The sequence below is a fragment of the Bos indicus genome, chromosome 8 (genome assembly GCF_029378745.1).
Source record: "Bos indicus isolate NIAB-ARS_2022 breed Sahiwal x Tharparkar chromosome 8, NIAB-ARS_B.indTharparkar_mat_pri_1.0, whole genome shotgun sequence".
NCBI classification, from domain to species: domain Eukaryota; kingdom Metazoa; phylum Chordata; class Mammalia; order Artiodactyla; family Bovidae; genus Bos; species Bos indicus.
The window spans coordinates 89559976-89704154 of NC_091767.1; the positions used below are offsets into that span (position 1 = coordinate 89559976).

At 40.8% G+C, this 144179-nt stretch overlaps 1 protein-coding gene and 2 pseudogenes across 2 annotated transcripts; 2 read left to right on the forward strand and 1 right to left on the reverse strand.

Moving 5' to 3' along the window:
• Positions 1-18690: 18690 nt before the first annotated feature.
• Positions 18691-100390, reverse strand: SPIN1 (spindlin 1). Of its 2 annotated transcripts, XM_070795193.1 has the most exons (7): positions 97329-99384; positions 67045-67258; positions 60247-60325; positions 45688-45736; positions 32165-32418; positions 27218-27451; positions 18691-22230 (listed from the first exon to the last, which is right to left on the reverse strand). In XM_070795193.1, exons 2-7 carry the CDS (start codon positions 67048-67050, stop codon positions 22031-22033), a joined length of 822 nt encoding a protein of 273 aa, XP_070651294.1. In that variant the 5' UTR covers positions 67051-67258; positions 97329-99384; the 3' UTR covers positions 18691-22030. The 2 variants fall into 2 exon arrangements, with proteins under 2 accessions (XP_070651294.1, XP_019822200.1); XM_019966641.2 differs by lacking the exons at positions 60247-60325; positions 97329-99384 and adding an exon at positions 100252-100390.
• LOC139184482 (small ribosomal subunit protein uS3 pseudogene) lies at positions 47718-48377 on the forward strand (annotated as a pseudogene).
• LOC109563292 (ubiquitin-like FUBI-ribosomal protein eS30 fusion protein) lies at positions 84969-85448 on the forward strand (annotated as a pseudogene).
• Positions 100391-144179: the final 43789 nt, after the last annotated feature.

A 144179-nucleotide genomic window follows, 5' to 3' on the forward strand; every position in this document is an offset into this window, starting at 1 on the left:
TCCAGTTTCTCTAACATAACAAGCCATGTGCTTCCTCTCCCCAGGGCCTTTGCACATGCTGTTTCTTCTGCATCTCTTCAGTTCACTAGTCCTCCTCCCACTTCAGGCCTCTGTTTAAACGCCCTGTCCCAGCAAGTCCACCTTCAAACTCTGGACCATGTAAGTTCAGTTCAGTTGCTCAGTCGTGTCCGACTTTGCGACCCCATGAACCACAGCACACCAGTCCTCCCTGTCCATCACCAACTCCTGGAGTTTACCCAAACTCATGTCCGTTGAGTCAGTGATGCCATCCAACCATCTCATCCTCTGTCGCCCCCTTCTCCTCCTGCCCATAATCCCTCCAAGCATCAGGGTCTTTTCCAATGAGTCAACTCTTCGCATGAGGTGGCCAAAGTATTGGAGTTTCAGCTTCAGCATCCGTGCTTCCAATGAACACCCAGGGCTGATCTCCTTTAGGATGGACTGGTTGGATCTCCTTGCAGTCCAAGGGACTCTCAAGAGTCTTCTCCAACACCACAGTTCAAAAGCATCAATTCTTCGGCACTCAGCTTTCTTCACAGTCCAACTCTCACATCCATACGTGACCACTGGAAAAACCATAGCCTTGACTAGACAAACAAGGTTGGCAAGGTAATGTCTCTGCTTTTTAATATGCTATCTAGGTTGGTCATAACTTTCCTTCCAAGGAGTAAGCATCTTTTAATTTCATGGCTGCAGTCACCATCTGCAGTGATTTTGGAGCCCCCAAAAATAAAGTCTTACACTGTTTCCACTGTTTCCCCATCTATTTCCCATGAAGTGATGGGATCGGATGCCATGATCTTTGTTTTCTGAATGTTGAGCTTTAAGCCAACTTTTTCACTCTCCACTTTCACTTTCATCAAGAGGCTTTTTAGTTCCTCTTCACTTTCTGCCATAAGGGTGGTGTCATCTGCATGTCTGAGGTTATTGATATTTCTCCTGGCAATCTTGATTCCAGCTTGTGCTTCTTCCAGCCCAGAGTTTCTCATGATGTACTCTGCATATAAGATAAATAAGCAGGGTGACAACATACAGCCTTGATGTACTCCTTTTCCTATTTGGAACCAGTCTGTTGTTCCGTGTCCAGTTCTAACTGTTGCTTCCTGACCTGCATATAGGTTTCTCAAGAGGCAGGTCAGGTGGTCTGGTATTCCCATCTCTTTCAGAATTTTCCATATAGGATTTTATTTTCCACAGAGGATTTTATTGTGATCCACACAGTCAAAGGCTTTGGCATAGTCAATAAAGCAGAAATAGATGTTTTTCTTGAACTCTCTTGCTTTTTTGATGATCCAGCGGATGTTGGCCATTTGATCTCTGGTTCCTCTGCCTTTTCTAAAACCAGCTTGAACATCAGGAAGTTCACGGTTCACGTGCTGTTGAAGCCTGGCTTGGAGAATTTTGAGCATCACTTTACTAGTGTGTGAGATGAGTGAAATTGTGCGGTAGTTTGAGCATTCTTTGGCATTGCCTTTCTTTGGGATTGGAATGAAAACTGACCTTTTCCAGTCCTGTGGTCACTGCTGAGTTTTCCAAATTTGCTGGCATATTGAGTGCAGCACTTTCATAGCATCATCTTTCAGGATTTGAAATAGCTCAACTGGAATTCCATCACCTCCACTAGCTTTGTTCGTAGTGATGCTTTCTAAGGCCCACTTGACTTCACATTCCAGGATGTCTGGCTCTAGGTCAGTGATCACACCATCGTGATTATCTGGGTCATGAGGATCTTCTTTGTACAGTTCTTCTATGTATTCTTGCCACCTCTTCTTAATATCTTCTGCTTCTGTTAGGTCCATTCCATTTCCGTCCTTTATCAAGCCCATCTTTGCATGAAATTTTCCCTTGGTATCTCTAATTTTCTTGAAGAGATCTTTAGTCTTTCCCATTCTGTTGTTTTCCTCTATTTCTTTGCATTGATCACTGAGGAAGGCTTTCTTATCTCTCCTTGCTATTCTTTGGAACTCTGCATTCAGATGCTTATATCTTTCCTGTTCTCCTTTGCTTTTCACTTCTCTTCTTTTCACAGCTATTTGTAAGGCCTCCCCAAACAGCCATTTTGCTTTTTTGCATTTCTTTTCCATGGGGATGTTCTTCATCCCTGTCTCCTGTACAATGTCATGAACCTCTGTCCACAGTTCATCAGGCACTCTATCAGATCTAGTCTCTTAAATCTATTTCTCACTTCCACTGTATAATCGTAAGGGATTTGATTTAGGTCATACCTGAATGGTCTAGTGGCTTTCCCTACTTTCTTCAATTTAAGTCTGAATTTGGCAATAAGGAGTTCATGATCTGAGTCACAGTCAGCTCCTGGTCTTGTTTTTGCTGACTGTATAGAGCTTCCCCATCTTTGGCTGCAAAGAATATAATCAGTCTGATTTCGGTGTTGACCATCCGGTGATGTCCATGTGTAGAGTCTTCTCTTGTGTTGTTGGAAGAGGGTGTTTGCTATCACCAGAGCATTCTCTTGGCAAAACTCTATTAGCCTTTGCCCTGCTTCATGCCGTACTCCAAGGCCAAATTTGCCTGTTACTCCAGGTATTTCTTCGGAGAAGGCAATGGCAACCCACTCCAGTACTCTTTCCTGGGAAATCCCAAGGACAGGGGGGCCTGGTGGGCTGCTGTCCATGGGGTCACACAGAGTCAGACACAACTGCCGTGACTTAGCAGCCAGGTGTTTCTTGACTTCCTACTTTTGCATTCCAGTCCCCTATAATGAAAAGGACATCTTTTTTGGGTGTTAGTTCTAAAAGGTCTTGTAGGTCTTCATAGAATCGTTCAACTTCAGCTTCTTCAGCATTACTGGTTGGGGCATAGGCTTGAATCACTGTGATATTGAATGGTTTGCCTTGGAAATGAACAGAGATCATCCTGTCGTTTTTGAGATTGCATCCAAGTACTGCATTTTGGACTCTTTTGTTGACCATGATGGCTACTCCATTTTTCCTAAGGGATTCGTGCCCGCAGTAGTAGATATAATGGTCATCTGAGTTAAATTCACCCATTCCAGTCCATTTTAGTTCGCTGATTCCTAGAATGTCAATGTTCACTCTTGCCATCTCCTATTTAAGCACTTCCAATTTGCCTTGATTCATGGACCTGACATTCCAGGTTCCTATGCAATATTGCTCTTTACAGCATCAGACCTTGCTTCTATCACCAGTCACATCCACAACTGGGTATTGTTTTTGCTTTGGCTCCATCCCTTCATTCTTTCTGGAGTTATTCTCCACTGATCTCCAGTAGCATATTGGGCACCTACCGACCCAGTAGTTCCTCTTTCAGTGTCCTATCATTTTGCTTTTTCATACTGTTCATGGGGTTCTCGAGGCAAGAATACTGAAGTGGTTTGCTGCTCCTTACCTTGGATCAGGGTATCTCCTCACAGCCGCCCCTCCTGACCTTGAATGTGGAATAGCTCCTCTTGGCCCTCCTGTGCCCACGCAGCCACCGCTCCTTGGATGTGGGGTTGCTCCTCTTGGCCAAGAATGCACTCTGCTGCTGCTGCTGCTGCTGCTGCTAAGTCGCTTCAGTCGTGTCTGACTCTGTGCGACCCCACAGATGGCAGCCCACCAGGCTCCCCTATCCCTGGGATTCTCCAGGCAAGAACACTGGAGTGAGTTGCCATTTCCTTCTCCAATGCATGAAAGTGAAAAGTGAAAGTGAAGTTGCTCAGTCGTGTCCGAGTCCTAGTGACCCCATGGACTGCAGCCTACCAGGCTCCTATGTCCATGGGGTTCTCCAGGCAAGAGTACTGGAGTGGGGTGCCATTGCCTTCTCCGAGAATGCACCCTATCTACTGACAAATACATGGTATCAAGACTTAACTGTACAGTTTACAGAACAGCAATGAGACAGATAACCACCCGGGTTAGGTTATGCTAAAGCCTTATCCGCACTATCTGCCACAGCAGCTACAGGCCACATGTAGCTATTTATATTACAATGAAATAAAATTAAAAATTCAGTTCCTCAGCTCCAAGGACTATTCTTGGTGCTTAGAAACCACATGCAGCTAGCACATTGGGCAGCAGAGACAGAATATGTTCCTCATCCCCCAAGGTTAACTGGACAGCCTTGTCTAAGCTGCTCAGTGCAAGCTCAGCTTTCTATAGCACAGGTATGAGTCTTACTACTCAGACACTCAAGTGGCCCGATCTGTAAAATGATGATAGTGCCTAACCTTGAAGAAGTTGCTGTAAGATTTTTATATCTCATATATGAAACATACACCCAAACCAACCAGTTTCCCAGCACGTACACACGTGGTGTTTTGCCGCCTGATACATCTGAGTAGCTACTGGGTCTTGGTCCACTTGGGCTGCTGTGACAGAAAACCAAATACTGGGCGGCTTATAGACAAGAACTGCTCACAGTTCTGGAGGCTATAAGTCCAAGATCTAGGCACCAGCAGGAGGACCGGTTTCCTGGTTCATAGATGGATGACTTACTGCTGTCTGCCATCACATACAGGAAGGGGCAAGGGAGATCTCTAGGGTCTCTTTTGTAAGGTCACCAATCCCATCAGGGGCTCTACCCTCATGCCCTAATCACCTCCCAAAGGCCCCACCTAATACCATCACATGGAGCATCAGGATTTAACACAGTAATTCTGGGGAGACACAGCCTACACATGGGCTCAAGTTTCTGCGAAGTGTCTTCGTGCAGACACACATGCTTGTCCTTGGAGTCCTTATTTGTCTCTGATATGAGACACAGAAACCTGTACACTGGTCAGGAAGCAACAGTTAGCACTGGACATGGAACAATGGACTGGTTCCAAATTTGGAAAGAAGTACGTCAAGGCTGCATACTGTCACCCTGCTGATTTAATTAGTATGCAGAGTACATCATGCGAAATGCCAGGCTAGATGAAGCACAAGCTGGAATCAAGACTACTGGGAGAAATATCATCAACCTCATATATGCAAATGACACCACCCTTGTTTCAGAAAGTGAAGAGGAACTAAAGAGCCTCTTGATGAAAGAGGAGAGTAAAAAAGCTGACTTAAAACCCAACATTCAAAAAATTAAGATCATGGCATTGGTCCCATCACTTCATGGCAAATAGATGGGAAACAACAGAAACAGTGACAGACTTAAATTTTCTTGGGTTCCAAAATCACTGTGGGAAAGCCAGGAAATTAAAAGATGCTTGCTCCTTGGAAGAAAAGCTATGACAAACCTAGACAGTGTATTAAGAAGCAGAGACATTACTTTCCTGACAAAGGTCCATATAGTCAAAGCTATGGTTTTCCCAGTAGTCACATACATATGTGAGAGTTGGACCATAAAGAAGGCTGAGCGCTGAAGAATTGATGCTTTTGAACTGTGGTGCTGGAGAAGACTTTTGAGAGTCCCTTGGATAGCAAGGAGATCCAACCAGTAAATCCTAAAGGAAATCAACTCGAATATTCATTTGAAGGACTGATGCTGAAGCTGAAACTCCAATACTTTGGCAACCTGATGTGGAGAGCCAACTCAGGAAAACACCCTGATGCTAGGAAAGATTGAAGGTGGGAGAAGAAGCAGACGACAGAGGACGAGATGGTTGGATGGCATTACTGACTCAACGGACATGACTGAGCAAACTCTGGGAGATAGTGAAGGGGAGAGAAGCCTGGTGTGCTGCAGTCCATAGGGTCGCAAAGAGTATGACATGTCTGAGTGACTGAACAGCAGTACTCTGATCCCTGAAAGGCCTGAGGAAATCTGACTCTGAAATGCTTGCAACATTCCTGTCCTACCCAGGATCTCTCTCCATCTTGGATTCTTCCAAGATGTTCTTCTGAAATGCAAGGTCATTTCAGAAGACTTTACCCTGATTTCAGCTGCTTTACCCTGTGAGGTCTGAGTTGCTTGTTACTCCCTTGGTAAATGTTTATTGCTCACCGTTGTGTTGGTAGCCATCAGCAGATGGGGGGTAAGTGATAACTAAAGGTCCATAACGTCTCTCCACCAGAATCCTCCACAAGCCACAGGTTGCACACTTCTCTTTCCAGGTCCTTCATCCACAAATCCAAACCACCTTTTAGGGAATTCCCCAGCAGTCCAGCAGTTAAGACTCTGCACTTAAACCACAGAGGGCACAGGTTAACTAAGACCCCACATGCTGTGTGGTGTGCCCCTTGGGAAAAAACACCTTTTATTCTTGAGAGACTTTCATCTCTCATTCAAAGATGCACCAGTAAATCCCATTTCTTAGTAGCAACCACCAGGCAACCGTATTTCTAAGGACTTCCTTAGAAATGATTAAACATGGATTTGTGGATTTTAAAAGACAATTTCAACTTATTGCGAAGTCATGACACACCCCTGGAGGCGGCCTTCCAATCCACAACTCCTGTGGGTCCCAGATGGAGAGAAGGATGGAGGTTAATGAGTTACTCATTAACCATTAATTCATTGTTGTGGTGAACAACCTCTCCAAAATACATTATATATATTTTTTAAAGACATTATAACCTAGGACTGATATTAGGTTTTACTCTTTTGTACATAATTTAGACAAGAGTATCACTGATATTCAGAGATGAATACATTTACACAGACGTGAAATAAAGCAGTTTTGAAATGACTAGCATCAGAGGCTTCTGAGACATGGGCCATAAAACAAAGCACAGGCCAAGGCCAGGGCTGCCATAAGAACAGAGGTGGGTATCACCTGGCTGCCTTTTCCCTTGGACTCAAACTCTTATGTTCCTATGCTGTGAAAGATGGCAACCAGTTCCTAAGCATGAACATTTGTCTTCACTAGTGTGTGGGCATTCTTTTTAGGGCTTCAGTTTTCATGAAACACTACACATTTTGGAACATATGGTGCACACTAAAAGTTCTCATGGCAAAGTGCAGTCAGCAGAAGCTAGAGGTGATCTCCCATAAACATGGCATGCTGCAGTTCATGGGGTCACACGGAGTCAGACACGACGCAGGGACTGAGTAACAGTAACAACAAAGAATGGACCGGAAGTCCCACTGGAACGTGGAAGGTGGCTCTCTTCCCTTTGCATCGGGATGCAGCTGTCTTTCTTGTCTGGATCTTGAAGGAGGAAGCACACCCAAACCTGAGAAGAAATGAGGAACTGGCAGTCACTGCCCTTGAGGTCAAGGCGGTGGGTGGCATTAGCCGACCACTAACTTACTGAGTAAAACATCCAGGCCATGGAAACACCAGGACGGCAGGGGCAGACTGCAAAGAACATGCAAAATGCCCAAGAGGAGTAGCGAGGTATTCCCAGTTATGACTGTGGAGGAATTCCCTTGCAATGACAGCAACTGGAAACTGATATGGAGAAACCTCATACAGTAGCACATGCAGAAACTGTTCAGTTGCTGTCATGTCTAACTCTTTGCAACCTCATGAATTGCACCACAGCAGCCTCCCCTGTCTTTCACTATTTCCCAGAGCTTGCTCAAACACATGTCCACTGAGTTGATGATGCCATCCAACCATCTCATCCTCTGCTGCCACCTTCTCCTCTTGCCCTCCATCTTTCCCAGTATCAGGATCTTTTCCAATGACTCAGTTCTTCGCATCTGGTGACCAAAGTATAGGAGATTCAGCTTCAGCAACAGTCCTTCCAATGATGAATGACTGGAATGATTCAGGGTTGATTTCCATTAGCAATGACTGGTTTGATCTCCTTGCTTTTGAAGGGACTCTCAAGAATCTTCTCTAGCACCACAATTCAAAAGCATCAATTCTTTAGCACTCAGCTGAAGAAATCGTTGTTGTTCAGTTGCTAACATGTCCGACTCTGAAACACCTTCACCAACTCTTGGACTTTGAATTATGGTCCAACTCTCACATCCATAACATGACTACTGGAAAAGCCATAGCTTTGATTAGACGGACCTTTGTCAGCAAAGTTTTGTCTCTGCTTTTTAAAACGCTGACTAGGTTTGTCATAGCTTTCCTTCCAAGGAGCAAATATCTTTTTATTTCATGGCTGCTATCACCATCCACAGTGATTTTGGACCCCAAGAAAATAAGTCTGCCACTGTTTCCACTTTTTTCCCTTTTATTTGCCATGAAATAATGTGACTGGATGCCATGATCTTAGTTTTTTGATTGTTGGGTAATAAGCCAGCCTTTTCACTCTCCTCTTTCACCTTCATTAAGAGGATCTTTAGTTCCTCTTCGCTTTCTGCCATAGGGGTGGTGTCATTTGAATATCTGAGGTTGTTGATATTTCTCCCAGTTATCTTGATTCCAGCTTGTGCTTCATCCAGCCTGGCATTTTGCAAGATGTACTCAACATAGAAATTAAACAGGGTGACAATATACAGCCTTGTGGTACTCCTTTCCCAATTTGGAACCAGTCTGTTGTTCCATGTCCAGTTCTAACTGTTGCTTCTTGACCTGCTATATATAGGTTTCTCAGGAGACAGATAAGGTGGTCTGCTATTCCCATCTCTTGAAGAATTTTCCACAGTTTGTTGTGATCCACACAAAGAATTTAGCATAGTCAATGAAGCAGAAATAGGTGTTTTTCTGGAATTCCTTTGCTTTCTCTGTTATCTAACAGATGTTGTCAATTTGATCTCTGGTTCCTCTGCCTTTTCTAAACCTAGCTTGTACATCTAGAAGTTCTCAGTTCTCGTACTGTTGAAACCTAGCTTGAACGATTTTGATCATTACATTGCTAACGTGAAATGAGCGCAACTGCGTGGTTTTAACATTCTTTGGCATTGCCCTTCTTTAGGATTGGAATGAAAACTGCTCTTTTTTTGTCCTGCGGCCACTGCTAAGTTTCCAAATTTGCTGGCATATTGAGTGCAGCACTTTCACAGCATCATCTTTTAGGATTTGAAAGAGCTCAGCTGAAATTCCATCACTTCCACTAGTTTTGTTCCTAGTAATGCTTCCCTAAGGCCCACTTGACTTCGCATTCCAGGATGTCTGAGAGCTCTTAGGTGAGTGATCACACCATTGTGGTTATCTGGTTCGTTAAGACTTTTTTATAGTTCCTCTGTATATTCTTGCCACCTCTTCTTATTATCTTCTGCTTCTATTAGGTCCACATTGATTCTGTCCTTTATTGTGCCCATTTTTGCATGAAATGTTCCCTCGGTATCTCTAAGAGATCTCTAGTCTGTCCCATTCTATTATTTTCCTCTATTTCTTTGCATTGATTAATGAGGAAGGTGTTCTTATCTCTCCTTGCTATTCTTTGGAACTCTGCATTCAGATGGGTACATCTTTTTTTCCTTTGCCTTTCACTTCTGTTCTTTTCTCAGATATTTGTAAGGCCTCCTCAGACAATCATTTGCATTTCTTTTGCTTGGGGATGGTTTTGGTTAACACTTCCTATACAATGTCACAAACCTCCATCCATAGTTCTTCAGGCACTCTATCAGATTTAATCCCTTGAATCTATTCATCACCTCCACTGTGTAATCATAAGGGATTCTATTAAGGTCATTCTTGAATTGCCTAGTGGTTGTCTCTACTTGAAGTCTGAATTTTGCAATAAGGAGCTCATGATCTGAACCACAGTCAGCTCCCAGTCTTGTTTTTGCCTATTGTATAGAGCTTCTCCATCTTCAGCCACAAAGAATATAATCAATCTGATTTTGGTATGAACCATCTGGTGATTTCCATGTGTAGAGTCATCCCTTCTATTGTTGGAAGAGAGTATTTCCTATGACCAGTGCATTCTCTTGGCAAAACTATTATCCTTTGCCCAGTTTCATCTTGTACTCCAAGGCCAAATTTGCATATTATTCCAGGTCTCTTGACTTTCTACTTTTGCAGTGAAGTCCCCTATGATAAAAAGGACATCTTTTTTTGTGTTAGTTCTAGAAGGTCTTGTAGGTCTTCACAGAACTGTTCAACTTTAGCTTTTTCAGCATCAGTGGTTTGGGCATAGACTTGGGTAACTGTCATTTTGGTTTTGCCTTGGAAATAACCAAGATCTTTTTGTTATTCTTGAGACTGCATGGAAGTACTGCACTTCATACTCTTTTGCGGACTATGAGGGCTAGTCCATTCCTTCCAAGGGATTCTTGCCCACAGCTGTATATATAATGGTCATTTGAATTAAACTCACCCATCCTCATCCTTTTTAGTTCACTGATTTCTAAAATGTTGATGCTCACTCTTCCCATCTCCTGTTTGACCATTTCCAATTTACCTTGATTTGTGGACCTAACATTCCAGGTTTCCATGCAATATTATTATTCTTTACAGCATTAGACTTTACTTCCACCACCAGACACATCCACAACTGCATCGTTCCTGCTTTTGCTCAGCCTCTTCATTTCTTCTGAAGCTACTTCTCCACTCTTTCCCAGTAGCTTAGTGGACACCTACCTAGCTGGGGGGATTCATCTCTCAGTGTCATATATTTTCACCTCTTCATACTGTTCACAGGCTTCTCAAGGCAAGAATGCTGAAGCAGTTTGCCATTCCGTTCTCCAGTGGACCCCGTTTTGTCAGATCTCTGCAGCATGACCCATCTATCTATCTTCAGTGGCTCTACATGGAATGGCTTATAGTTTCATTGAGTTTTACAAGGCTGTGATCCATGTGATCATTTTGGTTAGTTTTCTGTGATTGTGGTTTTCACTCTAGGGCTAGGGAAATAAAACACTAAGAGACTTGGGACTAATTTGTGTGAGAGAAAATGGTTGCATCAGCCAACATTTCATCACAGTAAGTGTACCTGCTTAGCCATCAGCTCCAACAGGCAACCTGGGGCTGGGTAGCTGCTCTTTTCTCTGCAATCCTGGTCACCAATGTGTGGTACTAAGGTGAAAGGGAGCTATTAGATCCTCACTGGCCTTCACAGGCACCATTCAGAGAAAGAATTCCCACATTGAAAAATGAGAGGTGTGCCTAGCTGCCACAGCAAACCCACCATCAAACACATTCTCCATTAACAGTCAGGGAGGACCGTCTCTCAAAGCTGTAAATCCACTATGGTCACTTGGGATTTGCACTTGATGCTTTTTGTCTATGACCATTTTCTTCTGGAGCCTCCTGACCATTCACAATAGGAGTGTAACTGAGACAGTGGTTACACAACTGATCTTTGTGCAAAGAGAGCAATTACCTCACTACTCCTCCTTCCAGGAAGAAGTTGGGGGTAGGTGGATATTGTGACCTGAGATGTGAGTGCCATCTCAATGTCCGGCAGACAGGACACAATCTCTTTACCAGGGACTGCACTCACCACTGGCCCTTGAGGCCTGGGCTGCTCCCTTGACTTTACAGATGCCGTGAGGGATGACAGGTGACAGCACCAACTCTTAGTGAGACCAGTCACAGTGTTATGGACACGCCCTGCGGGCAGTGAGAGGCCTAATGGAGGCCCTCCTGACTCCACTGTGGGCCTCTGCCCAAGCACGCAGCTTCACACACATTTGTCAGGCACTCGGGAGCTGGCAGGCAGCCTGAGGTGGAGAGCCATTTAAAGATGGGACTCTCGGGTGAACCTGAGATGGATCTGCTCAGAGTGTTTCTTCTAACACATAAAAGTAACCTAGGCACTGTATTAGCTTACTCCTTTTTTCAGTAACATATTTTCATATACTTCCCTTTTGGGGGGATTTTCTGCTCAAAATAACTCACACCAGAACTCTTTCAAAAGGATACTCTGGGTAGTACTTCCCAGGGAACTAGATAGGACTTTACTATCTGAAAAAATCTGTGACACATGAATCTTAAAATCTCACCTTTAAAGATCATAAAAAGTAAATAAATTAAACACAAAATTCTATTAACATGACCCTGAAAAAAAAAAATAAAGGTACGTCTAATTTATGGAAATTATGGTTTCTACAAAGTGCAAAGGAATTTTGTTAACATGGTTAGGTACAAAACAAACTTAATTTTCTGGGGAAAATTAACAATCAGCCTCAGAGTAAAAGCTTCAAATAAATTTTGAAAAATTTCTAATTCAGTGCTGAAGGAGCATAAAAACTACTACATCAAACCTAGGATGCTTTCTACAGTATAATGAAAATATTTTAAAAAACAGGTACACAAAGGTCCCATTTTAATAGTTTCTCTCCTCAAAATACTTAAAATGTTTTGAAATCCAGTAAATTCTGCCACATCAGAAAGATAAAGCAGGTAAAGTTGGTCTTTTCTCCAAAGGAGATAGAGGTAAGAAAACAGAGCTACTATAGTTAAGACGGCGTCTAGACAAAAATCATGCCTTTTACCCTCATTCCGTGTGAAATCAGAATGGTTTTAAGCACTTTGGAAACCAATGACAAACAATTTTAGAATATTTTAAATTACAAAGACACAGAAACTGAGGGAAAGATTTTGGATTTTTCTGATAGTAATGGTAAGTAACTTGAAATCTAACTTTGTACCTCACGATAAAACTATAAAGGGTGTGTAAAACCTGAGAAGCACAGGTATGACAACCCAACCAGGCCGGACCACAGCCAAACAAATCCTGCTGGAACAAGGAACATGAGTTTGTCCTGCTGCCTCGCAGAAAGCCCTTGGCTGGAGGCGGCTGGGCAGTAACAGCCCTAGCGGATTCCAATGCATTAGCAGTCTGTTGGCCAATGGTGGTTCGCTGGGAGACTTTTGACTGAGAACATGCTGCAATTTACATTTTACTTTGTTTTCTCATCCTAAAAGTTACACCACACCCTTCTTTAGTGTCATAGAGAACTAAAATGCTTATGTGGCAGTTGGAAGCTACTCCATGGGGCACAGCCTAGTAGGGATGACACTGGTTAGGAACAAACACCTTCATAAACTTCATGTTCATCAGCCAAGGTAACTGTTGATATAAGGCAACTTGCTGAACCAGGTGAGCAGTGGGAAGCCTGAGATGTAGTAATACTTAGAACAGATACAAGCTAACTGCTATCCAAATTACTCTACTAGTTTAAATGTCATAGTTTAAATAAGGTCACTTATTCTGAGGTATTTTTGCAAAAAAAAAAAGTTACCCTTTCCTAATGAACAGGAAATCATAACTTATTCTGGATAAACAAATGAGAAGTTCAGAGATGTTTAAAAAAAAAATCATGCAAAGAAAGAAACAGCACAGAGATATTTTCAAACAGAGAACAGACAGCAGAATGCAGGTATCTGCCTGATGCTAATTGTTAGGCCTTGTGAATTTACCCTGTAAAGTCCAGCTGCTGAACCACAGTGTCCCCCAAAGTCCCAACTTATAACCACCATAAAACTCATGCACTGGTGAATTTAACCACGTAACAGTGACCACAAGTTTTAGGAGCCATATCAGAGAAGTGTCTCTCTGAGGTGGCAGTACACTGTATCAATTTATATCATCTGAAAAGAGACAAGACAACCCAGACGGATAGGGTGGGAAAGGAAGTAGGTTCAGGATGGGGGGAAACATGTACACCTGTGGCCGATGCATGCTGATGTACGGCAAAAACCATCACAATATTGTAAAGTAATTATCCTCCAATCAAAATTAATTAAAAAAATAATTTTTTAAAAAAGAGCAATTTTCCACAGGAGACTTAAAAATTCACTGAAGGGTGGATAATTTTCAAGGGCAAAGTAACAATGTATACCTGTTTTGTTCTATATAGTATTTTAGGTGTTTTATGTATTTGTATATTACCCCCATTTACAAAATATACTACAGGCAAACGTATATTTCTACTACTATCTGAAGAGCATTAAAGCTGAATTAGTTTAGAACTGACTTATGACAGGTTATAATAAACACTTACAACATAGCAACATTTGAAATTTCACTCTCAAGTCTGTATAAACCCTCACCTCCAGTTATAACTTCTAGACCAAAGGTCTAGAATGTTCCCTAAATGTTAACCCTTTAGAAGAAAGCAGCCTGCTGTCTTCACTCTCTCAGAAGGACAAAACACACCCTCAACCACTTCCCAGGAGCCCCACAGAAGAACACAGGCAATGGCAGTTATGTACCAGCTGCCAGCTACCATTCTCTCACAATCTTGAGGGTCATTTCTTTTAGCACCCATGAAAAGAAAATGAAATTCTGTTGCAGTTAAAATAAGCTGTTGGCATTACTTAGAGTGTTAAGACCCAATGTTAAAAATCCATACCAGAAATTAATGATGGGATGTCAAATTCTAAGGTGAATTTTAATACCCATACATCTCCACACCACCCCCGCGACCACGCAGAAACATAATTAACTTTTAAAACCTCTCCAAAGAGGGACCGATTTCAGACCATATTAGAGAAAAAGCAACGGTGGTGATTAAAGACAGTGAACCAAGGCCTCGCCTGGGGTGGGAGGGAGGAGAGTGGTCCTTACTCTACTTCACGTAACAGTTACATTTCATGGGGCATAACTATCCTGGTTTAAAGACACATCTCCCCTCATAGGCGGCAAATCATTCTTAGAGTGGACGCTGTTTAAATTACTCTGAACCGGGCTCCCGGCTGACACCGCAAACCTCTAGCACCACGTTTAACAAAAGCACTGAGGAGGCAGTTCAATGTTCATGAACCCTATGACAATGTGAGAACATAAGTAAAGCTTTATCCGTCAAGATTACCTTTATAGTCTACCTCTCAGTCACAATAAAACGGAAAACACGGAACAGCCACTAACCCTTCGGCAGTGCTTTTTATAACAATTTTTACATAAGCTGGGAGATGCTAGTGTTCTGAAAAAACATAAAAACGGAAATCTTCCCAACTGACGTTACATAAGTGAAACTAAACTTAGGATCTCAAAGATTATAAAATCAAAGCAAAACATGGCAATGCCTGAAAGGACAGAGCCACTGCCTGTGTGAGGCTCTGCCACTCAATGAAATCCCAGCACAAAAGGGACTCATCCTTCCTGCATCAGGCTCAGGTTTGCATCATCGGAAACTCACAGGCATCTTCAGTGTGTAGGGCAGGATTCTCCCTAACTAGATGAGAAAAAGAAGGTACAAAGGCTAAGTAATCTGCCTAAGTTCACACCAGTAGAAAGTGAGCGACTAGAACTCAGATTTGGTTCTTCTTTTAATGCTCTTTTTAGTACACTAAATTTATCCATCTCTATTATATAAAACCAGAATTAGTATTAATTTTTAAACAAGTAGACTGTCAAAAATAATGCCCTCCCAATAAGATTTCTTTTCCCTTGTAAGTTTAACAATAAGAAAATCCAACATGGTGCTACGGATTGAATGGCATTCCCTCAAAATTTACCTGGCACCTCAAAGTGCGACTGTATTTGGAGACAGGGTCTTTAAATAGGCCATGGAATTTTCCAGGCAAGAATACTGGAGTGGGCTGCCACTGCTCTTTCAGGGGAACTTTCCGACCCAGGGATCAAACCTGGGTCTCCTGCATTACAGGCAGATTCTTTACAGTCTGAGCCACCAGGGAAACCCTTTAAATAAGCAGTTAAGGTTAAATGAGGTGGTTAACAGCGGACCCTAATCCAATGTGACTGATGTTTTTACAAGAAAAGATCAGGACATGGACACAGGGAACATCATGTGAAGACAGAAGGAGAGAACATGTCTGCAAGCCAAAAATTAAGGCCTCAGGAGAAACCAGCCTGCTGACATCTCAACCATGGACTTTCAGCTTCCAGAACTGAGAGAACAAATGACTATTGTTTATTAAGCCCCAGGGTCTGTGGTGTTTGTTACAGCAGCCTGAGCTGATACATATAATATGCAGAGCAGTAGCAGAAAAAAATCCTCCACTGGTCTACCACATGTAATCTGAGCAGAGCATGGCCCTTTTTAAAAAACCACAATTATCAAATTTTTAAAAAGGGTCAGTGACAACAGCTTTTTTTTTTTTTTTTTTTACAAATGCTTGTGAATTAAAGAGACATCCAGCAATGGGTGTTAAGATTCCTGTGCTCTGTGTGATCTCCCCCTTACAAACTGATCAGAAGCAGTGATTCTGGTTGTAGGACAATGCAGACCGTGGACTCCATCCCTTGAGACGTTTTTCACTGCTCTCTGCTGGACTGGTCTGAAAATGACCACAACCTTGTCCTTCTAGTGTGACAGATCAGATTTGGAATAAAGACAAATTCAGTGGTTAAAACTACGTAGCCATGGTACTACAGGACATGAAGCAGTACTTTGCTCAAAATAGGTCCCCCATAAATAAGACACACAGAGAGTCCACCACAAAGTCTAACTCTTGTGAGAAAAGCCAGGGTCACCAGGGACTACTCTCCTTGTTTTTCTAGTGGGAGAGTGCACAGTGCACTAGCAGTCAAGCCCAGATTTCTTATAGATCCTTGAGGAGACAAATTCAAGGCAAAAGCTTTAAAGCTACTTTCACAATCAATATATGAAGACAATTTAGAATGCTGGATTTCAATCTTCAGTTCAGTTGTTAACTCTTTATGTTAATGTCAAGGGTTTAAAACAGTCTTCCTTCTCTACTTTTCACATCATGATCTGCTCTGGTTCCAACATGAAGACACAGAATTCAAAAGCTCTATGTAATATGCCAATCCTATAAAGGATTTCCAGGTAGTTCACATGGTACTTCAAGCTCTTATGTTTTCCCAGAGGATGAATTTTCAAGGTGTAAGCTGAAGGTAATGGAGGATGATGGAGATAAAAACAGAAGCAGGAACGTGCCTAACAGTACACATGGCAGCCTACTCACCTACTGTTAACAGCCAACATAAAAAAGAAATGCATGGAAAGGCCCCAGACTTCCGGGTTGCTATCACTAGAGCTGACTGGTGTCAAAACACCACCTGGTCCAGTGCCCTTCACATAAAAATTAAGCAGAAAGAACGCAATGTCATTTTAAGCAAAATAATGTGCCAAGGCAGTACCCCAAAACCATCTGCCACTGAGTTACCAAAACCTATGAGTTTTATGGACAATGTAAGGACAGAGACTATCTAAGAATGTCTGGAGAAACAGTTTACAGACTCATTTAATCTTCTGAAATTCAGCAGCCTAAGAACTTGAGAACTACATATAAATTCAGCAACCTAAGAACTAGATACATATATATATATATATATGAATGAAAAACTAATTCCTCTAATTAGATAGGAGTCCAGGTTTAATAGGAGTATTAATTTAATGATGTTTGAAGTGTCTTGAAAATATAAAATAGTACATTCTTGTGTTGCAAATTCTTAAAATATTTCCCATATAATCTCTAAATAATAAATATTTTTGTATCTTTTATTAGCTATCATTTGGGGTTATAATTCTCACTATAAAGAGATATAGCTTTCTACATTATAGTGACTTAATCACTCCACTGAAGTAATTTAATTCCGATGCAAGAATGAAGCAGCTTGCAGCCTTGGCACAGTGTTGGGGGTCTGAGTTTCATTCGCTTCTGTAATCCTGTACAAGGGACACCACCCTCATCTCTTTTACATCAGCACAACATGAAAAAACATCATGCCTTCTTCACAGGATTAAAAATGAAATGAAGGGCATTCCCTGGCAGTTGAGCAATTCAGATTCAGTGCTTCCACTTCAGGGGGGATAGGTTCAATCTCTGGTTGGGGAACTAAGATCCCACACGCTGTGTGGCATGGCAACACACACACACACACACACACACACACACACACACACACACACACACACACACACACAAGCCAACAGCAAAACAAAACACACAACCAAAACAAAAAGCATTAAATGAAATGGGTGGAAAGTGCTTGGTGAGGTACTTATTAAGCACTTTTGCTAGTGCTTTATTAGTGTCAAATGCTTTTATTATCACAGAGCTGACAGTACCAAATGAAGAAACAATGGAAAGTAAGCCCACCCCTGCAATTCTCCTACAGTGGTGACTGCTTTAGATGCAGTTCTTCAGTTTACAAGTAGCAGTCAGCAACCACCCACCTTTAGACTAAGCCTGCCTTGTTATTTTGGGGAAAAAATATTTCCAAAGCTGTACCTTCAGTTATTGCAATGAGTGATTACTTCCAGGAAGAAGACTGTAAGATCTCGCTCAGGGTGAACCCTATGCTTCCAGGTCCATCTCCTTCCTGTATCTGTCTGTGGCTCCTCCCACCAGAGCCTGAGAGGTGACCCTGCCTCCCCCGGCCATGGCCTTGGCAGTGGCCATTGTGGCTGCCACACCAAGCCTCCCCCGCCACTCTGCCAGCAGGAAGACCTGTCCCGTCACCTTTAACCACAGATCCTTGGGCCAAACAGGGTAACATTAAAAAAAAAAAAAAAATCTAATTTAAGTGTAGGAATACCATAAATTCTACTTTTTACTCTGATAAAATTATCCAGGAAGATAAAACAGAGTACATAGTTTCAGTACTTATATGCCTTGGTGCTTAAAATGAAGATTTTCCACTACAGAATCTAATTGGTACTTAAGTATTAATAAAAACAATATGCAATTACAGCAAGAAAAGATATGAAAGTATAAAACACATTATTTAATCCTATTTAAAAATTCTTTTTAAATTTAAAATTTTATGATAAATTGAAATTTCTTAATTGCTAATCACAAAGTTTAATACTTTGGACTATATAATATATTGGGGCTACTGATTATTGCCCCTTTTCTTTTTAGGTAGTATTAATTACCATTCAAATAAAAATTCTACTTCTTTTTGTTCCTATATGTATACCTGACATTTACATTGGTGAAAAGAGGGGAAAAGGTTACTTAAAATCTTCAAGTAAAACTTCAAAAAATCTTTTCACAGAAGCAGGTTTAACACATCACAGTCTGCTCATAAGCACAAAATTTGCAGTCAAAAGTTGCACATAAAGGGTTTATTTTAAATGTTTTAAGGATAGGATAGAGTTACATCATAATTATAAAAATTACTTACAGAATTAACAGCTTTATATTGTTTATACTTCTAAATGCAGAGAACAGGGAACTGTCTACACATTGTATAAAATAAAATTAAAATTAAAAATGAATTCAAGCTTGAAAGATGAGGTCATTTACCTAATTTTAAAATGCGAACACGAAGACCTCTGAACTATACACATTCGTTCAACTGCACTAATGATGGAAAATACAAAAAGCGCAGCATTTCCAAGGAACCACAGACATTTCAACCATAATTGTTTTCTGTTATAATAATTATTCCTGTTTTGTCTTTGGAGAACTTTCTTTTTTTTTTAAGACAATCAGCTTAATAATGTTTTCAGGCACTACAATTTGTGACAATCAAAACAGTCTTCTAATGGGTCCACGGCGTTCAGAGACTCAAGCCCAATGCACTTGGGGGTTTGGCACGTAAAACAATAGCAGAAATGAAATCTGGTTTAGAAGCAACTGTGATTGTTTCAAGAATGCACAGTCCCTTCAAATGCTGCAAGACATACACAACAGGAAAATCACCTTCTGTTGGCACTACATTTGCTTCACCAGTGCATTTATATCCTACAACCACTACAACAGCACAGTTAAGCAAATATACAGAAACTGAAAACAAATAAAAACAAAGATAGAAAACAAAAAACCTAAATATATTTAACATGCAATTTTAGTTAGTTACATTGAACATTCTACTTAGAATAGAGCATGCAAAAAAGGATGGTCTGCTTTTAAGGTCTTCCCTTGAAGCTTTACGTGGCAGCCAGACATCACACACGCACACACACGACACAATAATACTATAGCAGGTCAATGAGAAAGGCCAATACATTTTATACAGAGATTCATGTCTTGTGTTGTCACAAGTCCCATGATAATTTTGGAAATTAATGTTGTATTCCTAGAACAAGGAACCAACATTCCGATACCAGGAAAATGCAAGCAATGCATGCAGATCTGAAACATGAGCCTAAACGAAGCCTGAAATACTCAGCTGGGAAGCAGAGTTAGTCACGGCATCAGGAAGTGTGGTTTAAGCCACCAAAAGAAAAAGAATGAAAAAAAAAAAAAGGGAAAATAACAACATAAAACCCCTTCCCCTTCCTTCAACCCTAAAGGCAATAAATGGAACAATGATTAAAATAATGATAACAAATCACATGTCACATTTATCTCGACAGTGGCAGATCATGTGGTATATTAAAAGTTCCTAAAGGTACTTGCAGAAAAACCACAATGCAAGTCATTAAGTAATGCAAGAATTGTTTCAACTGATCCAACCCTCAAGATACCACCAGAGGACTTTGTTTTTCAGCCTATAGTCACTGTGTCCTGTTCCTGCAGTGCACACTGGACAACTCACTCTCTTGGCCATTTGTGTCCTCTTGGACTCGGGGAGCTGGGCTCAGCCTTGAGATTCACATGCAGGAACTCTTACAAGAGCCACCAGCAGAACAGACGACAGCTCTGTAGTATGACACTTGTTTCAACCACAGAAGGAACACCTAAGACCTAGGTACTCACTGCATGGAGAAGCTCACCCCTGACCACCCTGGGTGAGGGCACACTGCAGAGAACCAGGTGCTGGATTTACATGGTGCACAAGGTTACCATACGCCAGCACAACAAGGCAAAGCCTTCCTGAGAGTGAAAATGGGCATCATACCAACCACGTACAGCATGGCCTTGAAACTAACATCAAGAACAGCTATGAGAGGGGTCACACAGACCTGGTGTTTGATTGCCAGCCTATGTATTTAAGCTTTCTGCCCAAATCTTAGGTAAGATTTTCAACCTCTACAAGACTGGTTTCACAAACCATCTTTCTCCCAGCCAGCTTTCAAACTGCCAGGGATCATCCAAAACAAAGTGATAGGCTGATGTTTTGCTGCTAAACGAACCACTTTTGCAGTTCTATTTTAGTTCAAATAGCCTTGCAGGGAAGGTTCCAACAGGTAAGGGCTGCTATCAGTCACACCCACAAGCCAGCGCAGGTGACCGACCCTGATGTGGCAGGACCCACCACATGGAATGAATCCACATTATCAGCACACCGTGAGCAAGAACACACAGCACCAAAAAAGGTGTCAGGAATTTAAGCTGTTAATTGTCTAGATATTCTTTGAGGGGGAAAAGCCTTCTGACCATAATCATACACCAATAATAACAGTAATAATAACAAAGGGATCCGAGAGAACTTGGTAAAAGACAACAATGCCATTCTTACATTTCTAATATAAAAGTACTATGTTCTTCCAGGAACCTACCAAATACACATAAACCACTGATATACTGTTGCCTTTTAAATCCATGTACTAAAACCCAGACTAGTACTAATTTGTACAAATAGTGGACCAAATGCATCATCCAAAACACACCTGTATTACACAATGTGGACCAAGTACCTGGGCTTCGCTTTAAAAAAGTATTTAAGATTTAAAAAAAATGTAAACAAAAAATGTACAAAGCTTAGAATTAAAGGCAGCCTTTTACCTAGATTTCTAATTGTTTTATAAATTCTAATGTGGGTCATTAAATATCCACAAGTGATTCATGTTTGAATTTACAGTTTAAACCCTCTGGATTGAAATGGTGCTCTGAACTTCTGACTTTCAACACAAGCTGAATGTCCCCATGTTCTTCCTGTGCCCAGATTTAATTTTTAAATAAACAGCAGTGATATAAAGTCAAGCACTCCTGTTAAACTGGAGAAAATTATTTAACTCCTACCTCAATCCACAAAGAACTGCCAATGAAGTGTGTGTGTGTGTGTGTGTGTGTGTGTGTGTGTACACAGATCTGTGTGTGTGTGTATATATATATTATATATGTATACACACAGATATAGATAGGTAGAGATATACATACATATATATCTTAAAAAAAAAAAAAAAAAAAAAGGCAGTAACAAAAATGCAACCAAACTATGCTTGCATTGTGGCAGCAGAATAAGTGTTAAGAGTGAAGGGGAAAGTGGATAAGATCTATTACGGTTTTAAATGACTATGATACTAGCTTAATTTTTACCAGACTTGCCTGTAACTCCCTTCCAGACAGACAGACTTCTTTTAAGAGGAAGGAGTTCCTTACACAAAATGCTTTGTGTTCACATAAATCTGTACGATTCAGAACAAAACCAGTTCTGCTGGCAGAGATTGTGGGTTCGCAGGGACATTTAAGCTTTCATTAAACTGGAAAGCAATCAAGTCTTTATGTCTACAAATTATACATTTAATAGTTCCACAAATTTGGTAAAGTTCGTGATGACATCTAGGATGTTTTCACCAAATCGTAGACATAAATATGGAAATCATCATCAAACTTGATGAAATAGACAGATGGTTTGGCTTCTACTTGATGAATGACCATGCCAGTCCTTTTAGAGCCATCTTCTTTGGCATATTCCACTTGTTTGCCCACCAGGCTGTCCACAACTTCTCCCGGTTCCCTTTCTGCTGGAGGCGAATCATCTATATTTAAAGGGGGAAGGAAAAAAAAGAATTTAGAGTCAGTTTTTAGATACACACCAACTCACATATTTTAATAATTTTTAAAAATGTTTTTAGTATCTTGCACTCATCTTGATTTTCTAGACCAAAAGTCAGCAAACTTTTTCTTCAATGGCCAAACAATAAATATTTCAGGCTTGAAGCCATATGGTCTCTGTACCAACTACTCAGCTGTATCTCTTTGTGATGATACATCTGTGATGACACAGATGATACATAAATGAATGGTGTGACTGTGTGTCAATAAAACTTTATTTACAAAAATCTAGATATGTAAACAATTTCAAAAAGCATAACCAGAAATTCCTCTGGCTCATATTTAATTATAGCTATAATTACCAAAGCCTTTGACTGTGTGGATCACAATAAACTGTGGAAAATTCTGAAAGAGATGGGAATACCAGACCACCCGACCTGCCTCTTGAGAAATCTGTATGCAGGTCAGGAAGCAACAGTTAGAACTGGACATGGAACAACAGACTGGTTCCAAATAGGAAAAGGAGTACGTCAAGGCTGTATATTGTCACCCTGCTTATTTAACTTCTGTGCAGAGTACATCATGAGAAACGCTGGACTGGAAGAAGCACAAGCTGGAATCAAGATTGCCGGGAGAAATATCAATAACCTCAGATATGCGGATGACACCACCCTTATGGCAGAAAGTGAAGAGGAACTAAAAAGCCTCTTGATAAAAGTGAAAGTGGAGAGCGAAAAAGTTGGCTTAAAGCTCAACATTCAGAAAATGAAGATCATGGCATCCGGTCCCATCACTTCATGGGAAATAGATGGGGAAACAGTGGAAACAGTGTCAGACTTTATTTTTCTGGGCTCCAAAATCACTGCAGATGGTGACTGCAGCCAGGAAATTAAAAGACGCTTACTCCTTGGAAGGAAAGTTATGACCAATCTAGATAGCATATTCAAAAGCAGAGACATTACTTTGCCAACAAAGGTTTATCTAGTCAAGGCTATGGTTTTTCCTGTGGTCATGTATGGATGTGAGAGTTGGACAGTGAAGAAGGCTGAGTGCCAAAGAATTGATGCTTTTGAATTGTGGTGTTGGAGAAGACTCTTGAGAGTCCCTTGGACTGCAAGGAGATCCAACCAGTCCATTCTGAAGGAGATCAGCCCTGGGATTTCTTTGGAAGGAATGATGCTAAAGCTGAAAGTCCAGTACTCTGGTCACCTCATGCAAAGAGTTAACTCATTGGAAAAGAGTCTGATGCTGGGAGGGATTGGGGGCAGGAGGAGAAGGGGACGACAGAGGATAAGATGGCTGGATGGCATCACTGACTCAATGGACGTGAGTCTGGGTGAACTCCGGGAGTTGGCGATGGACAGGGAGGCCTGGCGTGCTGCAATTCATGGGGTCGCAAAGAGTCAGACACGACTGAGCGACTGATCTGATCTGATCTGATAATTACCTAATGAAGTAATAAGGACTAAAAGAAGGAAAAGGTCAAGAAAAAACTAAATACAGTTCACCCTTGAACAACAGGAGTTTGAACTGTATGGGTCCACTTATACGGGATTTCTTCCAACAGTAAACAGATCTGTAGTTGACTGAATTCATGGATACAGAGGAACCACAGAAATGAAGGGCTGCCTATAAGTTACATGCAAATTTTCAACTGCTCAGAGGGATCAGTTCCCCACCTCAACCCCCAGGTTGTTCAGTTGTCAACTATAATAATATCTTTCTTTTAAAAAAAAAAAATTTTATTGACATATAAGTGAGTGAGTGAAGTTGCTCAGTCGTGTCCAACTCTCTGCGACCCTGTGGACTGTAGCCCACCAGGCTCCTCAGTCCATGGGGTTCTCCAGGCAAGAACACCAGGGTGGGTTGCCATTTCCTTCTCCAGGGGATCTTCCCGACCCAGGGATCGAACCCAGGTCTCCCGCATTGCAGGCAGACACTTTAACCTGTGAACCACGAGGTTGATTTACAATTGTTGTGTTTTATAACTTCTTAAAAATAAGTCTGCACTGGTGATTTCCCTCAGTGGTTGAGAATCCATCTTCCAATGCAGGGAACGCGGGTTTGATCTCTGGTCGGGTAACAAAGATCCCACAAGTCATAGGCCAATTAAAGCCCATGGGTGCTGCAACGTGAGACCACAGGCTCTGGAGCTTGCACACCACAACCAGAGAGAAGCCTGCACATTTCACAAGGAAGATCTCACATGCCACAACTAAGACCCGATGCAGCCAAAAATACATAATAAATCTAGTAATTCCTTTTAGTGAAACAAAGTATTGCTTTACTTTGAAATGAGTTTAAGGCAGACAATGCCTACTGGGATTACTGAGAATGTACTACACACTTAAAATGCCTAAGAATTCCTGCCTTATCTTGGGACTCCTTAAAGCTTTTCTCCCTCAACTTCATTTCATTACACATGGTTCTCCTAACCCAGTTTCAAAATAAAAGCGATTTCTCATGCTATAAAAATAGGTGCTAGGTGAACTCAACTGAATCTCGGAGGACGGATGGGGCACCTGAACTTTTTTTAAAAGTCCCTAAGAAAATCTGAGTGTTGGAAAACATTGCTCACCCTACGACCTAACAAGAACTCTGTAAATTCTAGGAAAACACATAAAAATGAGAGCAAATTATCACTACCAACAACAAAGAAACAATGTACAAAGGGGAGAGGGGGCTGGCAAGGGGATGGCACCAGGCAGTTACATTTCTATTTTAAGAAACCCCTTACTGCTCCTGAGTAACTGGAACCCTTTCCTATGGAGCAACAGAGAGCCTTCAAGCAGGACGACCAGGTATCCCGGGTTTCCATGCTTATGCCAGTCATCCTGACACACTAGTTAGAAGTGCGCCTTTTAATTCCCACATGTATCTTGGTCTGGACCATATCTTGTATTTACATTAACAGCAGTTTGCTCTTTGATTATAATAAATTCTCTCACTGAATGATATAATCCGGAACCTGCAATTCTGATCTCACATAATACAAATAATCCACATGAGCATGTTACCAGTTCTGGAGGAGTAAAGAGGAAATCTAAGCTGAACTCTTCTTCAATAGTGCTCTTCCATCAAGTAGCAGCATCATACCACACCACACTTTCATGGCACCTCATGTGGATGAAGAAATCCCATATACATGACTGCCATACGTTTTATAGCAACCATGAATGAAGAAGCAAGAGACTCAAACAAAGGCCACCATGGAGCTCTTTGTATCAGAACATCACCACAGATTCTAACAGCAAATAGACTTTCATACAGTTCAAAAGAAAGGAGTGAGAGGATAAAGACATGGTCGGTACAGGCAATGGGTAATATGCAAATGACCCCATACTTTCTATTATCAAGTCAACAGCACCTGCTTTAGACATTTCTCTACAAAAATGTTAAAAATTTCATATAGGTTGGAGAAAAGCTTTTAAGGAATGTTCTCATCACTAAATTCTTGCCTATATAAACACTTTCCACTATACACTCATAAGGAATACACACAAACTAAAAAAAAAAAAACTCTAAGGCGGCAGAAGTCAGGGCCAGATGACCATGAGTGGGTTTACGAGCAGCATGTTCACAGGGAGAGCTTAAAAAAAAAAGACAAAAACGAGGAGAGGATAGCACATTGCTCATATATCCACTGTCTATCAGACACATTTGTCCAAGGCCAAGACTTCATGTGTTTGAGGAAAAGCCATTGAGTAGTTAAAAAAAAAAAAGGCTCACCTAAAACTGAAATTAAGAAAATAATTCTAGTCACAACAGCATCAAAAAGAATGAAATACTCAGGAATACATGTAAAAAGTGCAAAACTTAGAAAACTACAAAATATTATTCACAGAAAAAAATCTCAATGAATGAAAAAACATCCCACGCTCATGGATCAATAGCTTAACATTGTTAAGATGGCAATACGCTCATGCCAAACTGACCAAGAGATTCAACATAATATCTAACACAATCTCAGCTGACTGCTTTGCAGAAACCAACAAGCTGATTCTAAAATTTATATGAAATTGCAAAGACCAGCCAAAACAATTTTGAAAGAAAAGGAGGAAGATTCATACTTATTGATTTTAAAACTTAAAAGAATGAAGTTGGACCTGACATCACATCATAAACAAAAATTAAATGAAAATGTATCAAAAATCCAAGTAAGAGTTGAAGATCAACATATTCAAGGCTTCTAGAAGACATGAGGTAGATCTTTATAACCTTGGACTTGGCAAGGGATTATTAGATATGACTCCAAAAGCATGGGCGACAGAACGAAAAATAGACAACTTGGATGTCATGAAATTAAAAACTTTTGTACTTCAAAGAAGGCTATCAAGAAAGTACACAGACAACTCTGACAATAAGAGGAAGTATCTGCAAGTCATGCATCTGACAAGAGACTTGTACCTAGACTACTGACTCGAACTCAGTAACAAAAAGACAACGTAACTGAAACTACAGGCCAAGGCCGTGAATAGATTTCTCAAAACAAGACACACCAAAGGCCAGTAACACAAGAAAAGATACTTGACAACTTTAGTCATCAAAAATATGAAAACCAAAATCACAATGAGGTTTCATTTTACTACCACCAGGATATCTAGATTCAAAAAGGCAAGTTAAGAGACGAATGAACACACAAATATAGTGTATCTGTTCAATGGAGTTGTATTTGGGCATTAAAAGAAATGAAGTATGGACACACTACAACACGGATGAGTCTTGAAAACACTAAGCTGAGTGAAAGAAGCCAGTTACAAAGGACCCCATATTATATATTCTATTCATATAAAAACCCAAAGTTCAGAACAGAGAAAGGAAAATATTCTTTACAACCTAACTAAAACAATCACTTATCCCTAATAATTAAAAACTTTAAATGTATCTCCATAAGAATTCATCAAAGACCTTGTTTTGAAATTCAAATTCTTTTTGAAGTATCAAAAGTAAAAGCTGTCGATTTATACTTACTAGAATCGGGCATAATGCGAAGGTCGCCTTCTTTATAATCATCTAAGAGCTGGTACATGTATAAGACAGGATCTTTCTCATAGGTGATGTAAAACCATGTGTTCATGATAGGGGCGCGTGCTAAGACCATTCCCCTCCACTCGTCTTTAGAGCCATCCTCTGTCTCAAACATGTGCTCCACTGCTTTGCCAATCATCGTGTCGGCTAGGTGCGCATCACTGATTCGAGATGTTGCTAGGGACAAAAAAAGCAAACAATGGTTTACAAAATATGCACTGTGAAGACTGAACTTATTCAAAGAAATGATTCTGAAATACACTATCAGGCTTCAGAATCATGTGGAGGGCTGTACGAAGGACAACCACCAAATTCACATTACTGACCCAGCCCAGGATGGATTCCACAGAATTACTATGCCCCAAAGTCATGTTACTAAGAGAATCTGTTTTTCTTTCTCTAATTCATCTGCTCTTGGTACTGTACTTAATTAAAAATTTTAGTTGTTTATTCAAGGTATAAAGTATTTTGGTTACAATAATTATTTTAAATTATTAATAATTATAGACTTACAGAAAAGTTCCAAAATTAGTATTGTCCCTATATAACTTTTACCCACCTTCCCTTACATTTACAAAATGGTCATTTATTAAAATCCAGATATTAAGCTTCAAGGCATAGGTTTTTACTCTTGCCCCTACAATCTATTTTTTACAGTAATCAGAGTGGTATTTGTGGCAGTTACACCAGATTATGTCGATCATTTGCTTAAAATACTCCAGCATTTTCCTTTCATCATCTGAATAACAACCTGTTTCTCCAGAGCCAAAGCCCCTCAGCCTTCATTCCCTGCTGGTCCTCTGCCCTCCTGTTCTGTCACCTTCCTCCTACTGCCTACACCTCAGCAGCATGGGCATCTTTTTCTGGGATGCCCTTGGGCTGACCACGGCCCCCACATCCTCAGGGGCTGGCTCATCCTGAGCAGGTGTCCTCCCTGAGGCTCTCCAGGACCATGTTATGAAAAGCACCCCACCGCTCGGTCACTTGAGTTTTATTTCTTAAGGACATTCACCACTATCTATAATCATCTTGTTTTACATGTTTGTTTATTTGTTTTTAGACTGCACAGTGATGACAGCAGAGGCCTTTCCCATCATAGGCCTCTTCCCATCATATGATCATCATATGATCATCCCATCATATGATCCCACTGTAATCATTGGGGTTCAACACTGCTGTGTGAATTAATTATTTCAGAGGAAAAGCAGGTTGTTCTAGATTGTCATTAGGAACACAGGTGAAAAATGACAAGCTTCTTTTCTTTTTTAACACTGGGATAATTATGGAGGAGCCTATTGATGTTAAGATTTTTCCATTCTTCATATTTCAGATAATTCTTTAAGGAAAAAAAGGCACTTCTATCTCATTCATGAGAGCTTCTATTTTTGTTTAAAGATACTGCTATTCAATTTTATCAGAAAGACACTCTAATAGACACAAATGGTAGTTTTGTTTACATGTGCAATAATTACCAAACATAACAGATTCTCTGCTGCACAACACTAAAGCAAAATCCCACCAGTTTCTCCAAACCAGAAGGTATCAAACTTTCTGATCTCAGGACTCCTAAAATTTTTGAGTATTTGTTTATATGTATGATAAATATCAGTATCACTATTTTTAAAATTATAAATGATGTATCTAAAGACATTTTAAGATACCCACAGAAATACATTTTTAAGGAAAAATAACTATTTTCTAACAAAATTTTAATATATATCTAGCTTTAGAAACAGGCAGCTAGCTAGACTCATATCTGTTTCAATATTCAATCTTTTTTGCATGTACTTTTAGTTGACTTTTAAAATCACAAAGATATGCTGTTGAAAAAGAGTATTTTATTCGTCTTTTCAAATAATTCTAGATATTCTCCTCTGATATCACATCAAAACTCAGCAAGTCTTGGCTTTCCTTAAAGGTTAATTGCACTGTAGAATCTGAAATCATTATCAATAACCTCTGTCAAACTATTAAATTAAAATTCATCTGCAGAATACATAAAGAATTCCTATAACTCTGCAACAAACAAAACAAACTGAAATAATCCAATCAAAAATGTGGGCAAAGGAATAGGTACTTCTGCAAAGATGACATATGAATGGTCAAAAAGCATATAAAAAGATGCTTAGCATCACTAATCATCAAAAAAAATTCAAATCAAAACCAATAGAAAATAACAAATATTGGTGAAGATGAGAAATTGAAATCCTTATGCACTGCTGGTGGGACTGTAAAATGTTAATGAACACTATGGAAAAACAGTATGTATACAGGCACCTCAAAACAAAATTGCTGTATGATTCCACTTCAGGGTAAATGCCCAAAAGAACTGAAAGCAGGGCTTTTAGACATACTTGTACACCCATGTCATAGCAGCACTACTCACAATAGCCCTGATAGAAGGAACCCACCAAGAGTACAATCAGGGATGAATGGGGAAAAAATGTGGTATTCACATACAATGGAATATTACTCAGCCTTAAGAAGGAAGGAAATCCTGTCACGTGCTACAACATGAATGAATCTTGAGGTCGTTATGCTAAGGGAAAGAATCTAGTCACAAAAAAGCAAGACAACATGATTCTACTTATGATGTACCTAAAGTTATCAAATTCACAGAAACAGGATGGTGGATACAGGGGCTGGTGGGAGGGGGAAAATGAGTTGTTTAATGAGGAAAGAATTGCAAAATAAAAAAATTTGGAAATCTATTTCATAACAATGTGAATATACTTAATACCTCTGAAGTGTACACTTAAAAACAGTTATGGTAGTAAATTTAATGTTTTGTGTTTTTTACCACAACAAAAAAAAAACCTGTTGGTCTTTGAATGGATCTTTCACCAATACATGGTTTGGTAACATCATGCACTCTGTTCGTATCAAAAATATATTCACTGAGCTATGCAGATCTTTGGAAACCTCAGTATATAACTGTGAATGGATGAGAGTGATAAAGGCAAATTATACCTTAAGATTACTATGAATTTTGATCTCATAAGGCTCATGAATATGCTTCAGGGTACCACAACAGTCCCCAGACCACGCTCTGGGAATCAGTACTCTGGGATGTCACTTTCTCTCACCTTTAGCTTAAGATTAAGGAAAACAAAACTAACTTGAATGTACTGCCTAAAGCAAATTAGGAAAAATCATTTTCTTTCTACATGGAATATAAATGAAGTCCAAATAACTTTTCAGAATCAAGTATCACAGGGAATACTATAATTAACTGATAATTATATTAGGCATATAACATACTGCTGCTTTGCAAATAGGCCTTTGGATTTCCTTTTAAAAATTGTTTTTTTTTCCTTAGAAAAGCAATCCATGTCTATTGATGCAAACTGAAATGGCCCAGAACTAGAAAGAAAAACATTAAGAAACCCTTAAATCTCATCACCAGAGACACTCATATATTTCTGGATATCTTGGTTTGGTAAAATCAGTTTTTTTAATAAATCAAGCTAAGTTTTTTCTGCTCTATGATGACAAAAGAACTAACACAGGTCATGTGGCAGAATGCAGTAAAATCTCAAATAAGCTAGCAGTCTTGCCCTTGAAGGGGTCAGAAAAAGAATTATGATAATTAATGAGCACAAATAATTGATATAAAGGTGAGGATACTTTTTAAGCCCTGAAGGGAAGATTCTTCCATGTTAGTTTCTGATGTGGGAAATGGACTGCTCTCAAGATCAAGAGGAAAAAGGACATGCCTCACAAGGAACAATGTGTTCAGTCACACTTAAAAGAGATAAAGTTTAAAATGCCAAAGATTTACTATTACACAATTAGTCACCTGTAGTTAAAAACACAAATTTAAAAAAGACTTCTGTGAAAACAGAACTGTATTTATACAGGATGAGTAAAGACAACATCTGCTATCTAAAGCGAAGATTAAAAAGTAACTTGCTGCTCTGCTAAACTTAACCGGATGGGGAAGCATTGTCCCAGGAACACAGGGTAAAAGCAAAGGGACAGGGGACTGGGTAAGCTGCTTCCCTTGACAATCTGATGCCAAAATTCTATCCTCCAAGTACAGAACTGCTGAAGCTATATTTGTAAAAACACAGGCTTTTAAAGGACAATTACAAAAACATAAACCAGATTCAGGCAATGGCAGCATCACTGTAAAAATGCAAATACTCTGAAGAAAGGAACATTCATTTGGGAGTATTCTATTGATCTTAAAAATAAAATCTATTTTACTTTATTCTTAAAAATAAAACCAGTCATTATGCCTAAGGTATGCAAGGCAAAACTGATTCATATGACATTTAAAGTCATTCATAGCTCCTATGACCATTTGTGTATATAAAAAATAAACTGAGGCTGTCATTAAAAGAAAAAGAAAAAAAGCCATTCATTTCCCACAAACCTTGCAAAACAAACCCTTAAAAATATAATAAAATTCACATGCACTGGTTGTTTAAATTTTGGCTGAAAGTGCAATGATCACTTTTATAATAATACACAATGAAAGATACACTTCACCTAAAGATTCTAAAATAAACACATGAAATTTTTCTTAGTTATTGTACGATGAAATAAGTACACTGAATATTTGAGCTAATGAGAAATACTCTTACCCATCAGAGTCCAGATAAACTGTGAGCAAAATGTGGGAAATAATCATATTAGAAATTATTAGATTGTCAGCTTCTTAGGGAACAATTTTATACATCTTTATATCCCTCACAGTTCCTTTGAACTGTGGTTTCAGGACATCTGTTCAGCAGTTTTCATGGTCTTAGGTGACTGATTTAAATATGTATCAGAAGTGCTTATTCTCCAATAAAAAGACAAATACCAGTTGCAAATAATCAAAAAGCATCCATTTCAGAAATCCTTTTTAAAGCATATAATGCACAAATAGTAAAGAGAACTTACCAACTCTATCAGGGAGGACTTCAAGCGCAGAAACTCTTTCATCTTTATTAAGTTCTAGTCCATAAACACAGTCAAATCCATCGTATTTTATAAGATACAAAGAAGGGTTTACAGGCACCTGGTCCAGAACGGTTCCTTTCCACTGGGTGACAGGGCCGTTCCCTTCCTTCCACCCATGCTGAATCCTGCAGCCTACGATGTTCCGCCGGGGCTGGGAAACAGGCTTGCTTGGTCCCACACTGCTCCGATGTTTTCTGTATTCACACATATACACATATAAGGTATCTTCTCAAAGTATGCACTCCTACCAACACAACTACTGCTAGCTAGCATGCTCTCATCAGAAATGACCCTGGTCCTGTGCAGGCTAACACTGCCACACCCAGGGTTCAGGTGGCTCCAGCCAGCATCTCCCAGTCCCAGAGCCATGCAGCGGTGGCTCACAGGGGGCCCGTTTCAAGCAACAGGAGCTTCCTGTGCATCTTAAGTGTGGAGGCAGAAAAACCAGGACTAGCCCGTAGCAACTAAGCCCTAAAATTAAGCATCAGTTTTTCAGCTTTCTGAGTTTCTTTCAATTCAATCAACTTACAGTTATCCAAATTAATCAAAGAAAGACAAGCGCTGACTACATGAAATAAATGCATGTGCATATGGTCTTATGAAACAGAAATCCATTTCTTGTCAAAACGAAATGTGTAACTATTCAATTTCAACCATTCTTATGCCCACATAACTTTATTCCCACTGGCTTAAATAATAAGAATAAACTAGACATTTAACTTTTTCTTAAACTAAGTCCAAGCTGGCTTATATTCATGCATTTGTACCATCATTACTTCTCTAGAAAGCACATAACCTTCAACCCTTAAATCTGTAGCAAATAATGTAATATTGAAAATTATTCAAGCGACATACATCAGTTACAAACAATTGAAAAACCTACATACAATGTTTACAAATAATACACCTGGCTCTTGATGTTAGGGGGAAAAAACCTTCATTTCATGGAGCAATCCAAAGACAACGGACAAGACTTGGCTTGAATGAAAGCTGAAGGCCAAAGCCATGCTGGCACATGGATGCTGCTATATGCCAAGAATGGAAAAATTTAGAGAGCAGAAAAGAAATGCTTTTCTGCTACATATAGGCATAAAGCTCTCATCTGGTAAACCATAAAAGTGGTGAATAAATGGAATAAATACAAATGTACCTTAAAAAATACAAGTAATTTATTATAGGATATAATATTTAAAATTACAATTGTATATATTTGAAGTAGACCAGCTTGGTAAACTTCGTAGGTTTGTGAAACAGAGAAAACAGGTTATACAGCAAACCATTAAAGCTGCATTAATAAGGCCTATAATCAGTTGACACAATCCTTTACCTAAGCAAGAGAGGGAACACCATTTGGGGAACATCTCAGAAGGAAAACTTCTCCAGTCGGACTGTAAAAGGATTCACGGGATTACATACAGGATTGTGAGACCATGAGACCAGAAGACGCTGTGTCTGCCCAGCACTTAAGGCTTTGCACACACCCAGCCAAAAGGCCTTCCAGGAAAGGCAGAACCATGCACTGAGGCCATAAGCTGAGAATAACATCCTGAATAGGATTAGGCCCGGGGATAAAGGAAAGATGAGGTTCAGGTGCTAGGCAGATCTCAACAGGTAATACAGAGGAGCACACACAGAAGTGTATTAAGTGTGCCATGGGAATACTGAAGAGCTCTGCAGCACAGACAGCTCTCCTGGTATAGTGTCACCCCTTCCCATGTACAAGAGTCTCAGCAGAGGACCATGGTGGCAACAAGGGGCAACGGAAGCAAACCCCAGAATATGTCCACAAGGTAGACGGAAACTATCACCTCATGTTATGCAGACACAAAGGCCATGAAAGAGGAGCTTACGTCAGAAACAGAAGAGCCCAGATGAGAGGCAGCCACACGAGAGGAGAGGCAAGAAAAATCAGACAGTCAAGAAACAAGCAGCAATTTGAAATCTTTGCAGAAATGAAGACCAGACTAGAGGAAGATGGAAGAAATTGACACCAAGGAGCATTTAAGGAAAATTGTTGTTTTTCAGTCATTAAGTCGTGTCCAACTCTGCAATCCCACCGACTGCAGCACGTTAGACTCCTCTGTCCTCCAGTATCTCCCAGAGTTTGCTCAAATTCATGTCCATTTAAGGAAAATAGATAATAAAAAAAGAGACAGATGGGAACAGATATGAAATTCCAACTTCTATATGACAGAATCACCCAACAGCTAAAATCAGAAGAACAGAAAAAATACTAAAATAATTCAAGAAAAATATCCTGAAAGACTCAAATGTACAAACACATCTCTGGTAAAACGGACGCAGAACTATTGACGCTAAGACATCCAGTAAAACAAACAAACTTTAAGGAAAATAACATCTCCTGGCATCCAAGCAAAAGAACTGCATCACCTGTAAGGAAAAGCAAATCACAATGTGACAGTGACCCTGTGCGCTGCCAGTGATGAACCTTCAAGTTCTCAGGAAAGAAAATGTGAGGTGGTGATTTCACAGTTGGCCAAGAACTCTATATTACCCTCCAAGTAAAGTACACAGATCAAACTGTGGACAAATAAGAACTTGAGGAATATTGTTCTTACAGATGCTTCCTGAAGAAGTTAACAGTTGGTCATTCATATCTATGGGTTCCACATCCTGATTGAACCAAATGTGGACAGAAAAACAAAGTTCCAAAAAGCAAAGCTTGAATTTGCCACATGCAGGCAACAACTTACATATCATCTACATTGTATTTACAACCATTTACACAGTATTTACTCTGTGTTAGGTATTATGAATAATCTAGAGACGATTTGACGTATACAGGAGGATGTGTGTAGGTTATGTGCAAATACTAGGCCATTTTGTATAATGGACTTGAGCATCCGTGGATTTTGGTATGGTGTCAAGGGTCCTAGAATCAATCCACCCAGATACCAAGGGACCACTGTATAGGATAGTTTCAGATAATCAAGAATGCTTAGAAAGCTTTCAGCACAGAGCTGACAGTAAGCATCTTTTAAGCTGACAGTAAGTGAAAGTGAGCATCTTTTACTGCAGAACAAACAGGGAAAAAGAGAAATACAGCAATATGTAACTATTACCTGCTCTGACAACAGAGTTAACACCACTCTGAAAAGGGGAAGGAAAAAAGAATACCTGTAAAGTACAAGAAGTTCGCTAAACAAAAGAGTATGATTTGGAACAGAGTACCTTATATTAAATGGAGAGAAAGCAGAGAAGCGGGAGCTAAATTCAATACTGTTTATAGTAAGGAACCAATCTATATAACCTAAAATAAATAAAGATCGGTTAATTTTAAAAGACTGCAGTATAAAACTTAGTGGAGAGAAAAGCCTTAATAACATACTATCAGTCAGTAACTTGTAACTACTAATAATACTCAAACCTAAAAGTGAACTCAAGGCCTCTTCATAATCCCTTAAAATGGGCCTCTACATCCAACTGGCCCTCTGTGGGGATATACGGCTGCGAAGGTGATTACATTTCTTCTTTAGAATACAAGTACCTTTTCGAGCATTATATTTTTCTTCAAATAGACAATTACCTATCTTCTTTTGATCTTTAGGAAAAAGTCCTTGTGATTCATCCTGTGTACAGGATCAGGTTTTCTTCAAAGCAAAGGCAGAGGTTGGTCCCCAAAACTCACTGAAGAAAGAATTCAGTCATATGCACCATTTTATAATTCACAGACATTCTATTATTACTACCAAAATTATAAGCAAATATAGCATCTTTACCAGTGTGATGATTAATTTTAATGTGTCAAGTTGGCTGGGCCACAGTACTAAGATACCTAGTCAAACATTACTCTAAATGTTTTCTGTGAAGATATTTTTCTACATAAAACTAACATGTATATCAGCAGATAGATTGCCTTGCATTACATAGGTGAGTCTCATCCAATCAGCTGAAGGTATTAATATCAGCTCTTCCCTGGATCTGATCTCCAATCTCTGTGCACACAACATTGGTGCTGTTTCTCTGGAAAACACTGACTACAAACAGAAAAGATTCTATCCTAGATTCAGAGGCATGAAATTTTCTACTACTATGATTCTCAACAAAACTGACAGCAGAAAAGGGCAACTGGAAGACTCAGAGCAGTTCAGTCACTCATCCTTCCTACACTCACTAGTGGCATTCTTCTGTAACGTGCAGTTGCTTCTGAAGAGGGAGATGCATGATGCTCTCTTTAATCTCATTTCAGAACAAGCATTTTCATCCCGGTCACCTCCAGTGGAAGTACATGAGACTCTCCTCCCTCTTCCGAACAACACCAGGGACTCAAATCTAGCTAGCAAGCAGCCCTATTCAGAGTGGTTCCTATATCCTTTAATTCTGAAGAAACACGACCCTTCCTTTTTTGCATGGATTTTATTTTCTCACTTTCTTTAAGGGAATTTTAATCATTAACTTTTGTTACACAATACATGTTAATAATATGCCTGGATTACTCCCTGGTTTGGGGAACTTCCTGCAAGCCGTATGGCGTGGTCAAAAATACAAATAAATAAATAAATAACCTACTTATTAAGCTTACAATTTTCTACTAAAGTACACAATTAAAACCAAAGTAAGACGAAAAATTACCAAAAAAATTTAAATAACAACAAAAAAAATTCTTAGCAAAGGAAGGAAAAAAATTTTTTAAACAAACATCTTAGCACCTTAGTAACCCTTTCCTGGCCACTTTCACCAAACTATCAGAAATTTACTCTTTTGTTCCAAATTGTTATTAATTTTGCTCAGTTCAGTTCAGTCGTTCAGTCATATCCGACTCCGTGACCCCATGAACCACACAGCACGCCAGGCCTCCCTTTCATCACCAACTCCCAGAGTTTACCCAAACGCATGTCCATTTAGTCGATGATGCCATACAGCCATCTCATCCTCTGTCATCCCCTTCTCCTCCTGCCCTCAATCTTTCCCAGCATCAGGGTATTTTCAAATGAGTCAGCTCTTTGCATCAGGTGGCCCAAGTATTGGAGTTTCAGCTTCAACATCAGTCCTTCCAATGAACACCCAGGACTGATCTCCTTTAGGATGGACTGGTTGGATCTCCTTGCAGTCCAAAGGACTCTCAAGAGTCTTCTCCAACACCACAGTTCAAAAGCATCAACACCACAGTTCAAAAGCATCAATTCTTCGGCGCTCAGCTTTCTTTATAGTCCAACTCTCACACCCATACATGACCACTGGAAAAACCATAGCCTTGACTAGATAGACCTTTGTTGGCAAAGTAATGTCTCTGCTTTTTAATATGCTGTCTAGGTTGGTCATAACTCTCCTTCCAAGGAGTAAGCATCTTTTAATTTCATGGCTGCAATCACCATCTGCAGTGATTTTGGAGCCCCCAAAAAACAAAGTCAGCCACTGTTTCCAGTTTCCTCATCTATTTGCCATGAAGTGATGGGACTGGATGCCATGATCTTCGCTTTCTGAATGCTGAGCTTTAAGCCAACCTTTTCACTCTCCTCTTTCACTTTCATCAAAAAGGCTCTTTAGTTCTTCTTTGCTTTCTGCCATAAGGGTGCTGTCATCAGCACATCTGAGGTTATTGATATTTCTCCTGGCAATCTTGATTCCAGCTTGTGCTTCTTCCAGCCCAGCGTTTCTCATAATGTACTCCACATATAAGTTAAATAAGCAGGGTGACAATATACAGCCTTGAGGTACTCCTCCTATTTGGAACCAGTTTCATGCCCAGTTCTAACTGTTGCTTCCTGACTTGCCTACAGGTTGCTACTATCTTAAAAATAATTTTTAAAAAACATTCCCTTATTCAGTAGCAAACAAAGAGGATTTTTGTTGCTTTTTGCAACAAATTTTTGCAGCATTTATTTTTTTCTCATGTATATTTGGTTTTTCTAGATATATTCTCTGGTAGTCAGACAGGGTTCACAAATGCAAACTACAAATTCTTGGAAGCCTCAAAATACTGTTATTTTGTTCTTATCCTTGACTTGCCTAGGTATGCAAGGCAGGCTCAAATTCCCTTTGCCTTCAGTACCTTTATTGCAAAAAGGTATTTTCATTGTCTTTTATCTTCCAGAGTCACAGATACCAAATGCCAATCTGATCCTTGCTCCTTTGAGGGTAATCCATCTCCCTCTTCAGGCTGCTTTTAGAATTTTGTTTGTTACTAGATTCTGAAATGTCCCTAGGACTCGTGACATGTGTCTAAGTATCCCTCACTAAGACTTGGTCAATTTCTTGAATTAGGTAAAACAGGCTTGAATTTTAGCCTATCTATTGAATATCTTACCTAATATTTTGATTTATATGAATTGATCATTTCTTTATCTTAAATGATTTTTCTTTGTAATGAGTGCAACACCTGATATGAGGATAATTTTCACTTTTCTGGATTCCTTATGAACTTCTGGGTTGAGCCTTGTCTTTGTTGCATCTGCTGCCATCTGAGTGGCAGCATTCTTCACACCTGCAGGAGAGCGAGGTTAACTCTCCTGTTCTATGTATGACTTTCTTTGGTGCTGTCAGAGTTCCTCAGGTGCCTGATGATTCTTGGTGTCCATATTTTCAGATGCAAGGAAAGATATCAAGTGGTAACCATAGCTGAGATGTGTTTCTTCAGGCCAAGTCAGGGTCTCTGAGTTCTCAGTATGAAGTATAGGTTCTGAAAAAGCAGCCAGGACCTAGGTAATTTCAGAGCAGCTGAGACTGTGTGGCAACTTCAAGCCAGGGGAGATAAGGTGAACACCTACTGCCTAATGCAGCTGGTTTCTCTCACCATAATGACAAAGGGAACTGCAGCCAGCCTGTGCTGTCTCTAACCTGAATAGACGCTAGGGTCTAGTTTGAACATTCAACTTTTTGGAGGTCTTCTTTTTCAACTCAAAGTTGTTGAGAGTTCCTTAGCTTAGCTTAGCTTTTATATTGATATAAATCTATTCCTGTCTGCTGTGTATCCTGCAGAGATTTCTCAGTGTTCTGATCTGTTGGTGGGATGATCTTTCTATATCAATAACAAAAACTGCAAACCTAATGTAAATTACAGTGAAGTACTATTTTCTATCTGCTTATAGAATAAATACAACCCTCCTAGTAATCTGGCATCCATTGTCTCAGTGATTTCATGTCTAGGAATTGATCAAAAGAAAACAATGGACAAGCACAAAACTACAGCAAACAGTATGTTCTGAGCAGTGCTTGTACCACGGGAAACTGAATATGAAGTTCAATAGGTCTCACTGATTTAGTAAGTAATACTTATCTATATGATGAATAACTACATAGCTATTAAAATCACAGAAATAATATAAACACATTTTAAATATATACACAATCATTCAAACAGATATGTAGGAAAAAAAACTTTTAAAACATACATTAAATTATTGAGAGGCATAGTCTCTGGATGAAGGTGGATCAAAAATAATTAAGCTGCCTTTCCCTGCATTCACTTGTTATTTTCAAAATTTTTTATGACTTAAGTACTGTACTTTTATAGGCAGATAAAATACAATTTGTAATTATGCTTAAATTAATGCAGTTGATTCCTAATTCTGCAAGAAACTATACATAAAAATAGATTTATACATATTAGCATTATAAATTTCAAATTTTATTTCTGTTCCCTTTTTAGTCAAGAGTAATTTCATTTTTAGAATACCATTTCACTAAATTCTAAAAGAAGAATTAAAGATCTAATATAGATACCATTTTTGCCAAATTTATTTAATGAACAACTTAATTTGATTGAAAAGGTAGAGGCAGGAAAGAATGAACAGATGGGACTTCCTCGAGGTCCAGTGGTTGGGACTCCGAGCTTCCACTGCAGGGGGCACGAGTTTGAGGAACTAGGAGCTGCACAGCAAAGTGCAGCTCCAAAAAAAAGAAAAAGAAAAAAGAAAAGAATGAACGGATGCCTCAATGAATACTAAAGTCAAAAACGGTAATTAGAATAATACAATACTTCTAAAAATCGTAAGCCAAGCTTTCCAATTACTGCTCCCTGAATGTCCAAACTGTTCAAATACCCTTACAGCCAAAGTTTACAAGTATTGTTTTAAAATATTTTTAAGTATGTTAAACTAGTAATTATTAATGTTAAGAGTGAAAAAATATTTACTACTTTATTTTTCTGTGTATTTGAAATTTTCCATACTAGAGAAGTTAAAAATTACATACTAAACAAACTTTTTTGTTTTTTAATTCTAATCACTAATTCAGATTCAAAAATCAGTAAGAAAAATTTTAATAAAAATTAAAGCTTACTTACATGAGTTGAAATAGTACATATAAAAGTAAACAATAAGAACATGTCAGATAACTGGCAGAAGATACAAAAAGATAAAAAACACACTTAGATGGTCATATCTCTAGGTAGTTCAATCTAACAACAGTATAGGGCTTCCATGATGGTCCCACTGTGGTTAAGAACCTGCCTTGTAATTCAGGGGACACTGGCTTGATCCCTGGTCCGGGACACTGGCTTGATCCCTGGTCCGGAAGATCCCACATGCCATGGAGCAATTACGCCCATGCATCACAACTACTGAGCTGCCACTCTAGAGCCTGCATGTTGTAACTACTGAGCCCGTGTGCTGCAACTGCTGAAGCCCTCGTGCTCTAGAGCCCACGATCTACAAGCGAAGCCACTGCAATGAGAAGCCTGTGTGCCACAACGAGAGAGTAGCCCCGCTCCCTGCTAGATAAAGTCCATGTTGCAGCAACAAAGATCCAGTGCAGCCAAAAATAAACAAAACAGAACAGAAAATAAACATATTTTTAAAAAGAACAGTACAGGGAGTTCCCTGGTGGTCCAGTGGTTAGGACTTTAAACTTTCACAACTGAAGGCTGAGTTTCAGTCTCTGGTTGGAGAACTAAGATCCCACAAGCCAGTACAAAAAGGGATGTAAGATTAACAATTTAAAGCAACTAACTTTTTAAAATTTAAAATGAGAGTTTCTGGAATATGGTGATTTTGCTTTGCATGTTCTCCTTGGATATGTTATTTTTAATAGCCTTACTGTCTGGCATTTTCTTGGGGGAAAAAGTCTAAAGTATTCTTAACTGTCACTTACCAGGTAGTCAATAAACAAACAGCAATATTATAAACAAATACCAAGACATCTCATTCAACTGAGGACACATGGAATTATAGCTCCAAGGGCAAATAAAAGGCTGTATTGTGTCAGGATCCAAACAATTCAAGGATAAAAGTAGAGAAACCAGAACTAAACATCTATAATCACTTTCCTTGTCATCTCCATAAGCTATAAACAGCTTTTCCTATAGTTTCAATGGGAGTAAATGTTGACCAAGTATACAGCATCCAATCACCTTTCATTGCTGTAATTGTGTATATTAATTTCCAAACTACTTGACTTTGTTATCTGATGTGCTTTAAGATATCAGTTCTGATGATGGTTTAGGCCAGTTCTTCTCAAACTCAGGCATGCATCAAATCACCTACAGTTTCTGAAAACAGTTACCCAAGCCTGTCCCAGAAACTCTGGGTTCCATTCTATTCTGCAGGCCTGAAGAAGAACCAAAGACTTTCTAACAAGCTTCCAAGTGCACTGCTCACCTAGGTCCCACACCTTTGGTAGCAGAACTGATCCAGAATAAACAGTAACTTCTATACATCCAAGTTCCCAAAAAGGAAAACCAAGACTATAGAAAACACTTCTGTACTTTGCTTAATACTTTAAATAATGGTACTGAAAGTACCATTCCAATTATTCTGTCATCAAGAACAGAATTCCTGAGAACAAACTAGTGGTTACCAGTAAGGAAAGGGAAGGTGGAGGGGCAAAAGAGAAACAGGAGATGAAGTATAAACTCCTGTGTATAAAACAAACAAGGATATACTGTAGAGTATAAGGAATCTAGCCAATATTTTTATAATAACTGTAAATGGAGTATAATCTTTAAAAGTTGTGAAACACTATGTCATACACCTAGAACACTGTAGAACTTAATTATATGTCGATTTAAGAAACAAAATCTGTGCTGAAAGGCCTTTCACCCTTTATCTAGACTCCCTTAATGACTTAAGTTGAGTACCATTTCTCATCAGTAAATATCTTACTTTTATAGTCAATATTTAAAGGCACCGTACTTCTTACATTTTTAACTATTATAATTCTCCTATAATAAACCAGTAATGACAGCCATATACTGCATACTTTGGTGTATGAATTAACTGATCTCTTTCCTAATTTTTTTATTTTTTTAATACTGTGAGATAAAAGCAGCTTCCTTACTGTGTTCCAGCAGATTTCAAAAGAAACTAAGTCAAAATAATTGTCTTTTTGCAAGATGCACAGCAGCAAATAGAAAAAAACTGCTTCTCTAGTACTTGTTGCTTGTTAAGAGTTCTACAGCTGAAACTGGCATTCCCAGCTTAAACCAACAATAAAAAAACAGGATGGAGAAAGTCAAGTTTTCTATCCAAATCACTCTGGCCTTTTCATTATTTTGTCTACACACTGTGCACACTGAGAGTATTCAGAGACGTCCATGGCAAGCATCCAAATGCCTCAAGGGGTTTTCCAAAGCACTATTCACTTTCACTGGTGTGAGTAACAGAGCTACTGGCAAATTGATTAAAAAGTATTCCACATTTGACCAGTTTATCATTGTCAATACCATGGTTCATTTAGATGCTTGCTCCAACTGTGATCTAGGTCTGTGTGCTTGTGACAGAAATATTTTTCATATACGAGACAACAAAACATACAGTTCAGGAAACAGGACGTGGTATCAATAGTTACTATAGGTTCCAGAATCATACTGTCCTGTTGCTGTATCCTAGCTATTTCTTAGATGTGATGACCACAGACTCAAACTCTCTTCGCATAGAAGGATTCAAGGTCCCTACTTGACAAGGGATGTCATGAATGAGACTACCCCAGGGACAAGAGGAGGAGGAGGGGAAGGAGCACAGTGACAGCCTTGGTTGGTGACTAGTACTGGTGTCTTAGAAAAAGGAAAACATTCCCTAGAAATCCTCAATTCAGTGTGTTAACAGGTCCTGATCCATTTTTCAAATGTACATTTAGTGGAAAAGATACCAAAGCCCAGTCACACCTCCCTGAAATGTCAATCTATCGACTATTCAAATTAAGGAAGAAAAAGAGCCAGATCCATATTTGAAAACTAAAACAAAGAATCACTACAGCTACATCCACCTTATTTGCCCCCAACTACACCTGCCTTCAAGATGTGCCTTCAGTTAAGAGATAATTCCCAAACAACCTCCTGGGAAGCCAGAAAAGAAATGTCCACCAGCTTGTCCCCAAAATATACCAAGAACCCTGGCTCATAAGAAGCACAAAAGTTTCTATTTACCTCAAAAAATGAGAACGAGACTCAGCTATGCAACATTTCTGGGTGCAGAGACACTGCTCCAAGCACTTTGGACCTGATTACCAGAATCCCCTCACACCCACGGAGATAGGAGATGCCATTTGCAGGACATGGGCTCTGCCAGCCCTTGTCTCCTGGGTGTTCCTGTGACTCTCTCAAGCAAGCAGAGGCATGTGCACATCGAGTTGTTATTGCACAGCCCCCCTGTACCAACACGGAAAGCGAGAGGAGGCATGACCACGGGTCAGTGGCTGCACACAAGGAGTCTGAGCACCTTACTCTCTGGAGGGCCACAGTGGAGGCAGGCAAGGAGAGGGCGAGGCTCCAAGTTCTGCTTTCCTGTATCTGTTTGCTATAAACACTTCATCTGTAATGAAAACCCGAAAACCTCACTGTTCCAGTCCAACACCATGACTTAATCAAGTTAAGCTGAGTGTTAGGCATACGAGGGATTTGGTAAAGCCCACAGCTGGGCCAGTGGGGCTTCCCACTCCAAGGCCAGCCTCTCCACCACCCATCATCCCCACTTACCCATTCAAGGACAACAGTTAACAGCTTTCATTTGTGATATGCGGAAACTTCTGTTTCAGTTTTTTTCCACCCCACCCATCCTCAAATTTGCACTGACATCAGAAAAAAATAGGAAAATGACTGGTAACTTTTCAACTTCTCCTTTTTGCTATGTTCAAAACTTCTACTCTTTAAATGAGACAAGCACACCTCATATTAAAGCCCTAGATCACGTTTCCTGAATCATGTAACAGATGGGATGAGAGATTCTTTAGCTGCACATGTATGAACTTCAAAAATCAAATGCATAGGAATTTATTCCTTTTTAGGGGAAAAAAGATGAACAAAGCTAGTTTTGCAAAGTTAATGTGTAATTTGCTTTCATCTCCCATTATATTTAAGTTTTTTTTTCATTACCTTCTATTTATGCCAAGAGATAGTTTACTACTTATGGTAAAGATAATGAGTGGAGATATATTACATAAATTATTAGATCACTATATATGACAGAACTGTGAAGATGATGGGCAAATAAGTGAAATTTGAGAAATGTTTTATCAAACCTCAGGACTTGCCCTATCTTCATATTTTTGCTTTTCAAGTCATTTCTTAAACTGAGTATCACATATATTTACATTACATATCCAAGTTTTCCTTTAAATAGAGACATATTTTGGTTTAACTACCAACAATTAATGAAAGGCACCTTTATTCATCCAGACCTTCTATAACAGCCCAGAGGACTCTCACACTCTTCTGCTACTACAGAGTGGTGACGAAGAGGCACAAGCATTTCAATATGAATAATTTGAAAATAATTAATTGTATAATCAGTCTTGGGAGGTGCTAGGGTCACAATGAGGGTCTCCCATATTTAACAACCTTATGATGAACACTCACACAATCATAGTTATTTGTCAGGATTTCACGGTGCAGTAGCCATCACAGTACCACAGTACCAGTGGATATTGTTGTTTAAGATAGTAAATTTTCTTTTTGGACATAACTATACACATACAAAAAAATTGCAGGAAGGAAAAAAGTTGCCTTTACTCTCTAGTACCTACAGAATTTAAGATTCATACCACGTTTGTCACTTAAAATTATCTTTCAACATGAATACGCTTTCTCTACATTACAATATCCTCATTCATTTGAAAATTTTATGAAGAAGTGAGTGTGCCTGGCAGAGTGCTAGCTAGGTCCTCGATGAACAGGGGCAAGAAGGCACACCGTTACTCAGTGTGCAGCGAGGCTCCATGTGAGGCTGGCTGCGCAGAGGGTTCAAGAGAGGGTCTCACAGAGATGACCTCACAGCCCATGTAACCAAAGGCCACAGTGTGCTATCTAAAAAGGCAAGTTTCTGCAAAACAGATAACCAGTGCAAGTTCAATGCATGAAGCAGGGCACTCAAAGCCGGTGCTCTAGGACAACCCAGAGACGGGGTGGGAAGAAACAAGGGAGTGGGATTCAGGATGGGGGACACATGTGCACCCGTGGCCAATTCATGTCAATGTATGGCAAAAACTATCACAATGTTTAACGTATTTATCCTCTAATAAAAATTAATTAATGAAAAATAAATAAAAAGGCAAGTTTCAGAACCGCTTACTTGTGGGATGTCCTTTTCTTCATCATGCTTGCAGATACACCAGCATGGCCTAAAAGAGAAGTGAGTATACGTCAATGAAAACTGGATTAAAAAATAGCTCAAACTCAGGAAAAAGTTAACTTACGAAAAACTGCCATATAAAGTATGAAATTAAACCACAAGGGAATTCCCTGATGGCCTAGGGTTAGGACTCTGTACTACTCTGCTTTCAATGCCAAAGGTACCAGGTTCCATTCCTGGTTAGGGAACACTGCAGAACCTCACAAGCCACAAGATGTGGCCAAAAAACAACAACAAAAAAAACCCACAACAGCCAAAATGTAAGAAAACCATTTGCTTACTTATCTTTTAAACGGAAGATAAGGGGTTCTGGGAAGATAAAATGACAGTAAGAGCAGTTTATCTGCCTAAAATGGCCATAGAACACACAAAAAGCAAAATCACATGGATAAAAACCACAGCCAAAAAAGTGACAATCCTAGTCATAAAGTACTAAAAGGTATAGAACTCATCTTCCTGCCACAAACAACTAGAAAATGGGACAAGAGATATGAAACATCTGGACCCAGACATCAGGACAAGAGGCAGCACGGGACTATGGAACCAGGGAGCAGAAAACCCACCCAAGGGCCCCTACACCAACCAAGTGCATCCCAAGAACCATTTGAGGACAATGGTGCATGAAGGGTAACCAAGAACACTGAGGTTGTGCTACACTGAGAGTCAGATGGAAGCTAAGGAGGCGAGGTGGGCTGGGAGTCGTGGGTCAGAGTGCTGGCAAGGAACGAGATCTCACAGGGAGCGCCAAACATCTGGAAAAGGTATGGTGGTCTTTAGTCTTTGGCTAGATACTAACTTGCAAAGGCATGAGAGCTGTTCAAACTCCATCTAGCCACCTCTTTCAACACACAGGATAATCAGGAAAAACCATCAAGATAATCCCTTGGCAGGAGGATGAAGCAGCCCTAAGAAGAAAAGCTGCTACAGACACATCCCAGAACTTGCTTGCCAAAACAAAGCTCCAATATTCAGTTAAAGGACACCAGTAAAACCCAATGCTCCACAACTGGGTTGGATACTTCAGATGTCCAACACCCCAACTCCAAGAACTAGGTCTGTGGGAAAGCAGCAAACTGTAACCCCATAAGCAAACAGGTTACAACCGAAACAATGTAATTAGCAAGCAAAGATGCTAAAAGAATGATTAATAACTATGCTCAAACAGTTAGAGGAAGACATAAACACTTAAAACAGATGAATGGGGGAAGGAGAAGAAATAAATGAAACTGATGAAAAATATATGATCCAAAATGAAGAAGAAAAAAAGAAATCCACTGGATGTGGTTAGTAGCAGATCAGACCCCACAAATAAAAAAAGGAGTGAATATGAGACATTGTAACACAACATATCCAAAACAGAACACAAACAGCCTCAGTGACTTCTAGGACAATAGCAACCGGGCCAGCATAAACAAAACGGACTCCACAAAAGAGAACAGAGGAGTGAAGAAAAAGTCTGACAAAAATAATGGCAGAAAGGTTTTCAGATGTGATAAATACATAAACATAGAACCAACAAGGTCAATGAAGCCAAAGTAAGATAAAAAACAAAGGGAAAAACCACAAGGCACATTCTAACCAATTTCTGAAAACCAGTGACACAGAAAATACTTTTAACCAGCTGAACAATAAAAGACATCTTAAATTTAGGCAAACAAAATAGTGGCTCCAGATTTGTTGTCAGAAACAATGTTGGCCAGAAAAAAACAGTGGAATAAATCTTTAAGGTGCTGCCAAGATAAAGAAAACAATCTACTTGTGAATACTATGTATAGCAAAAATCTTTCCAACCCCAACAATATTATTTCACTAAATATAGTTTAAATACATCAATTAAGAGACTATACAAAGAAGGAAGAAACAATTATTAAAATCAAAGGTATCAGGCATCAAAAAGGATATTCCAAAATGATAACAGAGTCAATTAAGAAGCTGCAACACTCTTTCCTTTCCGGGGTGTGGGAGGTAAGATGGCAGTGCAGATTTCCAAGATAGAGTCTGTCTTTGAAGAAGACGGCATCTTCAAAGCTGAACTGAACGAGTTTCTCACTCAGGAGATGGCTGAAGATGGGTACTCTGGAGTTGAGGTCCGAGTTACACCAACCAGGACAGAAATCATTATCATGGCCACAAGGACAGAGAATGCTCTTGGTAAGGAGGGCTGGCGGATCCAGGAATTCACTGTTGTGGTTCAGAAGAGATGTGGCTTCCCTGAGTGCACTGTAGCGCTATATGCTGAAAAGGTAGCCACAGGAAATCTGTGTGCCATTGTCCAGGCAGAGTCTTTGCATTACAGACTCCCAGGAGGCCTTACTGTGTGAAGGGCCTACTACGGTGAGCTGAGGTTCATCATGGGGCCAAAGGCTGTGAGGTCGTGGTGTCTGGGAAACTCCAAGGATAGAGGGCTAAATCCATGAAGTTTGTGGATGGCCTCATGATCCACAGTGAGGACCCTGTTAACTACTATGTTGACACCTCCGCACGCCACGTGCTGCTCAGACAGGGTGTGCTGGGCATCAAGGTAAAAGATCATGCTGCCTTGGGACCCAACCAGTAAGACTGGCCCTAAGAAGCCTTTGCTTGATCACGGGAACACTCTGGAACCCAGAGATGAAAATGCTGCCTACTAATCCCATGAACAGAAAAGTGGGAAGCCAGAGCTGCATGCCATGCCCTAGCCGGTAAACCAAGGCAAGACAGATTTCCTTGACCCCTGGGTCTGGAGCCTGGATGTTGCTCTATCAAGATTTTTAATAAAATATTTTTAAAATACGAAAAAGAAAAAAAAAAAAAGAAGCCACAACAGGGCTGGTGGTCCTATGGTTAGGGCTCCCAGTTCTCATTACTGAGGGCCTGAGTTCAATATCTGGTCAGGGAACTAAGATCCCACAGTCATGTAGCACAGTCAAAAATAAAAAAGGAAGCTATAACAATCTTAAAAGTATATAAACCTAATTACAGTATACTGAAATATATAAAGCAAAAACTGATAGAATAAGAAAAACGGACATACTCATATTTAAAAATATAAACACTTCTCAGTAATTGATATAACAAGTGGGTAAGAATATAAGAAAAGGATATAGAAGACCTAAACATCACAGCCAACTAGGCTTAGATGACATTTACAGAATGTCAATCCAGTAATGCCAAAATAAACCTTTTTTCCAAGTTCACATGGGACATTAACCCAGATACACCATACGCTACTCAGAATACAAACTCTCAATACACTTAATGTCAAACCATACAAAATAAGTCCTCTGACCACATCAGAAATTAGAAATAAATATTCGTAAACACCCCAATATTTGAAAATTAAACAATCTTTTAAAACTTCATGTTTCAAACACTAAGTCACAATGAAAATTCAAATATTTTGAATAAGAAAACAACAACTTATCAATATCTACAGAGTGCTTCAAAATATATACCATATTGATCAAAATTCACACTAAGTAACATAATCCACCTGGGTGGAGGAAGAAGGCTTCTGGGTTATCACAAAGTTCTCTCCTTGGCATTACATCAAGACATGCAGTTTTTAAACATAAATTTCTGCAATTACATAACAATTCTAAAAAGATAAACGAAAAAGGTCAGTTGGTCTGTACAGGGCTGTCCATTCTACTTCACAGATAAAAAGTGCCAAACACGATCCCAAATGCTAAGAGTGCCATTCCCCCTCAGTTTCATCCAGCATGTGACATACACTGATGAGTGGGCAGCTGAACAGAGATCAAATCTACCCGAAGCATCTCTAGAAGAGCCCTTTCAGCCGTATGAAGTGCAGCTGCAAATGCCCATGGATGGTCGTCCAGCCGATCCTGTCAACCCACACTAAATTTCATAATCACACTTTATGCCCACTTCACTTTTGGTCTCAAAGTTCCTCCTTAGTACAGAGGATATTAATCAATATCTCCACCCTCTAAGAGGCTCTAATGAAAAAAGTAGACAATAAATAAGAGCAAATGAGTAATATAAGCAGAAAAATGCAATGTTTAAGAAAAAACAGACAGACATGGCAGATGGGCTTCCCTGATGGTTCAGTGGTAAAGAATCCCCTGCCAATGCAGGAAATATGGGTTTGATCCCTGGTCTGGGAAGATCCTACATACTGTAGAACAACTAAGCCCCTATTGCCACTACTATTGAGCTTGTATTCTAGACAGACCCCAGGAACAGCAACTACTGAGCCCACTGGCCTAGAGCCAGGACTCCACACAAGAGAAGCCACTGCAATGAAAAGCCTGCGACCCCATGGACAGTAGCCTACCATGCTCCTCCATCCATGGGATTTTCCAGGCAAGAGTTGCCACATCCTTCTCCAGAGGATCTTCCCAACCCAAGGATCGAACCTGGGTCTCCCGCATTGTAGGCAGACACTTTACCGTCTGAGCCACCAGGGAAGTCCTAAAGACGATCCACCATAACCAAAATAATATTTTTTAAAAATCAAAGAGATTTAAGACACAGCAGAAATAAAAAACCCCAAAACAGAAATGAAGAATGCTTTGATAGACTCATTAGTAGACCAAATAGACTCAGCTAAGGAAACAACTTCTGAGCTTGAAGATATGTCAAAAGAAACTTCCAATACTGAAAAGTAAAGAGAAAAAAAAGATAAAGATGCAGGGAAAAACAAAATATCCAAGAACTGTTAAATAAAAACGTAAGTATAATATGTACATAATGAGAATATCAAAAAGATAAGAAAGAAACAGGAAAAAATATGTAAAGTAGTAACGACAATTTGCCCCAAATTAATGTCAGACACCAAACCACAGACAAGGATGCACAGAGAACACCAACCAGGAAAAGTGCCAAGGAAACAAAAATAAAACCTAAATAAGCTTTTCATATTCAAATGTGAGAAAAATCAAAGATAAAGAAAAAAACCTCTTAAGAAGCCACAATTAAAAAAAAAGCAAAATTAAGAATTAGATCCTACTTCTCCTCAGAAAGCATGGAAGCAAAAAGATACTGGAGTGAAATATTTATAGTGAAAAGAAAGAAAAAACCTAAAATTTTATATTCTGCAAAAGTATCCTTCAAAAGTGAGAGAAACAGACTTGCTCAAACACAGATGAGGGAATCTGTTGCCAGTAGATCTGCCCTTCAAAAAATGTTAGAAGAAATTATTCAAAGAGAAGAAAAACAAGATAGCTCTGAAACTCAGATCTACATAAAGAAAGAACATTAGAAACAGAATAAGTGAAAGTAATATAAAAACTTTTTATTTTTCTGATTTTTAATTGAACTGATAACATTTCGTTCACAGTAATATTAGCAACAATGTACTAGATGATTATGGAGCTTATATGTAAACAAAAGACAACAATACAAAGGACTAGAGCGGAAGAATTAGAATACTTTGCTGTTACAAGATATTTGCACTGCCAATGAAGCTCTACCACATTATTTGACAGTATACCAGAATTAGTTGTATATTGCAAACTCTAGAGCTGAAAGTTTTTTTAAAAAGTATAATTGACAAGGTAAGAAAAGAGAGTAAAGGGAATCAAGAGCAATGCTCAATTAAAACCATAAAAGGGGACTTGCCTTATAGTCTAGTGGTTAAGAATCTGCTTACCAATAGAGGGGACATGGGTTCTATCCCTTGTCTGGGAAGATCACATATACCATAGGGCAACTAATTAAGCCTGTGAGCCACAACTACTGAGCCAACCCACCAAAACCACTGAAGCCTGCTCGTTCCAGAGCCCAAGTGCCACAACTACTGAAGCCCGCAGCAGCTACTGAAGCCTGCATGCCTGAGTGCCTGTGCTCTGCAGCAAGAGAAGTCCCCACACGAGAAGCCTGAGGACTGCAACTGGGAAGTAGCACCCACTCATAGAACCTGGAAGTTTGGCTGTGCACAGCAATGACAACACGGTGCAGCCATAAATTAATAAGCAAGAAAAAAACCTTAAAAGGCAGAAAAAGAGTAGAAGACAAAAATATGAACAAAGAACAAGGGCAATATAGCAATAAGTATGGCAGATATTAATCCAGTAATCTCCTTAAATGCCAATGGTCTAAGTAAGCACTCCAATAAAGAGATTGTCATACTGAATGAAAAAGCAATACCATATTGTAGATTTTCTGTAAGAAATTCACTTTAAAAACAAAGATATATTCAGAGTGAAAGTAAACAGATGGAGAAAGAGGTACCAAGGTAACAAGGATCAAGAGAAAGCCCTTAAAGGGGCATTTGGGCTTCCCAGTAAAAGTGAAACTCACTCAGTCGTATCCGAATCTTTGTGATCCCATGGACTATACACAGTCCACAGAATTCTCCAAGCCTGACTACTGGAGTGGGTAGCCTTTCCCTTCTCCAGGGGATCTTCCCAACCCAGGGATCGAACTCAGGTTTCCTGCATTGCAGGTGGATTCTTTACCAACTGAGCTGCCAATTTCAGAGAGATTTATGAGCAAAAAATTTCACTGGGGATAGAGAAAAGCATTATGTAACAATTATGGTCTCAATTCTCCAACAAGACATAACAATCCTTAATGTGTATGTACCTAACAACAGAGCATCAAACTAGTTGAGGCAAAAACCCATAGGAACTACAAGGAGAAATAGATGAATTCACTATCACAGTTGAAAACACTTCACTATATCTATCAGAAATGGACAGCTTCAGCCTTAAGAAAATTGGAAAAAGACACAGCTGAACCCAATACTACCATTAATCACATGGATAAAACTGACATATATATAGCACTTTACCCAACAACTGAAGAATATACCTTCTTCTCAAGATCCCTTGGAGTATTCATTAAGAGGGCCTATATCGTGAACCAGCAAACACACTTTAACAAATTTAAGAGGATAAAAGAAATGTCCTCAGACCACAATGAGATCTACACTCAGTAATAGAAAGACAGCTGGAAAATCCCCAAATACTCGGAGATTAAATAACACACTTCTAAATACATGGTTCGAAGATGAAATTTTAAGACAAAAATATTTTGAACTAAATGAAAACAAAAGTACAATTTACTAAAATCTGTGGGATTCAGATAAAGCAGTGCTTAAAGGGGAATTTGGGCTTCCCAGGTGGCTCAGATGGTAAAATATCTGGCTGCAATGCAGGAGATGATCCCTGGGTTGGGGATAATCCCCTGGAAAAGGGAATGGCAACCCACTACAGTATTCTTGCCTGGAGAATTCCATAGACAGAGGAGCCTGGCAGTTTACAGTCCATGAGGTTGCAAAGAGTTGGACATGACTGAGTGACTGATACTAACTAAAGGAAAATTTATAGGACTAAATGAAATGCATATATTGGAAAAGAGGAAAGATTTAAAACCAAAAATCTATGCTTTCAATTTAGGAAACCAGAAAAAGAAGAGCAAATTAAATGCAAAGTAAGCAGATATTATAAAACTTAGCTATCAACAAAACTTAAATTACAAGTCAAGAGAGAAAAAAAATCAACAAAATCAAAACCTGGTTCTTCAAAAAGATCCAAACTGATAAATCTCTAGCTGTGCTAACTAAGAAGATACAAATCACTAGTACAAAAGATGAAAGAAGACATCAGTACTGATTCCACATACAAAATATATATATGAGGTAAACTACAAAACTGTGATCAAAGAAATTAAAGAACCATTTAAATGGATAAATATTCCATGCTCATGGACAGGAAGACTCAATATCATCAAGATGTCACCTCTTCCCCACTTGATTCATAGGTTTTAAACGCAATCCCAATCAAATTCCTAGCAAGTTATTTTGAGGATATCAACAAACTAATTCTAGAGTTTTTAATGGAGAGGCAAAAAGACACAACCAACAGGATACTGAAGTTGAAAAACAAAACTGGAGGACATTATCGGACTTGATACAGCTACATTAATTATGACAGTGTAAAAGAATTGGTGAAAGAATGAACAGATCAAAAAAAAAAAAAAAAACCAGAATAGAAAGCCCATAAGAGATCCTCCATAAATACAGTCAACTGTCCTTTGACAAATGAACAAAGGTAATACACACGAAGACAGTGTTTTCAACGAATGGTGCTGGAACAACTGGACTGCTACATGCAGAAAAGTGAATTTAGACACAGACCTTACATCCATCACAAAAATGAACTCGTAACAGATCATATACCTGAATGTAAAATTAAAAACTATAAAATATAAAATCCCTAAAAGGTAGTAATAGGAGAAAATCTAGATAACCTTGGTTATGTTGAACACATTTTAGATACTGAGTCTGCCAAAAAGTTCATTCAGTTTTCCTATAAGATGGCTGTGGTAGTGCTTAGCTGTCTTTAACTTCATTTGAAACAATTCTGTTAGACTGTATTGTGACCGTTGTCATCTCAGTGTGCATAAAAAAAAAAAAAAAACTTATCAAAATTGGTGAAATTTTGTGTAGCCATTTCCAGTCATTTTAATACTGAAGACAGAAGAAAACTTTATTATTTCAAGAAAACACAACTGATTTGTGCAGTGTATGGAGAAGGTGCTGTGACTTATCAGAGAGACCAGTTGAAGTTGATAGCCATTAAACCCAGACATTAACAGAGAAAGATCAATGTTATACCACGTGGGAGACAGCCAACATACTCAAAACATCCAAATCAAGTGCTGAAAATCATGTGCACCAGTTTGGTTTATGTTAATCACTTTGGTATTTGGGTTTCACATAAGTGGGAAAAACCTTATTTTATTAAAAAAACATATATATTTTTGGCTGTGCTGGGTCTTTGCTGTTGCACATCAGCTTTCTCTAGTTGCAGCAAATGGGGGCTACTCTCTAGTTGCAGTGCCAAGGGCTTCTCATTGTGGGGGCTTCTCTTCCTGCAGAGCACAGGCTCGAGGCATGTGGGCTTCAGTAGTTGTGGCACAACAGGCTTAGGTGTCCTGCAACATGTGCGATCTTCTCAGACCAGGGACCAAACCCGTGTCCACTGCAACGGCAGGTGGATTCCTGATCACTAGATCACCAGGGAAGCCCCATGAAGAAACGGTATTTCTGCAAGCAATTCTACTTAAACGTAATGAAAACATTCTGTTTTTAAAACAAACTGTGACGAGTGATGAAAAGTAGACACTGAATAATAATTGGAAGAGATTGTGGGACAAGCAAAAGGAATCACCACACCAAAGGCTGGTCTTCATCCAAAGATTATATAGTATATATGGTGGGATTTGGAAGGGAGTCCTCTATTATGAGCTCCTTCTGGAAAATCAAACAATTCCGACAAGCACTGCTCCCAATTAGACCACCTGACAAAAAGTATCTAGAATTAGTCAACAGAAAACACATAATCTTTTCATCAGGATAACACAAGATCGCATGTTTCTTTGATGATCAGGCAAAAACTGTAACAGCTTTGCTGGGAACTTCTGATTCATACACCATTTCACCAGACACTGCACCTTCAAAATTCCACGTATTTCAGTCTTTACAAAATTCTCTTAATGGAAACAATTTCAAATCCCTGGAAGACTGTAAAAAGCACCTGGAACAGTTCTTTGCTCAAGAAGATATAAAGCTTTGGGAAGAAGGAATTATGAAGTTGCCTTAAAAAAATTACAGAAGGTAATGGAACAAAAAACAATATGTCGTCCAATAAAGTTCTTGAAGAAAATGAAAAAAGTGTCTTTTATTTTTACTTTAAAACCAAAGGAACATTTTGGCCAACCCAATACAATGCCAAAGGCACAATCCATGAAAAAAATAACTGATAAGTCAGACAATTAAAATTTAAAACTTCTGCTCTATGAAAGACAATGTCAAGATGCTAAGAAAATATCTGTGAAAGACACATCTGATAAAGTATTGTTATCTATAATATATACAACTTTTAAAATTCTGCAACAAGAAAACAAACTAATTATAAACATCCTTTAAAAAAATGAACCGAAAACCTTAATATACACCTCATTAAAGAAGACAGAGATGGCAAATAAACACATGAAAAGATGCTCTGTATTGTAAGTCATCAGAGAAATACAGGCTCAAAACAATGAGACACCACTAATACACCTATTAGAATGGTGAAACTGACAACAGCAAACTCTGGAGAGGATGTGAAGCAACTGGAATTCTCATTCAAAGCTGATGGAAATGGAAATTTGGCAGTTTCTAACAAAACTCTTACCATATGACCCAGAAATTATGCTCCCTGACACTTACCCAAAGGAGGTGAAAATTTATATCCATATAAAAGCCTACATATAGATGTTCATAGGACTTTTATTCAGAAGTGCCAAAACTTGGAAGCAATCAACAAGACATCCTTCAGTAGGTGAATGGATAAACACTTGGTACTATATCCAGACAACAGATTATTCAGTACTGAAAGAAAAAAGAGCCATCAAGCCATGAAAAGACATGGAGGAAACTTAAATCCATAATACTAACCTGGTAAGTTTACATATTTTATGACTCCAACTATATGATATTCTGGAAAAGTCAAAAACTATGGAGACAATGAAAGGTCAGACAATAAAAGGTTAAGGCGGAGGCAGGGATGAATAGCTGCAGCAAAGAGGAATTTTAGGGCCGTGAAGCCACTCTGTGTGATACTCCAAGGGAGGATTCGTGTCATTACTTGTCAAGACCCACAGAGCACACATCACCAAGAGTGAACACTGCGGTGAACTATAGACTCAGGGTGATGATGTGTCACTGCAACAGACGCATTTATTTAACAAAAGTACAAGTGGCTGTGGGCTGCTGCTGCTGGGAAACACTGAAGAGACGGGATATATGAGGAACCATTGTACCTGTGGCTCAATTTTGCTATGACTTGAAATTGCTCTACAAAAATAGTCTATTTTTAAAAAATTCTTTATAAAAAAGAGGTACTAGACTTATTCTTTGACCATCAACACTGGGCTAGATTAACAAGAGGTAAGTGATGCCTTCAAAACTGAGATAAAATTACTCCAAAGCTTGAATTCTGTAATCAGATAAATTACCAACTGGCATTTACATTCACGTATGGGCTCAAAATTTTACAGCTTAAACAAATCTCTCAAAATTATTGGAAGATACTCCAGAAATTGAGAGAAAAGCACTGTAGACACAGAGGACTCAAGAAACCACGTCAGAAGTCCAACACAATCCTGAGAAGCAGGCTAAGGGACCCATACAGATGGGAGCAAGAAACAAGGGACGCAAAAAGGTTTTCTCCAAGAAGCTGATGCCATACAACAGCATGTAAGATAAATCAGTCATAACATAGACAAAAGTTACTATCTCTGACATTAAAAGACTTTCAGAAAGCAGAGAAGAAAAAATGGGTGAGATAAGAACAGAAAAAGGTCAGAGAGGCCTTTAAAACTACAGCGATACCGTTCCTCATCCATCAGATGGGAAAACCCTACACTGCTGGTGACACACACCACTGGCAAGACTCTAAGAAACACCGACAGACTGCCTGCTACTAGGAACACGAAGCGGTACAAAGCCCACACAGGGGAAGGTGACGGTGTATTACGTAACTACGTATATACTTGAGATCTGATTCAGTGCTACCTCAAGAAATCTATCCCAATGACAGTGGTAAGACAAATGGGCAAGGCTTTTCACTGCAGTTATTATTTCCAATAGCAGGAGAGTAGAAGCAACACAAACGTCCAAATAAATGACTACTCTACAAACTAACTTCACACTTCTACACAATGGGATACTACTCAGTTGTAAAGAACCATGAGCCATTTCTCTATATATTGCTAAGAAGACGTCACAACTACATACTGTTCAGGGGAAAAGGCAAGTAACAGAAGAACAGGTAGGTACGTATATACTTACTGGGCACTAAGATTAGTTTGTTATTGACAATGGCTTCATATCACCCATCTGAGGATCACAGATTTTCCAGTGGAAAACAGAACAAGACCCTTCACTAGGTAGCTACAGTTACATCTATTTGTTGACTGAAGTGAGGAAAAACAAGCATAATTTACAAAATAAACTGTTCTATGATTCACCTAACAGTACAGTCACTTGAATCGTCCCAAACAATAACAGGCAAGAAAAACTATATACACTCAAACTGTTTTAACAAGCTCATCCAGACAAGTTCCAAAATAAACAGCATTTTTTTTTAAATTTACTTTTACGGTATTATTTACTTATTTTTGGCTGCCCAGGCTTTCTCTAGTTGCAGTGCAGACTTCTCACGGCAGCAGCTTTTCTTCTTGTGGAGCACAGGCTCAATAGTGGTGGCACACGGGTTTGATCGCCCCTTAGCATGTGGGATGTTCCCGTGTCTCCTGCATTGACAGGCGGATTCTTTATTATTGAGCCACCAAGGAAGCCCTTTTTATGTGCATTTTTGAAAATTGTTATTAGAGACAATTTCAGTAAATCTGAGAACCGAAAAGAATATGAATGAATCACTATACATTACACCTGTAGCTTTCTAACAATCAACTCATCCACTGTCTATTCATGAAACTTTTAAAGATGTACACGCTTTAGCTAGGCAAGAGTACACACTAAGAAACAAAGGCACAGCAACCAAGAAAAAGGAGAATCTAACATATAAAAGAGGAAAAAGAAACTCCAAGGATGACAATGTTGTATCAGATCGAGAGAATAATCAACAGAATAGAAAATGACAGAAGGTGCTAGAAAAAGACTCTCTTAAGAAAAACAAGGACAGATGGATTATCTATTACATTCGGCATGCAGGAAATTACATTGAGAGGAGTTTCATAAAGCTGTTAGAGGTTCTAGAAGACTCCAACTTGCAAAGAAACTTAAACAAATAGAAAAAAATTAAGCAATCACAAAACTCCAAGAAAAACATAATGTACCAAAAAAAAGTAACCATACTGCATTACTTGGCTCAAATGTTCAATATTTATGTAGTAATCACGACAGAAACAATAAATACATTTTTAGCCAAAGCTTTTTTAGAAGTTTCAAGAAGTAGTAAAACTGTCAAGATCACATAATGCTATACGTAAGTTCAGTTCAGTTCAGTTGCTCAGTCGTGTCCGACTCTTTGCAACCTCATGAATTGCAACACACCAGGCCTCCCTATCCATCACCAACTCCCAGAATTCACTCAAACTCACGCCCATCAAGTTGGTGATGCCACCCAGCCATCTCATTCTCTGTCGTCCCCTTCTCCTCCTGCCCCGAATCCCTCCCAGCATCAGTCTTTTACAATGAGTCAACCCTTCGCATGAGGTGGCCAAAGTATTGGAGTTTCAGCTTTAGCATCAGTCCTTCCAAAGAACACCCAGGACTGATCTCCTTTAGAGTAGACTGGTTGGCTCTCCTTGCAGTCCAAGGGACTCTCAAGAGTCTTCTCCAATACCACTGTTCAAAAGCATCAATTCTTCAGCGCTCAGCTTTCTTCACATAAAAAATCCTAAAAGATGCTATCAGAAAACTACTAGAGCTCATCAGTGAATTTGATAAAGTTGCTGGATATAAAATTAATATACAGAAATCATTTGTATTTCTGTATACTAACAATGAAGTATCAGAAAGAGAGATTAAGGAAACAAGTTCATTTATCACTGCATCAAAAAGACTCTAAGGACTTCACTGGGGTTCAGTGGCTAAGAGTCCATGCTCCCAATGCAGAGGGCCTGCATTCAATCCCTGCTCATGGAACTAGATCCATATGCTGCAAATAAGGGTTCACATGCCACAATTAAAAGATCTCCTATGCTGCAATGAAGATCGAAGATCCTGTGGGCCACATCTAAGACCTGGTGCAGCCAAATATTCACTGTTGTTTCCGTTCAGTCGCTAAGTCATGTCTGACTCTTTGTGACCCCAAGGACGGCAGCACACCAGGCCCCCAGTCGTTCACCATCTCCAGGAATTTGCTCAGATTTATATCCATTGAGTTGGTGATGCTATCTAACTATCTCACCTCTGTCGCCCCCTTCTCCTCGTGTCCTCAATCTTTTCCAGCATCAGGGTCTTTTCCAATGAGTCTGCTCTTCACAACAGGTAGGCAAAGTACTAGAGCTTCAGCATCAAGCCTTCCAATGAATATTCAGGGTTGACCTCCTTTAGGATTGACCACTTTCACTTCCTTGCAGTCCAAGGGACTCTCAAGAGTCTTCTCCAGCACCATAATTAAAAAACATCAATTCTTTGTCACTCAGCCTTCTTTATGGTCCAATTCTCAGATCCATACATAACTACTGGAGAAACTATAGCTTAACTAGACAGACTTTTGTCAGCAAAGCGATGTCTCTGATTTTGAATATACTGTCTAGGGTTGTCATAGCTTTTCTTCCAAGGAGCAAGTGTCTTTTAATTTTGTGGCTGTAGTCACTGTCCGTGTTGATTTTGGAACCCAAAAAAATAAAGTCTGTCATTGCTTACACTTTCCCCCATCTATTTGCCATGAAGTGAGGGGACTGGATACCACCTTGGTTTCTTGAGTATCGAGTTTTAAGCCGGCTTTTTTACTCTTCTCTTTCACTCTCACCAAGAAGCTCTTTAGTTGCTCTTCACTTTCTGCCATTAGAGTGGTATCATCTACATACCTGAGGTTGTTGATATTTCTCTCGGCAATCTTGACTCCAGCTTGTGAGTTATCCAGCCCAGCATTTCACATGATGTACTCTGCATAGAAGTTAAATAAACAGGGTGACAATATACAGCTTGTCATATTCCTTTCCCAATTTGGAACCAGTCAGTTGTTCCATGTCCCACTCTAATTGTTGCTTCTTGACCTGCATACAGGTTTCTCAGGAGACAAGTAAGGTAGTCTGGTATTCTTATCTCTTTAAGAATTTTCCACAGTTTGTTGTGATCCACAAAGTCAAAGGCTTTAGCATAGTCAATGATGCAGAAGTAAATGATTTTCTGGAATTCCCTGGCTTTCTCTATGATCCAACAAATGTTGGCAATCTGATCTCTAGTTCCTCTGCCTTTTTTTAAACCAGTCTGTACATTCGGAAGTTCTTGGTTCACAAACTCCTGAAGCCTCGCTTGAAGGATTTGGGGCATAACCTTGCTAGCAAGTGAAATAAGTACAATTCTACAGTAATTTGAACACTCTTTGGCACTGCCTTTCTTTGAAACTGGAATGAAAACTGACCTTTTCCAGTGCTGTGACCATTGTTGAGTTTTCCAAATTTGCTGACGTATTAAGTGCAGCACTTTAACAGCCTCATCTTCTAGGACTGTAAATAGCTCAGCTGGAATTCTACCACCTCTCCACTAGCTTTGTTGGTAGTAAATGCTAAGACCCACCTGACTTCACACTCCAGGATTTCTGACTCTAGGTGAGTGACCACAAAATCATGGTTATTCAAGTCATTAAGACCTTTTCTGTATAGTTCTGTGTATTCTTGCCACCCTTCTTACTCTGCTTCTGATAGGTCCTTACCATTTCTGTCCTTTATCATGCCCCTCCTTACATGATATATTCCCTTGATATCTCCAGTTGTCTTGAAGAGATCTCTAGTTACACAAGCCTCTTCACCACGAGAAGGCTGTGATCCATGAACAGGAGCCAAATTAATAAATAAATATCAAAAAATAATAATAAAGCGTTAAGAAAGATAATTTATCTATAAATAAAGCCTAAGGAAGCAGAATACCAGAACTTCAAAAACTATAAAACACTGATGAAAAGAAACTGATGATATACTGTGTTCTTGGAATGGAAGAACCAATAATGTTAAAATGGCCACACTACCCAAAGCAATCTACTGTCAATGCAATTCCTTTCAAATTATCAATGGTATTTTTCATAGAACTAGAACAAAAAATTTTATTTGTATGGAAACACAAAAGAATCCAAATAGCCAGAACAATCTTGAGAAAGAACACAATGAGGAATCATGCTCCCTGACTTCAGATTATACTACAGAGACACAGTAATCAAACAGTATGATACTGGCACAAAAACAGACATAGAGATCAATGGACAGGATAGAAAGCCTAGAAATAAACTCACACACTTTGAGTTTCTGAGTGGCAAGAATATACAATTGAGAGTTTGTGGGGAGGCAAGAACATACAATAGAGAAAAGACAGTCTTCTCAGTTAGTACTGCTGGGAAAACTGGACAGCTACATGTAAACGGATGAAATTAGAACATTCTCTTAACACCATATACAAAAATAAACTCAAAAGGAATTAGACTTAAATGTAAGACTGGGTATTATAAAACTCCTAGAGGAAACAGAACACTCTGACATAAATCACAGCAATATTTGGGGAGGTGGGGGGAGCGAGTGGGGGCGGGGCGGCTGGCTCTGTCTTTTACGGTAATGGAAATAAAAGCAAAAATTTTACAAATGGTATCTAATTAAACTTTAAAAATTTTTGTACAGCAAAGAAAACCATAACAAAGCAAAAAGTCAATCTACAGACTGGGAGAAAATATTTGCAAATGATGCTACCAACAGAGATTAATTTTCAAAATATACAAACTTCATACAGCTTAGTATCAAAAAACAAACAACCCAATCAAAAAAGGACAGAAGATCTAAACAGACATTTCTCCAAAGATGACACACAGATGGGTAACAGGCATATGAAAATAAGCTCAACATTGCTAATTATTAAAGAAATGCAAATCAAAAGTACAAACAATGAGGTATCTCACTGACAGACACAAGTCAGAATGGCTGTTTTTAAAAAGTCAATAAACAATAAATGCTACACAGAGTGTGGTACTCTTCTACACGGCTGGAGAACGTAAGGTGGTACAGCTACTATGGAGAACAGTACAGAGGTTCCGTAAAAACTAAACACAGAGCTACCGTATGACGCTGGAATCCATGCATCCCCATGTTCATAACAGCACTAATTACAACAGCTAAGACCTAGAAGTAACCATCAACAGATGAATGGATAAAGATGTGGTACACATATACAATAGGCTATTACTCAGCCATAAAAACAGATGAAATAATGGCACTGCAGCTACTATAGAGACCTAGAGATTATAATATTAACTGCAGTCAAGGAAAACTATCACATGCTATCACCTACATACGAAATTTTAAAAAATAATACAAATGAACTTATTTACAAAACAGAAATAGACTCACAGACACAGAAGACAAACTTACAGTTACCAGAAGAGATATAATGGGGGGAGGGGATAAATTAGGAGTTTCTGATTAACATAAACACATTATCATATATAGAACAGGTAAACAAGGACCTACCATATAGTGGAGGGAACAATACTCAATATCTTGTAATATCCTATCATGGAAAAGAATCTGAAAAACAGACATGTATATGCAGGTGGAGCTAGTGGTCAAGAACCTGCCTGCCAATGCAGGAGATGTAAGAGACGCAGGTTCAACCTCTGGGTCAGGAACCCGCTGCAGTATTCTTGCCTGGAAACTCCCATGGACAGAGGAACCTCGTGGGCTACAGTCTACAGAGCTGCAAAGAGTTGGATACGACTGAAGCAACTTAGCAGCAGTAGCGGCAGCACATACACAACTGAATCACTTTGCTGTGTACCTGAAACTAACTCAACATCGCAAATTAGCTGTATTTCAATAAAAAAATTAAATAGATTTCATTTAAAAAAAAAACAAAAAGGCTAATGAGAGAAGAAGATGTTATGTGAAAAAGAATCCTCAACAGGTTTCAATATCTAATAAAGAAAAATTTGTATATTCATTATTTACAAATACTGAAGGCAAAACTCAAAATGAACAGAACGCCTACTTTTTGATAAAAGTCTTTGGCACTATTTGACATTTCACTCATGAATTTCTATTGATTGGTAAACAGAAAAATCGAGGTTTTAAAAACATCTGAATATAGTAAAAACAGTTGTTAATCTGAGTATTAAGGCAATGGCACCCCACTCCAGTACTCTTGCCTGGAAAATCCCATGGACAGAGGAGCCTGGAAGGCTGCAGTCCATGGGGTCGCTAAGAGCCGGACACGACTGAGCGACTTCACTTTCACTTTTCACTTTCATGCATTGGAGAAGGAAATGGCAACCCACTCCAGTGTTCTTCCCTGGAGAATCCCAGGGATGGGGGAGCCTGGTAGGCTGCCGTCTATGGGGTCGCACAGAGTTGGACATGACTGAAGCGACTTAGCAGCAGCAGCAGCAGGCACATCCATCTATTATTACCATTCCCTGTACTTATCAGTATGATTAAAATGTCATAAAAGGAGAAAATTTATATTTGATAAACTAGTAAAAATGGAGGCTAATTCTATGGGGGGAAAACATGAAAAATTTTATCAGGTAAAAGGACTTGTGGCTTAACATCATTAGATATATATATAAACTACCACTTTAGAAACCAATTAAAATTCAACATAATTATACAAATAAATCTAAGTTATTTAAAAAACAGAAATCCCTATTATGGTGAACTATGTATACAGAGATAATGCAAATATTCAATTTTCAAATTTTTATTGATTACACATGCCCTAATGACAAACACTGTCAGGTATTAGGATTTGCCCACTGTGGTGGTTTTAAAACATGACCATAATTCTCTGACACTTCTCCTATAGAGCAGAGTACATGCACACTCCCTTGAACCTGAGCAGACCTTTGAGACTGCATCAATGAACAAAATGCAACAAAAGTGAACCCATATAACTTTCAAGACCCCCAATAGAAGACACCATGCTTCTGTGCCTGTTTCTCTTCAGGTACTTGCTCTGGGAGCCTTAAGTAATAAGTCCAGATATCCAATGGCCCACAGTGGAAGAGAAATATCCTAGGAGCCCTATACACTGAAGGCTCCCCGCTTCAGTTTTGAGATGGCACCAGACTAAGGGCACATCTGAGCCACCATAGCAACTCTGGAATGTCTATCTAGGTTTCTTGATGCATGAAAATAAGAAACCCCCTTTCTAGGTGAATTTTATTTGTTAATGGGCACATTTGTTACTGATATAAAGATTTAAAAGTAACAGAGCCTCCATTTATGTTAACAGGAAAAATGATTAAAATAATTTTATAAATAATACTGATCAAAGGGATCATTGATCTAAGAGTATAATACGTAACAGTGAAAAATAAATGACCCCAGGATCTTACACATTAAAATATTAAACAATAGGCCAACCGGAATTTACAGAGTACCCACTCTGTCTCTAGTGCTATGCCACATGCTCTAAGAAATTATCAAAGGATAAGAAAATATAAGATCAAAGTACTGGCTAGGATTAGATAATCTCTCCCTTAACAGTAACATCTCCTGGTTTAGCTCCTTCAATTACTTATACCATACTACACATCACTTTAATCAGTTCTCTCTCCTAACTAAGAATATGACTTTAAATCAATGAAGAAAATAGGAGTGATGAATTCAGAATGGTGTGCCTAAAAAGACTTGGGGTACAATTACTATCTCAAGCTACAGAAACATGCGGGGTTCACCAATCAACAAAAACTTTTGTTGACAGCAATTTTTGAAACAAATGAGATGAAATAAACATTTTGTTAAAATAGTATGATCAACAAAAACAATGCTTTTTGCAGAGCAGCTAGGCATATAGCTAAGCACCTCACACACAAAAACACATTTATTTCTTCATAATAACCCCAGTAGATACATAACAGTACTACTGTTTAGATAAGGAAAAACAAGGCTTAAGAAGATACAGAAGGCACCAATGTTTACACAGCTAGTAAAAGAGCAGGACAGGACTTCCCTGCTGGTGCAGTGGATAAGAATCTGCCTGCCAATGCCGGGGACACAAGTTTGATCCCTGGTCTGAGAAGATTCCACATGTCGCAGAGCAATTTAAGCCTGTGTGCAACTTGAACCTGTGCTCTAGAGCCCACATGCGGCAACTGAACCTGCACTCTAGAGCCCGCATGTGGCAACTGAACCTGAGCTCTAGAGCCCACATGTGGCAACTGAACCTGCACTCTAGAGCCCGCATGTGGCAACTGAACCTGCGCTCTAGAGCCCACATGTGGCAACTGAACCTGCGCTCTAGAGCCCACATGTGGCAACTGAACCTGCACTCTAGAGCCCGCATGTGGCAACTGCTGAAGCCAATGTGTCTAAGCTTGTGCTCTGCACCAAGAAGTCACGGCAATGCACCACAAAGAGCAGCCCCTGCTAGGAGAAACTAGAGAACCTGTACGCGTAACAGAGACCTAGTGTAAACAAAAATAAATAAACAAATTATTAAAAAATTAAGAAGTAAAGAAATAAAAAAAGAGCAGGATAGAACTGATGAGAGAGTTGGAATGAGAATAGTAAACCCTCAGCTGACTTACACTCCAGTCTGTCACCATGACTGCAAGTTAATCTTATCGACAAATGTAACAGTTGAATCAATGTTTACAAGAGAGGCACTAAAATCAAAGAGATAAAAGCAACTTAAAATCTTAATCCCTGTGGCTCCTCTACAAAGGAATTACAAACTCCATAGCGAATAAATATAATAAATTCTAAACCACACAGCAACCATTTTAAGATTACTAGTAATTTTGCTAGCTGAATTCTCAGATTCACTTATATTTGACAGATGTTTTCAATATTCAAATGTATTTCTGGAATGGAGAAAAATAAAAGTCCAAAAGAGAACACTGGGCTTCCCTGATGGCTCAGTGGTAAAGAATCTGCCTACCAACACAGGAGACACAAGTTGGATCCCTGGGTCAGGAAGATCCCTAAAGGAAAAAAATGGCAACCCACTCCAGTATTCTTGCCTGGGAAATCCCCTGGACAGAGGAGTCTGCAGGGCTACAGTCCATAGGGTCGAAAAAGAATCAGACACAACTTAGTGAAAAAACAACAACAACAAAAGAATGTATTTATTACTTACCCATTTTATTCTGTAGCCTGTAAGATTTTTACCTTTTAGTTTTTTAGGGTAGACAAAAACCATGCAAAGTCTAAACTTCTAGTATCAGCTGTATGCCACAAAAATAAGAATTTCTATTAAATATTCATTTCATTTCCATACATCACATTCCAGTTCCTTCAAGTAAATACACAAAAAGCTGAGTTTACCTTTTTTCCTATTAAACTCTAAATCTCACTAAATCTAATACTCATCTAGTCATCTCACTTTCACTTCTTTCAAAAACCAATGATAAAACCTTTACTTACTAGAAACCTCTTAAGTATTTACAATTCACTTGCTAAATTTACTGGACATCCATAACTTACTGCAAAAGACCACAGGAAAAATTAATATGATTTCCTACCTTTCACAAACCTAAACCTGTGTTTTTCACATGTATAAAATACTAGAAATCACACGAAGCTTTAAGCACAGCAAACCACTAGGAATTACATGAGAGCATTCCCCATTTTTACAACCGCTTCAAATTTATTGCACTAAAGCAAGTGTGGAAGTGCACTGCCTACCTGCATCAGCTCTGGACCGCTGGCCAGGTGTCTTTCCGAATGGGGTCTTCATTCATCTGTATTTAGGTGAGCAGCACAGCTGCTGGACTAGGGTGAAAATCCAACACGCTCCAATTTGAAACTTCACAGACTTGCAATGTTCTTGTTAATCCATCATCCCAAGCGCTTTTTTTTTTTAACAAGTTCAGCAAAAATACGTGAAATCTTAAGTACTCTGTAAAACAGTGAAATAACAGTTCATTACTAGAGCATCACACAAGAGCAAACTTCTCCAAGTAAGCCATCAAACATGACATTATTTTAAATGTAACATCAGTGAAAATGCATTTTGCCCAGAAGCAATTAACTTTAATTTCTCAGTCCTTGGTGCCAAGGACTGCACAGAGAAGCAAGAGAAAAGAAAGTACTAGACCCTTCAACAAAGAAAAGGGTAGTTTCTTGGCGGTCAATTGAACATAATACAGCCTTGGGCTTCCCTGTATCCCAATCCATTTTGCGGGCAGAAGTCAGAAAAGGGTAGACACTGGTATGTCAAAGAAGATTTAGACTGGCACAGCCCATCTTCTTGACGGGACACAAAAAGACCCAGCAAGACCAGGAGTAAGAAACAGGTGCAGCAGGTACACAGTGGAACAACTCCTGGAGGATGAGGCAACACTGGAATCCGCTTCAAGCCTGAGCCACTGCTGGGTGGAAGGTCGGTGAACCAAGATAAGGGATTACAGTCAGTAAGACTTAGCAGTTCCCTTTCTGCTCCCAAGATTCCAGAACCAGAGGGAAAGATCCAGTAACTCTGGAGGAGCCTTAAAGCAATTTTCATTCATTCCCAGGCAAAAAGTTAAATCATCTTATAAAAATGGTTTATCCTTTAAACCAAATTTGGGTCCAGTTTACAGTCCATGTAGTAAAACATCTATGGAAACATATTCTCATAAAACACAAAAATATCCACCACAAATTTCAGTTCACAAACTGAACCACCCGACTACATTCAGTTCTCATGTATTAGTTACCTATCTACAACTTATAGCCATGTGTTCACAGGTTTAAGAACTAAAGGGAATGCATTTTCTAGAGACTAAAACGTAACATAATAGTTAAAATAATTTAAAAAGTTTAAATAACAAGGGGAAAAGGAATCATTTTAACTGGTAAAAAATTCTTAACTACACAAATAAAACTTCAGAAAACTTCAAGGGAAATTTAAAATCAAATGGACTATATAATTCAATGAATGTTCAGAACGACTACTGTTTGAAGCTAAGGTAGAAGGGGAGAGACACTACACAAGTAAGTAATCAAAGGAGATAGTATCTCAAGTGGCAGTAAGTTATAGGGCATCCCTCAGAGATATGGCGGGTTCAGTTCCAGACTACCACAACAAAGCGATTATTGTCAATTGTCAACTACAAACTGGTTTTTGCCAAGGGCGTTTGCCATCTGCCTCTGTGGAGACTGAACACTGGGCTGCTGCAGCTGTTGACCTTCAACACCCCCTGAGGGAGTTCAGGGTAGAGAATAAGGCACTCTGCTCCACAGAATCTGGTAGACAGGTCTTTAGACAGTTGGATATTTTCAAGAACTGATTTCATTACTCCAATCTTTGCATCTCCTCATATCTAGAAAAGCACTAAATCCCTTCATGAAGACATCAGCTCCTCATGACTAGCAGAAAACCTCTTATTAGGTTAAGAGCTTGATCGCACTGAACTCCCCCTTCACAAAATCTTTATATTCACTTTCCCTCACTACCTCTTTGGAGCAGTCTCTCAGAGCTGTATGAGATGCTGTCTCCCTGGCTGCAGTCCTCATTCTGTCCCAAATAAAACTTAACTCACAACTCTCATGTTGTTTTTTAAGTTGACACAATAAAATGAGTCACATGAATTTTTTGGTTTCCAATGCATATAAAAGTTATGTTCACATTATACTGTTGTCTATTAAGTATGCAGTAGCATCATACCTGAAAAAAACTACGTACATATCTTGATTTTAAAAGATTCTATTGCTAAAAAAGCTAACCATCATCTGCCAATGCCAGGTTGCCACAAACCTTCAATAAAACGAGGTATGCCTATAATGAAAAAAAAACTGGAAGCAGTATTACCAAGTCCATGCTCATTCTGCTCGCCGCACAACAGGCAGTGAATCCAAGAGACAAGGTGTAGAGACAAGCTGGCTGACCAAGGAGACGGCAGACTAACGTCTCAAAATAACCATCCTGTCTGGGTCTGGATGCCAGGTTCTTTTATAGAACCCAAGAGAGAAGCAATGAAGAACCACAGTCAAAAGGCAGAATAGAGAGGGAGGCAGTGAGGAAGTAAAGTAAAAAGGGTTTTCAGTCTTGCAAATATCTCTGGGAATGGCCAAGCCTCTGGAAACAATGTGTAAATCTTTTCTTTGCAGCCATTCACAGATGGGCAGGGTCAGATTATCTATGAGCTGAGCAAGGCATTTTAGTTTAACAGGCAAACAATAAAGTTTGTGGAAGTGATGGAATTCCAGCAGAGCTATTTAAAATCCTAAAAGATGATGCTAGTGAAGTGCTGCACTCAATATGTCAGCAAATCTGGAAAACCCAGCAGTGGCCACAGGACTGGAAAAGGTCAATCCTCATCCCAATTCCCAAAAAGGGCAGTACTAAAGAATGGTCAAACAGGACAATTGCACTCATCTCCCATTCTAGCAAGGTTACGTTCAAAATCCTCCAAGCTAAGCTTCAGCGTTACGTGAACCAAGAACTTCCAGATGTTCAACCTGGGTTTAGGAAAAAGAAGAGGAATCAGAGATCAAATCGCCAACATTTGCTGGATCATAGAGAAAGCAAGGGAATTCCAGAAAAACATCTGCCTCTGTTTCACTGACTGCACTAAAGCCTTTGACTGTGTGGTTCACAGCAATCTGTGGAAAACTCTTAAAGAGATGGGAATACCAGACCATTACCTGTCTCCTGAGAAATCTGTATGCAGGTCAAGAAGCAAGTTAGAAGCCTGTATGGAACAACTGACTGGTTCAGGATTGAGAAAGGAATACAAGGCTGTTATTGTCACTCTGTTTATTTAACTTATATGCAAAGCACACGATGAGAAATGCTGGGCCGAATGACTCACAAGCTAGTCCAGGAGAAACATCAAAACTTCAGATATGCAGACAATCCCACTCTAACTGAAGAGAAACTAAAGAGCTTCTTGATGAGGGTGAAGGTAGGAGAGTGAAAAGGCCAGCTTAAAACTCAGTATCAAAAAAAAAACAAAGATCATGCATTTGGTCCCATCACTTCATGGCAAATAGAAGGGGAAAAGGTATAAGCAGTGACAGATTTCCTCTTCTTGGGCTCTAAAATCACAGATGGTGACTGCAGCCATGAAATTAGAAGACCGCTGCTTCTAAGCAGGAAAGCTGTGACAGACTTAGTGTGTTAAAAAGCAAGGACTTCATTTTGCCGACTAAGGTCTATATAATCAAGGCTATGGTCTTTCCAGTAGTCACGTATGGATGTTAGAGCTGGACATTAAAGGAGAGCAAAGAAGAACTGATGCTTTTGAAATGTGATGCTGGAGGAGACTCATGAGAGTACCCTGGAGAGCAAGGAGATCAAACCAGTCAGTCTTAAAGGAAATCAACCCTGAATACTCTTTGGAAGGACTGAAGCTGAAGCTCCAATACTTTGGTCACCTAATGCAAAGAGCTGGGCTACTTCCCCAGTGGCTCAGTGGTAAAGATTCTGCCTGCAGTACAAGGACTGCAGGTGACATGGGTTCAATCACTGGGCTGGATGAGCCCTTGGAGAAGGGCATGGCAACGCACTCCAGTATTCTTGTCGGAGAACCCATGGAACAGAGGAGCCTGGCAGGTTACAGTCCATGGGGTCACAGAGTTGGACACAAATGAAGTGACTTTGCACACACGCACAATGCAAAACAGCTAACTCATTGGCAAAGACCCTCATGCTGGGAAAGATGGAAGGAAGAAGGAGAAGAGGGAGACAGAGGATGAGATGGCTGGATGGCATCAAGGATTCAATGGGCATGAACTTGGGCAAACTCTGGGAGATGATGAGAAACAGGAAAGCCTAGTGTGCTGCAGTTCATGTGGTCACGAACAGTACTTAGCGACTGAACAAGAGGCAGAGAGGCAGGGTCCTTTGAGGCAGGCCATTAAGTAAGATTTGAAAGGCAAAATGGTTGTCTAAGAAGGCCTTACAAATAGCTGTGAAAAGAGAGGAGAAAAGGAGAGATATATCCATTTGAATGCACAGTTCCAAAGAATAGCAAGGAGAGATAAGAAAGCCTTCCTCAGTGATCAGTGCAAAGAAATAAAGGAAAACAATAGAATGGGAAAGACTAGAGATCTCTTCAAGAATATTAGAGATACCAAAGGAACATTTCATGCAAAGACGGACTCAATAAAGGACAGAAGTGGCATGGACCTAACAGAAGCAGAAGATATTAAGAAGAGATGGCAAGAATACACAGAAGAATGTACAAAATGTACAAAAAAGATCTTCACAACCCAGATAATCATGATGGTGTGATCACTCACCTAGAGCCAGACATCCTGGAATGTGAAGTCAAGTGGGCCTTAGGAAGCATCACTATGAACAAAGCTAGTGGAGGTGATGGAATTCCAGTAAAGCTATTTCAAATCCTGCAAGATGATGCTGTGAAAGTGCTGCACTCAATATGCTAGCTAATTTGGAAAATTTAGCAGTGGCCACACGACTGGAAAAGGTCAGTTTTCATTCCAATCCCTAAGAAAGGCAAGGTCAAAGAATGCTCAAACTACCGCACAACTGCACTCATCTCACACACTAGCAAAGTAATGCTCAAAATTCTCCAAGCCAGGCTTCAACAGTATGTGAACCATGAACTTCCAGATGTTCAAGCTGGATTTAGAAAATGCAGAGGAACCAGGGATCAAATTGCCAACATCCGCTGGATCATCGAAAAAGCAAGAGAGTTTCCCAAAAACATCTATTTCTGCTTTATTGACTATGCCAAAGATTTTGACTGTGTGGATCACAACAAACTGTGGAAAATTCTTCAAGAGATGGGAATACCAGACCATCTGACCTGTCTCCTGAGAAATCTGTATGCAGGCCAAGCAGCAACAGTTGTAACTGGACATGGAACAACACACTGGTTCCAAATCAGGAAAGGAGAATGTCAAGGCTGTATATTGTCACCCAGCTTATTTAACTTATATGCAGTGTACGTCATGAAGAGAGTTCATCCAGAGTTCATCTGGGCTGGATGAAGCACAAGCTGGAATCAAGATTGCTGGGAGAAATATCAATAACCTCAGATAGGCAGATGACCCCACCCTTATGGCAGAAAGCGAAGAACTAAATAGCCTCTTGATGAAAGTGAAAGAGGTGAGTGAGAAAGTTGGCTTAAAGCTCAACATTCAGAAAACAAAGATCCCGTCCCATCACTTCATGGCAAATAGATGTGCAAACAATAGAAACAGTGAAAGCCTTTATTTTGGGGGGCTCCAAAATCACTGCATATGATGACTCCATCATATGCAGATGAAATTAAAAGACGCTTGCTCCTTGGAAGAAAAGTTATAACCAACCTAGACAGCATGTTAAATAGCAGAGACATTACTTTGCCAACAAAGGTCCGTCTAGTCAAAGCTATGGTTTTTCCAATAGTCATGTATGGATGTGAGAGTTGGACTATAAAGAAAGCTGAGAACCAAAGAACTGATGCTTTTGAAATGTGCTGTTGGAGAAGATGTCTTGAGAGTTCCTTGGACAGCAAGGAGATCCAACCAGTCCATCCTAAAGGAGATCAATCCTGAGTATTCACTGGAAGAATTGATGCTGAAGCTAAAACTCCAATACTTTGGCCACCTGATGCAAAGAACTGACTCATTTGAAAAGACTCTGATGCTGGGAAAGATTGAAGGCAGGAGAAGGGGACGACAGAGGATGAGATGTTTGGATGGCATCACCAACTCAATGGGACATGAGTCTGAGTAGGCTCTGGGAGTTGGTGATGAACAGGAAGGCCTGGCGTGCTGCAGTCCATTGGGTCGCAGAGAGTTGGACACGACTGAGCGACTGAACTGAACTGAACGACTAAACTGAACTGAACTGATTAAGTAAGATCACAATAACAGCAACAAAAAGCAAGTTGAAGAAACAGGTCCAACATGGAGTCAGAATTGGCTGGTCTCTGTAGAAGCAGCAGCACCTTCTCTAAAGGTGACTTTTTCCCCACGCAAGGTTCCCAAGCTGTTCCTAGGGGCTCTCCCACATTGAGCTGAGGAAATCAGTCTAGGTGTCATGACAACAAAGATAGACATCCACCTTTCCCAAGAGTCCACCCAACAGCCATGCAAGCCTTGCACAGCTCTACCTCTTTCACACCAGAAATCTCAGCTTCCACATTCAACTCTTCCCACGCTGCTGTAGCTTTCCCTACTGGAACCCTACAGCCCATAACCTCCAATTGTCCAAACCTCTCCACTGCCTTCTGAAAGGCAGTCCCCGCCATCCAGTAGCTCCCTCCAAAGTGGTTGTTTGTGTTCTCCACTATCTTTACCCCCACACCCTAATGTGGAGGCATGTGCCACAGCACTCACTAGTAATAAAAGGCCTCCCTTTTTCTTCAAAAGAATTGATGCTTTTGAACTGTGGTGCTGGAGAAGGCTCTTCAGAATCCTGTGGACTGCAAGGAGATCAAACCAGTCAATCATAAAGGAAATCAGTCCTGAGTATTCATTGGAAGGACTGATGCTGAAGCTGAAACTCCAATACTTTGGCCACCTAATGCAAAGGGTCCACTCATTAGAAGACGCTGATGCTGGTAAAGATTGAAGGCAGGAGGAAAAGGGGATGACAGAGGATGAGATGGTTGGATGGCATCACCAACTCGATGTATATGAGTTTGGACAAGTTCCGGGAGTTAGTGATGGACAGGGAAGCCTGGTGTGCCGCAGTCCACAGGGTCCCAAAGAGTTGGACGCAACAGAGCAACTAAACTGAACTTTTTGTTTCAGACCTCTATCTACCCATTAACCCTCTAGTCATCTGCACATATTTTTGAAAATCTGGTTCCTGGTTTGCTTGTTTTCCATTACATTTTTGGCAACATAGGATCCTTTGAACAACATGCCCCCTTGGTTCTAACTTCAATCTACCCAACTCCAGCCAACCATCTCCACAGTCACAACCTCAACCTTCTCATTACCAATCACTCCAAGACCTCTGGAATCTTTATTTTAAGCATCTCACACTCAAAACAACCTCTAGTCACTGCACTTTTCTTACACCAGCCATCCTACTCCCAACAATTACTTTATGCAACCACTACCTCCAAACTACGGCTTGATTTTTATCTCCTTGGGTACTAACCGCCCTCATTACTCAGCTTAGATTCCACAGATGGTCAATTGCATAGTGACTCCCTTGCTTGCCTCTGGCACTTTCTGCCAAAACCAACTTCTTATTTACTACAGCCACAATTTGAGCCATTAAACATGGCTGAAAAACTTCAAACTTATAATCTTATATCTCAAGTGAGCTTTTGACAATACCATGCCCATCCTCAGCAGGTAAGCGTCCTTTTTGCTAGTCAGATGGAAGCAAACAAAAGAGAACTACTCATTTTCCTACTGCTGCTGCTGCTGCTGCTGCTAAGTCACTTCAGTCGTGTCTGACTCTGTGTGACCCCATAGACGGCAGCCCACCAGGCTCCCCCATCCCTGGGATTCTCCAGGCAAGAACACTGGAGTGGGTTGCCATTTCCTTCTCCAATGCATGAAAGGGAAAAGTGAAAGTGAAGACACTCAGTCGTGTCCCATTCTTCGCAACCCCATGGTCCGCAGCCTACCAGGCTCCTCCATCCATGGGATTTTCCAGGAAAGAGTACTGGAGTGGGGAGCCATTGCCTTCTCCACTACCAAATTTATTAGCTGACCGGTACCTTCTCCTACTATAGTAAGAGACGAACTGTTTCAATTCAACCCTTTCATATGTTTTGCAAATCCCATCTTCTGTATCAATTTCCCTTACCACTAAAATATTATCAACAGCACCTAACAAAGGATGTAGTATTTTCCAATTTTAAAAACATCTCACAACTCTGCTCCTTTTCTGACATTCTTTACAAAGCTACTTCAAAGACTGAAGAATATTTTAACCTCCACAAGTACCAATGTTCCCTAACTTAATAAATCAACTTGGTTCTGTAACATAAAAAATTTGGCTACTGATGATCTAAAGGCACCCTTCTCACTAGCAGATATAAGCTTGTCTTTGTATGATTTTCTATTGCTTACCACTGAATTAAAATTTTCAGGTTAAACTTGTTACAATACTTTCACAGAAAGTAAAACAGAAAGATTGAAGAGTTGCAGCAGGAAAGGATACAGGAGCTTTTTTAATAATACAAAAGTCCTTCCCCATTTTTGAGTTCCAATTACTATTCCAAACTGCCTGATTTTATCTTAGAAATGATATAGCAAAATCTCATTTCTAAGATAGCAGGAGTCACAATTTTTTTCAAATATCACAGAAAATGTTATCAAGTGAAGCTTAATTTGATGGCCATAAAAAAGATAGCCCTGTATTCAGGATTAAACCCAGCAGACTGCTAACCCCATGAGGCGAAAGGCTTCTAGAGAATAATGTTGCATAGTACCAAAGAATCACCCCAAATTACCCGCTGATTATGAACGGTGGTTGACAGTGGAGGGACCAAACCATTCAACAGCACTAATTATGAGCCAACCACACTTCAGAGTCTTCCAGACATGATGTAATGCAAAGCACACCATGCACTAGAGCAGGTAAGAAGCTTCTACAAGACAAATGGGTCATATTCTATAAAAGTTCAATGTCATAAGAAAAAAAGGTAGACATACTGATCTAGATTAAGGGACTAAAAGCAGACAAGTAAATCCTAAATGAATGGTTTGGAGGGGGAAAAGCTGTAGAAGACACTGAGGACAAATGGGGAAATTTAAATAGGGACTATATAATAGATAACACATTACGACATTATCATTAACCTTTAAAAGCACGATGACATTATAGTTATGCACAAGAATACACTTATTTTTAGGAAACGCACACTGAAATTTCTACAGGTAGGGTGACATAATGTCTGCAAGTGAATTTCAAACAGTTCAGGGGAAGAAAGCAATACATACAACAATCAATCAAGTGAAAATGACAAAATATTAATTTCTGAATCAAAACAAAGAACATACTAATGTTATTCTCCAAATTCCTACTTCAATTTAAATTAAAAAAATAAAATTTTTCGTAATAAAACTTGGAGAAAAGATGACCTTGGATTTCCCTCTGCTAAGTCCATCTGTATTAAATATAGCTAGCTATCCAGGTATGCGATTTTGCTAGACCACTTTTAAAATGTCATTAATTTCGTTTTAGAGCTCAAAAGTCTTCGATAATCATCTCAAAGGCTGTTTGTCCCCAAGCACATGCTATGTCTCACACACTGATATACATCTAACAACTCAGACTCGACACAGCCACCACGAGGCGCACACACACTATAGCTGTTTCATTTTGGAAATTAAAAACCTACGGCACCAAAATTAAAACAGCTCGCAAGTGGGCTGCAAGAAGTGCTACTGAGATATATTTCTTATTTTAAAAATAAACACAGGGACTTCCCTGGTGGTCCAGTGGTTAAAATTCTGCACTTCCACTGCAGGGGCATGGGTTCAATCTCTGGCAGGTGAACTACGATCCCACACGCCACACGGTGTGGCCCACAAACCAAACAAAAATTAAAAACATAGATGGTGCCCGTAAAGGAAAAGAACACCGCAAAAAAAAAAAAAAAAAAAAATCAATGACACAGCGCTGTTGTCTCCAAAAGGTTAAGAAATGAATGTTTCACATTTTCAGATGTAAAATTAAGTAATAAACACAAAGCAGAAGTTACATATCAAAATATTTGCTGCCAGCTGCTATCACCAAACAGTGCTATTTATAAATTCCTAAAGCTGCTTAAGCAAAAGTGCCATGTTCCAAAGAAGTCTCAACACCAATGCAAAAGTACATAGGAACATTAAAGGCCAAACACATCATGTGTACGCTGAAGTTTGGGCTGCCAGCAAGGGTCTTAAAGTTGTCATCATAGAGGGTTCAGAGTGTAGGGGGGGAATTTATGTTAACACAAATATTTATATGAAAAATGACATATGGCTAAAATCTGAATAGGACCTAAACATTAAATAAAAAATAATTTTCTTAAGATATTGTAGATACAAAGAAGAACACCCAAATCTTAAAAGTGTTATGATGCCTGCAATTTACTGCAACTTTCAAATGGCTCAACAAAAAATATTAGTAGAGCAAAATGTTAGCAAATGAAATCTCAATGGAGAACATACAGGCATAATTAAGCTATAGTTTTAACCTTTCAACGTAGAGGAAATTTCATTTTAAAAGCCTGGGGGACGGGGAACAGCAGAGAGAGGACAACAGCAGAGTTTGGAACGAGTGGCAATAGCACGGCTTACCACGTACAACAGTCTGCAGCTTACTTCCTAAGATGGGCTTTGTTTTTTAATAGATTAAGAAAAGGTGGCAAAGTATTTGCAACTCCTGAATCTGGATGGCAAGTATACAGATGTTCAAAAGCCTGTTTCAACTTTTCTATGTTTGAAAATTTTCACAATAAATGGTAAGAGAGAAAAAGAGTCAATAGTTTCAGATTTTATAAATCTGGAAAGAAAAAGCATCGGTTTACAACTTAGAACCTTTCTAAGTACCTAAAAGAATTTACTAGAAAGTCCAGTCACAAATCTTTCAATGGATGGCAGGTAAACCCAGCACTCTAGGTCTCTGGTGCTGACATCCCTTTGGCTAAAACTTTAAGGTTAAAATGAAGGGCTCAATGGATTAAAGATCTAAACGTAAGACCAGAAACTATAAAACTCCTAGAGGAGAACATAGGCAAAACACTCTCTGACATACATCACAGCAGGATCCTCTATGACCCACCTCCCAGAATATTGGAAATCAAAGCAAAAATAAACAAATGGGACCTAATTAAACTTAAAAGCTTCTGCACAACAAAGGAAAGCTATAAGCAAGGTGAAAAGACAGCCTTCAGGATGGGAGAAAATAATAGCAAATGAAGCAACAGACAAACAACTGATCTCAAAAATATACAAGCAACTCCTACAGCTCAATTCCAGAAAAATAAATGACCCAATCAAAAAATGGGCCAAAGAACTAAATAGACATTTCTCCAAAGACATACAGATAGCTAACAAACACATGAAAAGATGCTCAACATCACTCATTATAAGAGATATGCAAATCAAAACCACTATGAGGTACCATTTCACACCAGTCAGAATGGCTGTGATCCAAAAGTCTACAAGCAATAAATACTGGAGAGGGTGTGGAGAAAGGGGAACCCTCTTACACTGTTGGTGGGAGTGCAAACTAGTACAGCGACTATGGAGAACAGTGTGAAGATTCCTTAAAAACCTGGAACTAGAACCACCTTGTGATCCAGCAATCCCACTGCTGGGCATACACACTGAGGAAACCAGAAGGGAAAGGGACACGTGTACCCCAATGTTCATCGCAGCACTGTTTAAAATAGCCAGGACATGGAAGCAACCTAGATGTCCATCAGCAGATGAATGGATAAGAAAGCTATGGTACATATACACAACGGAGTATTACTCAGCCATTAAAAAGAATACATTTGAATCAGTTCTAATGAGGTGGATGAAACTGGAGCCTATTATACAGAGTGAAGTAAGCCAGAAAGAAAAACACCAATACAGTATACTAATGCATATTTATGGAATTTAGAAAGATGGTAACAATAACCCTGTATATGAGACAGCAAAAGAAACACCGATGTATAGAACAGTCTTTTGGACTCTGTGGGAGAGGGAGAGGGTGGGATGATTTGGGAGAATGGCATTGAAACATGTATAATATCATATATGAAACAAGTCGCCAGTCCAGGTTCGATGCACGATACTGGATGCTTGGGGCTGGTGCACTGGGATGATGACCCAGAGGGATGGTATGGGGAGGGAGGAGGGAGGAGGGTTCAGGATGGGGAACACATGTATACCTGTGGCGGATTCATTTTGATATATGGCAAAACCAATACAATATTGTAAAGTTTAAAAATAAAATAAAATTAAAAAAAAAATAATAATAAAATGAAGGGCTCAATTTGAACGCAACATCATTAACTACCCAGTGTTTGGCTACAGTATATACCAAGAGTATATTTGGAAGGCCTTCAGAGCCCCAAACTATCAATATAAAGAAAACCATTAAACAGTCTAAATCACTAGACATCTAGACACCAAGTTCTAATATAAGAGCTCTTAAGCATGGACAAACTTCACAAGTACCATGAACTTGGACAAGGGAAAAATTCTATCTTCATTTTCCTTTGACTTCCATCATGTGTATGAAACCACAATATTATTTGAGTATCCCTGACTTTCTCAAACAATAGAAATCACAGATCTTTCCAACCCCCACTGCATATGTTACAGATCTCAAAATAGCTTTAAAGCTCATCCACTACTTCTAAATTAAGTTACATGCCCTGCCACAGAACAGACATGACCAGAGCCATCAGGGTATTAGTCATCAAACTATGAAAACAGAATTGGTGACTGTTGTAAAACAAAGAGTTTGGCTGGCCTTCGTCCCAGTTCCTAGGAAGTACCTTCTAAACCCTTGGAATGTACTTAGTAACAGGAGTGCTTTTGATTTACGATCCCCTAGATAGTTTGTGCTAACAAGATGACTCACCAAAAAGATCAACTAGGGGATTAGAGAATTGGGATTTTGAATCCCCTGACAGCAGTCAATTTTCAAGGAGAGAAGCTAAAGATTGGGCTCAACCTTATGGCCAATGATTCAATCACCCATGCTTACATAACAAAGCCCCAGTAAAACACTTTGGACAGCCAATCTTCCCTGGTCAGCAATACTCCAGCCCTACACACCGTTACATATCCATGTGCAGGACAGTGATACTCCTGACTCCACCAAAGAAAACTGGATGATCCCCACCCAGATTATTACAGACCTCGTCCTGTGTGTTTCTTCTTTTGGGTGGTCATGGGGATTTGGATCCTTTTCTGCTATAATGAAACTGTAGCATTTTCCTGAGTTCTATGAGTTCTTCTAGTAAATTCTCAAATCTGAGGTGGTCATGGGAATCCCTGACTTTGTAACCCAGGTGGTCAGAAATGTGGATGGCTTGTGGACCAAGTTTATTGCTGGTGTCTGCAGTGAGGGTAGTTTTATGGAGGACAATGCTTCAGCCTGTAAAGTGTAGCCTCACTCTGAGCAGCTAGCGTCTTAGGATTATATGCACTGACCCACACATCTATAATGCTCTCCTGTATTCCCTATCATCAATTATTTATGGCTCAATATGCTACAGTCCATGGGGTGGCAGAGTCAGACACGACTGAATGACTGAATAACCAACAAATGTGAAAGGTCAAAGGCCACCTCAATTCACTCTCTGATGAACATCAAGAACTACCATTTCCGTACCTTAAAATATAAAAACTGTTTATCTATATGTCTTATCTGCCACATAATACAGAAACAAAAAAGCACTATTACTAAAGTTTTAATATTTTAGTTAACTATTTAAATGTTTAAATTTATTTCTCCTTTGCTCCCTTGTATTTAACTTACTGTATTCAGAAACATTCTGAGAAGGTATCCATAGGTTTCGCCAGACTGCCAAAAGACCCATGACAAAACCACTCCTGCCTAAAACCACTGGCAAAAAAACAGCTCCGAATCTTCGGTGTGTCTCTACAAGGACACACAGGAATCACTGTGAGGAGCAGACAATCCTGGTAGTGACGGACTAGAGTCACTGTGACGGACTGGTGACTTAGACCACTCACCTGAGAGCTAGAATAGTAACATAAAATCTGGAAGAACAACACTAACAAAAACTATCGGGAACCAGGGTTTCTTATAGGAATGGTTAATTCCAGGTAAAGGGGAGGAAATACATGAAGAGCTTGGAACATCTTGCGCATACCAGAAGCCAGGAAGTTATCCAACTTAAGAAGGTATCACTGGAGTGGTGTCACAGAGACAAAGGGGGTTCTTTTACATTATTTTCTTGACTGTTATATCATTCACCCTCTGTATCGAAGTTGCACATCCACAGATTCAACCTACCTTAGATAAAGAATATTCAAGGGAAAAAAATTTCAGAAAGTTCCCCCATGGCACTGGTAACTACTTACACAGCATTTATGTTGCATTTGCAACCATTTATGCAGTACTTATGTTGAATTTGGTATTACAAATAATTTAGAAATGACACAGTATATGGGAGGATGTGCAGAGGTTACATGCAAAAACTATGTCATTTTATGGAAGAGACTTGAGCATCCATGGCTTTCTTCAGGGGATTCTAGAATCAATCCCCCGCAAATACTGAGGAACAACTGTATATGACTGAAAATGTCCACAGGCCAAAACTTTAACACACACACTGACACATACCCTAATCAAATGCTTGCAGGTATCAAAGAATTTTAAGATAGTGCTTCCAGAGGTAGGGCCTTGAGAGGTAAACCCCAAATTTGCAACCACTTTTATCCCTGAGGGTAACGGCCAAATGTTTGGGGCAGCTAAAGGTAACAACTTTGCAAGGTGAGGGGCCAAAGGCCAGAACCCAGGGACTACCAAAGGAAGGAGGGGGCTAGTATATCCATCTCTCTGTAAGATGAAATCCTGAACTGCTCTTGGGATCTGAGGGAATGGTAGGTAAGAAACCTAGCTGCAACTCATCTCTACCTTAAAACTTAACTGAGATTATCCTAAACCACCTAATCCCTCAGATGTCTGGCAGAGCAAGCATAAATCCTCTCCAGGAATACCATCCCAGAGCCCAAATTATCTCAAACAATTTAAAAAATATAATCTAATACATGTGCAACCATGTAAGTTAACCCACAAAGAGACAAAATAAAAACAAGCTGCAACAACAAACAACAACAACCAAAAAAAGCAAGACCCACTAATGTCTAAATAGCCTCTTGATGAAAGTGAAAGAGAATGAAAAAGTTGGCTTAAAGCTCAACATTCAGAAAACGAAGATCATGGCATCCAGTCCCATCACTTCATGGGAAACAGATGGGGAAACAGTGGACACATGGCTGACTTTATTTTTCTGGCTCCAAAATCAGTGCAAATGGTGATTCCAGCCCTGAAATTAAAAGACACTTGCTCCTTGGAAGGAAAGTTATGATCAACCTAGAGAGCACAATAAAAAGCTTTGCCAACAAAGGTCCGTCTAGTCAAGGCTATGGTTTTTCCAGTGGTCATGTATGGATGTGAGAGTTGGACTATAAAGAAGGCAGAGTGCCGAAGAATTGATGCTTTTGAACTGTGGTGTTGGAGAAGACTCTTGAGAGTCTCTTGGATTGCAAGGAGATCCAACCAGTCCATCCTAAAGGAGATCAGTCCTGGGTGTCCATTGGTGAGACTGATGTTGGCGCTGAAACTCCAATACTTTGAGTTTTGAAATTCCAATACTTCTCATCAGCCACCTGATAAGAAGAGCTAACTCATTTGAAAAGACCCTGATGCTGGGAAAGATTGAGGGAAGGAGGAGAAGGGAACAACAGAGGATGAGATGGTTGGAGAGCATCACCGACTCGATGGACATGAGTTTGAGTGAACTCCGGGAGTTGGTAATGGACAGGGAGGCCTGGCGTGCTGCGGTTCATGGGGTCACAAAGAGTTGGACATGACTAAACTGAACTGAACTGGGCTGCCGGCTATTGCAGTTACAAAATTATCCTTTAAAGTAAGTTATGGGAGGAAGGCTACAGGAATAAATAAATAAATGAAAAAACATCTGCAACTATCACATTCAAAGTGATTAAAAATGAAATATAAAACTCTGGTAGAAAACTACTACAGAATCAGATTTTCCAGAAGTGAAAAAACACAGTAACCTCAATGGACAGATTATCAGTAAGCTAGTTTCGTTAAAAATTAGTGAACAAAGGGAGATCAGAAAAAATATCAAGAATGAAGCATGCAAAGGGTAAATAAAACATCAGGAAAATCTCACAAGTATTTTAATGGCGTGGAGGGTTGGGAGACAGGGCAGCAGAAATACATTAAAAAACAATGACTGCAAACGTCTCCAAAGAATAAAAAGCATTACCACAGATTCAGTAAGACCTGTAAACACAAAATATAAATTAAAAAATACATAAAATACAAAATATAAACACACAAAATATAAATTTAAAAAAAATCACAAAAACTGTTCAAAACGAAAGACGAAATAAATAAATAAAAAGCATGAAGTAAAAAAGAGTCTATCCATGACAGCAAATACTAAACTGACAGTTTACTTAATAAAAAAAATAAATAAAAGCTGAAAATGTAATTCAGTAAGTTCTTTCAACACCTTAGAAGAAAACTGACAAGTTAAAACTCTATACATATCAAAAATATCCTTCAAAAAGAAAAATCAATTTGAGATATTTTTAAACTAACACAAACTCATAGAATTCACTATGAGGAGTCACACAACAGGGGAGAAACAAAGACTGCTCTTCAGGCAGAAGGAAAACGAAACTGGACTTGGACTGACTGGAATTACAGCAAGGAATGAAGAGCAATGAAAAGGGTTAAGGTAAATGGCCAGTACTAGGGGAACTCCCTGGAGGTCCAGGGGTCAGGACTTTGCCCTCCAATGCAGGGGACATGCATTGACCCCTGGTCACTGAACTAAGATCCCACCACTCGCTGGAACTAGTGAGGCTGCACGCCACAAGTGGAGAAAAGTCCACAGGCAGTTACGAAGAGCCCACCTGCGGCAGCAAAGATTCCACGTGCGGCAACCAAGATCTGACATAGTCAAATGAGGGGTTTTTAAAAACAATAAATAAATGGTGATTACTGGACAAATTAATAATGTATAAGATAAAATATACACAGTTAAAATAGCATCAACTGAGCTACATAAGTGAAAATAAAATAAATGGAGTTTCAGCGTCCACAAAGAGGGGGAAATAACCAAACGTTAGATTTTGACAAGTCAGCGATCCGTGTTTTAAGTAACCTTGAGGTTAGCAGAGTTAAAAAAAAAAAAAAGACATCCAAAAAACTGAGGAAAAGACATAGAACAGGTACAATAAACAGAAAACACAAGAACACATTTAAACCCACTGGAGAAGGAAATGGCAACCCACTCCAGTATTCTTGTCTGGAGAATCCCAAGGACGGAGGAGCCTGGTGGGCTACAGTCCATGGCGTTGCAAAGAGTCAGACACGACTGAGCAACTTCACTTTCATGTTAGTCATTTTGTTAAATATCAATAGACCAAACACTCCAGTTACAAGAAATATTGTCAGACTAGATTTTTTAAATCCCAGCTATGTATTGTTGACAACAGAAAAATAGAAAGTATGCAGAAAGACTGCAAATACAAGTTAAAAAAATTAAAAGGCACACACTATACCAACTAATCAGAGAAAAGATAATGCAATTACATTAATATTAAGCTAATCGAACTTTACCTCTAATACTACTTTTGCCTTAAAGGACACATTATTTTAAAAGACTCAGTGGTGAGGAAAATATACAATGCTAAACATGTATGCACCTAGTAACATAACCACAAAATAGATAAAGCAAAAATTATCATTAAGGAGAAACAGACAAATGCAAAAGAAGCATACCAATACATTTCTCTTGATAACCAATACAACCAGCAAACAGAAGGGATAAAAGGACAAGAAGAATTTAACACAACTAGCAAAGCTGAACTAACAAATATAGAACACTGCGTCCAACAAAGTTCAAGCATGTTCTTTCCAAGCACACACAGGTCATCTACAAAAACTGATCAAAGCAGTGGTGTGGCGCACAGCAGCAGCAAGAATGTGCTCGCCCACACTACTCCACATCTGTGGTAGCAGCAGCAGCGTCCATGATCTAGTTGCCAACAAGGAGCTCTCTGTCAGCGCGCAGGAGCTACACACTCTCCAGGTGAGCAGCCAGGAGACAGTCGCCCAGATCAAGGCTCATGTATGTAGTCTCACTGGAGAGCACTGCTCCAAAGGATCAAGTCCTGCTCCTGGCAGGCACGCCCGGAGAGGATGAGGTTACCCTGGGCCAGTGTGGGTTAGAGGTTCTGGGCACTCTGGAAGTAGCCAGCCTCATGGTTGGTCCATGGTTCCCTGGCCCCTGCTGGGAAAGTAAGGGTCAGACTCTGAAGGTGCCAAACAAGACGAAAAGAAGACAGACTGGGCCAAGAAGCCTATGCAGTAGAACCAGCACTTTGTCAGTGTTGTGCCCACTTTGGGCAAGAAGGGCCCCAGTGCCAACTCTCAAGTCCTCCATAACCTTGGCTTTCTCTAATAAAGCCACTTAGCCCAATCATTAAAAAAAAAAAAAAGAACCTGATCAAATTATATGTCAGGCCATAAAGTAAGCTTCAAAAAATGTCATAAGCTTTTAATCATATAGTGTTCTGCTGCTGCTGCTGCTAAGTCACTTCAGTCATGTCCGACTCTGTGCGACCCCATTGACGGCAGCCCACCAAGCTTCCCCGTCCCTGGGATTCTCCAGGCAAGAACACTGGAGTGGGTTGCCATTTCCTTCTCCAATGCATGAAAGTGAAAAGTGAAAGTGAAGTCAGTCGGGTCCGACTCTATCGACCCCATGGACTGCAGCCTACCAGGCTCCTCCGTCCATGGGATTTTCTAGGCAAAAGTACTGGAGTGGGGTGCCATTGCATTCTCCATAGTATTCTGACCACAAAGGAATCAAAACAGAAATCAGAAAAAAGCACACAGAATACAGAAGATTCTTAGAGCAAAGAAACTATTCTGTATGTAATTGTAATGGTGGATACACATTACAAATGTAAAGGTTCACAGACTATATAAAACCAAGAGTGAACCCTGGTGGTCCAGTAACTAATACTCCATGTTCCCAACACACACAGCCCAGCTTTCGTTCCTAGTCAGCGAAGTAGTAATAGATCCCACATGCCACAACTGAGAGTTAGCATGACACAACTAAAGACCAGGCACGCATCACTGAGAACAGAAGGTCCCGCATGCCACAACTAAAACCTCGCACAGCCAAATAAACAAACAAGTATATTTTAAAAAGAGTGAACCCTATGTGACCTTGGATGACAATGATGTCAACGTAGGTTCATCCACTCTAACAAATGTACAATCTGGTACAGGATGTTGCCAACAGGAGAGGCTGTGCTTGTGTGGGATCAGGGGATACAGGGAACTCTGTACTTTCTACTCAGTATTGCTGTGAACCTAAAGCTGCCCTTAAAAATAAAAGTGTATTTGGAAATAAGGAAAAAAAAAGTTTACCTGACGGGCTAGGTTAATGAGTATGCTATGATTGCAAACAACTCTCAAAATCTTAGTTGCTTAAGACCAAAGAAACTCCCACTTCCTGCCTTCTTCCTCTTTTCTCCACTCTTGCCCCCCACATCCTCAGCTCTCAGTTTGCTCTAGACACATAAAGACCTGCACTGCAAGAAGCTCCACTTGTAAACAGGATCACTGGCAAAAGGAAGGGAATACGGGAAATCTCACCACTGCTCTTAAAGCCTGTGACAAGTCTCTTCAGCTCACACTGCACTGGCCAAGACAAATCACATGATTACTTAACTTCAGAGGCAGAAACTAAAAGCAAAAATACTGCCACACGCTCTCAGAAAAGATTTAAACTTAATACTGGTGAGGATGTGGAATCACAAGAATGCATTCACCAGAAAAGAAACTGATAGGTATACCCACACTGGATGTTCGTCATTATCTAATACTGAACATAGGCATAAAAGACCCAACAATTCTACTAAGTCTACCCAACAGAAAAGCAATCAAGAAACCTGAATGTTCAGAGCACATCCACTTACACAAGCCACGTGACACTCATGAAATGAGCCTCCTGGATCACTTAATATGGGGAGCTGCTCGGTTCTAAATCCATCACGGCCCTTGACCCAGACCAATACTTCCCACAGGGTGTTCTAGCCAATGACTGGCCATAGGCAGGATGCTTAAGAATGGCCATTTCAGCAGGACAAGGGACTCCTCTGGTCCCATCTTTGGCTAGAGGACATGTCACTGGCCTTGCTAAAACTTTCTTAGAACAGCACTTAAGTCCTAAATTACCAGGCATTCTCTTCAATTTCTTCCTCCTCCACATGCATCAGACCTGCAAGGGGCTGTTCACTCTCTCACAAGTATTTCTCCCAATACTGCAAAATCTAATCCGAACTTCCTTTCTTGTCCTTGGGAGGAAGTGAACAGTTTCAAAGTGGGAACAACCTAATATTTTACAGCAGGAGAATGAACAGCCATGGATAATACATGAGTAAATCATTACATGCATAAACAAACCACAACTATACATGACCTTGTGAATGAAATGAATGACAAAAATGAGTAACAATTGCACGGGTAATGTGTCACAAACCACAGATTTGTAATTACTTCTGTACTTTCAGTATATTTCACTGAAAAAAAAAAAAGGCAAGACTCTGAAAAGTCAACTGTCCTTAAACCAAAACAGGAATTGGCTACTATTAATCAGATACAACCACTATGGAGAACAGTGTGGAGGATCCTTAAATAACTAAGAATAAAAGTATCATCTGTGTGTGCTCAGTCATGCCTGACTCCTTGCACCCCCATGGACTGCAGCCCACCAGGCTCCTCTATCCATGAAATTTTCCAGGCAAGAATATCCGAGTGGGTTGCCATTTCCTCCTCCAGAGGATCTTCCTGACCCAGAGATCGAACCAGTGTTTCCTGAGTTTCCCACATTAGTAGGCAGGTTCTTTACCGCAGAGCCAGCTGGGAAGCCCAAAGGTGATGCTGAGGGTGATGGGGGCCAAAGGAAAAAGTAATTCCTTCCTCTTTTTCTCCGTCCCTCTCTCCCGCTTCTTACCTTCACCTTAGTATTCATTTGAGTAAAGACATCAATACAACTCTCAAAACTACCATATATGACTCAGCAATCCCACTACTGGGCATACTCCCTGAGAAAACCATAATTCAAAAGGACACATGTACCCCAATGTTCACAGCAGCACTGTTTACAACAGCAAGGATGTGGAAGCAGTTTTGATGTCTGTTGACAGATGAATGGATAAAGATGTGGTGCATATATACAATGGAATATTACTCAGCAGCCATAGAAAGGAACAAAATTGGGTCATTTGTAGTGACGTGGATGAACCTAGAATCTGTCATACAACAGAGGGAAGTTAGAAAAACAAATATCATGTATACATGGAATATACATGCAATCTAGAAAAATGGTACTGAGGAACCAAATTGCAGTACAGGAACAAAGATGCAGATGTAGAGGATGGACTTTGGGTGGGGGGTGGGGGTGGACTGAGAGAGTGGCGCTGACATATACACACTACCATCTGTAAAACAGCTAGCTACTGAGAGGCTTCCGCAGAGCACAGGAAGCTTGTCTTTGAGTTCTGGGATGACCTAGAGGGGTGGGACGCAGGGGATGGGAGGGAGGCTCAAGAGAGAGCGGATGTATGCAGTTATAGCTGATGCACGCTTTTGCATAGCAGAAACACAACACTGTAAAGCAACTACACTCCAATTAAAAAATGATAAAATAAAAAGAGTATAGGCAATTTATATTTCTTCAGTGAAGCCACTTTCCAAAAAGATTCTACCAAATTATAGTCCCACAGTTATGTAAATTATTTATTTATTTAAAGCTAATGCATTTTAGGTAAACACTACTTTATGGACTAAAACTTGTGGTGAAGACTATTTATAAAGGGAAAGCACATAAGATTGCTTTTATCTTTTACTGAGTCCATTTAAAAGATTCATGAGATTAGATCTGATAGAGTGCCTGATGAACTATGGACAGAGGTTTGTGGCATTGTACAGGAGGCAGGGATCAAGACCATCCCCAAGAAAAAGAAATGCAAAAAGGCAAACTGGCTGTCTGAGGAGGCCTTACAAATAGCTGTGAAAACAAGAGAAGCAAAAAGCAAAGGAGAAAAGGAAAGATATATCCATTTGAATGCAGAGTTCCAAAGAACAGCAAGGAAAGATAAGAAAGCCTTCCTCAGTGATCAGTGCAAAGAAACAGAGGAAGACAATAGAATGGGAAAGACTAGAGATCTCTTCAAGAAAATTAGATACCAAGGGAACATTTCATGCAAAGATGGACTCAATAAAGGACAGACATGTCATGGACCTAACAGAAGCAGAAGATACTAAGAAGAGGTGACAAGAATACACAGAAGAACTGTACAAAAAAGATCTTCACGACCCAGATAATCACGATGGTGTGATTACTCACCTAGAGCCAGACATCCTGGAATGTGAAGTCAAGTGGACCTTAGGAATCATCACTATGAACAAAGCTAGTGGAGGTGATGGAATTCCAGTTGAGCTATTTCAAATTCTAAAAGATGATGCTGTTAAAAGTGCTGCACTCAATATGCTAGTAAATTTGGAAAACTCAGCAGTGGTCACAGGACTGGAAAAGGTCAGTTTTCATTCCAATACTTTAGAAAGGCAAGGCCAAAGAATGCTCAAACTACCCCACAATTGCACTCATCTCACACGCTAGTGAAGTAATGCTTGGAGAATTCTCCAAGCCAGACTTCAACAGTACCGCATGAACCGTGAACTTTCAGATGTTCAAGCTGGTTTTAAAAAAGGCAGAGGAACCAGAGATCAAATTGCCAACATCCGCTGGATCATCGAAAAAGCAAGAGAGTTCCAGATAAACATCTATTTCTGCTTTACTGACTATGCCAAAGCCTTTGACTTTGTGGATCACAACAAACTGTAGAAAATTCTGAAAGAGATGGGAATACCAGACCACCTGACCTGCCTCTTGAAAAATCTGCATGCAGGTCAGGAAGCAACAGTTAGAAATGGGCATGGAACAACAGACTGATTCCAAATAGGAAAAGGAGTATGTCAAAGCTGTATACTGTCACCCTGCTTATTTAACATATATGCAGGGACATCATTAGAAATGCTGGGCTAGAGGAAGCACAAGCTGGAATCAAGATTGCCAGGAGAAATATCAATAACCTCAGATATGCAGATGACACCACCCTTATGGCAGAAAGTAAAGAAGAATTAAAGAGCCTCTTAATGAAGTGAAAGAGGAGAGTGAAAAAGTTGGCTTAAAGCTTAACATTCAGAAAACTAAGATCATGGCATCCGGTCCCATCACTTGATGGCAAACAAATAGAGCAACAGTGTCAGACTTTATTTTTGGGGGCTCCAAAATCACTGCAGATGGTGACTGCAGCCATGTAATTAAAAGACGCTTACTTCTTGGAAGAAAAGTTATGACCAACCTAGATAGCATATTAAAAAGAAGAGACATTACTTTGCGAACAAAGGTCCATCTAGTCAAAGCTATGGTTTTTCCAGTTATCATGTATGGATGTGAGAGTTGGGACTATAAAGAAAGCTGAGCACCAAAGAATTGATGCTTTTGAACTGTGGGGTTGGAGAAGACTCTTGAGAGTCCCTTGGACTGCAAGAAGATCCAACCAGTCCATCCTAAAGGAGATCAGTCCTGGGTGTTCATTGGAAGGACTGATGTTGAAGCTGAAACTCCAATACTTTGGCCACCTGATGTGAAGAACTGACTCGTTTGAAAAGACCCTGATGCTGTGAATGGTTGAAGGCGGGAGAAGGGGATGACAGAGGGTGAGATGGTTGGATGGCATCACCGACTCAATGGACATGAGTTTGAGTAAACTCCGGGAGTTAGTGATGGACAGGGAGGCCTGGCGTGCTGCAGTCCATGAGGTCACAAAGAGTCAGACACAACTGAGCAACTGAATTGAACTGAGTCCATTTAAAGAAAAACTTTTTAAGATTATACAAAAATACCAGAGTCACCAAAAATTACCTATTATAACCCAATGATTAATTTTCTAAATAAAAAAGACCATTTAACAGACCTGACAGCCCAAGATGGAACTGTCACCACAGCATTTACAGATCCCAGTTCAGTGTCCTGTCCACATCAATAAATTTGGCCTAACCCAACTTTACATTCCCTCCAGGATCATCTCACACCCTTAACATCCATTCCCACAATTATTCCCCAGGCAAACTCTTGGAGGGTAGGTCTACCTCTTCATGAATCACACTTTGCACCTCATCCTTTGGGGCCTTCTGGGAGGATTCTAGGTGAAGCCAAATGCAGGTTTTTCAGGCAAACAGAGATTAAGTTCAGACAGGGGATGAAAAGGCTGCTTCTACTGGCAAAGGTAACCCAACAGAATTTAGGTCTTCAAGATCTCCAGCTAAATCAGAAACTGACCATATGTCTCTAATCCAATTTTCAGGATTCCACTCCTAACCAATCCAAGTTCTCACCTACTAACAGGGAATTCAATTTGCAGTTTTAGGGCAGCACAGAAACTTTCAGGTTTCTTATGGGAACCCTCACTGGGAATTTAAAACCCTGAGCTCATCATTTTGCTTTGTAATGTTTTAACTTGGCTAGGCTAAACTGCATTCCCAGGCTTTCCCTTGTATTTGCTTCAGGACTGGGTGGGCTACAGAGAGACTACCATGCCACAGACGGAGGGCGCATCTGGCAGGACATCTGCACTCACTAACTCCCCATCTGCCTCACTGATGCGAGGCTGCAACAGCTTCTCTACCTTCCCCCAGGCTCCCTGAGTCTCTGTCTCCTGAGCCAATGTGTGTGGTCAGCTCCAAGACAAAGGCCCAGCTCTTTCTGGATGCCCACACACCAGTGTCAGAAGCAACACAACTGACACAGCTTTCCATCTGTCTTGCTGTGGCTTCCAGTCTGTCTTCTTCCCCAAGGCACTTCCACCTTTCTTTCTCAAATTCTTGTCCTATGGACTACAAGTCTAGCATGAGGCACACAAGCTGCATCGCCAGCTCCTACACTGTATTAACTGAGATCTCTGAAAAAGACTATCTGACAGACTCCTGGAGAGAAAACCACACATTTAACCACACAGCCTCAATCTGCCTTTGGACAATGCTAGCTAGGGCCCAGGGGACGTGAGCTCTCAGAACCCAAGAACTGAGCTAAGGACCAGAAAAGTATTGATGGACAAAAACAATTAAGAATCTCTGCTCTCATGAAGCTCAGCCTTTTTAAGAAAACAAAAACTCATTAAATCATGTGAACAAATGTAACCCTGTAATTTTGATAAGCACTTGGGAAGGACAGCAATGTCTCTAATGTAAGGACTTGACGAAAGTCAAGAAAAAACTTCAAAATCTTCAGAAAATTGATGGTTACTGCAAGCAAGTGATGGATATATTGAGATTCTCTATTCTACCTTTATTATAAAATTTACAAACACTTTCATTAAAACAGCTTTCATCAGAAAGTGAGGCTTGAGACAAGGAAAGCAGACTAAGAAGAACTGAAATTTGGACAGAAAAGCATTCCAGGAAGAGGGAAAGAACAAGGGCCAGGCTCCCTAATGGCAGAGATGACTATACCTGATCAAATACAAAACAATATATCAAATGTTATTCATTGCAATAATTTTTTAACAGCAGCAGAATATAAACATTATATATATATTTAGAAAATGAACTACAAGCACAAAAGAGTACATACCAAGAATATAGAAGTGTATATGAAGTGATCTGCAGAATACATTAGGTAAAAAAGAAGAAACAACAGTGTATACAAGCTTTTTGGAAACAAAAGCACATACAAACTTTTTTTTAAGAAAAGCAGGTAAAAAAATGTTTCCTTACATTGCAAAAATAAGTGGAAAAATAAACCAGAAATAAAAATAGAGCATGAGGAGAAGAGTTTAGAGATAGGAAAAGAAGGCAGAATGTGAACACACCTTTATAATGCAGCTTTGACTCTGGAACTACATAAATGTTTTACACACTGAAAAAAATGCGTTTAGAAAAACATTAAAGCAATCCTTAAATGTTAGGGATTTCATTCAAATAAACCAAACTAATAATCAAATTGATTACAAAATCAGAAAGAAAATGTCTTCAAATAATTCCATAATTCAGAATGTAAACATTTTTAAAACAAAGGGAATAAAATAGAAAACCTACAATCATTCAACTGTTAAAAAGTTTTCGAACTATTATGGTTATACTGTAGGATAAAGGAAAGTAATTAAAGTTGATAAGAATGCAAATTTTTAACATTAGAGAAGGATAAACCCAAAGTAAAAACCCTATGAAGTTAAATGTGAACTGGAACTAGCAACACAAAATCAAAACTAGTATTTCCCAAGTCCGGCCAATGACAGCAAGGGCATCTCAAAGGCAATAAGGACACACAGCACTAGATTTTGGTATCTAAACTCCACTGCCTGCTAAGAAGAGCTGAAAGAACTGGTTGATAGATATTGGGCAGAAAAAGCATAAAGTCAGTCTCAGACATCGTGTAACATGAGCAAGAAACAGTTCAAAGGTTAACAGGGTCACATCCAAGGCAAGAAACTAGTTTGAAAGCACCAAGCCATGACCAAACTAGGATAAGGTGAGGAAAAAGAATGGTGACTACTTGATTAAGACACACAATACATAAAATTCCATAGGTCCACAGTGATCCTAAAGGAGAGAAAGCAAAAGGAAATACACAATAACAAATCAACCCTGTACACAGGGAAAAGAACATTCTTAGCCTTGTGTCAAGACCTAAAACTCATACTAGGAATATTAATTTAGATATGATTAGTTAATATATGGATAAGTAGGTCATACAGACTTAAATTGAAGAAAGCGGGGAAAACCACTAGGCCATTCAGGCATGACCTAAATCAAATTCCTTATGATTATACAGTGAAGTGAGAAATAGATTTAAGGGACTAGATCTGATAGACAGAGTGCCTGATGAACTATGGACAGAGGTTCCTGACATTGTACAGGAGACAAGGATCAAGACCATCTCCATGAAAAAGAAACGCAAAAAAGCAAAATGGCTGTCTGGGGAGGGCTTACAAATAGCTGTGAAAAGAGAAGCAAAAAGCAAAGGAGAAAAGGAAAGATATAAGCATCTGAATGCAGAGTTTCAAAGAATAGCGAGGGATAAGAAAGCCTTCCTCAGGGATCAATGCAAAGAAATAGAGTAAAACAACAGAAGGGGAAAGACAAGAGATCTCTTCAAGAAAATAAGAGATACCAAGGGAACATTTCACGCAAAGATGGGCTCAATAAAGTACAGAAATGGTATGGACCTAACAGAAGCAGAAGATAGAAAAGGTGGCAAGAATACACAGAAGAACTATACAAAAAAGAGCTTCACAACCCAGATAATCACGATGGTATGATCACTCACCTAGAGCCAGACAAGCTGGAATGGGAAGTCAAGTGGGCCTTAGAAAGCATCACTACGAACAAGGCTAGTGGAGGTGATGGAATTCCAGTTGAGCTATTTCAAATCCTGAAAGATGATGCTGTGAAAGTGCTGCACTCAATATGCCAGCAAATTTGGAAAGCTCAGCAATGGCCACAGGACTGGAAAAGGTCAGTTTTCATTCCAATCCATAAGAAAGGCAATGCCAAAGAATGCTCAAACTACCACACAATTGCACTCATCTCACACACTAGCAAAGTAATGCTCAAAATTCTCCAAGCCAGGCTTCAACAGTACGTGAACTGTGGAATTTCAGATGTTTAAGCTGGTTTTAGAAAAGGCAGAGGAACCAGAGATTAAATGGTCAACATCCACTGGATCACTGAAAAAGCAAGAGAGTTCCAGAAAAACACCTATTTCTGCTTTATTGACTATGCCAAAGCCTTTGACTGTGTGGATCACAATAAACTGTGGAAAATTCTGAAAGAGATGGGAATACCAGACCACCTGACCTGCCTCTTGAGAAACCTATATGCAGGTCAGGAAGCAACAGTTAGAACTGGACATGGAACAACAGACTGGTTCCAAATAGGAAAAGGAGTACGTCAAGGCTGTATACTGTCACACTACTTATTTAACTTATATGCAGAGTACATCATGAGAAACGCTGGGCTGGAAAAAGTACAAGCTGGAATCAAGAATGCCGGGAGAAATATCAATAACCTCAGATATGCCGGAGAAGGCAATGGCACCCCACTCCAGTACTCTTGCCTGAAAAATCCCATGGACAGAGGAGCCTGGTGGGCTGCAGTCCATGGGGTCACTAAAGAGTCAGAAACGACTGAGCGACTTCACTTTCACTTTTCACTTTCATGCACTGGAGAAGGCAACGGCAACCCACTCCAGTGTTCTTGCCTGGAGAATTCCAGGGACGGGGGAGCCTGTTGGGCTACCGTCTATGGGGTCGCAGAGTCGGACACGACTGAAGCAACTTAGCATTAGCAGCAGATATGCAGATGACACCACCCTTATGGCAGAAAGTGAAGAGGAACTAAAAACCCTCTTGATGAAAGTGAAAGAGGAGAGTGAAAAAGTTGGCTTAAAGCTCAACATTCAGAAAATGAAGATTATGGCATCTGGTTCCATCACTTCATGGCAGATAGATGGGGAAACAGTGGAAACAGTGTCAGACTTTAATTTTGGGGGCTCCAAAATCACTGCAGATGGTGATTGCAGCCATGAAATTAAAAGACGCTTACTCCTTGGAAGCAAAGTTATGACCAACCTAGATAGCATATAGAAAAGCAGAGACATTACTTTGCCAACAAAGGTCTGTCTAGTCAAGGCTAGGGTTTTTCCAGTGGTCATGTATGGATGTGAGAGTTGGACTGTGAAGAAAGCTGAGCGCCGAAGAATTGATGCTTTTGAACTGTGGTGTTGATGCTTTTGAACTGTGGTGTTGGAGAAGACTCTTGAGAGTCCCTTGGACTGCAAGGAGATCCAACCAGTCCATCCTAAAGGAGATCAGTCCTGGGTGTTCATTGGAAGGACTGATGCTAAAGCTGAAAGTCCAATACTTTGGCTACCTCATGCGAAGAGTTGATTCATTGGAAAAGACCCTGATGTTGGGAGGGATTGGGGGCAGGAGGAGAAAGGGACGACAAAGGGTGAGATGGTTGGATGGCATCACTGACTCAATGGACATGGGTTTGGGTGGACTCCAGGAGTTGGTGATGGACAGGGAGGCGTGCTGTGATTCATGGACAGGACTGAGCGACGGAACTGAACTGAATTGAACTGAGGTCATATAGACATACATGTCTGTAATTACATAGACCATCTATAAATAAATATGTAGATCATCTGCAGACAGGACCAAATATTAAACCTAAGTTATATGGATGTAACTATAAGCAAGCTGAACAACAAATATAAGCAAACAAATATAATCTAAGTTTAAAAAGTTGTCCTGCCTCTTATTACTACAATCTAAAAACATTTCAAGTGGTATTCAAATATTTCATTAGTCTCTTTATTTACTCTCTCAACATATGGATAAAACAATATCTATGATGAATTGATGCTCCCCACCCCAAAAAAAATCAACACATTTAACATTTTAGTGTCTCCAGACAAATTGCCTTTGCTTCAAATTACTTTATCCTTATTCAACAGGTTAGACTCTTGTAAACTTGAGATGGAACACTGGTAGATTCCTTCAATCCATCTTTCAGAAGGTTTAATGTCTTTCAATGGCTCCCCGCACCCGCCCACCACCACCACCCTCTGAATAAAACAGCAACCACCTTAATGTGATATGTTCAATTATTTAAAATCTGGCCCCAAATTCATTCCTAGACAGACTGATCATGTCAAACTTAAGTGTGTCAGCAGTTGTATGATCAATACCTACAGGGAACTTATGATATCCAGAAGCCCTAGGAATCACTCACATGGGAATAACAGATAACACAGGAAAACTTTTGATTGTAATGGTCTGACAATGGTCTGACACTCATCATGACTCCGCTCCTGTTGTTCCTTCATCTAGACTGCTTTCCTCTAACCTATATTCTTAACCCTGCAGGAACATCACCTTCTCTCCATATGCCTGGGTATCTTCCCTACCAAGCTGTAAGGTCTCGAAGGGCACATCTTCATGTATCATGCCCACATCTGACTTATGGCAATTTTAAAGCCAAAAAATAAGCACCCAATAAAGATTTAATTAAAAATTTAGTAGACGACAAGCACAACTAAGCAACCTATTGTTGAAAAAAGAATGCTAGTAACTATAGCAAAGTTCAAAAGCATGAAGAAGAAGGAAATCAACAATGACTGGCACAGCTGCTGCATTTCAGAACTGTACTGGGAACTCTACACATCCATTTCATTTAACTACTGTAATAGCCTTACATGATAGGCTTCATCCCAGTTTACAGTTGAGGAATAGCGCTTAGAAGGGCTATGTGATCAACCAGGTATGTGGCTTTGGACCAGTAAGGAGTGGGGTTGGATTTCAACCCAGACTCTTCAGAGTTGAAGGCCATTCAATCTCCACATCCAACTCCAGAGCTCACATCTTTTTCACAATGGATTCCCCATTTCCAATTTCTTTTTGTTCAAAGGAAAGAAAAAAAAACACAATTAAGCATCTAATAAATATAAGGGAGTATTTCCATGACATATATTTTTCTCAACAAATTAGAATTCTGCTAATTCAAAAGAAATATCCAACAACACTGTTATTTTTAATCTCTGCAATAATCCACCATAATTCTTCCAGAACAGCAGTATCATTTTTATGTGTTTCTAACATACCAGAGGAAAAAATGCTAACAATTAAGGAGTACAGCCAATGGAGTTTATCTGTATACAACCAGATAAGTCATTGGGAAGAGAGAACACTGCATAATTAAATTTCTTCTAGTTAAGATTTCAAATTAATAGCTCAATTATATCATATCAATACCGTTAAGAGTCAAATTTGAGGTACTCTTTCCCACAGGATGCACAGGCAAACAAAAATCACATCAACCTCCCACTCCACGATTTATGAGAGTGGTACCATTACCTGTAAGGACACCAATGACCAACATTTCGCCATTACCTAGATTTCATGAGTGTTACTACATGTTACACTAAAAACAACAAACTATATAAGGTCAAATATGGAAAACAATGTTGGTATTATTTCTCAGCACCACTAACCGGATACTGTGAATTGTTACCCTGGGGGAAAAGGAAAAGAACATAGCACTGTTTCCCAAACTAAGGTGACCAAAGACTCCTTTGATTTTCCTGTAGCATTTCTTAGCATGAGTGTCACAAAGAATACCACCTTAAACGCTGCTTCATATATATACTCAAAACAAAGTAAATATTATGACTGGGTTCTAAACTAGTAAATAAAGAAACAGTACTATCAAAACTCTGGGGATCATCTAAAATCTTAAAAAAAAAAAAAAAAAAAACTCTAAGTTAATCACAGAGATTGACTGAAGGTCTCTTTCCTTAACTCATTTCTCAGAATTTTGAAGTAACCATTTTGCTACTCAAAGACATTCTATTTTCTCACAAGAAACACACACCTACTATCGACGACTCTGACAAACATTTAACGACCTTTGCATGCAATTATCAAGTCAAATCCCATGAACACAGGGGCCTGGTAGGTTAGTCCAGGAGGTCACAAAAAGAGTCGGACTCGACTTAGCTGCTCAACAACAAACCAAGTCTGATGATAAAGGTTCTATAAATTGTTAGCTACAATTTTTTGGTATTTGCCTCTTACCCAAGAATTGGGGGAAGGGCAGAAGTTTCCTCATCTCACTTGACCCTCATCTGAAATTTCACAGCCTCTTAAAAGTTCACAACCTCTAAGAACGTTAACAGACTCAATCTGTCCTGGTATATACACCCTCAAGTACAGGTTTAGTTTTCATTTCCTAACAAAGGTATGTAGAAAGCAATTACTGTACTCTCCATCAATCCCTTCAGACCGCAGAGTTCCTTCCAGAAAATTCCAACAGAAGTTATATAGGAATTCGCATTTGGGGAGGTATGTCGTCTTTGGCAGAAGTCAGGTTATACAGCGCAATCCTTTAACACTTAAATGTACTGAGGGTTGCTTTCTGACGTACAGCAGATCTGTATTTGCTACTTCAACATGCATGGAAAACCCTCTCCAAAACCAGGAATCCCAACCCACAAATCATAAAAAAAGCAAATAAGCGTGAAGCAACTGCGTAAACAGATTTGGGGTGCTTATTTCTAGGCATTTATGGCTGAGGCCATCACTAAAATTCAATCCGGTAAAGTCGACAACGCATCCCCAACAGGAAAGATGAACAGAGCCAACCGTAGGCACTGCGCAGTTTCCGCGCCGTGCGATTAATCTCAGCAAATGCTTGCGGAATGCGCTCAAGGTCACTCGTGATGAAAAAGAAAAGTGTGTGTGTGTGTGTGTGTGTGTGTGTGTTTGAGTGTGCGTGTGCAGAAACGCCCGCCGTCGGCTAGTCCCGCGCAGAGCTGCCCAGGGCGCGTGGACAAGCAGCCAAGGGGGCGGGGGAATTGAGGGGGGGGTTACCGAGATACCCGAAAAACCACCTTCTCCGCCAAGCCCACTGCTGCAGAACCCCGGCAACCACCCGGGAGGTTACGCCGTCGTAGGTACACAGCCCTGGGTAGGAGAGCAACGCCAGGCCTCCGGAGGGTCCCGATCTTGGAGAACCCCCTCCCCTTTCAGTGGTCCGGTTCCAGCGCCCCTCGAGCTACGGAGACCAGTCCTCCTTCCCACCCCCACCTCCTTCCACCCTCCGCCCCAGCCCCTCCCACGCCCCGAGGGCCGTTCCCCTCCCCCCTGACATCCCCTCCCACCACCCGGGGGTCCAGCCCCCACCCCCGCCCCAGGGGACTCCTACACCGCCCCCTCAGGCCCCGAGGGTCTCATTCCTTCCTCCCCCGCCCAGGCCGGGTTATGCAACACTCACCCGCCCCGCCCCCCCGCCAGCGCCCGCCGCATTGCCCCCCCTCCCCGGGCCCAGCCACCCCGCGCCCCCCGCCCGCTCGAGTGCCGAGGCCTCCCAAACAAAGCGCGCGGGGCTGGCCGGCCGGGCCGGGGGCGGCGGCCATGTTGGCGGGGGCGGCGAACAAAGGCGCGCGGCCCGAGCCCGAGGCCCCCGCCCGAAGCCCGGCCGGCAGGGGGCGCTGTACAGGCGCCGCCCGCCGCCCGGACAATGCGCCGCGGCCCGCTGCTCCCTGGGCGCCACCGCCCCTCAACGCGCCCCGCCCGCGGCCCCGCTGCGGCGCCCGCTCCCCGGCGCTGCACAGGCCTCACCTGCTGGCCTCCTAGGCCGCCGTCTGCAGCCCTTGGGCCCTGCCGTCCCGCGCCGCGATCCCGCCCCGGCCCGACCGAGCCAGACGGCGCCGCCCCGCCCCCGCTCCGCTCCGCGGCCGCCGCCGCCCGCCCCCGACCGCACGGCGCACGCGCACTGCGTCCGCCGACTGCACCGGCAGCACCGCCCGGCCCCGGCCCGACGGGCCGTATTGCGCAGGCGCTCCAGCTGGAGGGAGGGGCCTAGAGGACAGAGGGCGGGGCCTGGCGGCAGGACTCGGCTGGAGGCTGCTCACCTGGCGGCGGGGCGGGACCGAATAAAGGAGGGCCTGGAGGTGGGGCGGGGCCTGGTGGTGCTGCAGGGAGGGGCCTGGCACCACTCACCTGGTAGCCTAGCACAGCGGACTAGGGCCTGGCGCCGGGGTGGGGCCTGGCAGCTGGGAGGGGCCAGGCGCGGCTCTCACCTGGGGGCGGGGCCTGGCTGGGTCCCAGCTGCGCTCCAAGAGGCGGCATTAAGGGCCCAAAGGCCCGGCGGCCGGGGACGGCGCGAATTGCGCCGGAAGTCTGGCATCCTTAGAAGTTTCGTTTTCGCGGGGTGGGAGGGTTTTCACCGACTGACTGATCCTCCCTGTCCTTGAATTTAAGCAGCAAGTCGACCTGCGTTGCACGCGCCGCCCCTTTGGAAGAAGCGGAGTACAGTGACACGGCCATCCGCTGACAGAGCTGTGGTGGCCGAGGAAACGCAGCACTCAGCGCTGAGGGCTTCCCAATCGGGCCCCACCGCCGCACTGCGCCACCGCGGCCGAAATTCGGGTCTCGCCCATTCACCTGCCCTACGTGGCGGGGGAGGACGAGCTTTGCAGCACTTGACGACGCACTCCCTCCTTGTCCGTATTCCGCCCCCTCCACAAACTGGCCAACTCGCTCGGCCTTCCGCAGAAGTCAGGAGCCAGGCATTCTCACGGTCACTCGCTAACTTGTTTGCCTTCTGTTTCACCCAAGACGCCCTTTGCGTGTCAGGTTGGTTGTTTGCAGGAAGAGGGGGAGAGGAAGGAAGAGTCCGGAACAGTTTTGACTCCTTTGGAGTGCAATACCCACAGGCTGTACCCGGAGTCTGAATCCCCCTACCCCGCACCCCATCCTGGAGCTCTACCTGCTTCAGTCCCAAGACTGGCGCTCGCCTCTCCCCTCGTCCTCATACCCCCTCAACTCTCTCCCAGCAGTTCCCTCCCCCACTGGCCCGGTGCCGCCCCTTCCCCAACCCCACCACCACCCGGGCGTCCAGAGAGTCACTTGGCGGACGTGGTTCCTAGAATGCGAAAAGCTTCGTAATAAACCGCCTGCCCGAATGTTGTCGGGTCAAATGACAGTCGTATTATTGGAAAGCGCTCTCTACACAGTAACCTGCAGCCCAATTGTCGCTTAGCATTGCTCTGTGGGATTTTGCTGGCACCTTTTTCTTCCAAGTAAGAGTGATACGTGCCTGTTGAAACAAAGTGCTCATCTCAGATGACACACTTGGCAAGAACTGCAAGTTCACAGGCCAACTAGAGGACCAATTTAGATACAGATATACAAAAGTGTGTCACTGTACTTACCAAGGAGAAAGCGTCGGGAAATTAATTTTCCACAATGTTCAGTGTTTATAACCCAGACAGTAGTGGGAAGGGAGAAATTTCCCTCTTGAGTTCTTATGCAGTGGACTAATGACAAAATTGACACAAGACAGATTAGCAGGAGAAAAACAAATTTGAATGCATGCACATATTGGTCTCATAGAAATTGGATCTATGAGGTGGCCAAAGCAGGCAGATTTTATACTTTTTAGACAAAAAATAAATTTGTGAGGAGTTGACAAGATAGGGTTGGGATGCACAATTAGTGAAAAATCTAAACAGAAATTGGGCTTAGGATAGTAAATTTTAAATTAACAAGGTTTGTTTATACAGGCTTTACAGCCCGATTTCCTTGTTTCTGGTGATAAGGATCTCTGTACCTTCTGGTACAAGAAAGGTATTTATTGTTCAGTCGCTCAGTCCTGCCTGACTCTTTTTCAACCCTCCATGGACTGTTGCTCCCCACACTCCTCTGTCCATGGGATGTCCCAGGCAAGAATACTGGAGTGGGTTGCCATTTCCTTCAGAGGCAAATTCTTTACTGCTGAGCCACCCTGAGAAAGGTACCGAAACCTTTGAAAGAATGAGGTAGCCCAAGGACACAACCAAATAGGTCCAAGATGGCAGATGAGTTGACTTCCACTAGACCTTGAGCTTCAGTATATGCTCACTGTAACATCAGCAAGCTAAATGACATACCCACAGGCGCCATAACAGTTCAAGGGCGAACCATACAGTGCATTTCCAATTCCTGGAAATCCCCACCCCTTCCCCAAAAGAACTAAAATACTCCTCCCACTCATTAGCTTATGAAATTACCCACCCCTGTAAAAATTGACAAGTCAGTGGAATGTTTCTAAGTAGATCCACTTCTTATCCATCACTTTGTCTCTCACTGAATTCTTTCTGTGATGAGACATCAAGAACCTGAGTTTCATTAAGTCCTGAGACCATGTGTGTGATCTCAGTTAAAACTGAGTTCAAGTCCCAATCTGAGTTGCATGGTTTCAGCAATTTTCACATGGGAGATTTTTTCCTATTTTTAAGGAGACAGAGGGGAAGGTCAGAGTGTCCCTCTTGCATTGACTCTTTCTTACGTAACTGTGCATGCATGCTAAGTCACTTCAGTCAGGTCTGACTCTTTGCGACCCTATGGACTGAAGCCCACTAGGCCCCTCTGTCCATGGGATTCTCCAGCCAAGAATACTGGTGTGGGTTGCTGTGCCCTCCTCCAAGGGATCTTCCCAACCCAGGGATTGAACCCCAGTCTCTTATGTCTCCTTCATTGTCAGGTGTGTTCTTTACCACTAATACCACCTGGGAAACCTGTAAGTAACTTCAACAAAATAATTAATGTTCCATTGAAGCACATTTGGAGGCAGTCCACTGGGTGCCCCAACAACCTCAACCAGAAGGCTGTGAGTCCCTTCCTTTCCCGTTCTGAATAGAGAGGTCTGGCCATCTTGCTTCCCAGGAAGCTTCAGTAGACCCCACACTAAAGTGTCTTCCTATTAGTGGGGAGGGAGCCGGATTGTTGCAATATTCTTTCTTTGGAAGTGGGACCTGAAGAACCAAAGAGGACCACTTTCATCTCAAGAATCCTGTTTTTCAAAAGGTACTCTCTTTCCATGCTCATTCTTGGCTTAACTTGCTTCTGAAACCACAGGAAAATCATCAGTTAGAGTACTATGCCCCTTCCAGGCTTCTTTCCAACAGTTTGAAACTATCACTGCTGGATGAAAAAGAGAACCAGAAGAGTCTTTCACACTACCTGGTATATCAACTGGACCCTATCAGGCACAGGGCACTGCATTTGTCTCTGGAGGGGACACTATGTCTACATACACAAGAATGTTTACACTTCATGAAGGGAACATCACATGGTACTGAAAAAATATTTACTGAATGGATGACTCCAAGAAAAAACAGCAGGAGGAGAGTTCGGCCATCTGGTCAACTATACAGCTTCCTCCCTGGCTCATTCACACCTTTCTCCAGGTCATTCTCTACACAGCAGCCAAATATATGCTTCAAAATGATACCCTCTCAGAAAAGCCTCTTCTGACCACCTGCACAATTAGATTGCCCTCTATTCTCTTTAACTGTCATCCTTGTTTATTTTTCTTTGTAGCACTGATTCTCTTGTAATTACCTACATATGAGGTGACTGTTGGCCACCTCATGTGAAGAGTTGACTCATTGGAAAAGACTCTGATGCTGGGAGGGATTGGGGGCAGGAGGAGAAGGGGACGACAGAGGATGAGATGGCTGGATGGCATCACTGACTCGATGGACGTGAGTCTGAGTTAACTCCAGGAGTTGGTGATGGACAGGGAGGCCTGGCATGCTGCGATTCATGGGGTCGCAAAGAGTCGAACACGACTGAGCAACTGAACTAAACTGAACTGACTTGTTAAGTCACCACCCACCCCATTATAAAGTCCAAAGGCCAGAGCCAATATCTGTTTTCCTTTATACCTTGCAGAGGACTATAAGGGTTCAACAACTATTTATTATAAATGAATAGATGACTTGTCTGAATACTGGATCATGTGGCTTTGTTAACATAGGGTTTAGGAAGAGCCCCAAGTGCCAAGATACTGGGGAATTTAAACTCTTACCTACTCACAGAGTTATATCAAGGTTCAACAGAAACTCTATACAGACCTATGCACACGTGAGCGAGTTTCTCCATCCCATGGGAAATAATTGAAGATGTTCAGTCAGGTTTGTGGGGTGACTTTTTAAAAACAATCAGGTGCTATCTGGAAGAGAATTTACAGTGGGAATTATGACATAAAGGACACCATGTAGGAGGCTACTGTAATAATTTCGGGGGACAGAATTTGAACTGGATACAGTGCTTATGAAAAGGATAATATAATAACTTTTAAAGAGCAAGCATCCAACTCCATGATAGAGGGGAGTTATATTATTGAAGAGGGGGATGATGGTGGCATTTTGGTTAGTCTAAGAAGGAAGAACTCCTTATGATTTAAAGAAATATCCTGAAAAGTTTTAATTAAATGATATGATGATGTTGTCATGCTGATTTCTCTCAACAGATTAGTTTTGCCTGGTTTTGAACTTTATATAAATGGAATCAAATAATGACATACCTATATATCACATGACACCTGAATACTATTTATGCATCCCTTTGATTGTGTGGATCACAATAAACTGTAGAGAATTCTGAAAGAGATGGGAATACCAGACCACCTGACCTGCCTCTTGAGAAACCTATATGCAGGTCAGGAAGCAACAGTTAGAACTGGACATGGACCAACAGACTGGTTCCAAATAGGAAAAGGAGTACGTCAAGGCTGTATGTTGTCACCCTGCTTATTTAACTTCTATGCAGAGTACATCATGAGAAATGCTGGGCTGGAAGAAGCACAAGCTGGAATCAAGATTGCCGGGAGAAATACCAATCACCTCAGATATGCAGATGACACCACCCTTATGGCAGAAAGTGAAGAGGAACTAAAAAGCCTCTTGATGAAAGTGAAAGTGGAGAGTGAAAAAGTTGGCTTAAAGCTCAGCATTCAGAAAATGAAGATCATGGCATCCAGTCCCATCACTTCATGGGAAATAGATGGGGAAACAGTGTCAGACTTTATTTTTGGGGGCTCCAAAATCACTGCAGATGGTGACTGCAGCCAGGAAATTAAAAGACGCTTACTCCTTGGAAAGTTATGACCAACCTAGATAGCATATTCAAAAACAGAGACATTACTTTGCCAACAAAGGTTCGTCTAGTCAAGGCTATGGTTTTTCCAGTAGTCATGTGTAAATGTGAGAGTTGGACTGTGAAGAAAGCTAAGCACCAAAGAATTGATGCTTTTGAACTGTGGTGTTGGAGAAGACTCTTGAGAGTCCCTTGGACTGCCAGGAGATCCAACCAGTCCATTCTAAAGGAGATCAGCCCTGGGTGTTCTTTGGAAGGAATGATGCCAAAGCTGAAACTCCAATACTTTGGCCACCTCATGCGAAGAGTTGACTCATTGGAAAAGATTCTGATGCTGGGAGGGATTGGGGGCAGGAGGAGAAGGGGACAACAGAAGGTGAGATGGCTGGATGGCATCACCAACTCGATAGACATGAATTTGAGTGAACTCCGGGAGTTGGTGATGGACAGGGAGGCCTGGCGTGCTGCGATTCATGGGGTCACAAAAAGTCGGACACGACTGAGTGACTGAACTGAACTGAGGGAAACTGCACGTGAACTAGAAGATAGCTGCTCTTGGATATACTCCTAGAAGAGAAATTGCTGAATAAAGAATATGAATATTAATAGGTACCACATTCATATAATGATGTGAACACTTTAGATCTTTACCAGTGCAGTAGGTGAACAAAACCATATCCCATGATAGTTTTTGTTTGCATTTATTTTATTTTAAGAGAGATTGTTTGCTTTTCATATATTTAAAAGTCATTTGAGCCTATGAAATCCACTAAAAACTATTGGAAGTAATAAACAAGTTCAGCAAGGTTGTAGGATATAAAATCAATATACAAAAATCAATCATTTCTATACAGTAGCAGTGGGCAAACCAAAAGTGGAATTTAGAAAACAATTTCCTTTTATTATAGATTTCAAAAGAATAAATTAGGAATGAATTTAACAAAAGTACAAAGTTTATACTCTGAAAATTACCAAACAACGATGAAAGAAATTAAAGAACTAAGGGTACTCTTTCTGCCCCCTTCTGATGCCTATGTCAGAAGCTTTCTCTATCTCCTTTATACTTTAATAAAACTTTATTACACAAAAGCTCTGAGTGATCAAGCCTCGTCTCTGGCCCCAGATTGAATTCTTCTCCTCCGGGGGCCAAGAATCCCAGTGTCTTCACATGATTCAACAACAACCTTTCATCTTGGGGGATCATCCAGGATCCTTCAGGACAAGGTAAGGATGCTTGGAGCTTTAGTTCTTTGTTCTCTTAGCGAACACGTTTTCTGCTGTGCTTTACTAACTCTACCATGTGCTTGTGTGAATGAATGGACAGGCCCTGTGTGAAGCAAGTAAGGCGGTCTAACTGCTGGGTCTGTGGAGCACTCCCCTCTTCATCAGTGGAAGGCTTCCGGAGGTGGACATCTCCACTTCAAGGAAAAGACTTTCTCCAAGTCTGTGAATACCTTCGACAACAATCACATGCGATGCCTCTTCTTCATCTGATGACATCTACCAACCCTAAAATGGACTGGTGCAACTCGTTGCACTTTAACTATCGACATAATGTGACTTTTAATTTTGATTTTGTTTTAATGATTATGTTGCCTGCATCTGTAACTGTATAACTAGATTTGTTTCTAGCCGCATGAAACCTTTTAAGTTACAAATGATTGCTCAAACTCCTGCTACTGCTCTAGCTTCCTCCAACTACTATTTGGGGCCCCTGGATCAGATATCCTCAGTATGAGGATTAGGAGAATATGTTGCCTCACCAATTTAGGGACAATGCCCCTTGGCAACTCGGAAGCAGTTATGGAACGAGAACGATGCCTCTTTTCCCTAGGCAACATAATTCTCCTAAAAGAAAAGGGGGGGTGGGAATGAGAGAGTCATTTCCTAGGCAGATTGATAAGGAGTCTAGGGGTCCCCAAGGAGAGAGGGGTCTGGAATTCTCAAGGAGGAAGAAAGGACAAACTTTTTTTCCTTCTCTACATTCCTTAGGATTATATAACAATAATGTATCCTGCCTGAGGACAGTCTCTGGATTAAATCTTCTGGCTAATTCTGTTATCTTAAAAATTTTAAGTCTGGTGTGGTTTTTACAACCTCCAGACATTCTTTAGATTATATAACTTCATTGTTAACACTAGCAAGTGGGTACTCTTTCTGCCCCCTTCTGATGCCTATATCAGAAGCTTTCTCTATCTCCTTTATACTTTAATAAAACTTTATTACACACACACACACAAAATAAAGAACTAGATAAGTTTGCAAGTATCTCGTGTTCACAAATGGGAAGAGTATTTACAGATGGCAGTACTCTCCAAACTGATATACAGATTCAATGCAACCCTTATCAAAATCCTGATGACTGTTTTGCAGAATTTTAAGAGCTGCTTCTAAAATTTGCGTACAAATTTAAGGGATCCAAAATAACCGAAACAATACTGAAAAAGAAGAATAAAATTTGAGGAATCACCCTTCTCAATTTTTTTTTCCCTCTCTGCACTGGGTCTTCATTGTTTTAAGTAGCAGTGAGCAGTACAAACCTTTTCTAGTAGCAGTGAACAGAGACTACTCTCTAGTTGAATGTGCAGGCTTCTCATTGACAGAGGAGCCTGGTGGGTTACAGTACATACGGTAACAAAAAGTTGGACATGACTAAAGCAATTAGCAGCCCAGCAGCAATGCTACATATGAAATGTCCCAAAGAGGCAAATCTGTAAAGACAGAAAGTAGATTAGTTATTGCCTGGAGCTGGGGAATAGGAAGATTGAGGGGTGATGACTAAGGGGTGCAGAGTTTCTTTTGAGAGTAATGAAAATGTTCTAAAAGTAATTATGATAATAGAATCAAAACTTTGGGAATATACTAAAACCATGAAATTTTACACTTGAAATGGTTAAATTATCTGGTAAATGAATTTAATCTCAGGAAAAGCTGTTCAAAAATGAAAAAAAAAAGATCATTTGATATTTATTTCTTGTGAATTGTCTATATCCTTGGTGAATTCTTCTATTTGGATTTTTGTTATATTTTTCTTCTTATTTGTAGGAACTCTGCACATTGAAGAATACTACTCTTTTGTTATAGGTGTAGCAAAAATTTTACCCAATTTTTTTTTTAATTTTACCCAATTTTTTTAATTTGGGTTTTTATTTTGTTTATAGTATTTTTCCCCCCTGCAAACGCTTTGTTAGCCCAAGGCAATAAAACAGCCAGTTATTTTACCAATGAAGCAAATCTATTTGGGACTAGAAAACAAGTGCAATTTGAGACATACAACTATGACACATGCAAGTCCAGCAAAGAAAGGAAAGTTTTTGTTGAGAAGAAGGAAAAGTTGGGATGGGCTGTTGTAAATAAAAAGTCCACTAAAGGAAACTGGGAGTTCAAGGTATAGTAACTTTTCATTGGCTAAATTGTGAAAGTGCTCGCTTAGGCAGCACATATGCTAAATTGTGACAGTCTCTCGTTGTCTGAGCTATGGCCAGGCAAAAAGAAAATCTGTCTTCCTCCTGCTCATCCAGTGGGATCTTATTGACTTCAAGGGGTACATGTATGAGAGCTCCCCTTTCTGCCCTCCCAAATCTATTTTAGTGAGGTTTCCCTTCAATTAAAAAGCAGACACCACTTTGCTGACAAAGGTCCATATAAATAAAAATATGTTTTTTCCAATAGTTATGCAGGGATGTGAGAGTTGGACCATAAAGAAAGCGCTGAAGAATTTATGCTTTTGAACTGTGGTGCTGCAGAAGACTCTCGAGAGTCCCTTGGACAGAAAGGAGATCAAACGAATCAATCCTAAAGATTCATTGAAAGGACTGATGCTGAAGCTAAGCTCCAATACTTTGGTCACCTGATGCCAAGAGCTGACTCACAGGAAAAGCCCTTGATGCTGGGAAAGATTGAGGGCAAGAGGAGAAGGGGGCAACAGAAGATGGAATGGTTGGATGGCATCACCGACTCAATGAACATGCGTTTGAGCAAACTTTGAGAGATAGTAAAGGACAGGGAAGCCTGGCATGCTGCAGTCCATGGGGATGCAAAGTCAAACACAACTTAGTGACTGAACAACCCTTCATTAGGGGAAGGAACAATATACCAGCAAATAATGGATGTTGTAGCCATCAAGTCCTCAGCCACTGCAGCTGCCCAGGATTGTTCACCATTAAGAAATTCAGGATGGATGGAGAAAAGCAGGATACTAGAAATTAAGGTGTGCATAAAAGGAACACTTTCAATGAGCCCAGACTCTTGCATCTTCACGAACACAGAAAAGTGCTACCTTGAGATGTCTGGCTTTCTTTAATTAGTTTTCTTTAATTCTACTACCTGGTTTTTGTTGCAAAAACTCCTGTGTATCCTCACTACTGCCTATCTGAGAGGCTGCTTCCCAGGATAAGTCCTCAGGAAGTCACCAAATACAATACAATTGTTAACTTTTAGGTTGTACATTTTTTCAGTCAAGAAATTTGTCAGTTTAAAAATGTCATGTAGAGGACTTCCCTGGCAGTTCAGTAGTTAGAACTTCTAATCCAGGAGCAAATATCCCACATGCCATAGTCAAAAAAAAAAAAAATTATGTTAACAAATTTGTCACTCTTTTCTTATATTGCTTCTTTATTTTCACATGTTTAGAAAGGTCTTCCCTATACTGAAACAGTGCATTCTTTCTCCTTTCATGTTCAGAAACATTTTTTGTTCTTTAAAAACTTAAAATTATAGATATAACTTTAAGCACTGGAAAAGATAAATTTGATTTTGTCTTTAAATATTTTTCTATGTTTTTAATGTGGCTGACATTGTCAAATAGTCAAAATCTTCCACTTTCATTCTCTATCATGTTTAAATATTCTATCATCCACAGATGACTTCTCTAGAAATCAAAGACAAACTTTCCTGGGGGTCACTTGTTCTGGATCTATATGTGTTTATGAATGTCCACTTTTGGCTGTGTGTGTGTTGTGTGTAGTTTTCCTTGTTCTGAGGGTGTACACCTTGCTTGTGTGCATGCACAATAAGTCTCTTTAGTCATGTCTAACTCTTTGAGATCCCATGGACTGCAGCATGCCAGGCCTCTCTGGCCCTCACCATCTCCTAAAGTTTTGCCCAAGTTCATGTCCATTGCATTGGTGATGCCATCCAGCCTTCTCATCCTCTGACACCCTCTTCTCTTTCCGCCCTCAATCTTTCCCAGCATCAGGGACTTTTCCAATGGATCAACTGTTTGCATCAGATGACCCAAATACTGGAGTTTCAGCTTCAGCATCGGTCCTTCCAATGAGTATTCAGAGTTGATTTCCCTCAAGACTGACTGGTTAGATCTCCTTGCTGGCTCAGGACAGCAAGGGATTCTCAGGAGTCTTCTCCAACACCACAGTTTGAAGGCATTAATTCTTTGGCGCTCCCCTTCTTTACCATCCAGCTCTCACAACCATACGTGGCCACTGGGAAGATCATAGCCTTGACTATACAGACATTTTTCAGCAGAGTAGTGTCTCTGCTTTTCAACACACTGTCTAGGTTTGTCACAGCTTTCCTCCCAAGAAACAAATCTGATTTCATGGTTGCCATCACCATCCGCAGTGATTTTAGAGATCAAGAATAGGAAATCTGTCACCACTTCCACCTTTTCTCCCTCTATTTGCCATGAAGTAATGGGACAGGATGTCCTTGCTTAGGAGGCTATAATAAAGAACCCAACCCCCTCTTCTCCTATCCAGATTTGCCTTAAGAGCATAAAAGCTCACTGCTTTGTAAATTAGAAAAAATTAGCATAAAATGGAAGCGATTTAATCTGTGAAGCCACCATGCTTGTGAACAATGACCCTGAGTGGTTTTCACAATTTGCCTTCAGGACTGAGTCTTCTGCCAACTTCAGCCTTGGTGTAAGTGCTGGGTCCCTCCGCACCTCCTCTGGGTGTGAGGATGATTCAGAGGACTGAGCAAAGTCTGGAACACATACAATGGACATTGGCATCCTGTTGTTCAGCTGCTCAGTTGTGTCTGACTCTTTGTGACCCCATGGACTGCAGCATGCCAGGCTTCCCTGTCCTTCATCATCTCCCAGAGTTTGCCAAAACTCATTTCCATCACCAAAGAGTTGGTGATGCCATCCAACCATCTCATCCTCTGTTGTCCACTTCTCCTGTTGAAGAAACCAGTACTCGAGAAACCAAGCACCACACTCGGACAGTTGGAGAACTCAGGTTTATTATGCCAGTGGGCCCAGAGGAGTTAACAGTCTAAGCTCTGAGCCCTGAACAAAGGGGTTGCAGAGTTTTTATACACGAACAGTCATGTTTAAGTGGGTTTGCAGGGGCTGGGCAATTGCAAAGAGCAGGACAAGGGTGAGGGAGATAAGCTCCAGTTCCTAGTATTGTGAGTCCCCACTTTCTGAGACTATGTGACCTACATGATCCAGACTTTGCAAGGAGAAAGCTGAGTTACAGAAGCAGAAAGAACAGGAGGTTGTGTAAAATTTTAACTTTTCCTCTTCATTCCTCCATCTTGATGCTTCTATTACTCATTGTAGAAAGCATCACCTCATGTTTTGGTGGTACATTCAGAGCTCCCCATTGTTTAGGGGGCTATATGGAGCTGTTACCATTTGTAATATTATGGATTCAATTTGAGAGGTTATGAACTGGATAATAGCATTAAGAATACAAGGACCAAACAAGAGCGCCCCAAATAACATGAAAAGAGGACTGGTTAAAGAGAGAAGCCATGATGCTCAGCTCCAGATATTGTTCCAGTTACCCCAGGAATTAGCTAGTTTCTCTCTCTTTTTTATGATTTTTTTCCCTTAGCTGTTGGCCTATGTCCCTGACTATTTCTGATTGGTTTACATAAAAGCAGCATTCTTCATTAAAGAAGAGGCAGAGTCCTCCCTTTTCAGCTGTCAGTAGGTCTAGCCCTCTCCTATTCTGTAAAACCACCTCAGCCAGGAGTCTAGCTGGTCCTGTAATGAAGAGTACAGCAATAATACCAATTAGGGATAGAGGCCAGCGTTGACAATGAAAATCTATCAATATTTTGATAGCCAGATCCTCAAGCTTCCACCGTGCATTGACCAGCCAGCTGCAAGAGTGTGGCTGGAGTAAGGCTGAAGAATCCTCAAGCTTCTGCCATGCATTGACTAGTCAGCTTCTGGAGTGACTGGAGCAGGGCTCAGCATCCTTCGTGGGTGAGGGCTGTTGTCTTTGGAACTGGATCTTGAGAAGGTTTTGGGGGTCCCAAATTGTTTTCCAGGTGTCCTCATCACAGGAAGTTGCTGCCTTCTTGACTCTGGAGTGGTGGATCCAAGAGATGACACCTATGACTCTAATAGCAGTAGGTATTACCAGGACAACTGTGTGAGGACCTGTCCAAACTGGCTGAAGTTTTTTCTTTTTCCCCTCCTAATCTTTAACCCACACCACATCTCCTGGCTGATAGGGATGAACCCAATTTCCCAAAAGAATGGATGTCCTTTCTGAGATTTATTGGGCAATATGACAGAAGACTTTTCCCAGGGCCTGGAGGTGTTGGGACATTTCCAGGTCAGCTGGATGTTGGTGGTCTCTCTTGAGCTTTTCTATCACTGGGAATGGTCTCCCTTATAAGATCTCTAAGGGAGAATAGCCTGAGGACCTCGGGATGCATTTACAGAGGGAGATGACAGTCCACAGAATGATAAGGCAGTTTGTTTCAGCATTGTCTGGGTCTTGGCTGGGGGATATTCTTGTACTGCTACTTGGAGAAACAAACATAACAAGAAAGTTAAAGATATATGGCCCAAAGATTAATAGAAGTAGGAAAGCTGCTGTGTGGCTAGCCAGGAAAACCAGGTCCAGACATTGGTTCATGACATTAGTGTTTCTCTAAGTATGAGAAGATGCAAGAATCTGGACTTATAAAAATCTTTACCTGAAAACCTCTGACTATCCGAAGGCCTGTTTTTCCAGGTTTTTCCTAGAGCACAGAGTGCCTTACTTTTTTGTCTCCACCCTGAACTCCTTTGAAGGGGATGTTGAAAGTCAGCATCTTGTAGTGGTCTTAACTTAATCTTTGTAGAGGCAGCTGGCAAGGGCCAAATTCCAGTCAGCAGGGCTCCTTCATAGCCACATATTTGACCATGTTTTGGGGGCATTTCATGGTCATTGTGTCCCACGGTGCTGGGAAGGCTCTTTCCCAGGTCTAACAAAGATTCCATTGACAAGCCACTCAATGTGTTGTCACTAGACCAGGCCTTGTAAGTAGCAAACATCTCTGGACCATACCTGTCTTACTAGCCTGTTGATCCAGGAAAATATTTCCTCTTATTCCTTCTTTTCATATCTAGTGTTACATTATTACAATTATTGATCTCATAAGGAACTGCATATTAGCATTTTACCACAGGCTTCGTCACACATTTGGTAACATAAGAAATAATCTTCTGAAGCAACCTACATAGAAAAGAATATAGCTACCAATACTCTTGCCTGGAAAGTCCCGTGGACGGAGGAGCCTCATGGGCTGCAGTCCATGGGGTCGCTGGAAGTCGGGCATGACTGAGCGACTTCACTTTCACTTTTCACTTTCATGCATTGGAGAAGGAAATGGCAATCCACTCCAGTGTTCTTGCCTGGAGAAACCCAGGGACAGAGGAGCCTGGTGGGCTGCCGTCCATGGGGTCGCATAGAATCGGACACGATTGAAGTGACTTAGCAGCAGTAGCAGCAGCAGATATTAGTAAGGTCACAAGCAAGAATTTAAGTCAAGAACTTTCATTGCATATAGCCTAGTATACCCCAGGTCATCTGACTCAGTTAAATGATTATAGCCAAGTGCTAATCTCCTGGTTGTACATCATGGAGCATCTGACCTTTATTCAAAGATCGGTTACTGAGATAAGCTTTAGAAACAATCCTAGAGTGTCCTTTTAATAACTTAATTAAATCTTTTAGTAATATAACATAACAAGGAACTATCTCAGAAGTGAGTCTTAGTAAGCACAGACTTTAATGAACAGAACTAGTACTTAATATTCAATGAAACATATTTTTTTTCTTTTTTGGAAAACTCACTGTGAGGGTATTAACACTATAGCCAGGGGAGGCTTTAACCCATCAAATAAAAATGAGGTCTGTCCGGGAGCTAGAAAAAGCCAAGCAGCAGTCTTGGATTTCCCATAGCCCTGGCTCTTTGATTTTTAGCTGTTGTTTACCCATTTTTAATTTCCTGATTTAGAAGCAGACTATTGCCATGTTTTAAAAGGACATCAGGATAGCAACAGTCTAACTGTGAGGGGCTATTTTTTGTAGAAGCAGAATGAGCTTTATCTACATGTACCATAATCTAAAATAATGTTTATTTACTTTACCAAAGTAACAAAAAGATTTTAAAAACAAATATAAATCACTTAACGGCAAAGAAATTCATAATCTGTCATTGAAAGCTGCATTCTAAGAAGACTTTGTTCTCTAAACAGCTGCTGCCAAATCACTCCAGTCGTGTCCGACTCTGTGTGACCCCATAGACGGCAGCCCACCAGGCTCCCCCGTCCCTGGGATTCTCCAGGCAAGAACACTGGAGTGGGTTGCCATTTCCTTCTCCAATGTATGAAAGGGAAAAGTGAAAGTGAAGTCTCTCAGTCGTGCCCGACTTCCAGTGACCCCATGGACTTCAGCCCATCAGGCTCCCCCATCAATGGGATTTTCCAGGCAGGAGCACTGGAGTGGGGTGCCATTGCCTTCTTGTCTCTAAACAGAGAGAAGACCAAATTCCAGTCTGGTACCAGTAAAAGGTTGTTGCTGAACGAAAAGACACCAGGATTCTTGGCCTCCGAGAAGAAGAATTCAATCTGGGGCCAGAGATAGGCTTGATCGCTCAGAGCTTTTGTGTAATAAAGTTTTATTAAAGTATAAAGGAGATAGAGAAAGCTTCTGACATAGGCATCAGAAGGGGGCAGAAAGAGTACCCCCCTACTAGTCTTCAGCTGGATGTTATATAGTCACTCAGTTCAGCTCAGTTCACTCGCTCAGTCGTGTCTGACTCTTTGCGACCCCATGAATCGTACCACGCCAGTCCCCCCTGTCCATTACCAACTCCCGGAGTTCACTCAAACTCATATCCAGCGAGTCAGTGATGCCATCCAGCCATCTCATCCTCCGTCGTCCCCTTCTCCTCCTGCCCACAGTCCCTCCCAGCATTAAGGTCTTTTCCAATGAGTCAACTTTTTGCATGAGGTGGCCAAAGTATTGGAGTTTCAGCTTTAGCATCAGTCCTTCCAATGAACACCCAGGACTGATCTAGTAGTCTGTTAATGAAAGAAAGGAATGTCTTAAAACTCAGAATGGCACCAGGCCCCTCATCCATAAGATGCGTTTTGGGATAATCTTGGCACCAGATAATTCATCCTGGGCCATAAAATGATTGACCTGAATCTTGTAGGAGGGCAGATTACCATACAAATAGTTTCGTTTACATAGATTAAGGGAACAATATCTGAGTATAACATACTGGTTTGTCAAGTAGGTTCTGAGCCATTAGGCAGAACTGACTTAAAGACAGAGTTTGGGGTAAATGCATAGTACATTAACATAGCTTAAGACAAACATTTCCATAAGAAAAATGCATTGGTTAACTCAAGGTTTGAGAATAGTTAGCTTTAGGTGAAACCAGGTGTCATTATGGAAACACAGTATTTTAAGAGAAACCTCCTTTAAATTTGTATAGAGAAGGAAAAAGAATCACTAGTTTGTTTCCTCCTGCCGCTTAAGAGAGAGAAAAATGTCTGACTGCTGCTGCTGCTGCTAAGTTGCTTCAGTCGTGTCCGACTCTGTGCGACCCCATAGACGGCAGCCCACCAGGCTCCCCCGTCCCTGGGATTCTCCAGGCAAGAACACTGCAGTGGGTTGCCATTTCCTTCTCCAATGCATGAAAGTGAAAAATGAAAGTCAGTTCGCTCAGTTGTGTCCTACTCTTAGCGACCCCATGGACTGCAGCCCACCAGGCCCCTCCGTCCATGGGATTTTCCAGGCAACAGTACTGGAGTGGGAAAATGTCTGACACTTGCAGCCTATTTCCTCCATTTGGAGACCCCTGGCCTTCCTGCCCAGAGAGGGCAATGGCAACCCACTCTAGTACTCTTGCCTGGAAAATCCCATGGACAGAGGAGCCTGGTAGGCTGCACTTCATGGGGTCGATAAGAGTCGGACACGACTGAGCAACTTCACTTTCATCTTTCACTTTCATGCGTTGGAGAAGGAAATGGCAACCCACTCCAGTGTTCTTGCCTGGAGAATCCCAGGGATGGGGGAGTCTGGTGGGCTGCCGGCTATGGGGTCGCATAGAGTCGGACACGACTGGAGTGACTTAGCAGCAGTAGCAGCAGCAGCAGGCCTTCTTGCCTGTTACCCTCTCACCAGCTTACTGTTAATAACAAAATTTGTTTATCTGTTTAATCTTAGAAAGTCTTTTCCATAAATCTTGAAGGACTAGCAGTTCTTCTAGCAGTTCTCTTAGCAGTATTCTTCTAAAGGCATGAGAGTAAAACCATAGAAGCCATGTTTAAAATCTGATTCTATTGCAATTGACAAAGAAACCTGGTCACTGTGATAGGTAACACTTTAATATGATAACTAGAATTATAATTAACCATATTCTATCAGGGCATATCAGATCTATATGAATTTTACATAATTTTAGGATATCTATATTAGTAATATCAACCATACAGTATAACCTGAAAAGATTTATCACCCCTTTAAAAGTACTTCTCATGTAATTTAACATGTCCAATGAACCAAGGTAGCTTAATAGCTCTTTGGAATGTCTCAGGGTCCCTCTGAAGCATCCCAAAGTTAGCTAGAAGTCAGGTTATTTCGGAAGTTTTGTCAATAAATGTCAAAAGGGTTTATAACACTCAGGCAGGGAGGATCATATAAGTTACTTTGAAATAAGAGTTATTCACTTTGCCAAAGTTAACAAAGATTTCAAAGGTAAATATAGAACAGATCAATTAAGAGGTAAAGAAACTTAAATCTATTATTAAGAGCAGTTCAGCATCTGAAGAAAATATGTCCTCTTAACAGAGAGAAAGGCCAAATTCAAGTTTTTGCATCAGCTTACTTTAAACTCATTTAGGTAAACTTAATTAAACATATTTTAAACTTAGTCAATCCTAACCATACACAAAACTTTTTTTTCAGGGTTCACTTTCCACAAACCTTCTAATCACTTTTTGTAACAGCCACCTGTAAGTCAGACCTACTTTCTTTTCCCTTCATAAAATGTAATTTTATTTTTTATACCTTTTTTATTAAAAACATACATCCTATTTTCCTTATTAGATTAGCAAACAAACATTAATACTAGATATTTAATATTGAATATTTCCCAGTTCACGTAAATCTGAAATTCATTTAGGTTAACTTTTCTTGTATTTAGAATTGTTTGCTTTGTAAGTGTTTACATTGCTGCCACTGCTGCTGCTGCTAAGTCATTTCAGTCGTGTCTGACTCTGTGCGACCCCATAGATGGCAGCCCACCAGGCTCCTCCATCCATGGGATTCTCCAGGCAAGAACACTGGGGTGGGTTGCCATTTCCTTCTCCAATGCATGAAAGGGAAAAGTGAAAGTGAAGTTGCTCTGTCATGCCCGACTTCCAGCGACCCCATGGACTGAAGCCCACCAGGCTCCTCCATCCATGGGATTTTCCAGGCAAGAGTACTGGAATGGGTGGCCATTGCCTTCTCCAGCTTACATTGTTAGGCCAATTAAATTAGAACTCATTTAACTTTAACAATATTATCAGAAAAAAAAGACATACACTGAGACATACATACATAAATCCAGACAGATAGACAGAGATCTTATAGTTTTCTGTTTGAGATTTAAAATATCTCTTTGACCCCCTTGTTTTTTCCTTGCTTGAACTTCTAATTTGCCCAAGGCTGAGGTCTCACGCAAAGTGGGCTGTGTATTTCAAGGACATGGAAAGGGTTAACATCAAGCTTTTCCTTAGGCAGGCCTTTTAACAAGCTAGTTGTTTTTAATTGCATATGCAAAAAGAATTGGTTTTGTAGTTTCCAAAAGAAAAATTTCTCTCACTCCATTCAATCAGCAATCACACACTCACAATCACTCAGAGGCTATCACAATGCCTCCCTTCTTCCAAGTCTCCAGTTTTCCTTAACTGTTGCTCCTGTCCTGGGAGCTCCAAGGAAGTTATCAGTCACAATGCCTCCCTATCTGATGCTCCCTTCCTGGGAACTCCAAGAAGATGATCAGTTTCTTCTCCTACCCGTTGGGATAGGACCTAACTGGGGACTGGCTCCGGGGCCTTACCTGATTCTGTGGCCATTCCTGGTGAGGTGGTCCGACCCTCCAATGAGTATGGTTGGGGCTCGGCCATTCAGGAGTCAGAACACTGGTCCCAAAGAGAACCCAGAATACCATCAGGTGGCGCACCTCCTCATTCCTCTCTGCATTCCCTCACTCCAGCCCAGCAGAGCCACCAGTGTGGTGGCTCAAGGGGCCAGCATGGCTGGAATCTCTCTGGGGCCTCCAGAAAGGTTGCAGAAACCAGTACTCGAGAAACCAAGCACCACACTCGGACAGTTGGAGAACTCAGGTTTATTACGCCAGTGGGCCCAGAGGAGTTAACAGTCTAAGCTCTGAGCCCTGAACAAAGGGGTTGCAGAGTTTTTATACATGGACAGGCATGTTTAAGTGGGTTTGCAGGGGCTGGGCAATTGCAAAGAGCAGGACAAGGGTGAGGGAGATAAGCTCCAGTTCCTAGTATTGTGAGTCCCCACTTTCTGAGACTATGTGACCTACATGATGCAGACTTTGTAAGGAGTAAGCTGAGTTACAGAGGCAGAAGGAGAAGGAGGTTATGTAAAGTTTTAACTTTTCCTCTTCGCTTCTGCCTTCAGTCTTTCCCAGGATCAAGGTCTTTTCCAAGGAGTCATCTCTTCCCATCAGGTGGCCAAAGTATTGGAGCTTCAGCTTCAGCATCAGTCTAACCAAAGTTGATCTCAAAGTTGAAAACCTTTTGAGCAAGTACCCCATGAGTGAATGTGCTCCTAATGTTTGTCCATATATACTACTGCTAATCTGTATATAAAAAATTGGCAAAGCATAGCTTTTGCTTCTCTGCCTTGGATGTCAATTAAATTCAGTATAAGTTCACCCAGTTAGAGTACTTGCAGTGACTCTGTGCTAATGATAATGCTGAGATAATAGGTGGGCTTCCCTGAAGGCTCAGACAGTAAAGAATCTACCTGCTTGTGCTAATAGGAGGTGAAGAATTTTTAATTCCAGGAGAGATGATTTTTGGTTCTCAAGGAAAAATGTCAGCTGGCCCCTGGAAGCTCTTCTTGGAGTAGTAACCGACAAATCATTCCATTATTACCCTTATTCACCTTTTATGTTCCAAGAAGTGAGCAGGCTCCTCAGCAGGCTCCAGACCCCTCCTCCATCATTGCAGATGAAGAGTTAGACTTCTGAGTATAAAGAAAATAAAATGTTACCTGCTCTTCCAGTTCTACAAAGATCAAGCCATTAGTCATTGCAGCTGTTCAAAGACAGTGCACCTGAGGCGAAATTCAGAATGGAGAAAAACCGGAAGCAGTCTGTGCTTTGGGTACCCATCCTTAAATAGCTAAGATGCATATCTAAGGAAAACTTTCAATGACCCCAAATTCTTGCTTCTTTTCATATACAGAAAAGCACTAAAATCATTAACTTGAGATGTTTATTCTTTAGGATTAGCAGTAATCTGATGTCAACTCCATGATGATTCATTTTTTGCTTGGTTTTGTTTTCCAGCAAAAACCTCATATATATCCTGGCTTCTCCCCTACTGCTTCAGAACAGTTTCTCAGAGCTGAGAGACTGTCTCCCAGGCTATACTCAACTCACGGATCTCACATTGTGTGTGATTTTTGTAAGTCAACATGAGTGATAGGTCATCCTTGGGCACAAAGGAAAGATAAAGAACTGTTTTTCTAGTTGAAACACTTTCTTATCAGAAAGTTGATGCATACTTGTTGTAAAAGATACAAAGAATGCCTGAAATGTATAAAATGAGCTCCACCTGCCCCTTTACTGTTCAGGGAAGGTACTTATTGACCTACAGAGCACCTCTCTTATTGGAAAAGTTCTTTCTTTTCAAAGAAAAGATATACTTGAGAATAGCTGTTCATACACATTTTACCTATTCTGTGGAGCAAACTTTGTTTTTTAAGTCAATATTTGCTTTATCAGTATGAAAAGGCAAAAAGATATGACACTGAAAGATGCACTCCCCAGGTCGGTAGGTGCCCAATATGCTACTGGAGGTCAGTGGAGAAATAACTCCAGAAAGAATGAAGAGATGGAGCCAAAGCAAAAACAACACCCAGCTGTGGATGTGACTGGTGATGGAAGCGAAGTCCGAAGCTTTAAAGAGCAATATTACATAGGAACCTGGAATGTGAGGTCCATGAATCAAGGCAAATTGGAAGTGGTCAAACAGGAGATGGCAAAAGTGAACATTGACATTTTAGGAATCAGTGAATTAAAATGGACAGGAAGGGGCGAATTTAATTCAGATGACCATTATATCTGCTACTGTGGGCAAGAATACCTTAGAAGAAGTGGAGTAACCCTCATAGTCAACAAAAACAGTCTGAAATGCAGTCAGATCAGATCAGTCGCTCAGTCGTGTCTGACTCTTTGCGACCCCATGAATCACAGAATGCCAGGCCTCCCTGTCCATCACCAACTCTCGGAGTTCACTCAGACTCACGTCCATCGAGTCAGTGATACCATCCAGCCATCTGATCCTCTGTCGTCCCCTTCTCCTCTTGCCCCCAATCCCTCCCAGCATCAGAGTCTTTTCCAATAGGTCAACTCTTCGCATGAGGTGGCCAAAGTACTGGAGTTTCAGCTTTAGCATCATTCCTTCCAAAGAAATCCCAGGGCTGATCTCCTTCAAAATGGACTGGTGGGATCTCCTTGCAGTCCAAGGGACTCTCAAGAGCCTTCTCCAACACCACAGTTCAAAAGCATCAATTCTTCGACACTCAGCTTTCTTCACAGTCCAACTCTCACATCCATACATGATCACAGGAAAAACCATAGCCTTGACTAGACAGACCTTTGTTGGCAAAGTAATGTCTCTGCTTTTGAATATGCTATCTAGGTTGGTCATAACTTTCCTTCCAAGGAGTAAACGTCTTTTAATTTCATGGCTGCAGTCACCATCTGTAGTGATTTTGGAGCCCAGAAAAATAGTCTGACACTGCTTCCACTGTTTCCCCATCTATTTCCCATGAAGTGATGGGACCGGATGCCATGATCTTCATTTTCTGAATGTTGAGCTTTAAGCCAACTTTTTCACTCTCCACTTTCACTTTCATCAAGAGGCTTTTTAGTTCCTCTTCACTTTCGGCCATAATGGTGATGTCATCTGCATATCTGAGGTTATTGATATTTCTCCCGGCAATCTTGACTCCAGCTTGTGCTTCCTCCAGTCCAGCATTTTTCATGATGTACTCTGCATAGAAGTTAAATAAGCAGGGTGACAATATGCAGCCTTGACGAACTCCTTTTCCTATTTGGAACCAGTCTGTTGTTCCATATCCAGTTCTAACTGTTGCTTCCTGATCTGCATACAGATTTCTCAAGAGGCAGATCAGGTGGTCTGGTATTCCCATCTCTTTCAGAATTTTCCACAGTTTATTGTGATCCACACAGTCAAAGGCTTTGGCATAGTCAATAAAGCAGAAATAGATGCTTTTCTGGAACTCTCTTGCTTTTTCTATGATCCAGCGGATGTTGGTAATTTGATCTCTGGTTCCTCTGCCTTTTCTAAAACCAGCTTGAACATCAGGAAGTTCACGGTTCACATATTGCTGAAGCCTGGCTTGGAGAATTTTGAGCGTTACTTTACTAGCGTGTGAGATGAGTGCAATTGTGTGGTAGTTGGAGCATTCTTTGGCATTGCCTTTCTTTGGGACTGGAATGAAAACTGACCTTTCCAGTCCTGTGACCACTGCTGAGTTTTCCAAATTTGCTGGCATATTGAGTGCAGCACTTTCACAGCATTATCTTTCAGGATTTGGAATAGCTCAACTGGAATTCCATCACCTCCACTAGCTTTGTTCGTAGTGATGCTTTCTAAGCCCCACTTGACTTCACATTCCAGGATGTCTGATTCTAGGTCAGTGATCACACCATCGTGATTATCTGGGTCGTGAAGATCTTTTTGTACAGTTCTTCTGTGTATTCTTGCCATCTCTTCTTAGTATCTTCTGCTTCTGTTAGGTCCATACCATTTCTGTCCTTTATTGAAATAAGGGACAGAAATGGTATGGACCTAACAGAAAATTAATTTTCAGACATTAAAACTGAAATGCAGTACTTAGGTGCAATCTCAAAAATGACAGAATGATCTCTGTTGGTTTCCAAGGTAAACCATTCAGTATCACAGTACTCCAAGTTTAAGTCCCAACCACTAATGCCAAAGAAGCTGAAGTTGAGCAGTTCTGTGAAGACCTACAAAACCATCTAAAATGAACACCAAAAAAAAAAAAAAAAATGTCCTTTTCATCATAGTGGATTAGAATACAACAGTAAGAAGTCAAGAGATACCTGGAATAACAGGCAAGTTTGGCCTTGAAGTACAAAATGAAGCAGGGCAAAGGCTGACAGTTTTGCCCAAAGAATGCACTGGTCATACGAAACACCCTCTTCCAACAACAGAAGAGAAGACTCTACACGTGGACATCACCAGATGGTCAACACCAAAATCAGATTGATTATATTCTTTCCAGCCAAAGATGGAGAAGCTCTATACAGTCAGCAAAAACAAGACCTGGATCATGAACTCCTTATTGCCAAATTCAGATGTAAATTGAAGAAAGTAGGGAAAACCACTAGACCATTCATGTATGACCTAAATCAAATCCCTAGTGATTATACAGTGGAATTGAGAAATAGATTTAAGGGATTAGATCTTAAAGAACTATGGGTGGAGGTTAGTAATATTAAAATTGTGTGTGAAGTACAGCCATGTCCACTGGAGGTGACAGTCATTGGTCCCTTGGGGGGGGGAGGGGAGGGCAACCACCCCCCCACCTTGGAAAAGCTCATGACCCCCATCTCCTTGGCCTTGAAGATGTAGGATCTGTTGGCTCCAACTCCCCTGGGATCCCTGCCGTCTCTCCCTCCCCTGGGGTGGGTTCACTCATTTTTTGGATCTCTCTGAAGTTAATATGTTGAAAGTTTAAAGGTTGGCCATGCATGTGCATGGCCCACAGTCTGCATATGGTGGACAGTGAGAATGGCCATCTCTCCCCTGCCCCCGGCCCCAGGTGTGCTCTGCGTCGAGGCTGAGGTGCACTGAGATGCCTCCTGCTCCCATGGCAGACCCAGTAGGCCCTTCATCCTCTCCTTCAGAAAATCAGGGGACGTTGACCCCAGAGCAGTCATGGGAACCGACCTGTGTTGGGGTTTCCTAAATGTTGGGCCCTGTTCTCATGACCCCACCCGGGGCGGGGCAGGCAGATAGCAGGGACCCCAGGGGAGCTGGGGCTGACAGATCCTACATTTTCAAACACATCTCCACTATTTTATATGCCATCTAAGTTTGTCATGCATCTTTTTATTTCATGGCTGCAGTCACCATCCACAGTGATTTGGGAACCCAAGAAAATAAAGTCTATCACTGTTTCCATTGTTTCGGCATCCTAGCAGATAACAAACATCCAGAATGTGTTGCCTGTGGCCAGAAGAAAACCAGCACATTGTACAGGAGGCGGTGATCAAAACCAAAAGGGCCAAATGGTTGTCTGAGGAGGCCTTACAAATAGCTGAGGAAAGAAGAGAAGCGAAATACAAAGGAAAGAAAGAAAGATATACCCAGGGGAATGCAGAGTTCCAAAGAATAGCACTGTGAGATAACAAAGCCTTCCTCAGTGATCAGTGCAGAGAAATAGAGGAAAACAATAGAATGGGAAAAACTAGAGATCTCTTCAAGAAAATTAGAGAAACCAAAGGAACATTTCATGCAAAGATGGACACAATACAGGACAGAAGTGGTATGAACCTAGCAGAAGCAGAAGATATTAAAAAGAGGTGGCAAGAATACACAGAAGAACTATACAGAAAATATCTTAATGACCAGATAACCATGATGGTGTGACCACTCACCTGAGCCAGATGTCCTGGAATGCAAAGTCAAGTGGGCCTTAGGAAGCATCACTGTGAACAAAGCTAGTGGAGGTGATGGAATTCCAGTTGAGCTATTTTAAATCTTAAAAGATGATGCTGTGAAAGTGCTGCACTCAATATGCCAACAAATTTGGAAAACTCAGCAGTGGCCACAGGACTGGAAAAGGTCAGTTTTCATTCCAATCCCAAAGAAGAGCAATGTTGAAGAATGCTCAAACTACTGCACAATTGCACTCATCTCACACACTAGCAAAGTAATGCTCAAAATTCTCCAAGCTAGGCTTCAACAACACATGAACCAAGAACTTCCAGATGTTCAAGCTGGATTTAGAAAAGGCAGAGGAATCAGAGATCAAATTAACATCATTCATTGGGTCATAGAGAAAGCAAGAGAATTCCAGAAACACCTCTGCTTCATTGACTATGCTAAAGCCTTTGACTGTGTGGATCACAACAAACTGTAAAATTCTTAAAGAGATAAGAATACCAGACCACCTGATCTGCCTCCTGAGAAATCTGTATGCAGGTCAAGAAGCAACAGTTAAAACTGGACATGGAAAAATGGACTGGTTCAAAATTGGGAAAGGCATACTTCAAGGCTGTATAATGTCACCTGCTTATTTAACTTTTATATAGTGTACATCATGAGAAATGCCAGGCTGCCTGAAGCTCAAGCTGGAATCAAGATTGCCAGGAGAAATATTAATACCTCAGATATGCAGATGACACCACCCTTATGGCAGAAAATGAAGAGGAACTAAAAAGCCTCTTGATGAAAGTGAAAGAAGAGAGTGAAAAAGCTGGCTTAAAACTCAACATTCAGAAAACTAAGATCATGGAATCTGGTCCCATCACTTCATGGCAAATAGATGGGGTAACAATGGAAACAGCGACAGAATTTATTTTCTTGGGTTCCAAAATCACAGTAGATGGTGGCTGCAGCAATGAAATTAAAAGATGCTTTCTCCTTGGAAGAAAAGTTATGACACACCTAGTCAGCATATTAAAAAGGAGAGGCATTACTTTGCTGACAAAGGTCCTTCTAGTCAAAGCTTTGGTTTTTCCAACAGTCATGTATGGATGTGAGAACTGGACCATAAAGAAAGCTGCTGCTGCTAAGTCACTTCAGTCGTGTCCGACTCTATTCGACCCCATAGACGGCAGCCCACCAGGCCCTGCGGTCCCTGGGATTCTTCAGGCAAGAACACTGGAGTGGGTTGCCATTTCCTCTTCCAATGCATGAAAGTGAAAAGTGAAAGTGAAGTCACTCAGTCGTGTCTGACTCTGTGCGACCCCTTAGACGGCAACCCACCAGGCTCCCCCATCCCTGGGATTCTCCAGGCAAGAACACTGGAGTGGGTTGCCATTTGGTGTTGGAGAAGACTCTTGGACTACAAGGAGATCAAACCAGTCAATCCTAAAGGAAATCAGTCCTGAATATTCATTGGAAGAACTGATGCTGAAGCTGAAACTCCAATACTTTGGCCACCTGATGCAAAGAACTGAGTCATTGGAAAAGACCCTGATGCTGGGAAAGATTGAAGGCAGGATGAGAAGGGACGATAGAGGATGAGATGGTTGGATGGCATCACCGACTTGATGGACATGAGTTTGAGCAAGCTCCGGGAGTTGGTGATGGCCAGGGAAGGCTGGCATGCTGCAGTCCATGGAGTTGCAAAGAGTTGGACATGACTGAGCAACTGAACTGACTGAACTGACTTGGTTTATCAAAGTTATAAATTGCGATTCATGGGGTCGCAAAGAGTCAAACACGGCTGAGTGATCTGATCTGATCTAAAAGTTGTAAAAACCTAGTTCTTTAAGCAAACATAATTCATATTATTTTATTCCAAAATCTAGCCAATCTTTAAATAAACTTTAATTATATAGTTTTATATAACCTAAGTCTCCTTAAGCATTTAACAATATACTTGATTTCCATCAACTACACCAATTTAAGAAAAGCAAAAATTTGATTTCCTTCATAAGTAATTTAGTTGTTTGATTAATTAACAAAATTTTCCCAAGTAGTCATCAATCTTCATAGATTCATAAATTATAAATTCTTTTACATGGTAATAATGTTTACAAAGTTTAGGGTTTTCTTTGAAAATTAAAAATAGTCTAATCAGTTATTTAATTACACATTTTAAACTGAAATTGCAAGATTGTTGGGCCCTAAATATCCTAAACTTCAAAAATACATAAAATACTAAGTATGCACAAAAATATTAACACTATAATCTTGATTTATGAATCAGGTCTACACCTGCTTTTAACATTTTTTAAAATTGATTTTTATTAGCATATAGTTGATTTACAATGTTATGTTTTCTACTGTACAGCAGAGTGAGTCAGTTATTTATATACATATATCCACTATTAGATTCTTTTCCTATATGGGTCATTACAGGGTATTGAGTAGAATTCCCTGTGCTAAATAGTATGTCCTTATTATTTATCTATTTTATATATAGTATTTTAAATACTAGTATTTTTAAATCTTCCTCAACTGTGTTAGACTCTTTGCAACTCCATGGACTGTAGCCCACTAGGCTCTTCTGTCCATGGAATTCTCCAGTGAAGAATATTGGATTGGGTAGCCATTCTCTTCTCCAGGGGACCTTCCTGACCCAGGGACTGAGCCGGGGTCTCCTGCATTGCAGGCAGATTCTTTACCATCTGAGCCACCAGGGAAGCCCTTGGACTAAGACACACTGACACTGTAAAGACACAAGAATGTGATCCCACCTGAATGGCATGAAGTAACCATCCCAAGCAAGATATTCTCTCAGCTCCAGAAAATCCAGATGATCCTTCTCAAAATGAGGGACATATTTCTGTGCCAAAGGATCTCCCAGCCCATGTTTTGATCAGTCAAGTTGTGCATTATCTAATTCTCCTATCTTAAGATTGGCAGCCTCCCCCTTAAGATTGTTCTTAACATCCTTTCGAGGTTTTGTATTTTTTTTTAATCTTTGTCTTTTGTGACTCTTTAGATATTTAAGTGATGTTACTTGGAGTCTGTCTAACTCTGTACCCACAAATCCCCAGGTCCTTTGAAGGAATTCAGGAACACCAACCCCAAATATGCTTCTTTGGTATATTGATTATTTTGATCTGAAGGCACTTGAACAAAGCAAGTGCTTATCTGCCTAAAGACAAATCCCCCCAAAAGAACTCAGTTGCCATTAATTCCCTCCCAGGAGTTTTTCACCCAGCAGGGAAGATTAATTCTTATCATAGGAGAAGAGACTGGAAGTCACCACCACACTCAGACAAATGACCATAATTTCCATCTGTTTGATTCTTTTTTTTCTTGTATTTGTTGTTGTTTTAAAATAATTTACTCTCCCCTAAAACGTTCATATCCCTTCTTCCCTTCCCATATGAAGATAGTATATAAGATCTCAAATCTTATCACCATTTTGGGTATTCACTTTTTTTCCCTGAGACTCCTCCAATCTTGTGATGTTAAAAATAAATTATTTTGGGGATGTCCTTGGTGCCCTAGTGGCTAAGACTTCATGTTCCCAATGCAGGAAGCCCAGGTTTGATCTTGGGTCAGGGAAACAGATACGTGATACAACTAAGAATTGGCATGCTGGACCTAAAAATCCTGCGTACCTCATGAAAATCAAAGACCCCGAGTATTGCAACTAGGACCTTGCACAGCCAAATAAATAAATATATTTTCTTAACAATAAATTAATTTACATACTTTTTGTTCTGGTTACTGTGTCTGTTGTCAGTGTGTTTCATAGATCCAGCTAGGGCAAGTCTTTTTCCCTCTACCCCTTCTAAACACAAAGACAGTTTGGAGAGACAGATACATAGTGAGGGGAGAGGGGTATCTTCCCTCACTTGCCCCATCAGTAAAACAGACCCTAAAAACCAAGAGTTGCAGTGTCCCTTCCTGTCTCTCACAGGAGCTGGCCTGTGATCTGGGCCCAGGAGGACAGATGAAGGACATGCCAACATTACAGGCAGAGGACCCTAGGCTCCCTGGCCACTGCCCCACCCCCCTGCCATCCTCATCTCTCTGTTGTTAATGTGCCCTTTGTTTTCCAGATGCCGGGGAGATTTTTCTTCCTCAATCACTTTAAGCAGTTTTATTATGATATAGAGAAGGAAATGGCAACCCACTCCAGTATTCTTGCCTAGAGAATCCTGTGGATGGAGGAGCCTGGTGGGCTGCTGTCCATGGGGTTGCTCAGAGTGGGACACGACTGAGCATCTTCACTTTCACTCTTCACTTTCATGCATTGGAGAAGGAAATGGCAACCCACTCCAGTATTCTTGCCTAGAGAATCCTGTGGATGGAGGAGCCTTGTGGGCCGCCGTCTATGGGGTAGCACAGAGTCGGACACGACTGAAGCGACTTAGCAGTAGCAGCAGCATTATGATATAACTTGGAGTAATTTTCTTCATGATCCTTCTGTTTGTGGTTGCTGAGTTTTATTTTTATTCTTGTTCATTTATTTAAGCTGTAGTTTTATGGTTTTCATCAAATCCCCTCCCTAGGACTCAAGTTCCAAAAATACTGTCATGTATGTTGTCTCACAGTTCACTGATAGTCTTTCATTTCAGATGATTTCTACTGCTAGGTCTTCAAGTTCACTTATCTTTTCTGGGATATTGTCTAAAATGCTATTAATTCCATCCTCTGTAATTTTCTTATTTATTTATTTTTTAATTGAAGGATAATTGCTCTATAGAATTTTGTTGTTTTCTGTCAAATCTCAACATGAATCAGCCATAGGAATACATATGTCCCCTCATCTCAGGCATCATTTATTTCATTTCTTGAGTTCTTTCTATTATATAGGTCTATTTTTCCCTTCATATGTTCCAATAACTCTTCTATACATATAATTTTCTCTGCTTTCTTGAACATTTGAAAAACATTCCTAGTAGCTATTTTAACATTCCTTTCTACTAATTCTATCATTGGTGACATTTCTGGAACTGTATCAATTTATTTTTCTACTAATCATGAGTTATGGTTTCCTAGATCTTTGCCTATTTGGTAAATTTTTAATTGTATGATAGATATGTTAAATATATTCTTGAGTGTAGGAATTTTTTTATCATTCCTTTAAATGTTACTAGCCTTTATTCTGATACGTACTGTAAGTACTTGGAAATAGTTTGATATTTCTGAGACTTGATTTTTACTCTAGGGCTAATTTGTACCTACTCCTAAGACATTACACTATTGACTACTTTTTTCAATACCCTGTTTATTGGGAGTCTTTCCAGTCTGGCTGGTGGAACATGAATTATTTCTGGACTGTGTGAGTGGGGATTGTTCCCCTGATCCTCTCTGGTGATGTTTCTCTGGCCTTCTCTTCACATACTCACATTTTTCAGAACTCTTTCACATGTTTGCAAAGAGATTTGGGGAGTGCTCTATGGAGATCTCTCCTTTTGGACACTCTTACCTGTGAAGCATAGCTGCCTTGGCCACCTCCATCTCTGAGCTGTGTCTCCTTAACCCAGGGGTCCTGCCACTGCTGAGCTACATTTGGGAACCCCATTATGCTCCATGGATAGCAAACCAACAAGGCAGTAATCCATAGCTTTTTCCTATATTTGGTCCTATATTTCCTATATTTGGTCCCTTTCTCATTTGGGCAAGGTAGAAGATAATTTCTGTCCCCTTTACTCTACTCTTAGTGAAAGGAGAATCCCTCCCTTTGTGATCTGTGAATGGTCAGTCCTCTAGGACCTTCATGTGTATTGAATGAGGGGATCACAGACCAGCAGCAGCCCCTGGGAGATCCACTAGCTCTACTCAGTCACATTCTTCCTTTTAACCATCTCGTCTGTTACTTCATACACATATTACATGCTATCTCAGGAAACAAGCTCAAGAACAATACAATTCACATTCTAGTTTAACTAGTTTAACACGAGAAAAATGGAATGCAAGTTAAACAGCAATCGCATGTATACATGGCATGAAAAATGCTGCATTCTTTAGCTTGCCTTTGGTTTAGAACAATTGCTACCAAGTTATTACCACAGGGATCCTTGATCACATATTATTTTCATACAATTTAGCAAAAGGTCTCCCTCTTTTGGGGTCATTTTGGTTTTAATATAAAGTTATATTAATACGTACTTGTAAAGCTTACTTGTAAAGCTTTTTTAATCCTAGAGTGTTCAAACACTGAGCTTCGAATGTCTTTTCATTTCAGCTTCCGTAGACAGTGTGGAAGCCAGAGAGCCCACTTCACAGTCAGGAAAGGAAAGAACATGACACATGTATAAGTTACTCATTTAGAATTTTAACTGAACCAAAGGACAGTTCATTTTTGGTAGAAAACATTTTACATTACCTGGTTCTCACGGCAAGCCAACAAGTGCACAAAGTAGGATAGAGGAGGACTCCCCTGGTGACTTGGTGGTTAAGAATTCACGTGGCAGTGCAAGGGACATGGTTCCATCCCTGGTCCAGGAAAATTCCATGCCTCCTGGCAGCTAAGTACCCATGCCAGAACCACTGAGCCTCTGCTCTAGAGCCTGGGAGCTGCAACTACTGAATCCCATGCTCTGCAGTAAGTGAAGCCACTGAAATGAGATGCCCAAGCATGGCAGCTAGAGATAAGTTCCCTCTAGTTTCTCTAGTTGGCTTCCACTAGAGAAGCCCACATGCAGCAATGAAGACCCAGCACAACCAAAAATAAAATTAATTAGAAACGAAAAAGTAGGATAGAAGATTTATTTGGACAGATTCTAATGGCAGCTTATTTTTTTTAATGTAGGTAAGTAGACAAAGTTCTCATCTCTCAAAGCATGTTATTAATAAATTAAAAATAATATCAAGGCAAATCAGTGCATAAATGCTTAGAAGTCACTATGTATATATTTTAATGATTCATTCATTCATTTTCTAAGTGTAGTAACATTTCTAAATAGCAAGGAGAGATAAGAAGGCTTTCTTAAATGAACAATGCAAAAACATAGAGGAAAACAATAGAATGGAAAAGACTAGAGATCTCTTCAGGAAAATTGGAGCTATCAAGACTTCATGCAAGGATGGGCATGATAAAGGACAAAAACAGTAAGGACCTAACAAAAGCAAAAGAGATTAAGAAAAGGTGACAAGAATACACAGAAGAACTGTACAAAAAAGGTTTTAATGACTCAGATAACCATGATGGTCTTGTCACTCACCTAGGGCCAGACATCCTGGAGTGTGAAGTCAAGTGGGCCTTAGGAAGTGTCTCTATGAGCAAAGCTAGTGGAGGTGATGGAATTCCAGCTGAGCTATTTACTATCCTAAAAGACAATGCTGTTAAAGTATTGCATTTAATATGTCACTGTTTCCATTTTTTCCCCATCTATTTGCCGTGAAGTGATGGGATTGAATGCCATGATCTTAGTTTTTTGAATGTTGAGCTTTAAGCCAGCTTTTTCACTCTCTTCTTTCACCTTCACCAAGAGGCTCTTCTGTTCCTCTTCACTTTCTGCCATAAGGGTGATGTCATCTGCATATCTGAGGTTATTGATATTTCTCCCGGCAATCTTGATTCCAGCTTAAGCTTCATCCAGCCTGGTGTTTTGCATGTTGTATTCTGTATATAAGTTAAATAATCAAGGTGACAATATACTGCCTTGACATACTCCTTTCCCAATTTTGAACCAGTTTGTTGTTCCACGACCAGTTCTAACTGTTGCTTTTTTTTTTACCTGCATACAGGTTTCTCAGGAGACAGATAAGTTGATCTGGTATTCCTATGTCTTTAAGAATTTTCTAGTTTCTTGTGATCCAAACAGTCAAAGGCTTTAGCATAGTCAATGAAGCCGAGTAGATGTTTTTCTGGAATTAAATAGTAGGGAAAAAGTGGAATCAGTGACAGACTTTATTTCCTTGGGCTCCAAAATCACTGTGGATGGTGACTGCAGGCATGAAATCAAAAGAAGAAAAGCTATGACAAGAATAGACAACATATTAAAAACCAAAAACAAAGGTCCATCTAGTAAAAGCTAAGGTTTTACTAGTAGTTATGTACATATTTGAGGGTTGGACCAGAAAAAAAGCTGAGCACTGAAGAATTGATACTTCTGAACTGTGTGCTAGAGAAGACTCTTGAGAGTCCCTTGGACAGCAAGATCAAATCAGTCAATCCTAAAGGAAATCAGCCCTGAATATTCATTGGAAAGACTGATGCTGAAGCTCCAATACCTTGGTCACCAGATGCAAAGAGCCAACTCATTGGAAAAGACTCTGATTCTGGGAAAGATTTGGCAGAGGATAAGATTTGTTAGATAGCATCACTGACTCAATGGACATGAATTTGAGCAAACTCCTCAAGATAGTGAAGGAGAGGGGAGCCTGGTGTGCTGTAGTCCATGTGGTCTCAAAGAATTGGAGATGACTTAGTGACTGAACAACAGCAACAATTGATTTCCCAGCTCTAGTCCAAAATTTTTACTTTTTAAATTTTTTATTACCTTGTTCATTTTTGGCTGTGCTGGGTCTTTGTTGCCGCTCTGGCTTTTCTCTAGTTGCGGTACAAGAGCTTCTCATTGCAGTGGCTTCTCTTGTTGCAGAGTATAGGCTCCTGATGTTCGGGTTTCAGTAGTTGTAGCTTCAGTAGTTCAGTGAGCATGGTAGTTGCAGTTCCCAGGCTCTAGAGCACAGGCTCAGTAGTTGTGCACTGGCTTAGTTGGCCTGTAGCATGTAGATCTTACTGGATCAGGGGTTGAACCAGTGTCTCCTGCATTGGCAGGCGATTCTTTACCACCTAGACATCAGGGAAGCTTTACCCCAGAAATTTTGATCAGTGATAATTGGCCTGGGCTCCCACAGGGCCTTGGTCTTTTCCAGAGCACCCTAGTGCTTTAGGTTTGGCAAGGAGAAGAGCACTCACTGGGTCAGGGGGCTGTCTACAACCGCTTGGAGGTGTGCTCGGCCAGGTGTGCTGAGGCTTGTTCTCGACCAGTGTGGGAGAAATACAATTGCAAAATTCTTTCCCACCCCAGAAAACTGCTCCACAGAAGTAGAAAGGAAAATATATGTTATTATTATTGAATAAAAGTATTAAACCAGGATCCGATGCACATCACAGGCATTCAATGTAACTCACTACAAGGCTTGCAGAAAGAAATCTAACTCTTTGACAGTCAAGGACATACAACCTGTCACATTAGGTAGGCTTTGCCTAAAAATTCTGGAACAAGGTGACAAGTCTGCCCCACCTCCTTCCAAGGTGTCTTAAACACTACTGTACTATCGGTACATAAATTGTGCATCACCGTGATTGTCCTCAAATGAGGGCAGCGTATTTGGCCACCAATCAAGATTTGAGATTATTAAGGACTGTAGGGGTCAGAACAGGCCACCCCAAAAATACGCCACATGGCCATAAAGATTATTTCGAGCTGAAGACAATTGAGAAACAGCAGGTGCCAAACACCTCCCTCATCTGCCTAAAAGCACATAAACTCCCATTTGTAAAGCTTTTTCCCTGTCCTGTACCAGAAAGAGGAGGATGGATCTGAGTCTCTTCTCAGCCCCTGAAATAGCAGGAAAGGGATGTAGGTAATGAGCCGATTAAAACAACTCTTCTTTTCCATGAGTTCTCCCCAAATATTTACCTTCCAAAGTTTGTTGCCTTTAAATCCTGAACATCTTTTTCTGAGTCTGGTCACTTCTCTAGAAATTTATTGTTTTATTAAATGCCCACATCCCTGAGTTTCCCTAGGTCTATATGTGCTACTCACATTAACAAACTCTATTTGAGTTTCTTTCTCTCTTTTTTTATTTGACTGCACCAGGCCTTAGTTGCAGCATGGAGGATCTAGTTCCCTGACTAGGGATTGAACCTGGACCCCTTGCACTGGCCGTGTGGAGTCTTAACCATTGGGCCACTAGGAAACTCTCAAGTTTCTCTTCTTACTCTGTCTCTCTTATCAGTCTATTTTGCAGGGCCCCAGCTGGAGAACCTGGTAAGAGAGAGGGAGAGAGTTTTTTCCTCCCCTACAGACTCAATACCTTTCCTCATAGTGGGGTTGGACACCCTTATATTCCTTGGAGACCTGCTGTGTTTCTCAGAATACGGAAAAGCAGCAGCAAAGTGAACGAGGCAATACAATGCTAGATAGAAAGATGTGCATGGTGCCATGTTGGGGAAAGAGAAAGTTTCCCTCTACTCTTTCTAGGTTCCTCTAGCTGGTCTAAGAATCACACTGACATAAGACAACAAGAGAAAATAAAATTTAATTACATACTACATACATGTGGGGCCTCCATAAGAATGTGCTAATCCTTAAAACAAAAAAAGAGTGGATTCATTTAAACAAACAAAAAAAAGTGGAGTCATTAAAAAATGGGTTAATTAAAACAAAAAACAAAAAAAGTGTTGATGGGTGAAGCTGTGTTCCCTCCCTGCTATTTACCTGGGGCCAAACTATGGTAGAGGTAATGAAGATAATGGTTCAGTTCAGTTCAGTTCAGTCGCTCAGTCGTGTCTGACTCTTTGCGACCCCATGAATCCCAGCACACCAGGTCTCCCTGTCCATCACCATCTCCCGGAGTTCACTCAAACTCACATCCATCGAGTTGGTGATGCCATTCAGCCATCTCATTCTCTGTCGTCCCCTTTTCCTCCTGCCCCTAATCCCTCCCAGCATCAAAGTCTTTTCCAATGAGTTAACTCTTTGCATGAGGTGGCCAAAATACTGGAGTTTCAGCTTTAGCATCATTCCTTCCAAAGAACACCCAGGGCTGATCTCCTTTAGAATGGACTGGTTGGATCTCCTTGCAGTCCAAGGGACTCTCAGGAGTCTTCTCCAACACCACAGTTCAAAAGCATCAATTCGTCAGCACTCAGCTTTCTTCACAGTCCAACTCTCACATCTATACATGACCACTGGAAAAACCACAGCCTTGACTAGATGGACCTATGTTGGCAAAGTAATGTCTCTGCTTTTCAATATGCTATCTAGGTTGGTCAAAACTTTCCTTCCAAGGAGTAAGCGTCTTTTAATTTCATGGCTGCAGTCACCATCTGCAGTGATTTTGGAGCCCCCCAAAATAAAGTCTGACACTGCTTCCACTGTTTCCCCATCTATTTCCCATGAAGTGATGGGACCAGATGCCATGATCTGGGCACCTTCTCAGGGCCCAGCTCAGTTAGGTGTTCAGTAAATATTTGGGGATTAAAGGCAGATTTCTCACCCTTAGATTTTATTTATTTATTTTTTTTCCTTAGATTTTAGTATGCAGACTGCCCAGACATTTTGGGGGGGCAGCCAGCCAGACGCATTCTGCAGTATAAGTTACGACAATGCTGTGGGCCATTTCCCCCAACTCTTGTCTCATTTCTTTGAAAGTTCCCTTGCTGGATTGTCCCTGAGACAAACAGTTTTTTGTCCTTCTATAACAGGAGAGAAAGGGGCAGGGCATAACTTTTAAAAGAATGACATGGCCCAAGGACACAACATAAACCAATTAGAATCAAATGGGTCCAAGATGGCAGACAAGTCAACTTTGATTAGATCTTGATACTCAATCAACAAGCTAAAGGACACACCCAGAGGTGCCATGACAGCTCTAAGGCACTGTCAAAGACCAAGGAGTGGGCATTGGCTAATTCCTGGATATCCCCACCCTTTCTGAAAAATAGTTGGAATTATCCTCCCATTCATTGGGGTATGAAATTACCCAGCCTATAAAAACTAACCACACCACTTTTCATGGCCAAACTCACCCTCTGAGATGGCCTACACTGTCTGTGGAGTGTGTTCCTCTCTGAATCTGAATAAATTCATTTCTTACCTATTACTTTGTCTCTCACTGTATTCTTTCTATGATGAGACATCAAGAACCTGAGCTTCGTTAGGTCCTGAAACCAGGTAGTGTGGTTTTTGGCTGGGTTTGAGTCCCAATCTGAGGCAGATGGTTTCACTTGAGATTATAGTTATATTTCAAAAAACAGATGGAACAAACCTTTGCTGGTTCAAATCTCTGAGTAGAGGTGGGAAATTGATCCCCAAGTAGCCTGGAGTAACTTGGCCTAAGGGCATGGATTGTCTCATCTAAAATAACACTTGTTTCTGCCTCTCCTAGTCCAATAATTAAACACAAGTACCTACACAGACACATATACTCATTCCCCACCCCGCCCCGTGCCAGTTTTCATATATTTATTGAGGGATACAGAGAAGGAGACTTCCCCCTCTCAATGTAGGTGCTCACAGCATCTTCAGTCACTCCAAGATTGGGCCCTGGGGGTCTTGGGGTTGGCTGAATCTGTTGGTTAGGTTCTCAGCATCTAGAAGGAGCACTGGGGAGGTGTAGGATATAGCCTGGCTGATCATGGTGGCATACTTGGTGTAGGCGTTTATTGTGGGCAGAGTTATAACCAGACCCCAGATGGTGAAGGACGCCATCAGTACCAGGTCCTTGGCCAAGGCATTCTTGATGAAGGCAATGAACCTTACAGTCGTCTTGGTCTACCAGCTACCCCAATTTAAGTCAGCTGGTTCACAAAGACTTTCTGCTTGACCAGGCTTTAGACAAGCTCTTCATCCTTGGCCTGTGGAAAATTATCTTGGCGAAAGATCCTGCTATGTCACTTTAACCAGATTCACCCACCCTTTATATCTAACCAAACTCTTCGTCTCCCTACCCTGGATGGCTCATTCTTGATACCTTCATCAAGAATCCCCCATCCTGGATCTTTCCTCCTAGCCATTTCATGTCCACCAACCTCACAGTCTTCTCGTTGGCTGTAACCCCCCAGCTGTCTTTGCTCCATTCTGAGTCAAGCCTGATCTCTTGCCCCTTATTGCAATTGTCTTGGAAAAAAAAAAAAAAAGTGTTCTTTACCATTTGAACAGGCATCAGAATAATTTCTTTTAGCTTGTTTGAGAAGCAAACAGAGAAGTGGCCCAGTTGTCACTTCTTGGTCTGTTCCTACAGGTGACTGGACTATGGCCAGAGGGAATTTGGGGAGAGAGCTGTCAGTTTCTGTATTTGGTAAGTGGACAGTGTACTACCTCCCGAAATGCATGTCGTTCTTTAAAAAAATATAGAAAATGAGGTGTGGGCAAAGTGGTGCTGGGGAAGGGCATGGCAGTGGTCACCAAGGGACTGGTAGGAAGTGTCACTTCTGCATTCTCAGAACTAAGGGACAAGCACCTATCAACCTCTGGTGTTGGAGGGAGGGTGGCGAGAACACAAAGCAGGGGCGAAGCCTCGTGGAGGCGTCTGCACATGAACCCATGTCCCTGCAGCTCACAGGAGGACATTGCAAGATCCTTTTACCAATCTCGGCCTATTTTCACATTTAAGACAATGTGTGTTGAAGAGTGCTCCATCTGCTCCCCCTTTAATTTCTTTTTTTAGATAATTTTATTTATTTATTAATTTTTGGCTGCACTAAGTCCTTGTTACTGTACTCAGGCTTTTCTCTAGTTGTGGTGTGCAGGCTTTTCATCGCGGTGGTTTCTCTTATTGTCGAGCATGGGCTCTAGGGGGCATGGATTTCAGTAGTTTCAGCATGTGGGCTCAGCAGTTGCAGCTCCCAGGCTCTGGAGCACAGACTTAATAGTTGTGGCACACAGGCTTAGTTGCTCCATGGCATGTGGGATCTTCCTGGATCAGGGATCTGATATGTGCCTCCTGGGTTAGTAGGTTGATTCTTTACCAATGAGGAAGATCTTCTGGAGAAGGAGATGGCCACCCACTCCAGTATTCTTGCCTGGAAAATACCATGGGCAGAGGAGCCTGGCAGGCTACAGTCCATGAAGTCACAAGAGTCAGACATAATTTAGCGACAAATCCTCCACCACCACCACTAGCACCAGGGAAACCGTCCTTTAATTTTTTTTTTTAAACAAAATTTTTTGCAAAGAGCAAGAGACAGAGAATATAAGAGCTAGGTTGATTCATGAACAAACACGGATTAGTTAGGAGTATGTTGATATTACTTGTGTAACCCACCATCAGAAATGTTGCCTAGTAATGAAAATAAATCAATGAAAGCAATACAGATTATATTAGCGCTACTGATGCAAATATCAATACTCCATTTTCACTCTCTGCAAAATACAGAGATGAAATGGGGCCATGAAAGAAAATTGATCCACCGCACAAGTACGTGACAGTGGGAAAGGAGCAAGGACCACTCTTCTCTGCAAAGTTCCTAGCCTCTGCATTTAACGTGTTGAATCACTTCTAAGAACTGTTTGGAAAGAAAGTGAAAGTGTTATTCACTCAGTCCCATCTGATTCTTTGGATTGTAGCCCTCCAGGCTCCTCTATCCATGGGATTTTCCAGGCAAGACTGCTAGAGAGGGTGACTATTCCCTTCTCTATGGGATCTTCCCTATCCAGGAATCGAAAGCTGTTTAGCCGCCATTAAAAAGATAAAAGACCATTGATACAGATTGCTGACAGTGTTTCTGCAGGAGAATACAGATTTATGTTTTGAGAATCTATCTGGAGAAAATATGTGGTGTCTACAGCTGAAAAAATTTAGAGTTCTAGGGGAAAAGTTTTCTAGATATTAAATAAAATTTATGGAAAAAATGAACCAATACAACCCAATATAGTTTATGTTATAGTTTTTAAAAGTTCTATAGAAAACTCAGAACAGATAAAGCACAATTTTTTTAATGGTATGAAAACTGACTTTGGTTTTAATCTCGCAATGCACCATAAACATTTTTCTATGCAATGAAACATAGAGGCCTGCGGTTGAATAACAAGAATGACATCTAAAGTATCACCTATAGCATGATAATGTATAAAATTTTAAGCTAACCTTTTAGATCATCTTTCTAGAGCATGATTTCTTCTTGAGCTGGAGACTAGAGACAAGGGCCCAACTGCTAAGGAAAATCAAGCTGAGGAAAGAAGGTGGTGATGTATGGGGGGAAGGATAGTGGCTTTTAAAACACAGCCTTCACTAGAGAAACAGAGCTATAAATACCACCGCAGTTAAAAACTCAACAAAACAACATACAGTCAAGCACCTAGAATTTTTTTCAAGGTGATAGAGAATGTGTAGCTATTTGGGAAAAATATAAAAATTCTCCATGTCATCTATAGATATTGGAGTTTCTTGAAGGGTAGAAGCTCTGAAAACAGACCCCAAGTTACTTTTTGTAAGGGACATTTACATTTATATAGGAAATCTCCATTTGTATTGGTGTCTCCTGCGATGTACCAGGAAGAGGAGGATGACTCCAAATTACAAGAGAATCTACTAAGTGAAGGAGGCAAACCCTTGAATCTGCATCACAACCTTGTCTTTGTTTATCCTGTTTTGGGTGACAACCCCCCCACCCCCCCGCCACCCGCAACCTCCCATCACCACCAGTGGCTTCCCTTCCCCAACACCTTTCTTTTATCTTTAGCTGAAGATGGTATTTAAAGTGGTGGATTGGGTGATCTGAGGATTTAATGATTTTTCTTGGGTATCTTTCCTGTATCCATGAGGTATACATGTTAATAAACTTCTTTTTTTTCTTTTTTTGGTCAATCTGTCTTTTTACAGGGAGGTCTCAGCCAAGAACTCAGGGTACAGGGAAAATTATTTTTCTTCCCCTCCATGCCAAGCATAAATTTAAATCCCCAAATTAGTTGTGATACTGTGGGGTCCTGGGCACAGGGCCTTTCTGGGTCCCCCATTTCTTCGATTATAGGAAATAGCCTTCATTCAGCCTTCATGGTCTTCCCTGAATTCTAATGGGCAAATTCAAGCAGTTGTTAATTGGGGAAGAGAGGGGATACAAGACCAGGGAGAAACAGTAAAGAACAGCCTTGGGGTAAGGTCCTGTTTCCCCATCAACTTGTTGCAGGGAGGAAGCCAATTCTGACTCCATGCTGGAAATTGTTTCTTTGACTTGCTTTTATTATTATAATCATATTCAATGGCTTGCCTGGAGAACCCTGCCCCTCTGCTTGACTATAAACTGAAGTGCTTTTGTTCAATTCATGGAGAGATTGTCCCTGCCCACCTGTGAATAGAAGAGATAAACACACCCCTTCTGAAGGCTGGACATTCTCTTGGAGATGTTTTGCAAGACTGAAGATCCTTTCACTTTACTTCCCTGCCGGGGACCAGCCCCGGCTGATCCAGGGAATTCGAAGCGGGGACGGCGTCGGCGAAGATCAGGAAGCAATTGCTTAATTAAACGTTAATTAAGGATATAAAGAGTAATAGAATGAGGATAGCTCAGTAGGAAAATTCAGTGGAGAAAAGAGGCTGAAATAAGGATAGCTCAGTGAGGAAATTCAGTGTAGAAAAGAGGCTGAATAATTCAGCCAGAAGGTAAGAGAAAGAACGACATGGTGAGACCAAGTTTCGGTGAACAAGGCCCGCACTTTATTTTCCAAAGTAGTTTTTATACCTTAAGTTATGCATAGAGGATAATGGGGGAAGGGGTAGAGTCATGCAGTAAGCCAGGCTTTCTTCCTGCAAACTTATCATATGCAAAAGTTTAGGTGATTTGCATCATCTTCTGGCCCGGAGGCCTTTTTCTCTAAAGGTGAGTATTCTAAAGTCAGGCGCCAGCCTCCAAAAAGCATTAGATAAAGTTGCATTCCTACAGAGCAAAGGTATGGTGGGCTATAACAAGAAAAAGAATTAACTCAAGGGTCCCAGGTTACAAACATTAAAGCTACTATTTACACCAATTATATTAATCAGTACACTGCCAGGGACACAGCAGGTAAGGGATATGGAGACTTAGCAGCAAACATTGGCCCAACAAGTGAAAATCCCTTCACCAATACAATTTCTAATCAATCTTTTGACTGCCCAAAGGAATCTGTATTTAGACAGTTTAGAACATCTCATGCCTCTCACAGTTTGGAGGCTCTGAGCAATCACATGTGGCCGGAAAAACCTATTCAGGCAGGCTAGAGGACTTCCAAGGGAGTTTGTAGGTTGAAACACTGTCACACCCAGGAATTATTAACTGGAGCTATAAGCTAACTCTTTTTTCAGAGAGGTAGTGGGGGACAGCCCCCCGTAAAGTCAGAAGTGTAGGTGAAAGCACAAAGCAGAAAGTAGGCAGACTCTGGTTTTGGGGGTAGATTGCTCGAGAATTTCCAGGGAGACTCCTGAGGCTTGATCCCGCCTTTGCGTATGCCAAGCCTCCTTCCTCATGACCTTTGCCAGAGGCGGAGCTTGCTCCCCACACTTCCCCACAGCGGCTGCCTCTCTATTCTGTCTTTTGACTTTAGTTCCTCATTGCTTCTCTCTGATCTATTAAAAAACCTGGCATCCAAACCCCGGTAAAATGTCTATTTTGAGTTACAAGGCTGCAGTCTTCTCGGTCTGCTGGCTCCCAGATTAAAGTCTCTTCCTTGCCTCAACACCTAGTCTCTCAGATTCATTGGCCTATAGCGTGGCAAGTAGAGTGAGCTTGGACTTGGTAACAAACAGATACACACCACAGTATCTTTGAGCTGTTTTTCAGATACTGAAACCCTCTTCAGGTGGAAGAAGTTAGCAATTAATGATGATATACTGCCCCAAAACACGTAGACTCCAGACCAGTTGGACCTGAAGTTTGATGATGTTGACTCCTACTTACCTCATCATCCATTCATCAGAAGAATGTCCATGGACTGATCACACTGTCTTTGACCAATTACTATAAAACTTTTTACTGTCTTCCCCAACTGGGGGCATATGGTTTTGAAGGTATGAGCTCGCCGTGTCTCCCTTTGCCTGGCAAAGCAACAAAGCTATCCTTTTATACTTCACTCAAAATTCTGTCCGAAATTTGATTCAGCACCAGAGCACAGAGAAGCTGAGCTTTCAGCATCAGTTGCTAAATTTGTGATAAATATTAGTTTTTCCAGGCCCAAGTTTCTGATCTCAAAAATGAAAGAGGAGGGCCAGCAGTTGGAATATTTGTCTTATGTCTCCATAACCTGTTTATGGTTTAACACTCTTTCAGATGAAGATGACTCAGAAATCTTACATCCCCTGTGTCCATGAAATAAGTGATCCCTTATTGGCTGCCAAGAGGGAAACATTTTTCCTCTAGTCTTCATGACGGGCTGTCATGGGAGTGGATGTTAAGGGGTTAACGTGTAACCCTGACAGCTGAGGCATTCTGGCTTTAGCTGTAACAAGCAGGATGTGATTTGTCACCTGCTCCCTGGCACTAATGCCCACAAGTTGATTGGCTTCAGACAGCTGACTTCTCAAGGGGCTGAAACACATACATTCACAGTGGGAATTTTGTCTTATGACCTCATCTCCTGGGGCATCATCTGCACACCACCTCCTTAGAGGAGACAGGGGAAGGTGCCTTTGTAGTACAGAGTGGTTAGTCCTTACCTCTTCCCTGGGGAAAGCGTCTGTTTTTCTTTTTTAGGGTAGTGATGCCTTAAGTGAGGCTGTGTTTGATATGTTATAACAATGGGAGTCTATGCCTATCATCCAACAAGTATTTGTGAAGAAGTTGCTCTGCTCTCTGCCAGACGCTGCTGGGGATACAGTCACATGTCATGTCTTGTCAAAAGCAGGAATGTCTCAGTCAGGGGTTGTATTTGGCTGTGTATAATAGCCAGATAGACTCTTGAGTCACCCAAATAAGAGTGACTCAAATTACTAGGGCTTATGAAAAAGGAGAGTGGGGGCTGGTGATTGTTGGTGGAGAGCCGCAGCTGCACACCATGGTTAAGGTCTTCGTGCCTCTCACCTGCCTTCCCTCTGGTCCCAAGACAGAAATAGACACATGTGTTTGTCAGCAACAGACACATCCCAGGGTGCATGCCCCTTTCCAGACATTTTCCCAGATGTTAAACTGAACAACTTCCATTCATGTCTCCTTTGGTACCACAGCTGCAAGGAGAACAATGCTAAATAACTCATGGTCTGTATTTGGTTACTTCTTTTTCATTGTTTTTTTTGTGTGTGTGTGGCTTAATGCAGATAACATAGGGCTTCTCAGGAGACACTAGTGGTAAAGAACCTGCCTGCCAATGCAGGAGACAGAGACAAGGGTTCAGTCTCTGGGTCAGGAAGATCTCCTGGAGGAGGGCCTGGCAACCCACTTCAGTATTCTTGCCTGGACAGTCCCATAAACAGAGGAGCCTGGGGGGCTACAGTCCATGGGCTCACAAAGAGTCGGACACTACTAAAGTGACTTAGCATGCGCAAACAGTTAAAATAAAACTTGACATCTTAACTGCTCTGAAGTGTGAAGTGTGCAGTTCAGTGGCATTAAGTAATTCACACTGTTATGCAACCATAACCGCCATCACCTCCACCACTCTTTTCATCTTTCTAGACTTAAACTTTATACCCAGAAAGCAATAACTCCACATTTATCTGGGTTTTAAGTTGGTGAAAATCTTCTCAAATTTCTCTAAGTGCGCCATTATTGTATGTGCGCTCAGTTGTGTCCAACTCTTTGCGATCCCTTGGACTGTAGCTATGGTTTTTTCTAGTGGTC

Excerpts from the sequence above, each read along its gene's own strand:
- SPIN1 (XM_070795193.1), bottom strand. Across the intron at positions 32,419-45,687 it reads AAGAAAAGGACATCCCACAA|AAAACATCGGAGCAGTGTGG; the intron begins GTAAGCGGTTCT and ends GTGTGAATACAG. Across the intron at positions 27,452-32,164 it reads AGTCCTCCCTGATAGAGTTG|CAACATCTCGAATCAGTGAT; the intron begins GTAAGTTCTCTT and ends TTTTGTCCCTAG.